General features: G+C 37.9%; 2 protein-coding genes across 5 annotated transcripts in view; one reads left to right on the forward strand and one right to left on the reverse strand.

Moving 5' to 3' along the window:
• Positions 1-518: 518 nt before the first annotated feature.
• LOC131667343 (protein turtle-like) lies at positions 519-80,538 on the forward strand. Of its 4 annotated transcripts, none has more exons than XM_058940681.1 (14): positions 519-862; positions 925-1,096; positions 51,444-51,573; positions 55,429-55,643; positions 55,780-56,115; positions 61,339-61,490; positions 64,097-64,372; positions 64,972-65,131; positions 67,398-67,768; positions 68,915-69,302; positions 75,564-75,685; positions 75,761-75,812; positions 76,378-76,697; positions 78,189-80,538. In XM_058940681.1, the coding sequence occupies exons 2-14, from the start codon at positions 973-975 to the stop codon at positions 78,330-78,332; spliced, it is 2,790 nt and encodes a 929-aa protein (XP_058796664.1). In that variant the 5' UTR covers positions 519-862; positions 925-972; the 3' UTR covers positions 78,333-80,538. The 4 variants fall into 4 exon arrangements, with proteins under 4 accessions (XP_058796664.1, XP_058796663.1, XP_058796662.1 ...); XM_058940680.1 differs by having other exon boundaries at positions 67,398-67,582; positions 67,619-67,768; positions 75,564-75,812; XM_058940679.1 differs by having other exon boundaries at positions 75,564-75,812.
• Positions 80,539-138,412: 57,874 nt separating this feature from the next.
• The window catches only part of LOC131667346 (elongation of very long chain fatty acids protein 1-like), a 10,192-nt gene continuing 4,425 nt past the window's right edge, over positions 138,413-144,179 (reverse strand). The window contains exons 3-7 of the mRNA XM_058940689.1: positions 143,201-143,391; positions 142,851-142,931; positions 142,391-142,553; positions 142,077-142,216; positions 138,413-140,895 (exon numbers count right to left, since the gene is read on the reverse strand). Of these exons, the coding sequence (XP_058796672.1) occupies positions 140,731-140,895; positions 142,077-142,216; positions 142,391-142,553; positions 142,851-142,931; positions 143,201-143,391 (740 nt within the window). The 3' untranslated portion in view covers positions 138,413-140,730. The remainder of the gene's footprint in view (positions 140,896-142,076; positions 142,217-142,390; positions 142,554-142,850; positions 142,932-143,200; positions 143,392-144,179) is intronic.

Genomic DNA, 144,179 nt, shown 5'->3' on the forward strand with positions numbered 1-144,179 from the left:
ATAACACGTTTCTTGTTTTTATTTTACAATATATTGCATAAATTTTGGCCACTTATTTTACCTAAGTTGTGAAAAAAGCCGATCTAACGGCACGCATAATAGTACTACGATGAAACCGGTCGCAGGCGGTACCTCGGGCAAATGAAAGTTTTTACAAGATCATCACTGGAGAGAGAAGCTGCTAGCACACTGCAGGACGGCGATTATAGACGACGGCGAGTCATTAGCTGTCGTGATAAATCAAACAGTAAGCTTGGGCCGGCTCGCCATGGCGTAGCGAGTTGCACGCGTGAGCATTTTGGGGTTCGCGCTCACCGCTACTAGCCGGAGTGTGCGCACGATATTGTCGATGTTGTCCGAAGCGAGGCGGAGTTGGCCGAACGTGTCTCAAGCGCCGGCCTCGTTTCCCACTCTCTCTCTCTCTCGCGCGCGATCTCTCTCTCTCTCTCTCTCTCTCTGAATTGTTTGGCAGCAGCGCACGCGACTTGCGCCTGCAGTCAGTGCCGAGCCGCCTCGGGTCTAGGTGACTCGACGCACGCGCGAATCTATTATATTTGAAATATCACGCGCGTGAGTGATGAGGAACAACTACTGTATTTGTGTCTAGTGTTCCGGAAAACAAAAAATTGCTTTTTGTTATTGTGGTTATTGTTTTGGGGGAGAGAGAGAAAAATGTTGGATGCAAGTGCGATCAGAGTGATTAAATCGAACCAACGGTGACGGCTTGATAAAAAAACCAAAAATTCGATTGGAATATATTGAAAAGGTAAACAGTCGCACATAATTTGCATAGGGTAAGAGATAATAAAGGAGAGAAAAGGAAAAAGCAGACAGCAGCAATTGGATTTATCGCCATGCGGAGGTGAGTGAGAAGGGCAGGCATACGGTACGGGAGATAGTTACTGTGCTTTGCCATCGTTATAGTATCTGTGATTCGGGATAGAGAAGAGAACAAATTCAAGGGATGCGAAAATGCGGCGGTTGCTGCTGCTGTTGTGCGTCTGGTGCGATGCCGCCGTTTTCCTGATGCTACTCTTGCTTGAATCGGCTACTGCATTTAACCTGCCAACCGAGATAGCCGATCTGGATAAGCCAAGTGAGTTATGCACTATACTAGTTCTTTCTCCTTACTTTCATTGTATATATATGCTCTCTAGAAATATGGGGCTACCAATTCGTTTGGTATGCCGATCGGTGTGTTTGTCTCTCTTTCTCCAAGAATCATAGAGAGAACGTGAATCGGTTGGACTGTGCTGTCGACTCGAAGGCAAAGTCATGAGGAACTGTGCTTTGGACATGACGAGTTTTTCAAATTTGTTGTTGAGGGCTTTATCGGATCAGATATTTTCTGTGTCTTCAATGAACGCTACCTAGTTTACAATGGGCTCTGTTTGATTAGTAATTTCGTCAGGAGCACATCGAATTGATATTAATGATTTAGTTTGAGTCGATGAACGATTATTCCAGACGGTAATTTTTGCAAGGCAAATGAGAAAATAATGAAGCGAGTATCTTTTTTTGTCAAAGGATCGAACGGTTTTTTATCCTCGAGAATCATAATGGTTATTATAAACTCTACTTATTGCAATGACGTACTTACAAAGTTGAGATTCATCAGAAGCTATCGTTTCTCATTATTTACGGATTATTTAATGTCCTTAGCTTACGGGGTTGAGTCACGTCAACGTTTACGAGATGTGCTTATCAACTTGCAAACGAGTTTAAACTCGAGAAAATATTGATTTGAGTACAAACGCTGGTATAGCTATACTCGTTTAAGAATATGGATACATATTTATACACAGAAGAAAGTGAGGGAAAAAAAATAACGGGAACCGAAAGACCGTCGTTGTATCGGGATTTTCGCGAAAGTTGGCATCGCCACAGCAACCAGAATGAAATGAGAGGAGGCGTTGGACCAATGTTGTAGCGTTGTTGTGGGATATAAAAGGCAAGGGATTAGAGAAGGGTAGCGCCACGCTGATTCGAATCGCGATCTTCGGATTGAGATAGGCTGTTGGAAATGAATAAAGAAATGTATTCCCTTTCTTTTTCAACGGAATCCTCTTTATCTTTTTTCTTGGCCATTGAAGCGGTGTATCCTACGCGGTCTCTTAAAACTCTCTCCTGATTTTTATCGATGTCCATGGGTGCTTGCTGCCTGTATACGTTTTTTCATTTAAAAATTAGTCTTCGTCGGTGGTAATATCGATTGATTTTTTATTTTCTAAAAGCAGCTTTATTTTTGAAAATATAATGAAATACGCGGATTAATCGCTTGCGTCGGCAGCGTGACGGTATTAAAATTGCACACGGTTGGGATGTTAAACTGGATCAGACAATTTCAATTGTAACAACTGACATTTTACTAGTTACATCGCAGAGTAAATTGATGTGTTGTACTTATAACAAAAACGAAACTTAATAAATACGCTATTCTTACTCGCGAATTAATCTGACTCATTCGTAATTCTTTAAGTGAGAAACGAATTTTAAATTGTTTCAATTGCGATCCATCAGGCATCTAACAATAGGGGTTAGAGAAATGGTGTGAGTGTGTGTATAAAATCGATTAGCCATTTTATAAAGATCCATAGCTTATCTTCGCACACGCGCGAAGAAGTATCTGTATAACTCGCTGAAAATTTATGCGTATTAGCGACTCCTTGCCAAAGAGCAGGCTTCGAGAAGCTAATCGCCTGGTAGATAGCTGAAAACAAAAAAAATCTACGTCGATTGATTAGATTCTACCTGTAGCCGTACTACGTCTGGTTTAATTAAACTATAGTCAGGGCGTGCGATCGTGCGAAAAGGATGGGATTTATGGGATCCGCGAAGTATTTTCGGACTGGCAATACTGGTTATTCGTTGACCGTCTGTGATAATTAATCACGCGGTCAAGTATGTATCTTCGATATAGATTACGCCAGGTATACAGGATTCATTGGGACCGTAAGATATGGCAGCTTCTTGTTAATGTCGAATCGTGTAAATTGCAATTGGAAATGTGTGTCTGCTAGCGCGCGCTTTAATCATCGATCGATAGAGAGAAAGAGAGAGAGAGAGAGAGAGAGCGATAAAAAGAGATATGATTATTTGGATGAAGCGATGGCTAATGATGTTATTACAGTAGCCTGGACGAACGTAATTTTCGTTATCAAATTATGAAAACGATAATTCAAAAGGTATGGGAATAAAAGAAAGAAGATATCTCATAAATAACGTTGGTAGAAGAAATGAAATTCTATAGCGATCGCCTAATTATTTTCTCTCTCTTTCACGCAGCAATAGTCACGCGCCTCATTAGATTTCTGGTTTTTTAAAAAAGTGCGAGGGAGAGAGGATTTATTTAGCGGAAGCTGCCAATTTGCTGAACTACAAATTTGCTGACGTTGCGGTTGCCTCGTCGTCGTCGTGACCTGTGCGCCTGCAAGCTAAAAATTGGCTTGGCAACCGTGAGAAAAATGAAAAAAAGAAAGAAAGAAGCTGAAGACGGAGTAATACATCACCGGTTGCAATAGACTGTGAGGGGTAGAGAAGGAGATGTGTGTATGTGCGTGTATCCTGCTTGGGATTATCATTTCTTTATCGAGACGTTGATGTATTAATATACTTTTTTTCATTTAGCTTTTCGAAATGTTTCAAAAGTGATATGATTTTTTTTGCAGATCATTAGCTTGTATATTCGATTTATATATATTGACAGTCACTATTATGTTAAATTATATATGAGTCGACTGGTGGAATAATTCAGATAATATCAAATAGACGTAGTTTTCGTCGAGTAATTATTTCCTCGAGTTTTTGTACGTGATTCAGTAATGTAACGTTAACATTTTTAAATATTCATGAAGAACCTGCACCCAAGAAATTTTATCAAAGTCAGCTCTTCGCTGGTCGCTCAAGTTGAATTTATGTGCAAAGAGCTCATTCGTGGAGATCGCAAGCGTCGAGGTTAATTACACAAGATACAAACTTAATCTCGCGAACGCTGCGCGACTCCGTCGATGTCGCGTCCACCTCAAAGGAATACTTCCTTTTTTTGAGAGGAAAAAAGGAAGTTGAAGCATAATATTTGGAAAAGTTAAAAAATACTTAAATAAACATTTGGATTAAATTAATTTGAAAGTTATGATCTGAAGTGTCCAACTTTTCTCCTTGACGCTGTCACGCGCGATGTGGTACCTGTGCGCCAGTGTAACCTAGGTCAAGTTGGCATTCCCACAGCAGCGAAGTTAATCTTGGCTAGTTCACCTTTTTTGCACGGCAGCTATATACGTGAAACTACTTCTTCCAGGAGTTCACTCGCGTAAGAGCTGACGTTCGAACGTCGCCGATAATTTCGCTCACTAAGCTATAATAATTAACCTTTTGCCGAGAGCGAAACGGCACATCGATTTAATGATCGTCTCGTCCTTCTACGTCATTTTCGTGGCAAATTCGACGGTTGGACTTTGTCCTTTCCTTCCGGCTGATGTTTACAGAACGTCGCATTCTGTTTACCAAGACACAAGAGACATTATATTTTTTGCCAACAAAATTTCGGCTAACGAACACCCTTATCGGCATCACTCAATTAACTCGGAGTAGCGACCGTAAAACAACACTTTAACAGCAAATAAATTGTTCCTCGTTGGAGTACAGAGCATTTAAAATATATTTAATGAGTAGATACACGTAGCAAACATTAATCTTAGATACAATAGTTATCTGATTTACGTTTCCTTATATATGTTTTATTAAAATTTCTTTTTCACCTTGCGCTCACGAAAAGCATCCATTAAAAGTGTTGGAGGATAATCCTACACGTGCGCTTAGCAGGGAAAAAAACATGCGAAAAACATGGCCACAACAATTTTTGTAATCTATCAATGTAATAGCCCTGATAGTACCGCTAGGCCACTGCTAGCAAACGTGGCAAAAGCCTAGTAATTATTCGCCATCATACATGCGGCGAAGAAAAAACACAAAAGAAGTTTTTAGCGAGCGAAAGCGCGATCACGTCATCATTAAGCCGCGGGCGGAGGTAAATAAAGCGATTTTAAAACACTTTTTTCACGTCACTCTGCGCTCTGGCATTAATTCGGATGCCTGAATAATTATCAAGTCGAATTATGTTATTATCTGCTAGTGGTCAGTGCTAGCCGATTCGTTTTGGAGGCTGCTGCAGCAGCACCTATGGCCTCGGTGTATTTTAATAGACTTTAAATAACAAAATTATTTGCTTTCTATTAAATCGCTGTCGCACTCTGTCGATATTCTGTAAATTTTATGCGACTATAATAAACTCTCGATGAAACTGTAAAATGAAGCATGCTTTTATCCAAACGAGATCCATATCGGGATGGCGTGCGCGCGACAAATCGCAGCTACAAGCAAACAAATCGCAGTCCTAATTTCAGTAATGACTTTTCTAATCTTATCAATAGAAGGCAATCTTCACAGGCTGTCGCCGATAACTCACGCGTAAATCCACTGTCTCTCTCGAGTGCGCGATCATTACAGCCGTGCAACGATTTTATTCAGTTATAAAAGGCTCTCCATAGGCTTGTTACATGCGACTAATCTCCTCTTTCAAGGGACGTTGTTAAAAACCGACCGTTAACGTGTGCAATAATAATCAGCCGGGCACCACTTCGTCTTTGGAAACACGGTCAGGTGTGATGTGTGTATGTAAGCATCGAGTTCCGGACAAACCGGGACAGCGGCTCCGCGCGTATACCCACGTCCAATTCCAAATTGCCGGCTTTTCAATGCACCAGTACCTACGTGCGCGTGGCTATGTGCTTTAGAGAGAGTTTCGTTGTATTGGATGATTATGTCGAGTTTCAAAATGAGAACGCAGTTGATGATAATTGTGCAACAACAAAAATCGTTAGTACATCGCGAGTAGTGGAAATGATCAAAGTTTTAGGATATGGTGAGAACCGCCTGTACCGTCATGTTTTCTCACACATTTACTTTGTTATGACAGATGTTCCATATGCGACGAAAATTCTCCGTCATTGTTGGTAAGCTTTTACAGCAACTATTACTGTATATTCAATCGAATTCCTTGCTGATTTGCCAGCACACGACACTATAGAGCGACAAGATTGACAAAGCCCAAGGTATACGTAAGATTGGGCCCTCCGGCGAGCTAAGATTCCAGCCTGCCATGTTCAACAAGATCGTGTTCTGGCAAACCATTCTCTCTCTCTCTCTCTCTCTCTCTCTTGAACGACTAGTTACTCGGCCGGTAATTCGTGTCTTCGGCACCGCGACGACACGACTACGTCGTCGGCTCATCTCCCTTTCATTTGTATTTGCGTAACGAGCCAAAGCGAGCTAGCGAGATTAGCCTGCGCGCGCAATTTTGCCACGGAAATTGAGTCGTTAACTTTGCCCTTTTGCGACTTTCACCACCGCGACATAGATACGTATATAGAAAAATTCTTCTTTATATGCAAATGCTTGGGAATAGAAGGACGTTGACATTTGTCAATTTGAATGAGTGCAATAATCGCAAGATGACAGCTCGGTGTGTGTGTATGTGTGTGCACGTGTGCGCGCGCGCGTGAGAGAGAGAGAGAGAGAGATAGAGAGAGATAGGAAAAGCGATATCCTGGAAACACGAAACTGTTCTGTTGCACTAGATTAAGCGTAAGCCCTTTCTGTTAAAGCGCTGAAGATTTGCGCTAACAGTAATCGCGTTGCGCAGCGTCTTTAAACCTCCACACAGAGTTATCGTCGAGGATATCTATCTTGTGCAGCATCATTGAAACAGTCATTTGTGCGTATATGCGCGAGAGTACAACGTATCAATGCCGTCTTTTGTACATATATACTGAGATAATAAGAATGCACAGGACGATTGTCATTCTCGATTAGAGGCGCACTCCTACTTGAAAAATATGCGCTTTCACGACACTTTTCTCTTTCTCTTGCGTGCGCGCTTTTCTTCATTCCCTTTCTTGCTGTTCGACAGTCAGAGAACTGTGGAATGTATACCGCCGCGACCCGTCGGCCGCGATACACTCGTTCCTTTGAAGTCCTGCGTGAGGGGCTTTGTGAGAGGAGAGCTCGGATTAAACTCTCGCACTAACGGGGCTCGCGTTTACGCGCGCGCGACAAAAATAACGAAACAGAATATACGCGCGCGTGTGTAAGAGCGCAAAACATGCAATCTATCGAGAGATATATGTATATGCATACATATAGATGTCGCAGTGTCAAAGAGGAACTGCTGGATTATTACGCAACGCATGTACTCGCGCTTTGATGTGTATGTTAACAAAAAAAAGATTTTCCGCGACTTTGAGAGGCGAATTTTCTTGTTCAAAAGCGAGCCTACTTACATATGGTAAAGTGCTTGACGATCCATTTGAATTTATTTAGGCTTTGCAGGCAAATATGTGAAGTTGTTATGCAGCTTTCCACGGCGAATGAAAGAGAGGGAAGGAAAATTTCCACTCTAGAAATAGAAGGAACTTTACTTAGTTTGTGAGTGGATGCTTGAAAGTTCACTGACAACCACCCAGTTTTGAATTTAATACAGTTAGCCGAGTAGTTCACCGACGTATACCTTGTAATATGCTTAACAAACGAATATTCTCGACGTATGTCAAGTTATTAAGGCTTATAGCGAAGTTGACGATAGATACGAAGTTCAACTCCGCGTAGAAACAGGAAGATATTTTCAGCTGATAAGCAAAATGTTGAGTAACCGTGAAAATAATCTTGAAAAAAGCAATTTACTTTCGAGCGGGGAAAAAAAATAAAGAGAAAAGTATGAGCAACAAAAGTCCTCTGCGAGCGTAATAAAAATGTTTGCATTCTAAAGTGCCACACAAACGCTGCCAATCCGCAAGCTCGCCACGTGAACAAAGACACGAAAAATGAGCGCGCGAGAGAGAAAAGCAAGAGCCATTCAGCTGTACGCGAGTGTGGCGCGGCGATTTTGGGGAGCGCATTCATCTCTCGCCTCATTTCCCTTTTGTCTGCGGCGATTGGCACTACGAACGAAAAAAAATAAAAGAAATCGTGCGTGCGATATTTGTAAAGTGCGAGAGCTGCGGTAATGCTTGGGGTAACAAAACACACAGAAGTGCTCTACATCGGTGTTATTCTTGAAGAGGGGTGATACGAGTAATATTTCGTGGCTTAGCTTTTGTTTATTTGCCCGATTAGTCATCGCGATGATCCAGGCGTAGTATTCGAGAAACAATTTGTGTGTGTCCCAAAGTTTTATATCTGTCTTGGAGGCAATATCTCTGAAAAAATATGGCCAATTCGTCAAAGAGAAAAGAGAACGTCGATATGTTTCGAGGAGCTATATATATATACCGTTCTCCGCTCACTTGTTTGAGCGACATACACCTGCTAATTGGGTAGTAGAGCTGGCTGCAGCGCGGCTGTTTAATTAATGCCGTCTCATCTGGCGAATATGCTCGACAGTCTTTGCCGAACAATCGGTCTGTAACCTCGCGGAGCGCTTAATGTAATTGAAGCGTCTCGTCTGGTGACTTTTTATTTGGTGCCACAGAAGTCTAGAAGCCTTTTTTTATTCATCTGCATTTCAGAAGTCGACGATGTTTGCTTAGTTAAAGCGATGAGAGCTTGTTGAGGTTTCCAAGTCAGAGTTTTGAATGTGACGGGAATTGTGCACATGTTTAGAGAATAACGTCCACTAATGATGCGTACTAAATATACCGTTTATACAGCTCAAGTAAATAAAAAAAGCAGATATCTAAATGCAATGATAAACAGGGCTTTTCAATTCTGCTTTATTATTCTTTCATATGTAACATTTTCCATTTACTGCAAGTATATTGTTCTTTTTCTTTTTAAATGAAAAATCAAATTTTCATATTTAAACAAGCTCGTACACTGGAACGGCATAATTGATATAATCGCACTTGTATATCATTAAGCTTGACGAGTTTTGCAGCTGCGTGCGCTTGATGCTGTTCAAAAATTCACTCGGAGTACCTCGTTGACGACCAATGCAGTAATAAATAAATGCGCTTAAATCTGCAGAATTCATGCTACTGCAGCTTTACTTAAATTAAAATGTTCTTTTTACATTCGATCTACCTTGTTCAATGAAATCGCGTACAGTTCATATTATTTCTTGAATTTCCTCACAACACTCTATCACTCGGAGTAATTGTCAAAGCTTTCCGTTGATTTCGTCACACTACTGCAGAGGTCCCATTTGGAAAAAAAGCCTGTAACATCAGAAAGGACATTTGATCCGTCACCGACGACCGGTGCAATAATTACAAACGTTCTAATGAGAATAGCCCCGCATGACAAAGTACATATCGCATGAAGAAAAGAGGCCGTAGCTTGCGAGCGTTATTAAGATTGCACGTGTGTGTACGCTCGTACGGTCTTACGCACATACGTATACGAAGCGTTCTCGTACACGAGGAGTGGTTGCAGCGCTGCGGACAGTCATCGCATTTAATGGATAACGCTCTCTCGTTCTACTGCCAGAATAGAGGCTTGACGAATCGGGGAATGGACGCGCACGCGTGAAGAGAAAAAAATGAAGACGCACACGAAGACGAATGACGAACTTAAGTGAATGATGTCGTCCTTTTCTCTCTCCCTCTTTCTCTTCCTCGCTCTGTCGAGAGAGAATGACACGTGACGTATATATAGCGGACTACACGTACACGAGCATCCTTGTGATTTACGCCGATTCGTTGCGTTGCTACATCGTAAAATCTTTCGAGCTCAGGTGGAGATATACTTGTTTGATTTTACGACTCTTAAACGTACGTGCATGGTGCGGCGGCGTCGAGTGCAACTGGCTCCCAATCTGGCTCTGTCATATTGAGTGCGCTCGATTAATGAATTCGGAAAATACGGAGCTTCCGTTGGTTATAATCGAAGCAGCAATCGATTCGCTCGAGCAAAGGGCGTGCGAGGACAAGCCGAAGAGCTCATTTCACGCGCCGGGGAAAAATAAATTGACAAAGCGTGATAGCCTCGTGAATTCAATCACCCGTTCAATGATTAAGCAGAGGTGGCGTCGTGGTGGCGTCGCGTATTTCTGCGCGAGCGTTGAGCGTCCAAATACGCGACTCGTAATAGAGCACTGCCGCTTGGTTCACCAGGCTTCTTTCTCCGCCTTTCGCGAGCTTTCGCTTAATTAACCGAGCGGTAGCAGTAGCTCTCGGTGAATTACGAGGCAAACTCGATTTATAATCGCTACGGATTATGACGAGGAGCGGATCTTTAGCACTCTGCTGTAGACGCATCAAGCAAGTTTTCTGCGAAAGAGAACGAATTCAATTAAACTTGGCTCGCGCGCGCTTGCTCTGTTGTATCAATAGGGCCGTTATGTAGTTGTCGCGCGAGCGACTTGTGTAAACTCTCACGCCTAAGTACCTCGCCCGAACTTGCGCAATTAGTCTTGAGACGCGCGCCAGAGGTAACGCTAGGCGTTGCAGTAATGGCTTTTTTGTTGATGCTTACACCGACTACTATGTCGTGCAAACTGGAAGGGCTGTTGTTTGATAATGAAAGCACCGATCTTCCAATCTTTGTGTACGGCAACCAAAATAACTGGCGTGAAGTAGGCGGGTGAAGCTTATCTAACTTCAACTAACTGCAAGATGTGTCGTATCGTTCTTAGCAAGCTATAAAGTCCTACGGCATTTTCTTGGTTTGCGACTGACCGTTAATAAAATAAGCATTCGACCAATGCAATGCTCCGTAAGCTAATAATTCTAAAAAGGCTTTTCTGTAAGCCTACAGGAGTTCTTCCCCTTCCCAAGCTTCTCCTCGTCAAGGGCGATTCCTACGTTCTTTCTTACTGAGTCAATATTTGAGCTTAGCTCTCGCCTCATAAAAATCATTAATCACGCGAGCGCGGCACAAAAGCTCCATATATAGAGACCAGAAACAAAGTATGTATAAGTAATACGTGCACACGCGATGGTTTCCTCCTATGTGTGTGTGTATATATACGTGTATATATACATATGTATGTATGTATGTATATATATCTGTATCTGCAGTTTAAAAGTACACGGGAGAACGAGAGCGCGCGTAAAAGCTCGTAAAAAGCAACAGCGAAGAAGAAAGCCAGTAAGCAGGAGAAGCATGACGAAATTTATCGTTGCTTCGCGGGACTTGCGTTTCATTAGGCTTTTATCGGTGCCCGATTGGCTTTTGCAACTCTCATGTTAGCTCTCTTTGCGAGCTGCTGAGTTGCGAGCTTCCTATACATAGTCACTTCGTCTTCTTTTTTTCTGCTTCCTTTTCTCGAGAGAAGGTTAATTTCGTTATTCCGCAGGATTACGTCCTTACTCTCTTTTATGAGTGCGTGCTCCAGAGAAAAGAGTACGTAAACCGCGGGATGACTTTTCACTGCTGCTGTGGTTGAGAAGAAAAAACAGGAGCGCATCGTATTTGATCGCTGAGCTTTTCTACTCGAGAAATCTTTCTCCTGATTACATTATTAATGAGATGATAATCAAGAAGAAATTTCCATTTGATGCAACGGATTTACGATCGCTCGCTAGCAAAATTAAGCTTTCCAAGATATATTCGAGGAATACAAATGTACTTTATTTGGTACGCCTTTGCCGTTGTTGCAACTGTTTGTAAACTAGCTGATCCAATTCATACGTTACATTATGAAATTTGTGGTGAATTGCCCTGTCAGAAATTTAATCGCTGGTTAATAAATAATCAGTTTATTCTTATAGCAACTTGAAACTCTAATAAACTATCGACTGAAACGAGCTTGCAATATTAAACTGTTTGAGTTGGAAGCTACCGCAAAGTTCACTCGCAAGCACACTGTGACTAAAAGAAAGTTGAAGGAAAAATATTGATGACAAGCCAGGAGAGGCCATCTCATCAATGAGCAAGCTCGTGGAAGTGCACGTGTTGAAACTTGGCTTGGCACCTCGGGAGTCTGTCAGTGAGGTCAACGGAGGTCGAGTACGAACGACGTCTCGGACCGATAGTGATCTCTTTCGCTCTTTACTTGCCGCCAACGCAAATCAATTCCATCTGCGCACGCTGAGCTCTTCTTCTCTTTAATGTCTTGCTCCTTTGCCAGCCTGTTTACTAAATAAATTAATTTGCTCGCGTGTACAAGCAATTCATCATCTCTCTACAGCGTGGACAAAGATCATTTGTGCATGGACCACGAGGTGGATGAACTTTCGATCGATAGCATTTATATTATTATGATGCGGGGAAAAATAGATTGTCTCTCAACGATATAACAAGCTGCTCTGTCTAGTAACAGTATCGCACGTCATTCTTGGTACGTGAGCCGTTGTCGATTATAATTATTCTTGCCTTTCGCATAAAGACAGCATCTTCTATTTACACTTGGTCGTTCTTAATGAATGTGCCAATTGAAGGTTTTAGCCGCTCGTAAATACACATACCACAGAGGCAGTCTCAGCCATCGTCTCTTACAATTTGTATTCACCGTGGTGAAATGCCCGATGTTTGCCGAAGAGGTGTAATAACGTGTTTTTAGCGGGACTTTGGCGCGCGCGCGTATCTCTCGAGATATTCTTTTGATATGCAAACAAGCGCGCAAAATCGTCGATGTTTCTGACGGCCAGTTTCTATAATAGCCTCCTTTCGACGAATAAATTTTTATGGCCAGGCATTATCGTTGGCGACGCGCTGCGCGAGCACGCCAAATTCGAGTGATTTCTTCTTCGCGCGCTCAATTGCTCTCATTAACGGGAATACCAGAGCAGCGCAGCAGCCTTTCCTGGAAAATCGAGTGACACAATCGGCTTACGTGGCGCAATATCGCGACTGGAACGACGACAACGCTTAAAAGTATAGTCATCCGTATAGAAGCGCCGAGCTTTAAGCCGCAGTCGAGGAATATGCTTTGATGTATAACTTGTCTATACGCTACCATCAATCCATTTTCTCTATTGATGTACGCCGCACGTGGATGTCTGTATGTGTGTGCAGGTTGGTGCGAACGGCCTATAAATTACGATGAATGCCTGCATAATTGCCGACCGCTTCGTTGTACAAACAACTGGCAATTTTCGATAATTGCGCGAGGAACGCGCAGCCAAATCGCCGTTATACCCGCCCTATCCCTGTTTATTATGCGGATTTCACCGCCTAACTCTCTCTCTCTCTCTCTCTCTCTCTCTCTCTCTCTCTCTCTTTCTCTCTTTCTCTATCTTTCTCTATCTTCTTTTTCCACCACTTTTGTTTGCATGAATCGATCGATAAATGACTTCATTTATTTTACTATGAAGTTACATACGAAATGCGACGTGGCTCTTTTATCGAGTGAACGGTTCAATAGCAGTGCGTGTATGGAATGATAAAACTCGCTGATGCAGCGCGCAACTTTATTAATAAGATAAGAGCGGCACCTAGAATGTCATTTAACCTCACCAGAAAATTTAGAGTTCATGCGTTCAATTAAAGGGCACGCTAATCGATTTTATTTTTTAAAATAGGCGTTGACTTGAAATTCTAGTGCAGCTTTGAAATGAAGTTGAGTGTCGTTTTTTATTTTAAGAAAGTCTAAGTGAAAATTTGATCCATACAAAATTCTTCTGCAAGTGTATATGTGTGTGAAAGCAAATGCGTCTCCCTCGTAACGATAATTGACAGACTTCAAGTTTATGTACGTATAAGAAGTGAGTGCAATCAATTAAGCTTCGAGACGTCGGTCGGGTTTTGTCGCATTAGTCATGACTGGCGCCTCTCGCGCACAAAATCAGATTGACCTAATAGCTTATTGCAACTTTCGGAAAGAGGAATGCACTGTATGGATGCGCTAACGTCGGCCAAAATTTAATGATGAATTTATATTCAATTGGACGCGCACCGTTGATTTTCCTCAGCAGGAAGAGGAACTTGCTTGAATAGACGAACTTTTAATTGAATGTTTACCGCGCAGCTTTTCATTTCAGTCTGATTGATTACTTTTGGATAATGTACGTGTAATCAAAGATATTCGATTGTTTCGATTAATTGTGCATTGGATTTGTAGGTCCCTTCTGAAATTCATTTCGACTGAAATGTTGACGTATGCGAAAAGTTCAACTGGTAATGTTATCGTCAGACTTTATCAATAGTTGATGGTAAAACTGTCGTTGACATCCGGCATTTTTAAAGTGAAAATCACGAATAAGATTTTACTCTGGTCAAGCGAAAATCGTATCTGAGGATATTTGCTATAAAATCCTTGATATTGAAAGTATATGCACCCAAAATGGAACTAGGGTTTAACGAGGTTTCAAAACTCTTCAAGCTCAGAGAAGGAAAGCGAAGGATGCAATGTACATTCTGTTGAAGAGGGTCGTTGGAGGACACTATATACGGCGAACTGATGCAATTTGAAAATTCAATTGGACGGTATAACATATACCATTATACCATTTTTAAGAACATTTTTGATATTCTAACGATTACTTAGATAAACGTTCGTTACTAAATCACTTTTATATTGTTTGCATAGTTCTTAAATACTTGTAAGAGTAATCAAATAATCAATTTTATTTTAACTTTGAAATATCAAATGAATAAACTAACAGCGTAACGGATGTCTCATTTAAAAATTATGATCTCAATTCCCGAACTACCCACACTAGTTGGCAGAATCAATCCGTTACATACCAAATTAAATAAAATATCACAAAAGACGAAAAAACTAAATAGTACATTGACAGATGAAAAACTTTTTCATTGAATAGTATAAGCGGATTAGTTGTATAACAGCCTAGAATGACTCGATAATTTAACGCAAAACCACACACCCACACATACAACGGAGGCATTACTCGTGGTCGTCACCGCCGCCGTCGGGTTTCGTACTTTCACTGGCGCGCGCAAAACAGATTTACCCATTGGATGCATGCATGCACTCAATGGGATTTAGTCCCTCTTCTACCTCTATTCCCGTGTTGTATAGATCTCGTGTCTATACGTGCGCTAGCAAAGAGAAAATAGAACGTCCAGTGTCGAGCTCTGTCTGCGAAATTTGGAAAAGCGGATTGTCGAGCGTAAGTCTCGTCGTTGTTTCGCTTGCCATGGCATATATATATATATGTGACGCGAAACTTATTTTACGTGGGATATAAGCATATGCTTTGGCTATCAATAATAAGTGGGTATGTGGTAACGGTGACGATTTTAGCGGGTAGCCTTAAGCGATACGTGAGAAGTCGATTGGTTGTGCAAAGGACAAAGAGAGAGAACGACAGAGAAAGAGAGAAAGGTCAGTTCGTTAGAGTTCATTTACGCGCTCCAATCAAGCTGGTCTCTCTTCTCGCCCCTCTTTTATTAACTCGTGACGTCGTGTAAGCCAAACGGCTTTACTTTGCTCTAGCTTTTTTTCTTCTTTTCCGGCTACCACCACGAAAAACGCCATACGACTAAGGGGTAAAGTGGGATAGCAGTGTGATTCGTCATTGTGTGCGCTCTGATTAGCTTCAGAAGGGAGATTTGCTGGAGATCCCCCGCCCCTCGCGCTCACACCGGAAGCTTTTCGCACCCTTAAAGATTTTTGGTTGTTTTCGTTGATCGAACAATAAGATTTCTTTTTGTATTTAGACTTTCGTTTGATAAATGAATAAGTTTATTTTTTTTTGTCTAATGTTGATTATTGTTTGTTTTTTATTGTACGTCAAGGAGTACTTTTCTTTTCATACAATAGAAAAAAAGAAAAATAATTTATTTCTGGAGTTCATGATATCACTGTGCTATAACTTCATTAATTGTCTTCAATCGTCACTATCATCATCAGAAAACATTATAAATTAATTTTCAAGAATCCGCCTACTTCCAGATCTTACATATCGCGCCCGTCCGAATTGCCGAATTATCTTTCAAAGAATACCAACCAAGTTCCATGCCGTAGCCCAATAAATAATCTCCAAAGGCAATATCGAAAGCAAAGTGCGCACGCGCCAGGTAATAGAATCCAAGAACTGCTGATGCAAAATTTATTAAACGCCAGGCTTGGCTCGATTTATATTTTTACGGAAGACGTAAAGGCGGCTCGCGATCAAATTCGCGTAAGTGCTTGCGAAGGTGCGAAGGTGGGATATGGGGTTGTAAGAGTAGCTTTCGCTATTATCCCGATGACTTTTCAAATTTTAGCCACAGAATTTAATTTGGCTGAGTGTATAGGTAGACGAACGATATTGTGTTGAAAATTTAATCATCGTAATTGGCTTAGGTTTTTTTTGCTCATCTCATGCAGATTTTTATTTAAGACGCAATGTACACAGCGGAAATTACATTCAGTAATTATCTTCGTTTCTAAAACTTGTACTTATGAAGAATTACGAGGAAAAATTTAATTGCATCAGTTAACCTCTTTTATCGTTCTTGATTTTGTGAATTTCGCTGCATTATAGTATATATCGATATTCAACTCGTGGCTTGAGCATCATTTTAAATTAAAAATCGAAGCTGTAACTCGGCTTATGATTCATTAAATAGAGAGAAGAAAATTGTCGGAATTTGAGCGTAAGTTCAATTCATCTTCATTAACGTCATATTCATTGTTTAGTGTCTATAGATGCAATACATGAAAGTTACAAGTAGGGATTGAAATACTCTCCGTCACTTGAGAATATAAATAATAAATGTTCTCGCAAGTCACATTAAACCTGTCAATCGATCGTGCATCGTTGCCTTTCATACAATTACCAAGAAGAAAATGGAGGATGGAACTTTGTGATAGTCTCATTGATCGAAGAGGGATAATTTCTTAGAACCAAGATATACGTCTGTTGTTATGAATCCATCAAATAATAATAAGACCAACATCTAATAATCAATAAACATTGCCATCAATGATCATGCGCAAAGTTATTTCTAATGAGTATCGTCTCACAAAGCCAGTCATTGTTCATCATCGACAAATAAAAAAATCATGACATCCAGTTCTCACATTAAAACTGGTTTAATCCTTGAGCCAACCTACAATTTTTTTGCATCGCGAGTCTCGCATTAAAGTAGTGCGACGTCAAAAAGCGATTAATCCGCAGCGCAAAGTAATGATCATACTGAAAGACGAGAGTGCGCGATATGCATTAAAGCCTTTCTCAATATGCATCGAGAGAGCGAGTATAAGGAAGACAAAACATTACCGTGCTCACTCTCCATCGTGGACTTCTCGTGTATAGACCGTATAAGTGTCATTAACGTAATAACAGTAATGCGCGAGAGACTGGCTGCTTGTTTACCGTAGACTAATCTGACTATAATACCTAAGTGTTTTGCCATTGATATGTAGGTAGAGCGACTTGGTTCGTATATATATATATATATGTATATATACACATATACCCTACATAATAACCCTATTAAGATCGATCGACTTTACTTCGTTCTTCCTATCATAAATTTCCTATCGCATTTTTGCTGGCAATATAATAAGTACGGATAATTCTAAAAAACATCAAACCAGATTCATAACTTTTAAGATGAAATCTCATTATTCTACTGCAAACTGTCAACGTAATTTCAGTCATAGAACAAGGACGAGAAGGGAGAAGCTCTAGCAGCAAATAAACAAGCGTGAAGCTTCTATCAGAGGTGTACACAGACTTAATAGGTAATTACTCGTGCGTGGGAAGATCTGTGGCTTTGTTTAAGCTATAAGCACACGATTTACCATCAATACTTATATGTTAACAGCAGAGTATTCCTATACACAGAAAATATTTTATTATTTGAAATTCGTTCTAGGCAAATCAGTCGATGCATCAATGGTTCATTTAAAAACAAGCTAGACGGACGATATCAAAGTCAAGCTGTAGTACTAGCCTTCGTACCATATGCGCTCTACTTGCTCATCGGAGAATTTGAAAGACAGAGAGAGAGAGAGAGAGAGAGAGAGAGAGCTTTGATCCAAATACTCGGATTTAAGCTGTTTGCTTTCCGGGGAAAACTCCGAGTCCCCAACACGTGCACCCACTCAGACGATGCGGAATTCGAGTGGACTTATAAGTTTCGTGCTACGACCCCTTCCGCGTCGCTGACTGGCCTCCCACAACAAGGCCCAATTTAATAAGGGTGTTTCTCTCTCTCTCTCTTTCTAAGTTAGTGTCCGCGCTTTGTTTCTTTTCGCCAACGGCACTAATTGTAGACCTCTGTGCCGGTCTCTGATTTGAGATCACCTTCGCTGCGTTATTTTGTATCATGGGCAAGACCTCATTATCGTAGCATGTGTTCTATGTTGCGTTTTGGCGAACCTGGTGCTTGTACCAATGCTAATTGTATGAAACTAGTGTTACAATAAGTTCCTGAGGAACATCGATTGCACGCGTGCACCTGTATCTATATGATCCTGCGTCAACGACTCGATGAGCCAGAGACCGCAACAAGGACTATCGGCGTCCAACGGCCTAGTCTAAAATACGTAAAGTATCCTCTGAGGCGTCTTCGATCCAAGTGATCCAAAAGCAGCGCAAACGGCGGTAATTCGGTACACCTCCATCGTTAGGAGTAGTATATTACGGTTAATGCCCGTGACCGAGATGTTCGCATTGAGTAGCTCTAGGTAGCACCTTCCTTCTAGCACATGTGCAAACGGCATTACATGATAAACGAGTAGCTATTAAGTATTGAATGGCCATTCAATAATCTCTGGCACGAAGGACCGCAGGCTTATCGAGCCCGCGCTTCTTATTGTAATTAGTAGCATAACAAAATCTCTCTCTCTCTCTCTCTCTCTCTCTTGTTTTTATATGTCATAATTTTAATCTTTTTCTCACTCATGACTGGGGTTATTTTATACCGGTTCAGTACGATTTCATTTTGAGTATTCGATCACTAAAATCTAGTCTACTTTATTCCTTGACCTACTTATTCACATAATCGCACACCTTCCTCTTAGTGTAGATTCGCAAACTCATAGTATTCTTGATTGCACGAATCACCTTTTATTACCTTGGTCGTTCAAAGTAAACAACTAGAAATTATGACAGTAGTATTAAACAAAGTTGCAAGCTCTGTAGCTTCACCTCGAGAGTCGTTCTTCCTGGAATTGGTGACTCTGACTCGTAGCTTTCTATGTTAACATAAGAAAAATTGTTGTATCGTTTTAACTTTTCTACGTAAAGTTAATCGATAGACTTACTGGCGAATTCAATAGTCACGTATTGTGTATAGCTTCAATGATTGTTGCTGTTTTCTATAAATAATCAGTTTATACTAAAGTTCACGGCAAGTCTAAAAGTTCTGTAAAAATGCAGTGGTTAATTCCTCGCCGATATTTCACACGACAGTAATATAATCGCATATTATAACGAATACATTGGCGAAGGGTGCAGCCCAGCAAACATCATTGCTTATGCATTCGGCATATTACCAGTCATGAAAGGGCACTTTACATTTGAAAACATTTGACGCGTATATGTACGGGAGTAGGCTGGTGCCGAAGAACACGTACTTTTTAATCTACATCTAAATTGAAAACACACATGCATCCCCATAGAGTGGCAAACATATAATATAAAAGCAAGGATACAGCATAAAGGAGCGGAGAGAGCATTATTCTGACGGACGCAAAGCCCATAGAAGTCGTGTTGAAAGGAGACCAGCTTTCGAGCTGCTAGTAATTATCCGAGTTTCGTTCGAGCGTTATCGATTGACTTATTCGCGTGTACCAACTTGGGAGCTGTATTACTCGCAAATATTTGGCAACGAGCGGAGAAGCTGCTAAAGACGTATCGGCTAAATCGATTGGATAATTATTTCCTTGGACGACCGTAGCGGCGATGGCCCTTCTCCATCACGATGGTTAAACGCGCTTCAAAGTGCGTTTACCGCGTCCTAACTGTCTGTGCCCGTGTGCTTTTACGCCAATTAACGCTAATGCCACGCATGTCGTCGTCGTCGCCGTCACCTTCGCCGTCGAGTAATGGTATATTTGCCCGATTATTTGGGGACGTATATAACGTGTTCATATGATTTTTCGGGAGAAAAAAAGACAGAATTATATCCACTTTTTATGCCTGATGATTATTTTATTCATATTTTTCACTCTATTTTTGTTGCTCTTGCGGGGATAGTTAGGCGTGAGTGACTTTAATAAATTTTGATGTTTTACGTGTTAGGCTTGTTGGCGCTTAGCTTAAGAATTTCTCGCTAACATATAATCGTAATGGCGTGATTAGTGTAAAAGTCGCACAATCATTTGATCACGTATCGCAGAATAAAATAAAGAGTTCATAAAAATCGAGGATTAAGATCATCGTGTGTATATCGGTCATATACACATACACACATTCATAGTCGATATAAATATAAAAATACGGTCACCGTATAAGCGATCTGAGCTTACGTATGAACAGCTTATCGCGAAATTCCGATCGGAGCATTCGCTTGGTAATTTGTATGTATGTATGTATATATATATATGTACGTACATATGTATGTATGTATATATGTATATATGTATGTATGTATGTATGTATGTATGTATATATGTATGTATGTATGTATGTATATATATACAGACGATTTGCCTGATTTGATTTCAAAGCAGGTGCAAAGCGTCAAATGTAACTGATAATGCTGTGTCAAACGCAACACTCTCGAATGCTACTGAGGAATACATTGCGCATTACATATTTTAATCAAATAAAACACAACACATGACCCTTCGACTTGCATTAATCTTGGCGGTTTTCCTTCTTCGAAAACTTTCAACGCGCAAAGTGACAGAGGAAAAGGGCAAGGGAGGCATTATTGCAACGGGCATCAATCACTACTTCGGCCGGCAGGTATTGACTTATTGGATTAAGGCTTTCCCGCTTGGGTTATTTATACTACGCTTGTAGCGAAAGAGAAAGAGAGCGACGCTTGCTCGCAAAAAATGAAACTCCGTCGCTGGCCTTTTGGCAAAGATCGCAAAAGAAACTTTTTGTCGCTATTGTTGGTCGTCTTTGTTTTACGCCCATTGAAAAAGAGAAAATAGGACAAAATAATAATTATATATCCTTTCGCGAAAAGGTATTGGTTTTCAAGTTGTTGTGTGGCATTTATGCTTTCATAGAAATTTTAGATACAGAAACGACTCGTCAATGAAATAATAAAAAGAGAACTTCGTTGATTATACCATCATGGTGAATTCTACTTTGTTTGTGAATTCATTGCGATGGATAAAGTATACGTGTTTGTATTCTGATGAATCTGACATGCGCATGAACATCATTTAAAATGTTATCAACAATTCAAGCAACAAAAGCCGTATGCGCGCGCGAAGAGAAACACGCACAAGTGTTCACGTTGGACTATATTATTCCATGAATAAATAATGATGCATTGGACAGTTTGTTATAAAACTTATCTTCGACCCGCCTGGGTGCATGTGTTAAGCAGGTCTCTTGAAAAAAAGTAGCATGATTTTTTATTCAATACCTTGATAAATAATACTCTGCCGAAAGCTCGAGCGCGTAAAGCTCGAGTTGATATGACAAGATAAGGTAGACGTGAAACAGGCGGCAATTATCTGTATATCTCTCGTACTCTACGGCTCTGCGCTCATTTTCTGTAAATTACCTAGTCCGATAGTTTCACCCTATTCCGCGCTTGCGAGAGTAGGGGGCGTCAGCATGCCAGAGAAGCAGCGGCGGCCCATCAAACTATGCAAATGCCTCTTCCTCGATCTGCATAATCGCCATTAATTAATCGTTCATTAATCGAAAATCTGCCATGCGTATATACCTCGACATTTTCACACTGGCGCCCACAATGTTATTTAGTCGCGCAATAAATTAGATCGATAACTTTCTTTTACATGCGGAAAATTCAATTTTTCCCAGGTTCGATTATATTAAAAGCTTATGTCGAGTACTATAGCGTTGAGCTCTATTATATTGGCCGAGTATGCATGCGCAGATAATGTTCGAGAAAGGCTTAAATACTACATCACGCTTTTGGTCATTTCCGAAAGCAATTAGCGATTATCGTATGTATAGTCTGAGAGAGGAAGGGAAAGGTAAAGGGTTTAACTCTCACATCAAGAATGCTAATAATCGAGTTGTTGTCGCGCTTATGCTAATGGAGCTTGATTAACTTCTAATTTCATTTGGAATATCTAGCATTCAGTTCATAAGGTATTTTACGATAAATTAATGTTTTTATGGCGTTCCATTGACTTATTGATTCGCTACGAAAACTAATATCAACAATCAATGCAGCGAATAAATATTTGTAGCTTTCTGGTAGAAGCCGATAATTCGATTTTTTCTGATTTCGAGATATTTAAGTTTAAAGTTTAAACGAATACGAACAAGATCGGCAAATTAATTTTTAAATTTGAATTTTCGCTCAAGTTATCTACGTTTGAAGCTCTTTGAAATGTCCTTTGTTACTTTTGTTTTAAACTTTCTATAAGCTGATATTTTGGATTTGAAAGGTAAATTATTATCTGATTTTACAAATTTCTTTGACGGATTTAGCTAGTCTATTTAAAAAGGTTATACTGAGAGACAATCTTTTTACAAAAAAACCAATTTATATTGCATGATAATTTATGATTTGAGATTTTCCTATTGTATTATTTCAATTTTTTTTGTAAAATTTAATGTACAATCGTTTTGAATTTGACTACTTAAGTTAAAATAAATATAAGTTACGATGTTACCGAAAAAGTTTCTATCCTATTTGTTTATGAAATACAGTCAAATACGGTTCTAAAAATGGATCAATTGTTTCATGAATTTATAATATTTATTTGAAAATTACATATTATATTATATATTGAAATATGAAATTTTAAAACAATGTATGTCGTGTATTTGACATTTTCAATTATATATTTCTTATTAAACTTGGTAATATATTTTAATATGTAATATAATATATAATCTTTTATTATCATTGCTGCTCTGCTTAAATAAATATTATTAATTCATGAAACATTTAATCCATTTCTTGAAGCGTATTTGATTTTACTTTATATATGAATAAATTTTGATATATATACATATGATATTTTATTTCTTTTCTAATCAACTGTTGTTTAAATATTATCAAGAATAAAAAATTTATCAGTAACTTCGGAATCTATATTTATTTTTAATTCGAGTAGCCTAATTGAAAACGTTTGTACAAAATACATTACTGGTAAGTGTACGTGTGTTCTTCCTATAACATAGTTTGATCTAAAATGGTATTCACTATGATAACTACGAAAAGTTTTATTACAGTTTTAATTATCATTTAACTTATTCATTGTACTTTATTAAACTCAGTTATTGAATTATAGTTTTCGACATCATAACTGATGAAACTTGCAGAAATATTATACCGTAATTATTTTGTTATTATAAGATTGAATCTTCCGTCGAGTTGTCTAGTTTTACCTGGAAGGTTTTTTATGAAATCTGACTTGTTCGATTATTTATCGTGCGTTTTAGAAGTATATATTGAATTTTGAATTTTTCGCATAAGGTATCTTTGAAAAGGGGTATTTTAACAGTAAGAATCCGGTGTTAGCTCAATTTCCATAAAAATCGGACTTATCCGCTTCTGCTGGGAAGCCACAGATATAGTCACTGCATTAGTTGTCGATAGAAATCAGATCACATTGAGATTGTAAATCCACGTCTTGGTATCGTCTTTAGTTAAGTCAATTTCAGCGAGGAAAAGAGAGAGAGAAGGAATTAATGTCGAGGGATCAACTCGTGTGGATTACTATGCACAAACCGTAGCCAAGTGACTCGCGAGTTTTCCCTCAACATTACTCAAGCGACATATCATTGTCGAGCTTGGACTGAAAAATTCTTGATGATGTCAATTTAAACAAAATATCCGAAGTTTGTAAAGAAAAATCATGAGGTATATACACGTTATACGCGTACCTACATATATAGAGGTCAATTCGACAAAAGAGATTCCACGTATTTCTTATATTTCTTCTGGATTACTTCGAGCGGAACGAGTAATTTTTTTTCCCGTGAACGATAGAAAACTTCATTCTTGGTTCCATTTACTCGTATACCTAGTGTAGGCAATCAACGAAATTGTAAGAATTCAGTTCTCACCGATGGTTAGATATTGCGGAAACGAGCAAGCCACTTCGTTTTATCCATCATTTCTAGCTCGACGTATTCTTTCTTTCTCTCTCGTATTCATTTGATTGTAACAAGCTATTCTCAGCATATAGCTTTTTTCAGTCAATTAATTTGTTACACATTTCTTGCTTCCAGCATTCGAATGTAGAGATTTTTTCTATTCATCGGTTATGAACAAAACCACTTGCATAAACCAGCTTACAGGCTCACTTCTATATTGCCCATGTATATGAATATGCAGAAGTGGTCGCTCGAGTGCGCGTGAGGATTTCCTATCGCAAAGAATAATGTTTATGCCGTGGAAATATGCTAACAAATGTCGAGAATCGTATTTATTTACAAATAATTAAAGCAATCTCAAAGCAAAGGATTCATTCGAGTCACGAATAATTTACAAAAGCAAAGTATGAATAACGATCGCGTAACTTTTTTAAATTTCAGAAATTTCATTCAAATATTTGAATGACAATATATTGGCCTGTCAAGCTCAAATTTTAAGTAGTTTTTTGTATTATGTATAATTGGTGTTGCTTTTATTGATACTTCTTTGTTACTTGCACAGTTGTACATTTCGATATTTATCGTGAAAGCATTGGTGTTAATTGGGTAACGATATTTATTTTTCATAAGAAACTTTCGCCTTGAAAAGACACATTTTTCTCGACTAAGATATCGCGCGCAATGTCAATATTTTTATGGAAAGTAACGTGGATCGATAAGCGTCTCGCGTGGTCTGTGGTGACATACTTACTAACCAAAAAGAAGAAGGCGTTGTAGCTCCTCGAAAGAAGAGGCAGATTTACATGAGGTTAGCGCAACTGAAAGCCACTCTATCAAGAATGCGTCCCACTCGTCTAGAAGACCTCAGCAAACGAATGAGAAAGCCGCTCGTAAATCGATGCCCGTCGTCGGAGTCCGTGCCTAACCAATGTGTCGTCGCGCTCGGATGAGAAATAAAAAGAGCAGTGTGAGTGCCGTTAAGGGTAGCCCAGAAAAATCTAAAAGTCTTGTGAGCGCGCGTCTTAAGTGTTTGGGTGGGGGAGTGTTGCTGAAAGAAACACTTAAGCTCACCCTCCAACCTTTTGGCGTACGGCTTTTTGATCCTTTGTGGAAAAAGCCATCTTTTGTGTACCCGTGAATTTCCGTGAGAGCGAGAAGAGAAAGAGCTTCCCGTAATGATCTGCGAGGCGTGAAAAAAGATTGAATAAGAAAACCGCAACGAGGGACGAATGGCCTGTAGAATGAAGGGGGGAAACAAGTTAATTATCAATGACCTCCGTCATCTTGAACCTTCGTTGTTCTTCAATTCTTCAGCTTGTAGTGATTTCATGGGATTGGATCTGCCCCATCATTATTGCCTGGTAATAAAACAATAGAAAACGCGCGCGTAAGATTTTACTTGTTAGAATGAGACAGCGTAGGAGATATATCGAGCAATGAGGGAAGATAAAGGGCGTTATCCGTCGATCGGACACATGAAAATTGGAATTACGCGGACCCCTATTATTTTCAGTCTTAGCGATTCATTGAACCATGTCTGCTCGGCGAACTTTAATTAATCGCCTGCCGATCGACCAGATTTCCGCCAACAAAGCCGATCATTATTTAGTTGTCTTTGCGAATGTTAAAGAAAGATGCTTTATTTACGGGTCGATGCTACATTTTAATCAGACAATCATCGGTTGTTCTTTTTTTTAAACGATAGCTAATTTATTATGTTATTACAGTAATGAATTTTTTAACTGATGAATTATTCTTTAGAGCGGTTTAAAAATATGTTATCTTTAACTTTTCTATCAAATCATCACAACAATGTAATAAAAAAATATGCTTTAGTTAGTAACCGACATGAAATGTTTTGAAAAACTGAAGACTAAAAATTGTTTGTAATCACATACCGAATGCTTCCTCATTTATGGGGGTCTTGAAAGTAACAAATGAATGATGAATCTATAATGTACAAAATAAAAAAAATTAATAAACTTGATAGTTCGTGAATCATTCAGTCGATCGATTAAAATAATCCATATATGTGGATATATGTACATGTTATTTTAATCCTTTACTTGTATCCTCGGAAAATCACGAATGAATCTCGTTGGAATCCATCCATATCACATAGTGACACACGTACGCGTAGTGGAGCAAAGTTGGAAGGCTTCCTCCTTAATCAATGCAGTGTCACCAACGATAAATCGCCTATCCCGATAAGAAAGCCAAGTCGAACAGTTCTCTCTCTCTCTCTCTCTCTCTCTCTCGCTCTCTCTCTCTCGCTCTCTCTCTCTATCTATATATGAATGTGTGTGAGTCTGCGTGACCATGAGTGCGATATATCGCGGTTAGCGAACCAAGGGATGATGCACGGCCGGGACGCGGCAATCGGATTTACACCTCCTCGCGCATGTGTCTCTGTCTTGGGGGTTGCGCGCTACCGTGCCGCTGCAGACTGCCATTATGCTTGGCCAAACTTTGCTGTGAATTAATTTCACTTTCGCACATGCGGCGCCGTTCTCTACCGAGCCACTGCCTCTCTCTCTCTCTCTCTCTCTCTCTCTCTCTCTCTCTCTGTCTCTCTCACACACACAAGCTCTGAATGTTTGTTTTCTCCTCGCCGCTCATGTGTCCCCTATCTTCTTTGATTTATCGCATCATTACAGCCTATATCATTGTTATTATCACTCATGCGTTCTTGTTTCGAGACTTTAATCTTCCGGCCTGTCTCGAATTTTTTGATGATTTGATTTCAAGACTTTAAACAATAATTATTTATTTTTTATAACATGCTTCCATCCTGCAGTGATTAAACAATAGCTTACAAAATGTTTTTGCAAAATATCTGTTTTTTATTCACTAATAGATATATGGCGTTTGCCTCCGTAAATATATGGTACGTACATTTGCATCTAGACAGGGTCTTACTTACGATACCTACGACTGGCTGGAATAGCGCTTGATTGATGTATAAGAAATGTTAAACTGAATCAAAGTACAATTCTGGAGTCAAAATACGTCAGAAATGTTTCTTTTATGCTTGAAATTTCTACTTTTGGCAGAGCTTTAAAACTCTATAAATTTCTCCGAGCGCCTAACACAAGTCAGCACAATACTACTGACGAGTCCGGTCGGCAATCCCCGAACGAATCGCTTTACTACCTTACCAACACTCCTTCCATCTTTCTTCTCACGCCCTGGCTCTGTATCGACAAAGATATTTATGATCAGATTTACGTTTTCTGATAAGCGAAATAATACAAACAAGGTTCAGCTACAGTTGTTTTTAATCAGCTGATGAATCGACTATCACGTCAAGATATTATTGCAACTCTCTCGTTCAAGAGTGAATATAGCAGCTGCAAATGGAGCGATAAAACGAATTTATTCAATAGCTAGTTTCATATCTCGAAATAACATATATTTACATTTTTTAAATTTTAATATCCATTTCTCATAATGTAAACAAATATAACTCATCCGCTTATTTTATTCGAAACTAACCTAATGGAAGATAAAGTATAAAAGTCAATGCTTTTATTTCAACAATAATGAAATCGATTATGCTAAAGCAACAGCTAATTTTTATTTGTTTTCACTCTCTCGTGACTTAAAAAGCTGCGCGCAGCCTTTTCGTCTCGCAATATAATAATAGCTGAGCTATATTTTTTTTTTAAGAGGGGACACTAAAAGATTTATGAGATCGACCGACTGGATTGTAGTGGATTGTTCTTCGACGAAGAAAAATAAGGTTTATTCCTTCTCAAATGTTTGCGTAGCAAATGATGCATTAAAGCGGCAAGGAGATGTGCTCATGCCCGTAAATTCTGCCAAGGAAAGCTTTAAAATCCATTGGGCTGGCAGCTTAAGTGGATCATTTGCATATCGACGTGATATGTCTATAGTATACCTACTGCTATATTCGGCAAGTGCCAAGCGCTGTCAAATTGTCGGCTCCCTCGGCTTTGACAATCGCGTGAAAAGGGAATATCGCGGCAGTTGACATTCTCTTTTGTGGGAAGGGGACGAAGCATACAAGAGTCTTAAGCGAGGGAGAAACACTTGATTCTGTTTAGCTTACCTTTTGCCTGTCGATCTTCCTTGTAAGAATTGAAATTAATTTCATTTACATCAGTTTACTGCTACCACAGACTATTACAATATTTACCGTACATGAACAGTTTCATTTTTTAAACTGTCTTTTAAAGTGACTTACAGTTTGTTTTATGAAGTTCACTATATATATAAACAGTTTATTGAAAAGTTTCTATGTTATTTTAATTTCATTTTTATATGTCAAGTTAGTTAAGACATATATGACAGTTATTATAGCTTTAAAATGGTATCAGAGAACTTTCGATCAATGGAAAGCGTATTTCATACTCGTTTGCACATTAGGAAATCTTCATTGTCGACTTCTATAGTTATTCTATCACTTTATATTTTGTAATTAATAAAGGAGTGTTTACATTCCCACATATTGATATACCTTTAAATTGATGAAATTTGCAACAGATGTGATAGCACATGCAAACCAACACATTTTTTATGCCCATTACATTGTTCTTCACATATACACACATTCGTTTTTCTGCAGAGCACTAAAACCCACTTGGTACTTGAGGCATATATCAGGCTAAAAAAGCCTATTAACCGGGGTAACTTTGTGCACAGATGAGGTAGGTAAAGCAAGTGAGGATAGAAAAGAGAGAAAAGAAAAAACGTTCACATCCGCATTGAAAGTCCGGCTAGCGCGAAACAATGCCGTTTTTATGCTTCGTGCGCAGTGTAGTTATAAGAGTTTTACGTTGGAAAATCGCGGCTTAACTTTCTCTCTCTTGGCCTTTCCACTGGGACGATTTCGAGTTTCCATAATCTTATATATTGTCAATTTACCGCAAACGCAGTGCCCTTTAGCATCACTGATACAATAATATTGGTGAAATTGCCATCGACTCGCTTTTGTACAAAATTGCATTATCACGAAAGTATCACCCCATTTACTCTTCCAACGACGAAAAAGTACAGCATCTCAAGATCTTTCTATATTCTTTTAACGAATTTGATTATTGAACATATTGTTTCACTTGAATATGTACGCGTTAGTACAATTGATTTTTCAATGACGTAGTATTGCGAAGAGCGCACGTTTGATTAATTTATTCTACATTTATTGTAATGTAGTAACTTTGCCTTTTTCAAATAATTGCTTCAACTGTGTAGATAAAGATTTGACAATCGAGTTTATAAAATTCTTAATTGAAATGCTGTGTCATGTAAAAACATGTAGGCGCGCAACGTAACGCATTTTTGTTAGATCAATAAAATTTCCGGTTTGTTTGTTCTTTGACACTTCCTTTGATACTTGGGAAACTATGAAAAATGGTGTGATAAATTGAAAAAAGAGAAAAAAGAGGCAATTGCACGACAAATTGTTCAATAACAAGTAATTACAGTGTGTTGACTGGCCATTTAATCGTCAAATCATTAAGCTCTTGAGCGTTAATTAGGCAACCGTAATAAATAAGAAGAGAAGGAGGGTGATGTTCAGGGAAGGGGGCTGAGCTCGCGATAATTATCTGGCGCTCGCGCGCGAACGAAACTCGAATAATATATAATAGCGAACCAAGTGGCACGCCGCGCCCCTCGAGGCAGGCGATTCGTGTCCGCGGTAAAGAATGAAATAAAGAGCGCGAAAATAAGGATATAAATACAAATGCAGCGTGTGCATCAGTCAGAAGAGGAAAGGAGAGAGGGCGGATAGCTGGCGTCGCTTAAATCTGCGGGTTGCGGATGCGTATGCTCGGCACGGCTCTGCCATAAATAACGGAGCGCTCGCTGTTTCTCTCGCGCGCTCCGCGACTCTGTCTGTGCTCTCTGCGCCGCTTGCTGCCATCGCAAGTAGCTGCGAAAGCAGCTTACGACTTCGCCTCCGATACTGCGTTATTACTCTGGCTGCGCGCGGAAGGTGGGCTGCCGCTGCACGTATGGCCCATGGCGCAATGAAAGATCGAGAAAAGATTACCGCACGTAGGGCCACAAACTGCTCCGCTATTTCTTCGCCTGCTAACTCAAAGACACTTGAGACTCCTCTTCCTTTTGCACGATGCGCCCAGCCCGCGGATTCTCACGAGGCTATACGCGCGCAAAGGTATTCCGATACTGTAACCGCCGGGCGCGGGTATCGATATGCCTATTGCATATCAAATTCTATCGGCCTTTTTTTACAACGATCCTCCTGGCTGTATATGGCGCATATGAGGCTACTTTATCCTCCTTTTTCGCTCCAGTTCCAGACGTATTCTCCCAGAGCGCCACAACAGACGCAGCCTGTTTATGCGTATCTTCTTTGTTGTTCGACACCTAATCATTCACTTATATTTCCGTTTCGCTTGTTTGCTTTCCAATGGATTATCATTGTTTCATAAGTTTTATTACCTCACCTTTCACGAAGAGTACGCACAATTCCATACTCATATATAACAATTTTCTGCTGATGACCTCTAAATTACAGTGTGCCAATTCAGTGTGCTCGGCGATTTATTAATAATCCAGTTCCTCATCTCATTCACATTGAATGAAATTCCCTTACTATTTTTAAATGGAAATCTGAGTTATTATGGATACAAGGGGGAAAGCTAAGGGAAAATAGCAATTTCGATGACTTTTTCAGGTTCATTTCTAAAGTAATCAAGTTATTAGAGGCCAAAGGAAGGTACTCCGCGCCAGGAAAAATACAACTGTATTTTGCACTCAGTTGTATTTTGACTGGCGCGGAGTACCTTCCTCTAGCCTCTAATAACTTGATTACTTGAGAAATCAGTCTGAAGAGGTCAGCAAAATTGCTAACGGAACGTTGTTGAATAAAAAAGTAGTGATTGATTTATATTACTCACACTTCTATTCCCTTGATCCTCATCTCTCTATTTGATGTTTATTAACAGAAGAACAGCCAAGAAGAATACAGCGTACAAAACCAAATATTTGTAAAACGAAATTTTAACTTTATATGTATTTTCGTTTGGTATTTTTAATCTTATTCTATATACCAAGTTTGAAATTCGAGAGGCATATCGTATCTTACAACCATAATCTAAAGTGGAAGCAAATGAAATGTGTATATTCTGTATATTCAATCAGAACGATATTGCATGGAAATTGAAAATTAACAGAGTAGTTCCAAGTATTACTACTAAATCAAACATGAATAGGATCTAGTTCAAAATACAATTACAGGAAGTATGGTGAATACCTTCATATATGCAGAAATAATAAAATCAAATGTAACATACAAGCGTAAACCAACAAAACCAACATTTATTATAAAGCCGAAGTTAGAAAAATTTTAAAATAAAAGGCACAAGACAGTGATAGATAAACTATTTAAGGATATAATTGTACCAGTTAAGTAGATTGTAGAAACAAAAGACATATCGCTTGTAATAAAATGTCTAAATAAAGAGGATGTAATAAAAGTTGAGCATCAATTAAGTAAGCAAAAAGAGAAAACTTTAATATAATTACACTTTCACCAATAGAATAATCAATTCAACAAATCATTTATTTATAAAAACTATAAAACGTAAAGTTATTAAATGTAAATAACAATAACTTTGCAACAGGGTTAATACGTGCACACGCAATCGTAAAATCAAAATCAACAACAAGAAGCTGCCCAGTTATGTAGCTCTTTTCAATTTTCGAACGAACAATCGACGGAATTCCCCTTGTAAAAAGTCGAAACCGGATGTTGTGAAGCCAAGATAAACGCTATCTGATTGACTCATACAGTGCGCATATTTTTATTTGAATCTAAACCAATCTAACTTAATCTAATTTCAAAATGTTACATTAAGATTATGCTGATTTCTGTTTTCGTTTAAATATCAATATATAAAATCATTTTAATATTTTTAAAGAGAGACAGTGAGTATGTTCTTTATAACATACCTTGAAATTATGACCGATTATAAATTAAAATGAAAGTATCGTGTAAATTATATTGTTAACAAAACTAGATATATTGTATATGTAATTTCTTATATGGGTAAATTTTTCGACATGAAAGTCTTAAAGAAAATTTACAATACACTATTTTATAGCATAGCAACTTAAGGGATGATTGCCTGAGGAAAAGCTTACACTAACCTTCTGAACAGTATTGAGAAAATACATGCAAAAAAGTAAATAATTTAGCGATTCCTTTCGCAATAAAAGAACATATCTTATGAGAAGCAATAACAGTGAATTATAATAACCTATGAATGGAATATAGCAGATCGGAAAGCAAAACTAGTTACAAAGTAATCATACTTGTTGTTAATAAAACATTAACCCAGTGGAGTGATCAGTATGTCGCCACTAACATTTTCAGGAAATTTGACATGAGAATGAGAAATATAAAAATTAAATAGCCTAGCAGCATAAAATTATTAAAATGATGGTTTCAAGATAATACAAATATTTGTATTGATATAAATGCAATAAAGAAAACTAAAATGTGCAGAACATGAGATGAACATATTTAATTTATTTATCGTATATTGTTATATGCATTTTCAGCCATTAATGTATAATTTTGAAACTTATATTTTTGTTTACATTGTTTTGTCAGTTTGCATGTTAGCCGTGCAATAGGTAACTTGTTTATCCCTGTAAATTTTTTTTCTTAAATGTACTGTATTTAAAGGAAATATATAATAATAGTAACATTGGAAAAAGAGACTTTTATGCGGGCGCAAAAACTATTCCAATTCACAATACGTATAATAGAACAAAGAAAAGTTTCGGTAAATTAATTACGTTAGGTCGAGTGCCAACTAGTATTTGCATTCATAGCTTTTGTTGTTGTAGAAATAAAAAAAAAGTTTGTTCAAGCGTAGTTGAGCTTTTATCCCGGAAATTTCGATACACAAGAAAGAAAAAGGAACGTCGGTAATTTTCTATAAACGAGCTTCCTCCCTTTTGCGTATACTTACACGTATAAAAAAAGGTTACAGAGAGAAAGAGAGAGAGAGAGAGAGAGAGAGAGCGAGAGAGAAAGGGAGAGAGAGAGAGAGAGAAAGGGAGAGAGAGAGAGAGAGAGGGAGAGAGAGAGCTTGAAATAAATCCTCGACTCGAGCACCGAAAATTTCGTGGCTTGTATTTATTGCTGGGGCCAATTATTCGTCCCTCGTTACTCCGCTTTCTCGCGCATATAATTTAGTGGCTGGCGCGCGGCGAAATAATTGATGTACGCGAAACGGCCGCTGCCGCGTGAAATCGACGCGCCATTATTCTCATTTCTCTTGCACCCACAAGCGGTACAATAACAAACACACACACACACACACACACACACACACACACACACACACACACACACACGTGATTTCTGAATTTTCACTTTTGCATAGTCGGGTGCCTACGCCTGTCACTTACATACATACACGCACAGCACGTTATATTGGCCGTGTGCGCTATTAACAGTTGTCGATGGCCACTTGATGGATATAGTGATTTCATTTCGGCATAGGCCGTTCGACTTATCATATGTATTATTTTTTTCTGCAGCTTTAGAATGGCTGCCGCCGGCAGTTGCATCGCTTTCCGCCGCACTTAATTGACACGCAGAATGGCCTGCGCTTATGATGCTATTATTTATAGGGCTGTTAATCATGGATTTCAATTTGGCGAGTTTCGTGTTATAATTTGGCCGCGGCATTAAAAAAAAATTTAATTTAGTCCCGCTAGCATGTGCGGACTGAACAAATGTTCTAATTAATTCTTTCGATTGAACGTCGGTGCAAATACTACCCTCGTTTGTCAATTTTTATTGCCGCATCTTATTATCATTAATTTTATGTATAACTGTAATAATCGTTATCATTTTTCCTGTTTCAGGTAAGTCACAGTCGTACACAGATAAAAGTCGTCGAGCCGTAAGTTTGAAAAATTATTCTTTACAGTCAAGAGTCACAAAGAAACTTAAACGAAAAATTTTTTTTCTACACACCAATCAATCCTCTGAACGTCAATACACGCGAAAACGAAAAACACGGTCTATCTATAACAAAGCACGTCGATTCACCAAAGGTATCAATCGCATAGCCGTCACCGACCGTCGCACGATATAAAAATCAATGTCAGTCTATAAGCGAAATCCGGTGGCAAAGCTGCTTTTGGGACCATATCGATGTTGGCCATTTCTTTATAGGGTCGACTTACGAGGGCTACGCGTTGCCTTGCAAAAACATGCTGTGCCTCTCTTTCTTGTAACCTGGTCACGCAGCATCGATTACGACTTTATTCCGAACCTTTACCCAACCCAACCCAAGACTCGACAAAGAAATTAGAGCATGCTCATCCCTTAGGAATATAGTCTCGCCGCTCGCTTCTTCTTTTTCGTTCATTTGTAAAACCGCTCGATAATTAGAAGTTTCATCACACTCTGCCTCGTTACTTTGCGGAAGAAAGTTAGAACGTAGCCTGTCCATCAGGATAATAAATTGCCAAAATAATAATAATAATAATGATAATAATAATAAAAACACGTGAAAAAAGATGGATGGGTAAATTTCTGATTATTAACTGCAAGTGTGCAGAAAGAGCCTATCTTTTTAAATGTTTCTATAGAATAGTTTCAATGTTATCATTTCGATTTATTTTTATTTGAATAAATGTGTTTTAGCTTCAATATTTGTTTTTGAAGAACTAAAGAGTTATTTGTATTATAAAATAAATATATTGAACTAAATGTTCTCTTAAAATATAACTTTAGTCCTCGGAATATTTATTCTGTCAGTTTTTGAGAATGAATCATTTTTGCTTGCTAAGCTTTTGAAATTGGATGCAAAAGAGTACATGTACACAAAATGAGAAATTTTAAAATTATCAAGTTGATTTTGCATGTTTTCAAAATTGAACCTTGTGAATTTTGTGTGAGTGAAGAGTATTCGTAAAAATTTGACGTATATTACTGGAGCTCTTCCAAATTCATATTAAATTCATTTATAAGCGCAATAAAGCTTTTTTATAAAAAGTTCGAGTTTATTACATTTTGAAAAATAGATGAATGGAATAAAACGTTAAAAAATGTAAATTTATAAAGACGAAAAGTCTTCTAAAATATAAAAGGAAATCATACATCAAAAGGTCATAAAAAATTAAGCTTTTCCCATTGCGACTGTACATCTTGATGTATGAAATGAGTTTCTTTGCAATTAAGATGCAATCAAAACGAAAAAATTAAAAGATTCTTGCAATCAAAAAGACAAAAAGAAAAGTAAAGCGTGATATGTCTGAAGATTGAAAAGATCATTATTTTCTTTTTCTTGAAAATTTCGAGTGAAAAATGTTTTTTGCAAATAATTCATTGGATATGCTTTGTTTGAATGATTGTCAATTTTCTGTAATGTTAATAATGTTGCAAGGAAATAGCGATATGATATGAACATCCAGTCAGACAAGCAAACAAGACTATAACACTATCTTTTGACAATTCTCTTTCATTCTTCCCTTATAACGAGAATGTCGGTATATATCGCGGCCCACCAGAGAAAACGGAGCTAAGGAGCGTCATGGGAGCTCTCCGTCATCTGCGATAACTCTGGTGGAGGAGGTAGGAAGCGTGTATATGCCTCTCACTACCAAGGCATCTGCCGAAACTTTCAACGCAGTAACTCTTATCTGCAATCTGTCTAGCCTGAGAATAAAAGAGAAGCCAACTGCTTTCGTTTTTCTGTTGTGTCTCAAGCCGGAAGTTCAAGCGCGTGCTGACTGTTTATCGTGTCTTGAAGACTGTTTTTGTCGCCTTGTTTCCGGTCTTCTGTTGTGCCATGTTGACTGCAGCTTTCCGACAAAATATTCTTTCAAATTCAGCACTTATAACTTTTATATATCGAACAAATTTTTATTGCATAACAATTAGACTTTTAACAAACTCTAAAAAAATAGTTTGTAATTATATTAGCTAGTTATAATATTTCAAGTAATTTGTGTGATAAATGTTTACCTTATCGAATTTGAAATTTACAGGTGCATTAAATTTGAAATTCATAATTTTAACGATGAATATTTTATTGCTACATTTCAAAAAATTGAATGAAATTTGGCGTAACTAACACTACGTTTGTGATGAATTTCAAAGAAGAGTCTTGTACCGAAGCAGAGTCTAAAATGTAACTAAACGTATTTATCGAGCTTCGCAGGAATCGTACTGCGTAAGTTTAACGCTACAGTAGCCTTTGTATTCAACTTGAAAACAGTTGCATGCAATTTGCACTGAATAACTCTACAGCCCTCACTGATTAACACGCTCTGCTAAAGTATTCATTTTATTTTTCAAATTCTTAGTTAAAATATAAGCATGTCATGATTATATTATACATTTACATTAAAATTTATACATGAAATCTCAGTCGTATATCGCGAGAAAAAGCCTTTTTTCTTGTTTTTCTTGTACGAACGCAGAGACCACCACCGACCACATCGTAAATCTGCCGACACAAATAACACGCAAAAAGCTCCAAAGCTGGTCTATGGTTTGATCTCCTCTCTCTGCACTCGTAGCTCGCGCGAATGATCGATTACATACTCAAGCGAAGATTGAGTACACGCACGTGATTCGTCATCTCGCGCACGCGCATCACAAAGGCAAGCTATGCTACGTATGTACGAGATGGATAACTGGTCCGCAAACTGCGGTCGAAACACTTGCAACGATTTTTCCTCTTCCTACATTAGTAACGGGCCAACAATTTTTCAAATTTGTACATGAGTTTGGGAGAAAATTACTCGCTCAGAACACGCTGAGAATCTAAGGTGTATGCGGAGTAATTGACGCACTCAGTTATGATTGAATACTCCGAATATATCCACCGCATTATTGAAATTTCCTTATATTTTGTAATTGTGCTGCAGCATCATAATCGTAAAGCTTGCTGTGAAAGTTTGTCAGAAATTTCGGCACGTAGACAAAAAAACGTAGATCAAAGAGAAGCAGGCGGGCACGCACGAGGAGACTGAATGCCGCATATAGAAAGTGGCTGCCGCCGTACGCGGACATGTATACGAGGTCCAGAGCAAAAGTTTTCTCTCTCTACTGCGGCGACCTATGAAAAATTGCCGCGCCAGACCAAAAGCCCAAGCGCACATAAATTCCGAGCAGCGCCGCCCGCCGCTGCGATATCGGAGGGGGCCTTCGCGTCTCTCACGGCTGTTTATCAGGGCAAGCTGCAAGCTCAACCTTTCGAGTTCAACGAAGCGTCGATGCTTCGACAATTTAGTGACGCTCGCTCGCTCGCTCCTTGAGTTTTTTGATTATTTTACTTTCCACTGACCAATATTTCTCACCAGGATAAGCTTTTAATGGTAATTGTCAATTGATGCTTATTCACACGTATCTCGACGCAGATGCAACTTCCTTGGAAGCGATTTCTCTTTTCATTTTTCATTCGATTATATCGTACGTCCATTTGAATGACAATCATGCATAAAATTATTGACAAAAACTCTAGTTTGAGGAGAACTAGTCATGCCTTAGTCAGCCATGTCTCGTACCTAAAATGTTGCGATAATACGTTTCAATTATTTGACTTGACTATTATACATTAGCTCGAATTGCCAGAAAAGTCATGATCTTTGCGATTAAAAGAAAAGAAATTACGGCTAGCTAATAGACTCGTCGATCCCTTGGAGGAAAGGAAGAAGAAAAAATGAAGTGTCAAACGTTCGGCTTCTGGCGCCGAATTGATATCCCCTCGCGCAAGCTATTCGTTTTTCGCAGGAATTTAATCGTTCGGAGATTGGCCGTCTTCCTGAATTGGTCATTTCCCGCTTTCCCATTGCCCCTTATAAATTTTCCTCCGACTTCCGCTGCTTTCTCTTTTGTCGGCGTAATTTTTTTCCTCCGACGGCGAACCGCGCGCTGGGAATTAATTCTGCCAATTCTCCAGATGAAAAATACGTCAGCATTGTTCAGTCTTTTGTGTGCGCGGAAAAGGAGCACAGAGAAAAAAAGAAAATCCAAAGTAAAGAATAAAGCATCACATCGGTGGACGGCGGCAAAAGAAAACTGAAAACAAGCGAGAGAGGGAGAGAGAGAGAGAGAGAGAGAACAGCGGAGAGCTCTGGGGCGTTCCTGGGCGTCGGGCGAAATAATAGAACGAGAAAGGAAGAGAACGAAAGAAACAAACAAACAACCCCAACAGCGAGGACGCGAGAGATGAAACATCAGGCGAAAGTGGGCGGAGTTGGAGCAAATATCGATAGCCTCCGTTTTGTTCGCCCTCATAAAGTGCATCCGCCAAAGGGAAAGTGAGAGACATTGTTCTCCTTACTACTACACAAGAAACAAACTCTCGTAAAACGGACATGCGATGGCAAGGGGGGCAAATATAAGAGGCCTTTCCAGCAACCTAGCCAAAGTTTTTTGAAAACGCCTTGACTCTTCTAACCGATAAAAAGGTGGACAGGAAAAGTTTCGCATCCTCGACGTTTATATCGGCCAATTCGATGGAATACGAGCGTAAAGAGAGAGAGAGAGAGAGAGAGAGAGAGAGAGAGAGAGAGAGAGAGAGAGAGGCGGAGAGAAAGGGAGTAGAAAGAGAGAGAGAGAAAACTCCGAAAGGTTTAGAGGCAAGAGGCACCAGTCGTAAGACAAGCTTGTAAAACCACGTCGACTTTTATTGGATCCTTATATTTTTTTCTCCTTTTTTCGCTTACTGACTTTAGATCTGCGCCCTCATTGAGAGATTTGCTCTTTCACTTAAATTACACTCTTTAGCTCCTTCTTTAGCTTTTTTGTACTTGCGCTGAAAACTCCTTCATTTAAATAGCTTATTATGAGGAGAATTGAAAGTGAAAAAAGCTTCGATATTTACTAAGAAGCAGGTAAAAACAAATGGTTGACGAAAGAAAGCGTGAAGTTTAGAAAAACTTCTTGAAAATTTAATGAAAGATACTTAATCTGTCATGGAAAAACTGAAGAACGATTAACTTTTTCAAACAAATATCATGGTTATTTTTCTTTATTTATCTGAATATAGGCTATGTTGTTATGGTTATTCTTTTTGTATTTCCTGTAGATGTAATTTTTAAAGCTAAGTATTCTCGTTCCACATAATACTCGGCAAGCCTTTCAAATGTAAATGCATAGAATATTCGTTACATATGATGAATGCACGCTGAAATCAGTAGCGAGTTTTCAGGCTTTCAATGAATTTCTAAGCGGAACTTTATATGCATCCCTATACATCTTATATTTGAATTTCCGTCAATGAACATTCATTCATTAAAAACCTCCATTCCAGTCGTAAATTAATGATGAGTGAGTAAATGAATTTTCGGGCAAGCTGAGGCCTGACGAGGTGAATACACCATGTTGCACAGACGTACATATACACAAGAAGCCGTGGATAATTAAACAGTTGCTGTATGGCCGACATACGTCTAGCATATGCATCAACTGGAGTTGGAGCATCGGCTGCGTAGTATGAACAGAACCGACTGCGTGCGCGCGCGCGCGCGTGAGAGACACAGAGGTCAGAGGTATAGAGAGAAGCTTCTGGAAATTGGAAACCCGTAATTTACGATGTCAGGCCACGTGCTGAGTTATATCCGATGCAAGAGTTGGCGGCCGGTGCCGTAATTACAAGGTGCTCTCGCGTTCTGCGACCGCTTGCCGACATTTACGGCGAGGAAAATCTTTTTAGCATGCACCATTATATTTTTTTTGCTCTGATTCTACTGCCGAGCCGATTTAGTAATAGTCAGTTTGTCAAACTCAATTTTAATTTATAGACTTGTAGATTAATTCGATTAAAATGGTCAATGAAACATCTGCAACACAATCGTGATCAATACAAAGCTGATCAATTGTTCGATAAACATACATAGTAATTAGTTTATTACATTTTCATCGACTTTAAAACTGCAGTATCATATTTTTGCAGTAAGAAAATACACCGAAATCAATAAATACTATGTCAAACTGAAAAATATTATAAGCTACCATATTTAGGCTACATAATATCTTTTGTGTAAATGTAACCTGAAATATTTTTCCGACGCGCAAAGAGCTTCGAGAAACATACGACAGGCTTTTAGTAGCATGAAGCGGGAAAGGGATTTCCAAATATGACAATCAGAGTTGTTAAACTCCCGGGTTCACGCTAACAGTCGGTTCGAGACGCGTGCTTCAAGTTCGAAAGTTTGTTTTTCGCGACAGAAAGTACTTGTGGCTGACGGCTTGTCGCGCACAGGATCTACGTCGTCCGACCGTACTCTGAGTTGTACTACTGTGCCGCCGCTCGCGCGCGCGACTCGACGTTGTCGTCATAGGTATACTGACGACATTGTTACAGAATTACTTTGCGCGTAGTTTACCGTTTCGTTGACATAATAACTGCTTCTTCTTCTTCGGATTTCTTGTTTTCAGTTTCAATTGCGCATAATTGCACGTAGAGAGGAATTAATTTACATGGTGGCTGAAGTATAATGGAGAAACAAAGGGTTACCTCCTATATGTAGCCTGGCGCACGCAAGAATTTTACGAGATTGATGCGGTAATTATATTAGCATGAAAATGCTTTTTCGTTTTAATGAAATGTCGGCAAGGCCCGCGAATGAAGAAATTTCATATTAACCGGCTGAATAATTCTAACATTCAAGGTGATGAATCGTCCGTTAGTTTATCCTTTACTCTATTATGACTCACTATAAAAAAGCAGAGGGACTCAAGCATTAAAAGGACCACGATCACAAAAAAACATTGTTCTAGTAACGAGATGAATTTCATTAGTAAAATAATCTGGTTAAATTTATGTATGCGCTAGGAGAGAAAAAGAACTAATAATTCTCCTGGATACTAATTATATTCGTGAAAATCGTCGTTATACAAGAACTATTTGCGTGAATTACTCCAATATAAACTAAAAGAGTAAGCACGCTGTATATAACATACCGGACGTTACGAAGCCTAAGCTCAATTCAACTTTTAATGTATAATGAGAGCAAAACTAGCGTGTTAAACTAATCCATCCTAGAAACTAATCCATACACGCGCGCGAAAGACTATCATAGCCAGAACAAATTTGAAGAGTGTTCGAGCCAAATTAAACGCGATAGCATGTGAGAAATGGACTTTAGCTCTCGGTCCTCGTCAGTGTGCGGGGGCTAAGACGCGTGATTTCCGATAGATTTAATCCTTCGAGAGAGGTTAAATCAATTAGCTCTTCTCGACAAATCTTCTCACGTGTCGTGAGCTTGCGGCCTCCTCGTTGCACCGCAACTGAAGATTCCAAGTCCTCTGTGTAATCAATTATAAGATTTTCGTTCAGCCTCTAACAAATGCTCACAACGTTTTCTTCTTAGTTTTTCTAAAAATTATATCCTTACGGAAAATGTTAAAACATCAATGTAATTCCCGTAAATCATTCGTACATCATCCTTGTTATTTTTAATGTAATGCAAGATCTTCTAAAGTGTTTTGAAATTCAGCAGCGATCTACGGTAAAAAAGAAGAAGAAAAAGAAAACATTTTATCGTTACATTCGACCCTAATAGGCAATCTCGTGTACTGAAACGGAAAGCGAATAAAATCCAAGCAATTGACCGTCAAGCGATCCATAGATTACGTCTACAATCGTTCCTATCATCCAATTTTTTTTCTTCAAAGTTCAGTAAAGCGTATCCTCTATTCCTACGATCAATAACTGTTCTCTGTCTGTCCATACAGATTCACGATCAGTAGTCTTGCGACGGCCACAACAAACCATGAGATTCCGCATTATTGCATTCGTCGGTATTCGATTGCGCTTCCAGTCGTCTTAGATCGAACGCCGTGAATTCTAGCCGACTTCGAGACGAAGTTTTATTGTTCGTGGAACGTCGTTCTGAAAGCGTAGAGATAATAGATTTTGGAAATAACGACGTTGCGGTGGCGTGGCGTAGCCAATACAACTACCGCTTTATTGCGATAAAGATTATTCATTCGATATAGACTTGCGGAAATTTTCATTAATAAAATTCATTTATTAATTCATATTTTATTACGAACATAAGTTCTAATCCCATAGTTGAATATTCTTTATAAAAGACATTAAATTAAGAAAAAAGAATAGCGTTAAAAAAATAAGCAAAGATTTAGACAGTTAAAGATAGCTAACTGAATTAACGGTCATCTCAAGTTATTTTCCTTAAGCTAATATATTTGCAATAGTTCTTGAATACGTAAATCTTGTTATAACAAGCTTAGAATATATATATATTATACTTTCATAATCTCAATCTAGAGTGCTATTTAATGATCTTTTGCAAGCCCCGATAAATAAAGTTTATGGCACTTGTAGACTTTTATTATGTTAGTATGTATATAGTCGCCAATATTTCTTTCAAGAATTAATGTTTTCAGCTTTTTTGAATATACGAAAATTCCCTTTACAATCTCATTGTTCATCTTCATCAAATACAAAAAGCATGAAATGTTTCTCTCAAATCAATCATCGCGCGAAAAAAATACACTTGATAAATAAATCTGAAAAGTGATATGAAAAATAGCTACGAGAAAACAGACGCGTTGATCCGTAAAGTTCTGATCTTATGAATCGTGAATCATAATCGATGACAGCACTGCCAGCGCGTGCTAGTGAATAAGTGTTAAAAATACTACTCTCCCTCACTTTGAGAACTTCTCGCTTTTCGCGTCGTAATGGACAAGTCAGTCAAACCTCGCAAGTTGGCGTATGTGGGGGCAAAACTGGAGGGTAACGGGCTATTTACCCTGAAGCTACCCTCGTTTAACTTTTACTCTGCGCGCAACTTGATGGCACCGGAAAATGCCACTAGGCAGAGAAAGAAAAAAAACACAGAGGAAGGCTGAAACTAGCAGCAGGAAATTGACGACGGGAAATGCCTCTCAATGTGCGTGCTACATTCCTCGTTTGTAGGTGTACGCGCGACTTCTTTAGAAGGACAGGTTTCTTTGATGGTTAGGCTACGCACTTTTAAGCCTGGAAAAGCTTATTCACATCTAAAAGCTAATAAAAAAAGGAAGACTTGGCTCTGGTAAAGGTAGGGAAAAAAATTTCATTTCACAGGTTTAAGCAGTTTTCCGAGTGCTATAGACATTCCCTTTTAACTCTGAGTGCTTTGACGATGTTATTAACTTGACCATATTTGAAAAGGCACTTTAAGAAGTAATTTAACTTCAGCTGTACGTGAAAAATCAAATATCCGATAAGTAACCGGATACTACTTAATTATACTTATTGTAAGCTTTGAAATGTACAATCATCAAACAAATGTTACATATTAGATATTGCAGCTGAAAGAATAACCAATAATGAAAATTACATTGAACAATCGTATCAAATATTTCGTCGAAAAATCAATACATGTAAAAATAAACTGTCAGTTTCCGGTTTCAGTGGTGAATTCAATTCAATTTAGAATTGGGAGAGAGAATGAGTATAGTTTACGATAAATTCAGTAGTACTCTGCATCTCGATAAAAGCATTTCTCTTGCAGCAACGGATATACATCAGACTCGCCGCGGGGAGTGCGACGAAAAATCAATGAGCACAGGCATCGCTTCTCTCTTTATCTCTTTTTCTCTCTTCGTCTGATAAAAAGAAGCGATTAGAAGATGGACGCGGCGCACGCGCGCCAAGAAGATGAGAACGGCCACGACAAGTGATAAAATGCATCGAGACTCAAATTTACAAACATGAAATAGTTTTGTTATCGTATTCTAACCATACGATAAAAAACATTCATGCGATTAACTCCTATCCTGAAAAAATGGAAATTTTCAAATATTCATGTGACTCTTAATTTTCTTTTCTCTTATTTTATGTCTAATAAATATTCAAGTCGCACGTGAAACAGAAATAGAGTAAGTAGGAGATGTGTGTACGGAGCGCGAAAGAGGAAGGAAAAAAAAGAAAGGATCGCGACGGCTGAAATTGACTTGGGGCAAGTAGAGAAAGAAAACGTGCTGTGTGCGAGAGAGAAAGACAGAGAGGAAGAGAGAGAGAGAGAGAGCGAGAGAGAGAGAGAGAGAGAGAGAGAGGAATGGGACTTGGCATGCGTCGGGCATGCACGCGAACTGTCGGGTCGGCCGGCGCTGAAACTGCAAGTGTAGGCCGATGTTCGTTCTCTTCTTCTTTCTCTCTTTTATCTGCGCCAGGGCCAAATCTTGCGATATCCAATGAGAGAAAGAGAAAGAGAGATAAGTATTTCAGCTGCGCGTGTGTGTCTGTGTGTTTTTCCATAAAAAGGAACGTAAATGTATGGACTGATTACACTCTTCTTTTTCTCTTGACTGAATTGAAAGCTACTTTTCAAAATTTTGTTATGAATGTAAAGTTACTGTTAGAGAAACAATGAAAGGAAAATTATTGTGCACTATATAGTTTGCGAAGAGTTTGAACTATCTATAGTCACATGGGATATTGCATCGGAAAATATGAAAGAAATGCTTCTGCCTAGGAAACGTAATTCAAACGGTAAACGTAGAAGGAAAATACACAGTAATTTGAAGAAATGTATCATTACATAAAAATTAAAACTTGATGTCTGACCGGCCAGCACATTTAATCCTTATAAAAAGAGAAATTCTGAATTATCCATTTATTAATTATTTAAATTAAAATTAATTATTAAGAAATCGACATGTATATGCATAAATATCTGACATCCCATAGACGTGAAAGCTGACTGATTTCGCGCCTTCTTTCTACGTATATCGCTGCATACCTACTTAAATTTTTGAAGTAAAGCTCTGACTAAAATTACATTTTAAACGAGTATATCCGCGGTACTACTTACGAATAATTTGTCTTATCCATAAGTATGTTCTAGCGTGCAATTTTTACCGCGTAAAGGACGAAAAAGTGCATATTATAAAATGATAAAGCGCATGTGAACGTTGAGCATCAAGCCCCACCATTTAAGCTCCCTAATAATCGTTTATAACTCATATCACAGGGTTCTTTCCCGTCGTGACGCGCTAAAGATCAAGTCAGCCGTAATTGGTGCGGCAATGTAATAACCGACGATCGATCATCCTTGGCTGCTCTTTTAATTGTCCCGCGGGCGGCGTATATCTTGCGTGTGTCGCACAACACGCCCAAGCCCTCCCTCTCTCCTACTATAATCTCTCTTTCACCCGGATGTGAGAATTTTAAAGAGGAGACGCGCAATCTATTCTCTGCGTGCCGAAACACTTCTTTTTCATACCTCGCGATTTATGAAGTCAAGCGATTAACGAGCATGATTATAAGAGTCGAGGTGTTAATGGCAAAACCCATATTTTTCGATGCCTGATTGGATCCAGCTCGTGATGATGTTTTCTTGCGAGCGAATATCGGATTACACCTGATATATTTATATGGACGCGATGAAAGCTGTTATTTCCATTTGCTATTAAGGCAAGATCGGTTTGTATGCTCAGATTATACATCTATATTTGGCACGAAATGAGTATTTTTTTTCTATAGTCGTGATGACGCGATAATAAATTATTCGTATCTGCATGGAATTTTTAGGTAAGCATTGTATTGCAGTTTGTTCGGTTATAAATAATTGAATATAATTATAAAAATAAATACATTACAAAGTATATACTATTAAATATAGAGTAACTGGTAAAGACTGCTATTGGATCCGAAGGTAATATATTAAATGAACCAGATTATTACATATGCAATAAAAGGAAAGCTTTAAATGTATAATTAACACTTTTATTATCAGTAATCGAATTACTTACGATTCGTGTATTTACACTATATTCATCGCATTTTAACTCACTGATTTTTTTGAGATTTAAAATTAATGATTAGTTAAAAAATACTTTTCATTAGTAATATTGAATCTAAAAATAATTTCGATGTTTATTGTCATCATGTATTCATATATCAATTCAAATAAGAATGTCTCTATTTCGTAATCATCTTGTGACCATATCCATGTTATTACTAATCATACATTCACTCTTTACGATTCCTGTACATTCCGTTATCAATGAAGTCTGTTCTACAAAACTAGTTAATTTCATATTTCTTCAAAATCTAAAGTAAAAACTCTATGTATAATAATAAAAATAAAAATTTCTAGATTATTTTCAGTCTTTTCTACAATTTCCCCACATTTATACGCATAACTGCAATGTTGCTCACAGTACCGTGATGCATATAAGAACAATTTTATCTACATCAAAAGTACTGTTTAGCAAAATCAAACAGAAGTATCTATCGTATAGTAGAACCAAGTAACTACCAGTTAGCAGCGTACTTAGATGAGAGCGTATGAGAGAAAAACTGACAAATGGTGCGGGCAGTTATATAAAGCGCGTATACCTATATCTACTAAACTAAACTAAAAGCACAGGCAGTAGTTATATTATTATTATTATTATTGTTGTTGTTATTCGCAGTAGTAGTAGTAGTAGTAGTAGTAGTAGTAGTAGTAGTAGTATGTAGTAGTAGTAGTAATAGTAGTAGTAGAGATCACGAAAGAGAGGATGAGAACAAGAGACAAGGAGAGGAAAGAAGGCAAGCAGTCGAGGCTTGTAATCGCGATAAATCGCCTTGTAATTGCCGGCGCAAAGTATAAGCAGGACCCTCGTAAATAAAGCCTACGTCGCCTCAGCCGGTAGCTAATACTGGCCTCCTTTTCTTTTCTTTTTTTCCCTTTTTTTCTTTCTTTCTTTCTTTTTTTTATTTTTATCGTCGACGTTTGCGACTCGCTCGCTGACGAGGTAATCTTTATTCGCGTTTACGGCCTTCCTTCATATCCCACACCCCCTTCACCTTCCTCTCTCGCCTAAGTGAATTCTAAGAATATTGCAGTTTCGATATTGCGCCCGGGAAATCTTTTATCCCGCCCGGTATTCTCATCATACTGCTCCACGTGACCACCATCGTTTTAATGTCACCGAAGAATCTCTCTCTCTCTCTCTCTCTCTCTCGCTCTCTCCGTCTCTTTCTCTCATCAGAAATTTATTATCGATTCTCGGCTTGCTCACGGCCTTTGTTTCTGCAGGTCTTTTTTCTCATGCCTCTATACATGTGCGCGGCAGCGACCACATCGATTGTCGCTGTTTAGTTTGGCGCTGTTGCTGCTGCTGCCATTGCTGCTATGTGGAGTGTCGCAGTACCGAATATTGTAAAATAAATTTCATGCCACTGACTGAGGAAAATGTCCCCTATTGATTTTATTGAATATTTAAACTAAGCTCGACGTTGCTGCTCCTCGCAGCGAAATCTCTTTCGATTAAGCTATTGAAAGAATATTTGTACGGAATGTATTCGTATCACCCCCTTCTGGAGAAATATTATTTCAGTCGACAATCAAGAGCATAGCGAATGCTCGCAATTGTTTATTTTTTTAGGTCAAGTATTTCTTTCTTTTAGATGAATATTTAAAAAATTTAGTGTTTTTGATATATCTAAGTGAGTTGTTAATATAGCTATATCATCTGCGTAAGTGACAATATTAGTTTTCCATAGTTCGATGATCATGGGTATAGATTAAATATAGTATGAGGCCAAGAACATTACCTTGGGGAATGCCAACTTTTATTGGGTAAAGTTTTGTGGTATCATTATTTATTGTTACCTTAAAAGCTCTTTGATTTAGGTATGATTCTAAGAGCAGGTAGAGATTTTTTCATACGATTTTATTAAGTTTATACAATAGGCATTCGAGCCAGACGTTATCAAAAGCTTGAGCTATATTAAGAAATACGGCATTACAATCTTAATTTTTTTCGAAAGTATTTTTAATTTTAGTAATGACTTAATTTGTTCTATTGTCGCGTGGTTATTACAGAACCCGAATTGGTGGTCAGGTATCATATTTTGTTCTGATAATACTTTATTTAATCTTTTCTGAAATAATCTATTTTCTTCTGGGCTATGTCATGGTCTTTTATTTAGCACTGTTTTCAATTTGTTGTTTTTTCACTTGTTTTCTCTATATAATTTCTAGTTGGTGTTATTTGCACGAATCGTTTATTTGCAGCCATGTTGACTGAGTTTAATTTAAATATGTGAGTATGTATGTTTTTTGCTTGTTATTATTGAAATTGCATGAAAATTTTACTTAGGAATGCTCGGATTTTCAAAAGCGTATTATCAAACGTCTGTATAGGATGAACTCAACAGAATGACTCTATAAAAACTGATTACAACTTTCTCTTCTATCCTCAACAAAAATTGTAATTTTCTCTTTATCTCGTAAAATGTCTTCTTGTAAATGATTGTTCAAATTGAGCAGCGCATAAAAAACATTTTACTTCCGTACACGAATTAAGGAAAACAAAGTTCCAGGCTTATATAAATCTCCTCGACATTATTCAGAGAAACACATTTTTCATCTCACTTTAATCCAAGAAAAAGAACGGAAAAATAAAAACAGTGCAATTGAATTTCAATGAGAAAGATGTTCATTCGAATGTTTAAATTGAAATTCTAACGACGTTGGAAAAGTTGTTCGTTCAAAAGCATCACCGTTCATTACAATGCAAATGCCAACGCCGAAAAGAGAGAGGAAGTAAAGCTTAACCAAACAATAAATCTCTCGTTGGAAAGCCACTCAACACTTCACTAAAAAAAAAGTCGCCTGTCGTTTATTTTTCGCCCTCGACAAAACGAGAAAAAAAAATACATACAGAAGCATTGCGCGAAACTCGAGAACTCGCGAGCCAATATAACCTTCCCGCCAACCCCCTCGACGCCTTTTTTCATAACAAGCGTAGAAGGTGGTGCGGAGAGAAAAGACTAGAGGGTAGCGGGTGGTGGGGTGAAATCGTATACAATTACGGAGGCGCAATAGCGCGACTGCCAAGAAGGCCCATTGAAATTCAAAGAATTCAATTAGCATTCACAGCTTTCCGGTGCGATTATGCAAACGAGACGTTGTCCTGTCCTCTATTTCTCGAGTACTCTGCTCTCTCAACTTCTCTATGCGCCTCTGTGTGCGTATACGCGTGCGAAGCTGTTTTCGAGGGAGAGAAGAATCGTTGAATGACTGATAAAAATGACTAACGAGCGAGCTGTAATGTCGGGGAGACCCTATGATGTTTCACTTTGCAGGAGAGAACGGTCAAGTGTACTTTGTAGCCACGCGTGCGATGCTTTAATGCTCACCAAGTGAAACCACCGTTAAGCCCCATTTTCATGTTCAGAAATGTAGGCGGCATCTCGATTCCAGAACACGATAAAGAGTGGCCTTTACTTTATTTTTCAATTCAACAGTTCAGATCAAGAATCCATACAACAGTCATATGCACATGCGTATTTGTACATTTGACATTTAAATGATCGACTTTCAAACGATGCTCTGTCGTCAGATGTACGTGCCGAAATGCGCATTCGCTGTATTGTTCTGGGGAGAAGTGATGTCTATTTTTAAATGTAACCACCACGTGCTCTGACTGACAGGCTAATTTTTCAAGTGTCACTTTTGGATGATCCAGTTCAATTTGAAAGTGCTCTCGAAAATCATTTTGTATGTGTCCAAGAGACTTAACATAGTTTTAGTTTTCAACAACACAAGTATCGTCGATATGTCAACGCGGTTTTTTATACCGTTGAAACGGCGACGACGAGTATGTAAATTTGACACGCGACAGCTTTTTCATGCTCCGGATTGAAAAATAGACGGATAACGAGTAGGTGTATGGGGAGCGCACATAGAAAAGATTCATCATTATGAAAACAAACAAAATTTTCCACATTCATCAACCTCAATTAGAAGCGTTTCGACGTTGTAATCTTAAAGTATTACCATATCTTGTTACTCCGTAGAGAGCTGGCAGAAACGTAATTCGTGTGAATTCGCCTCTATGTTTGAAAAGCAGCAGCGTGGATCTATAACGAGGTTTCTCAGTAATAATGCATTGGTTCAGAGAAGGTCTTTTGTTCCCCTAGCGCACGCGCGACTACAGCGAAACCACGATTCGATCCATTCAATTTCGGCATCGCGCGAGCAATATTCTCTCTCACTTGTTTAGACGTCCTCGTTGCCACCCCTTACTTTTCCCAAAGACCACGACAAAGTTTGCGCTAGCGAGTTTAAGCGTCATTTTTGTCGTGATAAATGAAATTGCTCCGCGCTCTCCTTGCAACTTCTTCTTAACTTATAATCCGACCACGGCATGCGCCGCACTCTCTCTCTCGCTCACGACACTTCATGAATGTACTTTCTCGCGTGTCGCCTCGCTTTTCGCCTGGCTTACGTGCTGCTATGCTGCCGCATTCGTGATTGTTGTAGACAACTCGGCGCTATACTAACTTGTCAATAATGCACCGCGTTCGTGTTTATGAATACACAGAGAGATGTTAAAGTTTAGATGATAGTCTAGCAGCTGAAACTAAAGCTTCAAATGAAGAAAACGACAGCACGCAAGGGAAATTCGTAGAATGGAGGCAGGAATGAATGGACGAATGGACTGTTAGTGTCAAAGTCCATGGCTTTTCTCGTGGAAATCGTAAAGTTAATCGAAAAGGACGGCACGGAGGAAAGAAGAAAAAAGGAACGGACACAATACCATAAGATAGCCCGCGCGTAATTTGCTGGAAGTGAATTGGTTTCAATCCCACCTATTGCGCGCTTTCCCTTTTTCCTCCGTAGTAGCGGCAAGTCTCGCGCTCGTCTCCGGATAATCGGAGAGAAATTTTCCCCGACTTACGCGAGAAGTCGGTCACGCGCGAGCTCGAAACTCGTTAAATCGTGGGGCTGTGCTGCTCGCGCTCGCGTACTACGTGTAAATCTGATGAAGCTTTCTACCCTGCGCAAAAAATAGAAGGATGAAGCATGAAGTACAGCTTTGACATAAAAGTGGATTCTTCTAACGACCCTCATACCTAGGATTATACCTATAGAAGCTTTCAGCGTTTGCCTTCTCTTCTTCTTTCCTTCAAATTGAAATACAAGCCTGCGTCTCATGCAATTGTCAACGCTGTCAACGGTATATCTAGTTTTTATTCAATTACGGTTAGTTTGAAGGTTCAGAGTATTTTATGCTCTTTGGCTACTAAATATCACGATAATCAGATGGTAGGCCAGTATCACGAGCTAACACCACTCGTACTTAACTAACTTTGAAAGTTCGTTATAGCTTTTCTTATATCAATGCGGAAAAATCCTATTCCATAATTCTTGATAAAAAAAGACTCTCTTTACCCGTATAATATAATCATAGTGTTCAAAAGAGCTGACAAGAGTGACGAAAGTATCTCAAAGGATTAACATTACTTTTTTCTTCTCGCACGCTTTTCAACCACTTTCTCCAACTTTTTTTTTTTTTTTTTGGAGAAGCTCAATTCTTTCGGTCGCGACTTTATTATTCAATTTATTAAGCGAAATTAAAAGAAAATGAAATATTATAATAATTTTTAACCGCAGTCCATTTTTTGCTTACAGTAAGTTTCACGGAAGTGTCCGGTATAGCTCACGGTAAAGTGCGACTGCCATGCAGCTTGAGATCTGAATACGACGATGTGGCCAAATTAGTGCTCTGGTACAAAGAACCAAGTAACGATCCAATTTATGGGTAAGTAACAATTTGATTCAACAACCGAACTCTATTCAGCAAAATAGAAAATAGCACCTTCACTCAAAATAATGTTGCCAGCTGTATGAAATACCAAAACTATAGAAGCATATAATTTAGCCTAGTATCACTAGAACAGGATAACCCCACTTCGCCGTACAGAATCTCATATATCGTATAGCGCGTCGAGGGAAAAACGGCGTTTGGCAAAATATTGCCATTTATCGATTGCCCCAACGATTTATGCGGCTTGTATACTACAGCTTTGACGACAAGTGGTAACGTTTTAAATTCCTTTAACAGTGTTCGCTTGCCATCGGGCAAATTCAACATTCCTTCTTTCGCGCCGCTCGCCACTTTTCCGCTTTTCGAGCCGTGACATTTTTATATAAAACGACAACGACTGCAAGAGAGTACGCGCTGGTATTATAGATCCTACTTACGAAACGTAATAAGGTGTAAGATACGCGCCGCTGTATGCATCGCCTCGAGCTCTCTTCCTCTTATCCCTCTTACTATTGTGCGAATGCGCAGTTTTATGTGCCTGCGCGCTTTTGTTGTTTACCCTATTCCCCAAGTATATTACCGTCGTTCATGCAACCTACCTGATAAATTTATACTTTTGATGTAGTTGACATCATGTTATTTTAAAATGACGTTATGCCCGCAAATATTTATTTTTGAATAAATTTATTTTGAAGGTACGCGTGTACATGTATAAGAATAAATTGTGCCAAGTTCCAGCAAACATTTTCCCGCAGAAAATGTGAATATAGCTGGCATAGTTTTTGGTTACGGAAAAATTTGAGAAAAATTTTCGGTAGTAATCACATCGAAGACTCACAGCAATTGACAGTCTCATGCGCGAAGATTTATTTATAGACGGAAAAAGGGATGTTTATGACATTTAATTAATAAAGTTTAATCAAGACCAAACTCTAGCTGTCATAAAATAAATACTAGGTTTAATCATATTTACATTGCTTGCAATATTCTAATAAAATTAAAATCAGCTCGTTCCTGTAGACGTATTCATAGTTATAATTCTTTACCAAGAAGCCCGCTGAGTAATTTCTCAGAAAAAAGAAATCTCGCGCTCTGCAAATCTTCCGACGCGCCAGCGAGCTAATCTCTTCCACCGTTCTCGAAAATTTTGCAGCTCTCTCTCCTCTCTTTTTGTGGGGCAGGCCTCAGTGCTTTTAATCCAAGCTCTGCTGCTGCTACTGCTGCTACTCCGTGCAACACCGTACAAACTTTAAAATCTCTCTCTTACTCTCATGCCAAGACTCTCCACTGAGAGAACTACTCTCTCTCTCTCTCTCTCTCTCTCTCTCTCTCTCTCTCTCTCACGGAGTATAGTCTTAAATTATTTATTACACGATGAATTTTCCTTGAGAGCGCGCGAGCGCACGCTTATCGTCCACGCGCCAGACATTTAAGAAACTTCCGTTTTCCGCCTCGCTCGAAGAATCCTAATAGCCTAATGCATGTTTTAAAAGCAGACCGACATACTCGCCTACTTTACTCTATATAATTATTTATCAATCGAGGTGTATAATCGTTTGTTAATGCTTTCAATCAATGGATGTAAAAAAATTCACGTAGACTCTAAGATAAAATTTACATGGTAATTTTGATACTTGATATTTTTTGGAGATGTGGATTTTTAATGGGTTTGAAGAGTAATCAAATTATAGAAGGTTCAGTGGATTTATATAACGAATAAAATCTATAAATTAACCCAAATGTTGCATCGTGAATGGTGATTATACCAGAAACGGCTAACAATAAATGTATTAAGTACTTGAATTCAAATGCCATTTCCATCATTTACAATGAGAAATATGAATAAAATTCATTACGTTCGCTGAAATTTGATTACGAGTATAACTGTCTTTAATACCCTTGTTGTTACATGTTATTGTTACTTCAACAACTGCAGGGGTACACTACATATATATGTACGTATCAGTCTTGGTTTCTTATAGTTATAGGAGGCATGCAACGAGCATCCCACTAAGTTCAATCAAACTGACTTTTCAATTGTTGATTGCATTTCGTCTTGATATGATTTTTTAAATATGCCTTTCCGTTATCTTATCCTCCGATTCTCAAATTAGTTAAATTCAATCATATTTCTACCTGCTTCTTCATTAAATTAAGTAATATTCCTACTTACGTAATACAAAAGTACTCTCCCAAGCATTTAATCAGCTCTGGAAACCCGTAAAATGAGCGAAATAGAGATTGCATTTCCTCATCTCGGAATTCAGCAATGTAAACTCGACACAGCTTGATCCACGTACAGCTCTTTGTAACCCAGTAGTTCCCAGCAGCCGACGAGTACAAGTACATAAAAGATAGCATTTGATCAATCAGCGCCCCTACACTCTTCACGAGGGACCCAGGATCATATATCTAGAGCATACTCGAAGAAGGAGAATCGATAGCCTGTGAAGTAGAATCGTGCGCACTGCTGGTTATCACTCGGCACTTATCGCTGAAAAATCCGCGGTAGCTTTAAGTCCTCTCACTCTCTCTTTCGCGCGCGCGCGCGCACTCACGACATATGTGATGGTAGCACTCACAAGGGAAAAGCCACAGAGCGGAAGAATTAAATCGTATTTCAACGTCAGTGCTGTGCGCAGAGGGCTTTGGGAATACTCAGTCACGAGAACGTCCGTGCGCAAACCGGAAATCCGAACTCTTGCGCGCGAAACGCAATTTAACTTTTAGTCGAGGAATCTCTCTCTCTCGCATTCTTACACCTGTTAGATCGAATGCCTCTTTCTCTCTCGGAAGCGTAGGATGCTTAATATGCAATCACGCACGGCAATGGCTCCCAAGCGGCTTACCCTCGGATTAAAATGCCATGGGTACAGAGTGCGAGCGAAGCAGTCTCTCTCTCTCTCTCTCTCTCTCTCTCTCTCTCTCTCTCTCTCTCTCTCTCGTTCGTCGCTTTGACTCTCGGGGACGATCGTTTGCGACGATCTTCATAGGACTATTCTCTCTCTCTCTCTCTCTCTCTCTCTCTCTGTCTCTTCAGTCCCGCTGGACGACTCGCCAAAGTCGGCTTTTCGACTGATCTCTCTCATTTCACCTACTTGCATATATGTCTTGTTCATAGTAGGCTTAATTCTTTTTTTTTTCGTCCTCGTGGAAATCCCGAATGCATGCTAAGTTATACGGATACTTTGAAAGGCAATTTTTTTAAGCTTCATTACTTCGTTATATTATTATCAAGTGAGTATACTGTGATATATACTAGTTAGGTTGACAAAAAAATCCATAAGTTACTATATAACAGTGTTCGTTTCTGTATAATTAATTTAAAAATTTTTATGTGACTTTCATTGTTTTCTAAATGTTAACAAAACTATTAGAATTTGAAAGAAACTGTTTTCTGAAGATACGCACCACTTGTACTGGCATCACCACGTTAATTCTGTAAATATTGATCTGAAAATCAGCCTACTCACTGAATTTTTCATGGCTAAATGAGCTTCACTAAATTTTATTATTTCTATGTTGTTTTTAGTTTTAAAACACAAATTCACTTCTAACATAAATACAAGCTCATTAGAACGAAATAACACATACACAGTATAAAATAAACTTTTAATTAAATGCGAGCATTCAATCAAAATTAAAGCAGAAGGAGAGTGAGTGGAACAGAGAGAAATTCGTTGGCAGCAGTCGGGTAGCATAAATTATTTTAGCTAGAATAGCTATAAGCAAATTCAATTAAATGGGAATAAAACGAGAACAAACCGGAAAAATTTTGGCAAAGAGTCGAGAAGTCGGTTGCTAAATCAACAGAGCGAAAATTTGAAATTGGAATTGGTATTTTTCCAGATTCGACATGCGTAAAGGACGGCAACGGGATAATGCAACTCGTTGGTCATCGCCGAAAGCATTGGGTCACAGAGCTTACTTTTCCGCGAATGATCTCAAAGATGTCTTCTTGGACGTTAGCGAGCTCAAACCTAAGGACGAAGGGCTTTACAGGTGTCGAGTGGACTTTGCCAACTCTCCGACGACTAATCAGAAGATAAATTTGACTGTGATTGGTGAGAACACTCTTAGTCTACTGAGTGCTAGCTCGATTTATTATGAAATCTGCTATTTCCGTATTTTGTATTTTCGTGCTTAAAATGTATTTTACTGGTGAATAATAATGAAGATAATATATATTTACGTCAACAGAACTACCAAGCCAACCAGTAATCTTGGACGGCAATACAATGAAGCCAGTGGGGGAAATGGAAAAAAGTTACAATGAGGGAACTGACGTGAAGCTAATTTGCATTACCCGTGGTGGTAAACCACCACCTCGGTTAACTTGGTATTTGGAGAACAATGTCATCGACAACTCTTATGAGTATAAACCCTCGATTGGTCAGACAGTCAATCATTTGGTTTACGAGCGTATCCAGAGGCATCACTACAATGCTCAGTTTGTCTGCCAAGCCAACAACATTCCTCCTGATTCTCATTTCAGTGTGGATCCTCCGGTTGCAATACTTGCACTCATTGTCAATTGTAAGTTTCGCCCTTATTTCTTATTTTAATAATTGCTTATTAAAAAATATTTTTTTACTGGAAGCTTTGCATGTCGGGAACAAATGTTTGGAAGAAATTTTCGATGATTGCGCCATTGTATGTTGAATAATTTCACATAAAAATCGACTTGGTTGCCACTACTTCATTTATAATACGCTCGTTTATTTAATGAAAATTAAACGTAAAATATGGACTAAATTATTTACCTATTAAAACAAGTTAAATTTTTATGAAAAAAAAATGCCGAGATAAAATATTAAACCCGATAATGTATTATTACGTACATCGAGTTAATTTCATTAATATCTCCAGTGAGTGAAAGTACATGATACAATAACGTTGTAATTACATTCGTCCAAAATATCAATAAGTTCGCAAATTGGTACTATTGAAAAATTTAACGGAATTGCTATGCTTGACATTTGTGACACCAATCTCCATTAGCCTATATTGAATCGAATCAAATACAAAAGCGTCCTAACGATTTCAAAATTCAACGACACAGGATTAGTTGTGCACGTAGCCAAAGCCTGTTTCTTCAGCTTTGAAAAATACTAATATAGTAACACGAGCGTTAATAATTTGGTCTCCCGCTGGACACGCAAAATGTGCTTCATCCTGCATTAGCGAAATGTGCCTTTCTTCGTTCCAGTTTTCATTTTTTTCTCCTTCGTATTGTGTATATTTTAAAATTTTTCGAGTGGGCTGTCCGAGAAATATGATTGGTTCATGCGACTGCTTGGCGGCTTCTTTTGATTCTATTGTGTCTGAAATGGCCGCGTGTCGAATTGTGACGTCCGTCAGATCTCTTGACTGTTATGCCATGTTAATTGGAAGTTATCACATGGATCTTTGAGATATTACGCACTTTCAAAATCAAAAGAAATGTCTGTTATAAATGGAATATCGAGATTAGATTTAAAAGATCTTTCTTAACAGATTTAAAAGATCTTTCTATAATTTTCTATAAACTTTAGAAAAATAAAAATATAATTTTTGCTTCCAAAAAAGATAAAAAAAATTTTAATTTACAATGAACAATTTAGTTCAAAAATTTCTCCCGATAAGATCCACACAAAACTAAAATATATACTCGAAAATACTCAGTGTTCCACAAAGTCCTCTCAGGGGAAACGACTTGGTCTGAATGAAATTGCAATCAGCGCTAAAACGTAGAAGATTGACTTGCACGACAATAACGCGACGTTTGACAGTCAGCCGGCGTAATTCGCTGGAAAGTCCCGAGCCAGAAATTAAATCAAAAGGCCTCAAGGCAAATTTTCCTTCTCTCTCTCTCTCTCTCTCTCTCTCTCTCTCTCCAGAGGATCCATCTACAGCACACCTTCTAAAGGCGTCGAGAATTACCGGCTCTTGCTTGTCGTGATTACGTCCGAAAAAGATGTGCGTGCCTTTTGGCTTTGCGGGCCACTATACAGAACTTGCTCTCGAGATAAGACCAAAAGCGAAGACGGATCAGTGAATCGCGTGTCCGTTAGCTCGCCCCCCCCTCCCCTCCCCCGCCCTAGTTCGATTTCTCACTTACTGCACGAAAGAGGGCGCGAGTGTGAGTGTGTGTAGAATCAATTTCATTCATCCACACGTCCTCCCTTACTTTGATTCCAAACAGCGGCAGTCCACTTTATGCGAAAGAGGGTTTCCGTAAAAAAGTTTGTCTCTCTCTTTTCATTTTTTCTTTCCACTTACACTGTGCACGTGAGCTATTTTCATTCGCTTTCCTCAACTTTGCACCCGTCTGCTTTCGCTAATTGTGTTGTCTGCAATAAAGAAATTTTCTGCACGTGTTTTTCACTGAATTTACTGAATATTTTCCGAGTGAAACACTAAGGCGCGCTCGCCACTTGTAAAGATCCGCATGATATGGAATGTTACAAACCATAGGTCATTAAAGTAAGTCGTTCAGGAAAAAAAGCGCGCGGAGAAAAAAAATATTAAAGCTACCTTTTTTGGTTATTGCTAAAAAACAGTTTCCGAGGCTATTTACAAGCCGGAACGCGGAATTCCAGCATTGTATTTTTGGCATTTCCTCAAGCTTCATATTTTCCCGTGAAATCGCACGAAAATTTCAATGTATTCATATCTGTGCATGAGCAGTTGAAAGCGTCAAAACATAAAAGCGTTCGCTTGCTCGTGCAATGAATACGTAATGAAAAAATAGTTAACAATAAAACTTGGCAATACTTGCAGCTCGTAATATTTCACGCGCACCTCCGGCAAATAGATATTGACGAAATGTTCGTTATATACATATACATGTACATATTCTCTGACTGAGCAGTTCGCCTCTCCTCGGTATACGTCAATAATTATGATTCTAGCCCCGATGTGTCCCCGTTATTACGCGCGAATAATTATGCAAACAAGCTGCTGCTGGGACAATTAAGGCCCCCACCAACACCAAGCATGCACACGAGATTCAACGATGCATACGTACATGTAGCTTCAGTATACTTGCGTGTGCGTGTGAGGGTCGCGTCGATAAATTGCAGGCTTTTTAAAAACGAGCGCCAATCGGCCGGAAACTGCCACGTCCGACGTTTTGACGTGTTGTTCGCTGGATGCGAGATTGTGTGTACGTGTGATGCTTCGATTTAGTTCTCTCGCTTTATTCTGTTTTTTGTACAGAATTTTGTTCTGTGGTACGCATGATTTCCTATATGTTTATTCATGTGACGTGCCGAATGTCAAGCGTGCGACGCGGATGCTAATTGTTATCGAGTATATCGCACTGATAATTCCGCTCTCTCTCCCTCTGCTATTTCGGTTTTGTTACGACACCCATTCACAGCCGCTCGTTCGTCAGTACGCTGCCGTTACTGCTATTGTAATCAATTATTATTCAAACGACGCACTGCTGAAACGCTCACACACACCCATCGCCTTTCGTTGACAACGTTATCATTATTGGTCAGTTTACGGGTGCACTCTCATTTTTACTGCTTTTAATTTTGCTACTTGTTATGTATAATTTGCAATGAAAGACGCGACCTTGATAGTAATCGATGGCCGCGAAAAAATCGACTAGCCGCGAGACAGAGTAGTAAGAAAAGCGAGTTCATGTCTACAAACAATTACGACTTGGCATGTTCACCTGTTGAGACAACAGTCTAAATTCTTTCGACTGACACACTCTTTCACGGGAGCGGTGCACGAAAGAGTTAATCGGACAATCGCTGCAATGACTCGCTCGCGACCGGCGCGGATTGATCAAGAAATAGCGCCGAGCGCGTGGAGCTCAGTATTCAGCCGACGCGCGCGCAGCTTTCTCTGACACGCGAGCCGCGTTAAAATACTTGTATACGTGTGTGCACAGCAAGCGCCATGTAGCCGTCGACACGCGATGCCCCGTGACGCGTAGCTTCTGCTGCTGTTGTTGCTGCTGCTATTGACTTCGATCGTCCAATTAAGATGCGAGTATAACGAGAGCAAGATATCGAGCATCAGTCAAACGGTCGCCTGCCTATATAGGAATCACACCAACTCGGCTTTTCAAATTCGCGTAGGTGGGCACGCACGAACCAGTGGCTTTTCAATTACAGCTGTTTTATTCGCTAAAGTATTCCAATAGCTTGGGCTGCAGCAGGAAGGTGGACGTGCCTTCGGTAAACCAGAAAACTTTCGTTCAAGTATTCGACGAACACCGTCGTCAAAACCACCGCCAATTCTCCAGTCGCTTGCATGGCTAATCATGCGGTAGCTGTAGTAGTTGCGAGAATTTGTATGTGCGCCCGAAGATCTGTATAACGGATGCGAAAGAAAGACTGAAGGAGTAGCACGGGTACACAAGAGAGAACTTTGATTAAAAATTTGAGCAGCCAGGATTACCGGGAATATTGTTCGTTTTCTACAGATTACAGAGCGTCTTTATCAGTATGCCTATTGATCGCTTACGTGAACGCGCTTGAAAGAGCATTATACTTCCGAAACGAATGCGCAAAAAATTAAGGAAGCTCCATTTTGGTATTACATTTTTTGTAATGTTTTCTTTGATGTGCACTGAATTTTTTTTTGTAATTTGTTTCGCGTCAGAAGAGTGCGAATGTTAATTAACAAATGAGAAAAAATAATAAATTCAAAAGATATAACTAGGAAGAATATTAAATTTCTGAAAGTGAAAAAGACTGCGAGTAAGAGAATAACGAGGTAGTTTGTTCTCGGGATAGCACGAACCTGACAGAAATATCAGAAAATTAGTTATGTCAGAATTACTCATAATCCATAAATCACAGTTAACAACGCTTGGGGGAGTGCGCGTCGGGCACTACACATCAGACAATCGTACAAGGTCCAAAGTAACAGAACAGAAAAGAAAACAATCATCTCTCGGGAAATTCACGTGTGTATAAGGAGACGTCGGTGCGACAGAAAGATCGTAGTTGTGAAGGTGTGGTCCTATAACTATTTATAGAGCAAAAAATACGAATGGATGTGTAAGCCGTGACAGGTAAGGAAAGGGAGAATCTTTCTCGGCCTGCAATATACCAATATACCACGGCTTCTGGTATTACCGCGGCGAAATGAAATAATCAAGATTTATCGCGATAACGAGACTGTTAAGTAATGTTCCGTCGCACAGGGCGTTGCTGCGTGAAACCGGCTGCTATTGTTTTCATGCGGGATTAATTTTTCGAGCTATGTATAGAGCAGCAATGATGAACTTGTTACGTTTGCCAACAACTACCAACAACACCACTGCGTAATCAATCTCATTTCACGGAACGCGAGACTTATTCCCATTTTCAGACGATAAAAACTCACCCAATGACAAAGCACTTCAATTATAGGACGAAGGCTGGGTGTGCGCGCCAGAGAGATTTATCAAATGCCTGTCTGCGCACTGAATTAATCAGACGATGGATTAATGCTTGTTTTTTTAATTGTCGCACATGGAGTTGGCGGCGGTTGGTTATTTATTCTGATTACCAGCGTGCGCTCAGCACGCACATGTGCAAGCGACAAATACAACTGATTACCGATTTACCGCGAGCGTGTAAACTATATAGTTTCTCGCTGTGGAAATTATTGCACGCAATTATAGCTACGACAATTTCATTAACCGATATCGTCCGTTACATTGCAACGAATTTTCGCGCGTTGGTTTACACCAATGACCTATTCGTTTTGCGCGATGTTCTGTTAAAACGCAACTTAATCTTGACAACAAAACTCGTTAATGTGTTGCAGTAAAGCCGCTGGACGTGCATATACTGACAAAAGAGTCGAGAGTATTAGCGGATAAAAAATACGAAGTTGAATGTCGCAGTAGTGGCTCGAGACCAGCAGCTGTAATCACTTGGTGGATAGCCAACAGACGGATAGACAACCAAACCAAAACTGTAAGTACACATCCGCTATATAATTCACGTGCCTTTGGTTACAATCTTATCGGCATAACGAATGAATAGCCTTTCACCTTGCAAACGCATTAGCCACGATTGTTGTACTCACGCACTTAATCACCAACACAATTATCCTTTTTAGTAATACCGGTTGATGGTCGTCATTTTTTCTTCTCTTTGCATATACAACTTGCGGCTACTCTATTAGTGTTCGATCTCTCGCTCATGTGCGCATCATCATTTATCTCCACCCACGAAGCTCCTCTCCCTCTCTCTTTCTCTCTCTCTCTCTCTCTCTCTCTCTTTTGGGCGTGTGGATCGATTTTACCCAGCCGCTAATGTACTTGACAGGTAGCTGCATCGCACGCGCAAGCAATCAATCAATCGTACAAAGGCAGCACTCGCTTTTTTACCAGCGCTCTCGCGCGCGAAGCTTCATTCAATCAGTCCGATTTATATCCCTTAATCCAAAATGCATATATGGGAGAAAGAGAGAGAGAGAGAGAGAGAGAGAGAGAGAGAGAGAGAGAGAGTGAGAGTGACCGCAAAAATCAAGCGATATATTATACCGTCGGACAAAGGGGATTTTTATATGGTGGTCTAAAAGCCACAGCAGCAGACTTGTATGAAAAAAGAGCCGGAAGATCTTAGCGTAAACCGCGGAGCGTGGCTTGATGAATAGAATCCATAAAAGAATTCGTGCTATATAATTCTGAATGCCCACCACTCTTTTGGTTAAGGAGAACAAGAATATCCTTGGGACAAGGCTTTTCACTTCAACTCACCCCGCGGATCTTTGGTTTGTTCAAGTTTGAGTTATATACTAGCATTTGCATACATTTTATTTTTTCATTTAAATTCTGCATTGTTGATCCATGAGATTTTCCTTAATCTCATACGCAGTATTAGTCTACGATAAAATTTAAACTTTTGTTTTTTGCCAACAAGAGAAACCCCAAAGTACTTTACGCAAATAATGCATTCAAAATCATCTTATAAACTTATGAATATATAATGTAGAAAAGTTAATATTCCACTTTAGATTCGTTTCATTAACACGTAAATACGCTCTACTTTTAAGCAGCTTGCGGTCAATGTCTTTAGAGTTTTGGGTAAAGCTAATTGGCAGCAACAGTGCACAAAAGAATTTCTTCGAGAGCGGATCCGTCATTGTCCTGGGGATTATCGTTCAGTTATCGCACTTTTCCGTCACTCAGAACGATCGCGATATTCGTACGTTCTCTGAATTACGAGCTTGTTTGTCTGCCGCTCTCTCTCCGTCTCTTATTCGTTAGGAAATTTCCATAATGAAAGCGTAGGAGAAAGAGTGGAACTATTTAGTATTGCCTTAGACTCCGGGCGAGCGTCTTAATAATGCTAGTTTTTTTTTCGTCTCTCCCCCTTTTCTTTTTATGCTAATCAGTGCGGCTTGATCTCGCAATCGGACAGAGCGAGAGAGGGAGAGAAAAGAAGTATATTGCATTGAGCGAAAGCTTTTTTGTCGTGTTGTCTGTGCTGGCGCTCGCAATCTCTTACGTGGATCTCGAGGGCTACCTCTTTTCACTTTATATGTCACGGTATTGTCAGAAAAGCAACACAACACCACAGCAGTCTGTGTGTGTGTGTCTGCTATCCCCAAAGCCGTGCGCGCGATCAAATAATTGGACGTCGTCACGTACGAACTTATCTATATGGCAACTGTGTGCGGCGGTGGACAAACGAAGGCCTAGACGAAAAATTCGAAAGAAATGAAAATAGAAAGAAGCACGCGCGCACACCGAGGTCATTCGGGATAACGAACCTATCTTGCTACTGAATGCCGATGCAGTGCACTCGCAATTGTCTTCACAATTACGCCAATATTGACCGACGATCCTTGTCATTAACTATAGTTTTAACAAAGCCTGTACTTTTTTTCTTTAACATTTCGCGTATCTCTCCTGTATGTATGTATGTGGGCGAGTGCCTGCGTGTGCGCGCATATTGTTCGATATGATGAAAAAAAGATTTTATCTTTCAATGACCGATAGTCCAAATCCTTTACAACGGAATGTATTATATTCAATTGTGAACCTTTTCATGCATTCATTCAGCAGTAATTTGATATATATCAAATATATCTTGTCAAGTTGACAATGGAATTAAAATGTCAACAGCTTGATTATAGCGTACTAGTGTTGCAGCGTACTGTGGCAAATTAACAAGATAAAAAATTTGATAGAAAGAAAATTCTTTTTCTAAATAAAATAAATAGCCAGCTTTTACAAGATTCATCGAAAATTTCTTTACAAACTGTAAAAGTCGGAATCAATTTGCTGATGACATATATTATAAAACATATTAAATATTACTGTGAAACTAAAGAGAGATAAAACTCGATTTTTCAATGGATTCAGTGAAACAATAAAATATAAAATTGTACAAAAAAAAGCAGTCCATTGAATCGAACATCGACAGAACCGGTGATTTTCCGTGAAAGCTTGAGCATTCTGGGCAGCAGAGAAAATCCATTTTGTGCATGTCACATATCTAATAGTCGAGAAAGGAAAGAAAATGAGAGGTCAATAATCGAATTGTCGCGCTGTTCGTATTTGATGTTGCAGTACGCGCCAGAGAACAATCAGAGCCTGAGCATTCTGAGCTTCGTGCCGAACATCGAGGACAACGGTAAATATCTAACGTGCAGGGCTGAGAATCCGAATATTACTGACAGCGCGCTTGAGGATAAATGGCATTTGGACGTGCAGTATCAGCCAATGGTCAGTCTCAAGATGGGATCCTCCCTTAACCCCGACAGCATTAAGGAGGGTGACGACGTCTATTTTGAGTGCCTCGTTCGTGCTAATCCCGAGGCCTATAAACTCTCCTGGTTCAAAGACGTGAGCACATTTTATGCCTTCTCATCATTTGCTAATTGTTTTGTGACAATTTTCTATCTTTAAAATAAAAAAAATCGATGTGAGTTAATGCCGTTGCAGTTAATTTACCGTCATGTACCTCGATCAAAATCTCACACTGAAAAGCTTTCTTTAACAAAGTAGTAGAAATCGCTCAGTATGTTTCCACAATTAATCAGGAGTAACTCTTTCAAGTATGTCAAGTACTTTTCGACATGGTACACTACTATTTGCCATCTTTTTTAATGATGATTGAAACTACGAAGTACTCTTTAAAAATAAATGAGCTTTTAAGCTGGCAAGTAAGACTACTTCAAATCTGTCTCTTAAATAGGCTTTTGGTTCAAATTGAAAATTGTCAAGATTTCATATTTGTTCTCATTTCGAGTTATCTTTGCTTATATATTTTCTGCTCGTAATTTATTATTCAGCAAATCATAGATATGAAAATTCAGAGCAGTGCTTTCAAGCAAATCTTTATCTCGAAAAATTAAAGTAATTGAATTAAAGTAGGAAAACCAAGAATTGTACGTACATTGGGTTATATAGTAAAATAAAGAAAAACAAATGTTGAATTTCAGGCAAAAGAGCTAAAAAACAACTCGACTATGGGGATAGTATTGAGCGGAGGTTCTCTAGTACTCCAAGGCATAACTCGCAATTCAGCGGGCAACTATACATGCCTTGCCGTCAACAGCGAGGGCAAAACAATCAGTAACCCGGTGCCTCTACGCGTCATGTGTAAGTAATTGCAAAGGTGTTACATATACATTATATCCTAAAGCTTAACGCAGAGTTGTGGCTGAGCGCGTAGCTTTTAATTGCATTACAATGCTCAGAGTATTGTATGTCCTGCTTCCTGTTATACACACTAAATACTCAACCACCTCATTAAGACTACGGTGCCTGCGGAGTTAACGCGTTAATCGTGTTTGCCCGCGCGCAGCCCTGCATTGTGTATTAGCGATATCGTGTCTGCTTCCTATTGATTTCACGATTTCCATCATCACCATCCCTCGCTTAGCATGCAAAATCACGTCCGAGCAATCATTCAGATTATTCTTTTCTCAACATTGCTGAGTGATAATACATTAATTTTTAATTTCTTTCCAACGATTAATGTCTCTTTTATTCATTTCTGAAGCTATCTGTAGTACTGGAGTAATCATTATCAGATTTACATTCTAATATTAAGAATACAGTGTTTTTGTATTATTTTATCGAAAGGTTTGACGTCTTTTTAATATCGTTCTAAAGAAATCTCTCAGAATTCAATTTATTTTCACAAAGGAGAAAAATAAAAATGGAGAAATACGTTTCTATATCACAATTTGATAGCTACATGATTACTATAAAATAATTCAATGTTCCTGCACGACAATGACAAGGTCATATATAGCATTACTCGTAAACTTAGATTTAGACTTTCTGGCAAGAGAAATTCGTTTTCTTTTTCGGAAATCCCGATTGATGCGGGAGTGCGAATGCGATGGAAAAAGAAGAACGTAAAGTGACGAGGGGTGAAAGAGGTTAGATTCTATTAAAATGGCTAGTGTTCCCGCGTGGCGGCACCGATCCTCATCTTGTAAATGACCTAAGAGAGGCAAACGGAGGAAGAGGAGCTCGCTCGCGCGCATGAGGGGGATGGAAGGGAAAGGCTACGATGCATATTCAATATATGTAAAGCACGCTTGCGGCTGAATATTCATGTGTGGCTGAAGCGAGTTGCCTGGCAATGCGCTAAGCCACTGACGCCGATATTTTAAGACTACTTGTATTCGACAAGGCGACTGTACCCGCACTACCAGTAGCAGCACATCTTTGATCTTTTCGATTAGCTTTCTCCCTCGAACTTTCACTCTGAGAGCTGTCAATTAGTCATGTTACTTGACTCGTGCTGATCGAATGGATCTTGCCAATTGATTCCCCCACTCCGCTCCAGATTGCGTTGTCGTAAATCCTTCGCTACCTGCTTAAGCTGACATTCACGACTTCTCTACTCACGCGAGTATGGCGTGTACGCATACACACACTTGTGCACATACCTATACATGCAGGATGAGCCCAACTGTACGCATACTTGCCGATGGAATTTTCTCGAGTGCTCTCGCGAGGCTGTTTTGTAAGCGACCCGTTCTGTTTGTATGTGCGTTTGCTCCCCAGTACTCTTCTACCAAATTGAGATTGATCTCAATGCTGAAAGCTTCAAATGTGATGAGTTCTTTTAATTGTGACAAAAATTAACATCGTCATATTTCAGAGTAAAAGTTTCAGAACAAATTCTTTTTTTTTTTCAAAATTAATATGTCATAGTGTCGAAAACTAAAGTTTCGAGAAAAACTTGTTTAAAGGAGGATCTAATTCAACTTCGATAAAATGCTAGAAACAAGTTGTACCATTGGTAGACCAGAAAGCACTGGAAAAGTTAAAAATCCCTTTTTCTCCTGTGTATGGGTGCATTTGCGAGAGAGAGAGAGAGAGAGAGAGAGAGAGAGACAGAGGAGACTTTTTTCTTAAATTGTAGCTCGTGACTTTTCAGAAATCGAATTTTTCAAACGTAGTTGGAAACTTCTTTCCACCTCAACTTTCGTGCAACTTTTCCAGTGCACTCATTTCACATGCAGCGATTTTATAGTTTGACGAAAGTTTAGTTGTAAAAATAGATAGACCAATAAAACATGCATTTCTCTATCTCGCTTCTGAAAACTTTTCTATTTTATGCGACTTTAATTTTCATCGTATCTAAAAGCATTTTTATGACCATTCGTGGATGAACTCGCCTTTTTCATATATTTTAAGGCTAACTTAATTTAATTTTCGTTTTATAAGTTATCGTGAATTTATAGATAAAAATTAACAAATCTCTTATTTTAACAAACAATAATTGCTCAAATTGACTTTCAGAAAAATAAACAATTGTATTTCGATTATCAATATTTCAAAATGAGTGGTAATGTCAAAATCTAAGCCGCCTCTTGAAAAAAATCATTTCAATTGTGATTTCCAGATGCGCCAGTGTGTAAGGACGGCCGGAGCGAGGTAGTGGTGGGCGCATTGAAACAAGAAACGGTATCACTTATGTGCTCGGTAGAATCTCATCCAGCACCAGAAACCTTTCACTGGACCTTCAACAATTCGGGCGATCTGATCGAGGTGCCGCATTCGCGTTATTCACACACGACTATCCCAACAGTTCAATCGTCGCAGTCTCAACATCAACAGCAACAGCAACAGCAAGCAGGAACAGACTTGAAGGAGTACCAGCAATTTCATGGGTCGCGCATGAACTACACGCCCTCGTCGGAAATGGATTACGGGACTGTTGCCTGCTGGGCCAGCAATCAAGTGGGCAGGCAACGCTCGCCATGTCTCTTCCAGGTAATGATAATCTATTTACGTTACTTTTTCTCTTTTTCGCTTTTATTGCTCTCCACTGATAGTAACCAGATTATCGAGATTTATGGAATCTTACAGTTATCTATGATATTATTGAACGATATTTCTTTTTTCCATGCTCACTCTTTTTAGCTAATCTTTTAATTAAGATTATTTATTAAAATATGCATCCTAGATATTTGCACCTGCTTACCAGTCGATTTTTATAAAAGGAAGAAAAATAATTCTTAATTAACAACCCATAAAGTACATAAATAAGATTTCTCGTGTACGTAAATCTCTCCTGGAATACACTTCTGCATCTTCTACTTTTTCGACTATATAAGCGTTCGTCAATCTGATATCCCCCCCCCCCCCCCCCGGCCTACTCAGTAAGTAACTCACCAGCAAACGTAACGTACATTATACTAATGATTGGCCTAAATTTAATGAAAAGATTATGCAAGTTCCAGATTTTGCACTAGTCTGGTGTTTTTAAATAAATAAATAAAAATATATGCGATATAAGAAACCTCAGAAAATTGCTTAATATTCACTTTAGACATTTCTAATACACATCGACAAATTGTATTAACCGTGAGCATCGAAGACACATCGATAAAGATTCATGTATCTTTTGTCAAAATTAGATAAATTTCAAAAAAATGTATTGCCGCTCGTGCACGATTAAGTGCGCGCACGCACAACGATAGAATCGCAAGAGGTATACTGAAACCCTATTTTTTAGGTAAAGTCTGATCAATGCAAAATTAATCATGACTAAGGTAGTGTTTTGATGCTAGTTCAAGATGCCTGAAATAAATATTAAGTAATTAGAACATTTTACTACATAAATGTTTTATTATTTTTTTATTTATTCATTTAAAAACCAGATCGGCATAAAATCTGAGAGTTGCATCTTCTTTTAGTGCAATGCTCAGTGAGTTTGATATAATATACGTCTCACTTGCTGTTGGGTTACATGTACAACGAGATCAGATCAGTCCGATATCACTTGTAATACTTGTTGTAATATATCATTCAACAAATTCTATATAGTAACAAATGGCTAGCAACAACGCGATTTACAGATTATAACCGAAACAATAATCTAAAGTATTAACAAGTATCCCTATCATTTATTGAAAGGTGATCGCCGCAGGCCGACCATATGCACTGCACAATTGTACTGCAACGGAGTTGTCATCTGCATTGGAGTTCGAGGAATTAGGTCTAAGTAAAAATAGTGTAAACTCACCACCCACTGGCACTGGATTACTCGTTCGCTGTATCGAAGGTTACGATGGTGGTTTACCTATTCAATCGTATCACGTGGAAGTTGTCAGTGACGAGGATGGCCCAGTGATGTTAAACAAGAGTGTACCAGCCACACCTGGTGGTCCGATGATCGAGGTTGCTGGCTTGTCCACTGGGAGGAGTTACAAGCTGTTCTTGTATGCTGTTAATGCTAAGGGAAGGAGCGAGCCAACGATACTTGAACCTGTTATGCTCAAAGGCGTTGCTATGTACACTACCGGTGAGTTAAATGTGATTGTAGATGTTTTATTTGCTATGAATGTAATGGCGATTCGTTGTAGATATTTATTATGTGGAAAAGAGTTTTAAAAAGAACACGGACTATAGAATTTCTTTTTTTTCATACCGTATAAACTGTTTTGTTCTTATTTCTTTCAATAACGGCTTAACCTTCATGCGAGCCACTGTCTTAATTTGACAATTTAGTCTTGAGGAAGGGATTAAAAAGTACATTCATCATTAAAAAATAGAAAGAAACTGATGTATATTTAGAGACAGCATTAACGTATTTATAAACTTACAACATTCTAAAGTAAAACAAGTCTGATCGTGGGCCGCATCTTGCGCGATGTAGTGTCTATACAGTCAGTAATAGCGATAGAGCTGCTAGTCGCCGCGTCAGTATTGCAATTAGTCAGTTAACCGGGCGCTTGCAGACTGCACCTATATCTCTTCTGCTGCTGAACTTGCAATAGTAGAGCAGCAGTAGCCTCTCCTATACGACCGCAACAATTAACAAAACAGATTACTCTCAATCAACGGTCAGGCGAACGGCGTACTGCAACTGACCAGTTCTCTGTACGTCGACTTTTTTTATTAATTCGATTTTACCTTACGCACCACGTTTTTTCTCTCGTACACGCTCACTTGTTTGCTCACAGTCACATAGTAGTTATTTGGCTCTGTTGCGCAAGATCCATGGGTAAATAAAACGCAGTACCCCCGATACGATTCGGCCGGGAATATCTTTTGTATACGCTTTTTTTTATTATTGTTCTACGCGACGTAGTAAAGAAAGAAAGCATATCAACTTAAAGAATTAATAAAATATCCTTTCAAATATGATTGCACGACTGCATATCAATTTTTTTCTTGAATATTTTGCACACTGCATAATGATCTGAGAAATCAATGAAGAAGGAAATTTAATTTACCGAGAAGTCTACGTCATTTAATGTAATTTAATTATTAAAATTAAATTGCATCGAGACATCTGAAATAGTCAGGTAGGCAGTCGAATTAACGGAATACTCACTGCTGCTGCTGCTGCTGCAAAGTTAATCTGCGATATCATTCACCCCGGAATAAACGTCTCTCGACCCTGTGAGGTTGTTACCTCTACCTAGACATATGTACACTGTCTTTCTCCCTCAACACCCTCGCGCTCAATACTCGTCCAGTTGTATAAGTATAATAATCTCCACGCTTGCGAGTTAATGTACATTTACGTGTGTGTCTATATACATATATATATATATATATATATATATATATATATATATATATATATATATATATATATGTATTCATGCACATATATATGGCGCAAAATAGGCGCTTCTCTCCCTATGGGGCGTTTGACAAAGAAAATCGGTGCTGCGCTTCACAAATTACTGCGGGACCCGTTACTCGGACAAATGTTACTCGTATATACGTAGTGACCAATTACGGCTTTTCAATAGACCACAGTGTTTAACCCTCGAGTATGCTTTCCCTTCAAAATTTAGGGATTGTGAGAACCACGTGCGGTTAAAAGTCACTAAGTCATTATACCAGACCTTCATTTATGATATTACATATCGATTCGAACTTTTGCTCGGTCGACTTTCAACATTTTTAATTTACTAAATCATTAATTTTTTAGTCTTAGTTTTCAGTTGAAACGATGAAAATAAATAACTTTCAATCAAAGAAAATTTTTGTATATAAATTTATCAAGGGCAAATGAATATTGCAGTCGATAATTTCTCGGTTCTATAATATAGCAACGGTAGAGTTTCACATTGTCTTCTGCAAAAATACGTATATACATATTTTTCGAATCGCTCCATATTTAGAGAAAACCAAACAGCAATACTCCTTTTACGTTCCCTCTCTCTCTCTCTCTCTCTCTCTCTCACTCACGCTCTCTCTTTCTTAGAAGTTATATGAGAACAGAGAGATGGAAAGCAAAAGAAAGAAGAACTCGCACTGGGAGTCGCTCGATTTTCAATATCCTACCTCGACTCTCGGGAAATTAATACCTACGGCGTCGTGCCGCCACTTATTGCTTTTCGTGTGTATTTGTATAGAGGAATGCAAGTGTTGGGAGTAAAGCTCTGCGTCGTGAGTTTTTTTTCTTAAATCAAAGAAGCGGATTTATTGGTTTTTATATTCTCCGAAGGAATAAAAGTTGAACAAAAATTTAATAAAATGTTCATGCAGCCTTTTTCTATAAAAATTATTATAACTAATTGTGCAAAGTGTTTTTTCAACAACTGTTATGTACGTATATGAGAGAAGGTACCTCACTGCTTCGTTCTTATTATACATTGACTTTTGGTAAGCCCCGGCAAAGAATCTAAAAATTACACTTTTCAAATGGTAAAGCTTAAAGTAGAAGGGTCTGAAACGTGCACGTCGCTAGGAGCAAATGGAAGAACGAGAGAGGAAGAAAATGAGCAAGCAAAGGAGAAATAGTATGCAGGCGCGATTTCTCATTGGAGCGTGAGTTAATCCATTAGCAAAATTAAGCACGGCCAACGACTCTTTCTCCATCTCTCTCTCTCTCTCTCTCTTGCTCGCGTGAGTGGTTGTCTCTTTATAAAAACTGCTTCTAGCTTCGCCACCGGTAGAATAAGAAATAAGCAGAGTGCGCCCAGCAGCAGCCTTTAATTTCGTGCGAGAAGAGTGTGTGTGTGCGTAAGATATAGAAAGAGAAAGAGCAAACTCACGAAATAAATGATTCTCAAAACACATAAGTTCTCGGAGTCTTGCCAGTCGTGATAATGAACTTGCGAAAAATACTAGACTAGTTTTTGAAAATATTTTTTCTCGCTCTGTAGCTGTACTTTTTGTAATTAAATGTTTTATTTATTTTTTTGAGTTGTCTAAAAGTTCAATTGTTTGCAATGGATATATTGAGTGTTTTGTAGCAATAAAAATTGATAGAAATAGTACTTTACGCACGCGTATTGTACACTATTTTTTCACACAAGATGCGGGAAGTTCGGACCGTTGCCAACAATAGAAAGTACGAGTATGAGTAATTAGCATTTTTGAGATTAAAGTTTTTTTAATAAAATAGTACATTACGTAACGCGTGCGGGATATCACATACTTCACGCACAAATTACGTACACTATTTTTTCACACAAGTGCGGGAAGTTCGAGTGTAGTAGGTTTATGTGAGCAGAAAGAGAAGGAAAGGAAGTTTCGGCTGGTGCCCTCCCTCGTTCATAAAAAAATATGAAAAACTTAAATTAGTAGTTACGAAATGAATAATTATTTCTTAAGAAATATTTCTTAATAATATTTCTTTGAGAAACCCTATAGATTTTCCCACATTTCATCTCCATGCTAATTGCGTTTTCTAACGCTCCGTGCGGAAAATAATTGTGCTCAAATTGGGGAAACCCATATTCGTCCCGTCTTTTATGACAGGCCATTAAGCGTCAGTACATGCAGTACACTGTAAAAAAGCTGCAGTTGAAAATTCAATACGTTGTATTGAAACTATTTTTCAACACAGTATTGAAAAATCAATACAAAATATTGAAAATTCAGTACAAAGTATCGCAACACCGGTATATAGGTTATAATAATTTCAGGTTGTAAAAAATTCAATTCGCTACTATAATATTTGTAACTCAATTACGGTCAACAATTATCATTAAATTTACTTTAAAAGTAATGCAATTCTAAAGAGAATAATTTTTACAAACGACAAATTTTAGTTTGTATTGAAAATGTAATACTTGGTATTGAATTTTCAATACAATGTATTAAAAATTTAATATTTTGTAAGGAAAATTCAACATCTTTTTGTCAGTGTAGATCTGCGTGTACCTTTACCTACTTTTACTTTTCGCACGCTTACCGTTACCTATTTTTACTTCCCGCACGCTTACCCCTCCCTACTTTTACTTCCCGCACGCTCTCGTAGCTCTTCCCGCACGCCGAATAACCGCGCGGGAATGCTACACTTACCGTACAGAAAAGCGTGCGAAAAATCGAACTTCCCGCACGCCGTGTGGAAAAATAATAAAAGCATTTGCAAATTGAACGGAACTTTGACGATAAAATTGTCGAGGTGATTAATAACCGAAACAAGACGTTTTCACGAGTAGTTTTTGCAGCTTAGCGCACGTACGCGACAGCCAATCATCTTAAGTTGCTCGCGGGGATGATATTAGAATGCAACTGTTACGGGATTGGTCTCGGGCATCCATGGAATAGCATCAATTTTGGCTAAATTGCATCTAGCCACGTATCGCGTGTACGATTCTTTAAACTTTTCCTTTTTCATTTTTCCTCCTTTGATCACCACACTCGTACTATTTCGATCTTGTAGGCATTAGAAAAGCATACGATTCGAGTTATAATATACTACAAAATGTAAGCTACAGACTAATGTAAATATAATGCTTTTGAAATATATTGTTTGCGGTTATAAAAAATGAATAAACAAATAAAAGACAATAATTAAAATTTTGTGGGATAGAAATTGTTTACTTCACTCTTTGATTTGCAAATCATTGGTCTAATTCATGTTTGCCTTCCTGACAATTCGTCCGTTATTAGTAAGGGATTCCAATAGCCGTATTTTTACTTCGCTGGGAATTTAATTACATTCTAGGTAACGAGCTATAGAACACGTAGTAAAATTCTTTTTACCAAGCAATGTTTGTTAGTAGTTGCAAAAGGGGATCAGCGCGTGATTAACTCTGAATACGAAGGACTGTGATTATTCGAATTGATTATATTTTAGAGTCAGTGTAAAAAGTATAGTATATTTTTTATTATTTGCTATGAAATGATGGATTGGGAAAACTTGTTGCCGAAGCACTTCTCGTATTTGTCTATGAAAATATCATTGGCGATAAAATAATACGTTCGTAAGAGCATCTTGCCGAACTAGTGTGATAGTGGATTTGTTCGGTGCAAGAAATAGCTGTTCTGCAATAATAGGAAAGAAAGGCGATGGTGAGCCGGTAACGTTTGGAGTGCACATACACCGCAAGGCAGCTTTCAAGCAGAGCTTTCGAGCACTGCGAATGAGCAGTAGCAGTAGCAGCAGAAGCAACGAGAGCGCGCCCAACAAACGAGCTTAGACGACGACGGATGCGCATAAGTGCGCGCCCCCGTAAGGGTGCTCAGTCAAGAGAGACGGAGAGAGCTGCTTTGTGCTTGCTAATTGATGCAATTACACTCTCCTTCCTTCCTTGCTTGCTTCCTCCTCTTGCGTCTGTATTACGCACAGAGCAGCGCCGAGTACGTGCCATTGTACAATTGTGGTCAGACATCTCCTTTCTATTATGCACTCAAGAAAAGTGCTGAAAGTGGATTGTGCAATACGCGGCGAACCTTTTGTACCGCGAGAACTCAACATAGATGCGGTCACATACGAGAATCGCTTGGTACAATGGGATAGCCTAATAATAGACATAGCTTCGTTAATTATTGTTCGGCTCATGAAGCTGCGCAACGGGAGAGAGAGAGAGAGAGAGAGAGAAATGCGGCAGTTGCGGAACACTCGCGGATCATGAGCCGATATCACCACCAACGCGCGCAATTTGCATAGTCATCCTCTCTCTTCCGCATTATTATCCCAAATAAACTACCGAAAGCTACTAGTCCAAACTCGGTTCTGCGACATTTTTGGCATCTATTCTTGGTAAACGTGTTTTGTACCGAGCAAATTCACGTCCCAAGATTGTCCAGTTAAGATTAGACGTTTAATGGTCGTGCGCGCAAGTAAACGTCTCTGCTGTAAAAACAGTAGCGTAAATCCGCTCTGCGAAATACGATATGCTGTCGTGATTCCAAACAGTCGCAGGACTGCTGGTGTGCAGTGAAACACGATTATAATTTCATATTGTTCATTTAAGTCAGTGCTGATTTACAATTCCCGCGCATTCAACGAGCTTTTACTAAAATAACCAAATTCAATGATTTCCAATTATAATACATGACATTCGAAGCCAAACAGTTTTTCGATTGTCTGAGAACAATCGAGTACCCGTATTTCAGTGTAAAATGGAAATATACGATTTGTTTTATCCGCAGCAAACTTGCTGAGAATCGATTTCGAATCTATTTACAACGCCTGTATTTCCCTGTATGGCGCAACAAATATGTGTTCTACTAACAAAATTTCTTCTAGTCGTGCCTTCAGTTGATCTATGGGAGTGGCGATGAAAAATGAGCAACAGCTCCTTTGCACGAGCAAGTCAACGATATATAACAACGGCAATTGGAATAAATTTGTGTGTTGGTGCAGGTAACGCGGATGCCTCGGTGTTGAGTCCATTGCTGCTGGGCTTAGCGGCAACGGCGACGCTGCTGGCATTAGCAGTGGCAGGAATTCTTGCGGCACTCTACAGGAAGCACGCAAGCGGCCAGGTAGGAAGCCCAAAGCACGCGCCTATCGTATGCGAACCGCCTAACCCGGGTTCTACTACTCCCGTGCACCCGCAGACCAAGCAACCAGTCGACGATATCGATCCCGACATTATACCGAACGAATACGGTGAGAGAATTCAAATATTTTTATACGTGCATTTTTTATGTGGATTTTGCATTAGTTTGCTTTCAAGCTCAACTTCTTTTATTCAAAACTATTTCCCAAAAGATAATCAGTTTGTCTCATCACCTTTTATTTTAAGTGAAAAAACTCACGAGTTCATATATATATATATGTTCATATACATAAATATATATATAGACAAAAAGGTTATCGAACTCTTGCATTCAATAAACAAAAGAAGAAAGAGAACAAGAAGCCATTAGCCCCCACAGCTAATTAACTTGAACTGTGTGCGTTATATTATTATTACTAAGAACTTCCGGCAAAAGAATCTCTGAACCCTGTTATCAAATATCGCGAACGCGTGTAAGTCTGTCTCTCTCTTTCTAACGGAGCTACAAAAATTTCTACCGAGACGTTCGATACTCTTCAGTCACGTTAGCAAGAGAGGTGTACGCTTCACTTGGGTTGCATGCACGCGAGGCAGCTCTCTCTCTTTCGACTTAATCGAGTAATCGTCTTAACGCGAGGCTTCTCTCACAAAATGCCCCTCGTGTTCTTCTTTCAGAGCGAAGACCCTTAACTTATACCTCCGTATACAAGACTCCGCCGCAGAGACGGCGAATCCGTGAACGCAACGGTGCTGCCAGTCCTGTCGATGAAGAACCCGATAAAAAGGATCTTCAAGAGGAAGCTTTGCTTGCCGAACATTCACCCGCTCCGACGATACGTTTCGCACAAAACCATCATCAGCAACTACCCCCACAATTGCCCCACCATCTGATAGCACAAGCGACGTCGCCGAGTAGTTTGTATGGCAACTCGCCAACGTTAGCTGACTTCAAACAGATGGCCTTCGAAGCTTACAATCAGCGAAACAACCAGAACGTAAGATCAATTTTCTTGTTAAAAGCTTTCTCCTTTTTTAACGCTGTCCTTGATTTTTTTTCTTCTTCCACCTCAAGGAAGTATAGACGCGGCAGCGACTCGAAAGTTTGGCCGCTACAAAGTTGCTCGCTTCGATAAGATTGGAAAAGTTGTGAATATTCAGAACCGAGTTTTCTTTCGCGAGTTACACTTGCAAGATGCAACATCGAGAGATGTGCTTCTATGATTAATTTATACCAAATCGTCAATACTTGCACTTCGTGAGCGTTTTTTCTTCATCGTGTACTTTTATAATTACGTTAGTTAACTCGACAACGTACAAGAAAGTCTATCCATAAACTCTCTGTAAATATTTGAAATGAATCTCGGCTGAAACTAATAATTCCTGCTGGCGATGTTCGAGTTCGATTGAGTAAAGATTGATCGTGCGCTTAAAGGGTTGTCGATGACTTTAAATATTTTAATTTTCGCTGATGGCAAGCCAGCAGTAGAGCAGCTGGCAAGCAGCTCACGTCCAAAAGCAAACGATCGCGTTCACAAGGAGTCATCCACTTAAACTTTCTTGGGCTTGTAGGGTCATGGAAAGGGTTACTGAAGGTTTTTTGCTCGCGCCACGATGGTCTTATCTGCGCACACGTTCACAAGTTTAATTACCTTCGAACTTTTCTCGATAATTCGAGAAGGCCAGTCTTCGATGCGCGTGACTTGGATCTTCTTTTTGCCTCGTTATTCAAATTGCGTTATTGCGTTATTCAAATAATACCGACAGATTTCTTTTTCCCCTGGTCAATTTTGCACTTGTTACATTTGCGTTATTGATATTCAATCCTGTCTTTTTCGCTCTAATAAAGCGTGAACTAATAATGAAACTCCGACCGCTTTCCTGTTATTTCATCGAATATTAGTGTAATTAGGTACGATCATTTTAATGGAAAACATTTCATTTATTTCTACACAAATATTTGAATCACAATTATAAGTGAGAAAAGAATGGAAATGATAATAACGTTGACATTATAATTGCAAGATTAAATACAGAGTGGTTTAATTAGTTCGAGGTACACGTACTATGTTTTGTTCTACCACTGAATACTAACAATGTTTATTCTACCCAACATGGGTTGACTGGCTTTCTCAAATAGAGCTATCTTTATATTTCATTTATACATACTTGTTTCATTACTAATCCAATCAATAGTCTTTTTTGAAGTATTTTATTTTTTAGAAGAAATTATCTAACGATAAAGTTTAATAGACTATATCAATTATTTACGTTAGCAAAACATGTATAACAAACTAACTCAACTCGTCATTAGTTGACACGGTTATAAAAACTTTCCAGCACATAACAAAAACGATTTGATAAGAAAGTTATTATTGAATCACTTGACGAACGTTGCAATAACATAATGATGCAAGTTTTGTGATAGTTATTCGTGACTGGTTACGAGCTTGCATTATTATTTTTTCATGGTTGTTGGTTGTTCGCAGGTGTATTACAGTTTGCAGAGGCCAGACAAGGGGATACTGACAATGCCACAGAGGCCAGTCACGTCGTCGGTTTCGGCCCACGTTAAAATCCATCAACCCGAGGTGGTCACACGGTCTAATCGGATCCAAGAGAGTTGTATATAAGCCACTTCCATAAGTTATACGTTGCCAGTATACTCAGTGTGCGAGTGTGTATGTGTGTGTGAGTGTGCGTGTGCGTGTGCGCGCGCGCGCGCGCGCGTGTGTGTGTGTGTGTGTGTGTTTGTGTGTGTGTGTGTGAGTTTAAGATAAAATACAACAAAGTCGAGTGAGACAAGAGAGAAAAAAACTTGATTCGTTGATAATTGTTCGATTATTCATATGAGCGCCTGTGTAATTACGAATACTGCCAATCACCATGTTCGAAATGTCGATCATAATTACTGTCGGTAGCGCGCAAAACATATACATATTACATATTTCAATCAAGTGAATTCTTCGCTCAGCAAAGACATATTACAATTTAATATCGTCACCGGAATCCCGTTGTCGTACAAAAAATCTAAACAAAACCATATTTATTCTGCCATATCATTGCCAATCGCAAAGATTATACGAATTCGCCATATGTATCTGTTACCGAAGAAACATATATCTTCCAAAAGAATCATTTTATCGACGATTTTGTGTAAGGGAGTAACGAAACAAATAATCTATTTGAAAAGTTAATCTGTTGACTTTGTTTCAATTTTAAGATTATATATGTATCTTGATTCGCGTCTTAAGCGCACGTTTCCGTTCATAGTCGGTGTATAACGTTATACATAACGTGTGTCAGAGAAAATCAACGACAAAAAAAAGTAAAATAGAAAAAAATTTTTAATCGTTCACTTGTACAAAAATTTTCATAGAAAAGTTGAATGGAAGGTAGAGATTACGGGAACGGTTGCCACAAGGTCAATCAAAACGGAGAAGCATACAGAAAGTTGTACGTTGCTACAAGCGTGATCTTCATAGAAAAATCTTAGTGAAGCAGCATATATCTACGAGGAAAAAAATTGCCACCAGCGCAAAGAATTTATCGCTCGATTTTTCAGCTCATTCGACACTCGCGGCCCAGCCGAGGCAAACAGTACTTCGCTCGTTTTTTCGCCATTTATATTCGTGCATCACCGTCGCCGCCACCGCCGTCGCGACCGTTCAATCACTGACTCTTCCGGACACAACGAGAGAGAATCGTCGGTGACAGTGCGCGCGGAAAATTTCTCCGGGAACTCTACGTTGAATTTGTACATTTCTTGAATTCGAAATATCCGATTTCCTCTCCACTGGTCACTGTCTGACCAACGTGTCATGTACACAATCGACGTGGCTTTTATTTGTGTAAAAATCGTTTTCAACATTCCAAATCCACAAGACATTTTCAAATTTATTGACAATCGAAATCTCTCAGATTTGAGTTGCGCGCGTGCTCCGATATATTTTTTTCCGTATTCAATCGATCGCGTTAACTTTGCTTTCTTGTGTGTCCACGTAGACGAGCAGAGAGCTGCAAGCGAAGCATAAATTTCTATCAAGCGAGAGCGGAATCCGCATCGGGCAACAGTAAATCAGAGATGCGTTGCAGCAGTACAGGATGCCCTCGCCGAATGACGTGTCAGCGCGTGCACTAACGAAAAGAAAGCACACACGCACGCGCACGGAAAATCGTAAAAAACGAGGGGAATAGAGAAAGAGCTGCTGCTAGTGTTGTCGCGAAAACAATTGGCGTTTCTGGGTGCTACTGCTGCTGCGCTTATTTACACACAGCTGCGCGGCGCCGTGGTCTGCAGACGTATAAATGCGGAATTCATAGCTTTGTTTATGGTTGAAACTCGAGCGTACGTGGTTAATAGACGCGACCTAGCGCCACTCCCAAGTGTATTACGTACGTATATATTATATATCTTTAACTGTTTATACGAGATTATTAGTTTTTTGTACAAACATATTTTATTGTAAATAGCTGCGCGCCTCCTTGACATTTACACATCGAGACTGCAAGGAAGATTAACACACATATATATATATACATAAGATACTATTATAAATTAAGAAAGAAAATGTATAAAGTAGATATTGACGTGTATGCGTCTGTGTATGTATGTGTGATATTCAAGTGTGTTGCGAAAATGTAGCGCGTCATCATACGTAGGGGAGACTATTGTGTTTCGTTTAACGATCTGAAATCAGACGTCCGATTATAAGCATTGCTACACATGTTAAGTAAATAAAGCACGTGTGTGTGTGTGTGCTTATATGCGAGGAAAAAAGATAATATGCGCAGATCTGTCAAAAATGTTATATATTAACTTGGAAAAAAGATATACAAATAAACGAATGAGCGTTCTGTCTGTTTTGAAAAAGTGACTTATTTTGCTGATACTCCCTACCCATTACCCAACTATGAGGCAACTGTAAGATGAGCCGTCGCATTGCCGTTTTTATATGGAAATGTACGTAGTGATATCAACGATAAATAATAGTTGTTATAAGTGTAATTATATGTCGAATGGAAACATCCGCGTTTCAGGGAAGAAGTAAATGAAGTATCTAAAATTACACATAAAGAAAACTAATAATTTTTTATTACAAAGTAATTGTATATATTTTTTAAAGCTCACAGTTAATCAGATTTTGTTTCATCGTGAAACCGCGCATTGTTTTCTCTCTTTCTTTTAATTTTTAAATTAATAAAAGGAATTTCATCCGAGCCAGCACTAATAAGCACACACCTCAGCTATTCGGCTTCTACAATGCACGTGCCAGAGAGAGAGAGCGAAAGAAACATCAGTGCGGTCCTGTGGAATTTAGGTGCCTTACGTGATTCGAATAACGAAAGCGTGTGCGTGCGCGCCCGAAAGAGATCATAGATTTTCTTTTACGCTGCCATACAGAGTTCAATTATTTTTATTTTTCAGTACCCGTCCAACTTTTCTTTTGTGACGTTATGTAGTCATGAGGGTGTAGGCCAACTATATCTACGCTCAAGCGTCGCGCCACCGTGCTCTTGTGATGGCAGTTAGCCACCCTCGCGGCTCATTGCCCTCCCCTCCCCTATCCAATGGTAATTGCATTCTATATATAGTTAATTATCAGTTTCATAATCCCGAGATTAGTGTAGAACTGATAATGGATCGAGCTAACAATTTTAGATAATTAATCTTCTTGTCTCGTGCGATTATTAGAATCGTCAATTATCGAAATATAATAATCAGTCAAATGAAATGTTATATTTTTCATCAATCTAACGTTAAGTATATTTAAAGTATTATAGCCTGAAAATGTAAATCGTACGAGGAATCCTGCAATTATAACTATCTAGTGATGCGACTCAACGTGCAATCAAACATACATTTGTTCATTAGAATTTAAACATTTTCTGACGCGTAAAAGGGTAGAGTAAGAGTCGAAGCGAGGACGTTGAAAATTCATGAAATGAAAGTGTCAGCTAATCTACTAAGTAGCAACGATCTCGCACACGACCGCCAAATCCATCTTCTGCTCGCGGAATGGCAGCGAAAACGTGCAAAGCGAGAAATGAGGTGGATGTAGTAGCTGCTAAGCAGATCTAACAATCGCGCGCTTGCTATGCAGTAGCAAACTCTCGGAGTCGCGACGGTGGCTCTAACCTCGTGCTAAATCGAGTATTTTCCTTGAATTTCGCCAAGCAACATTACACTGTTTGAGCAAATACCCCTGTCTCTGGGCCTCGTAGTGCCACGACCTTCATTAGTCCATGGGAGAGAGCTTGCGTCTCTAGGGTTGTTAAAGCACTCCACCAACGACAATTCCCCTCACAATTATAATTAAATACACACACATACACACACACATACGCACACACACATATATTTATATACTATCATCGTTCTAATAATAGATCGTTAGATCTATCAACCCAACCCTGTAAAATTTTGATTGCCAGGTTCTCAATTTCCATTCTGTATTTTATCCTGTTTCTTCGTCGAAGCGAATGGTAATCGAAAGCTGTGCCAATTCTTTTTAGATTCGTTGCGAGTGTACTTCGTGCTTTTTCATCGCGTGACGAGGCTCTTGAACATGCTTCGAAAAACAATGAAGTAACTTCTAATTCGTCGATTTTATTGGCTGTTGTTCGTTAGTAGTAAACGTGAATTTTATACTCAGTTTTAAAATTATCGTTGAGTTTTTTTTCTTGATTCTTTTTGTAATAATCTTCATTTTTTATTTATGAATTGAACCTTAGTTGAAGATATTTCTGACACTGAATCAATTTTTCAAACAAGCTTCAGTAATTTTAATCTATTAAATATTTGAATATTATTACGTTGAAGAAGAAATAGTTTGCGTTATAAATTGATCGGCACTGAGCTGAACTCAATTTTGGAAGTTCTATATTTTCCTTATTTGGTAGCTTTAATGTTTACATGCCACGTAGTTGATTGTGCAAATAAAAAAATTTGAAATGTGAAATGTTAGGTAACTAAGGCAAACCCACGAAAAGAATATACTAATATTCGGTCTTCGAAGACATTACTTGAATGCGCGCGATCAGGTAAAAGTCCGTGAGGAAAAAGGAGAATCTTGACTAGTCGTGCGAGTGCGCGGCTGGCGTAATACGCGTGAAATCCCCTGGTGGCTTTGGCACACGATATCTCGCGTACGCGCACGAGGGAAAGTTTAGGATTAAAGTTTCGAGCAGCAGAAGTTAAGCGGCGTCACTTGAGGAAGAGAGAAAAGAACAGAGCACAGTTTCATGCGAAACTCGAGATCTAAAGTGGTGATTCTGTCAAACTCCGTACGCGACGACGACGAGTCCGTTTTCAAGCGCTGACGATTCATTATCAAGTTTTCCTAGGGTACGCGTCACCCGTCTGCGAAGTAATAAAACTGATTTGGAAAATCGCTTGCCCAATTGCGCATTCGCCAAGTTTTTCGTTTTCATTTTTTTTATTCTGTTGGTCAAGTACCTGCAAAGTTTCGTCAAGTCCCATCGAGTTGTCATTTTTAAAAATGGCTTTTTTCAATTTTCTTAGACTTGTGCAGATGAAAAATACGTGAATAAAACTATCTTTTAATTAACCGCTTTATTTGAGGTCACAGATTTCATTATACTTTACAAGCGCATAATGATTCATTAAACTTTCAACAAAATACACCCTTCACAAAAGAAAAAGGAGAAATAAACAGGCAATTAACATTCATTCGATTCCGCGATCAAAAGATCCTCTCTTACCTAATTTATATCATGCACACTTCATGAAAAACAAATTTGTTCGCGTGTGTGCTTAATAGCGACAAAAAAAATCACAGCAACAGCACTTTAATCAATCTCGAAAATGCGTGGCACGCGTTGCATATTTATACGCAGTTTCACAGGCTATTTAAATGTGATTTTTAATGCGTGTTGTTTCGCATGGTCTATTCGTATACGTAGAGATATCGACGGCTCTTTAAAGGCAAAATAAGCGTCTTTTAGTTGCGAGACAAATGCGACACGGCGGTAGCAGCAGCGTACCGGCTGCTAGTAAATAGCATTAGCAAGTCAACTAGCGCCTCAACTCTCTCTCTCTCTCCCTCCCTCTCTCCCTCTCTTTCTCCCTCTGTCTCTCTCTCTCTCTCTCTCTCTCTCTCTGTCTCTCTCTCTCTCTCTCTCTCTCTCTCTCTTGGGTACTTACTTCTTGAGATTCGAGTTAATTTATACAAGTGGTGCTGTCGTAATGCAGTTATGCAGTTACGGCGTTACGGTTAATTTTAGCTTCGGTTGGCGGCGCCGCGTGAGCTCGTGCAACTATTCTCTTTGTCTTTTCGCGACTAAGCGAGACACTAGCTGTCTGAGTCGGATTGATAAGGTGAACAGCAAGCTCTATTACGACATTACGTTGAAAGCCTGATTCTAACTGTACTATTGCTGATACTTTTGATTTTTGCAATCCTTGAATGTAATAATGTGGAGTACGGAAAGAAACTGGATTGCTTTGTAATTTGGAATTTTATTAGTATTTACAATGTCAGCAGTTTTGATAATTTAAGAATATTAGTTTTCTTAGAAGCTTCAGTGAAATTCTATAAAATCAAATGTCTTCAGAAGAAGGAATAAATAAATGTGACGACTTAAAAAGAATTTATGTTAGCTAAATGCTTTCATACGTATATAGTGTCAGTCTAACATAAATGCTTTGTTTATCAGTATTTATCTTATTGGTTAAAAATTGCTATTAATAACATCAGTTATCAAATAAAAAATAAACTCGATATAAAATGTAAATTAGTTTGTTTTATGGAATTTTAATGAAAATAGGATTTCAATTGCATTGCGCATTATTGATTGAAACTGAGCGACATAATTAGTACCGAAACGTCATTGTACGTAATATATTTCATTGATCGCTATCCAAATCTTCATTGATTTTCAAGTATCGTATTTTAATAATAGATAGCATGACAGTAATGAAAAAATGCTCGACTACAACTATATCTTTAGTTAAATAACATTGAAATGAAAAAGTAAACAAAAGTATTCGTGTTTTGCAATTTCATGAATAAAAATATGTATATCACAGTTCTGTGAATCATTAAAAAACTAGTTTGCGTTATATAGGTAGATATTTATTGCTCGAATTGAGATATAAACCAGATATCTCTCAGGCAGATAAAACATCCGACTGTACGGGAGCACGACGTTTTCCCGGTGCTTTTCTTTTTACCACGCTTTTCGCGTCGGTCGTTGTTTATTTGCATTCACGAGTGGGCGAGACTGGCGACCCTATTTCCGCCTCCCCGTTAAGAACGAGAGAGAAAGCTCAAGTCCTTGCTGATTTCAACGACTGCGAAATAAAGGGAATACTACTACGCTGTTGAGGAAAAAGAAAAAGGAAAAAAAGAGAGAAATAGCCAAAGAGGCCCCTTTCTCTTAAATATTTAATTGGGTTCTTTCACAGTTTATACATAAAAAAAGTAAGCTGGCCTACGCGCGGTCAAATACGCCATTTGATACAAATGCTTTCTCATCAATCGCGATGAATTAAAAATCTCTTAATCCACACTTAGTTAATGATAGAAGTAGACTAAATTAGGTTACGATAAATAATGCGCAGTAAAATGTAAATGCCAAGGGATTAATGCAAGTTCAAAGTGGGCGAGCCGCGCGCGTTGTCTTTTCGCGCATACAATTATGTAAATTTAATGGGGAATCAGTAATTTGAAAGTTCTATCCTGTACACTGCCCCGCTCTAAACAACGTAAGTTACTTATCAGCTTTGCCATGCGTTTCGTTAGCTCATAATTATTAGTTGTTAAATTAGCAGGAAGTATCAAACACTAATCCATTGTTAATTCCGCAACTAGACTTATAGCAACGCGACAGGTAGCTTTGCTTACGACCAATATGTAGACGTTCATCGTAAAAGCTAAAATCGTTATTGAATATCAATATTTCAGTCACATACTTTGTTCAATGTTTTTTTCAAAGGGAAATTATCCATTTCAAAGGGCATACATATCTATACTCGTGCTAGCCAAGATAAATTTAATTGATGGATCGATTTTTGTCACTCGACTAGTGAAGGTGAACTGAATAACCCATATCACTGACTAACAATATAACAAAAATATAATTTCTAATGTGGTTGGTATATGTACAATGAACACGTATGTGTAACAAAATACATAACTACTTTCATTTTTCAATAAAAACTTTTATGATTTTGATTTAGTTGTTAGCTAGCTTTTCTTTTTACATTTTACTTACCGAATAAAAACATCTCCTACAAGAATAACAGTTGGTTAAAGCTCACGGTTACATCTCTTTTTATGACATGTCCCGTAAATCTAGCGACCGATCAAAGCAGCAGTAAATTTGACGCTAACATAAAACCTCATATTTCTCACGTAGATTTACATTAGCCAGTTTCTTAATTAAGACTCAACACGAGAAACAGACGTTTACGACTACATTAACAGAAATGAAAAAACATACATCATATATACGTCCATAAGCTATGTTTTCTTTATATTTTCTTTTGGAATATCGACACCAAAATCTAACACCATTCGTGCGAGCCAAAATAAAATGAAAATTATGAAGAAACGCACCTCGCACGGTTTTAACATCATTAATGAATTGTAATCTTAATTTCAATCATGAGCTGAAGCATTATCGTAAAAAAGCATCGCAGAAACTCGCTCACGCACGCCATCTCTCTTTCCCTCTCTCTCTCTCTCTCTCTCTTTCTCTCTCTTGCTCACTTTTATTTTCCTTTGGTGGTGCGTCGCACGTATCACCATCGTAAATTCATCCACGCAACTGGCAGAAATCAGAGAGCAGGAGTGAAGGGGTGGAGTTGAGAGAGACGATCGTTAATTACGCCGCGACATGTACTACATAGCCAATAAACCGAGAGGGAGTGAGACTGAAGGGTGGAGAGTGGCAGGTATCGGCTCTCTCCTGCAGCCAGACTCCCGCCAATTCCCAAGCTTTCGCTTGGATTTTCGCTCTCATAAACGGCGCGCTTCGAAGCTTCGAGGACTGTTTGTGTTGAACTACACCAACACCGTCGCTTCGATTATCGAGAAAGAGAGAATACGCTATACCTTTTCCCATTTTTAACCACGGAAATCAGGCAATTGGTAAATTGGGCTTAAAGGTCGATTAGAGTATTGACTTTTGTTCTCGTTCATTGGATTTTTAAACTTTCTATTGGAATAAAACGTTGAAATTGATATACTTTTATATTATGAAGTTATTCCAATGGCAAGTTCTGACGTGTTTTTTGACATTTACAATGTCTTAGCTAATGGATGAAGCTTCACCAAAATTACTGACCTATTTGGAAAAAATGAGGTATTCTCTGACTACAAACATTTTTATGCTAATTGAGTAATAAAGTATTCAAAAAATTAAGAGTAAAAGAAAATATCGCAAAAAAAGTAAAACTTATTGCCATGTATAACGACAAACTTTGATTTTCTATTGAAGCTTCAAAGAATACTGCTCGCTTAAAACTTGAAGAATAGTACAAGAATGAATAAAATCCACTCTAATTCAGACCAACAAGAAATAAAGAATGAGAGTACATTGTTTTCCACTTTCTATTGTACGCCTTGACTGTATGACTTGGCCATTATCAAGATACCCCAAGAAAAGCTTCTACGTACGACACACTTAAGTCAGCCATTATCTTACGCGTCTTTACGACAATGACCGATTGATTATTCGATCATCAGTAGCAGCTTTATGTCGCACTATCGGTAATCGAAGACACAAATCACATCTTTCTTCCTTTCGTTTTTTAGGTTTTAAAACGCTCAAAATGGCAAATTTTTCAGCAAAGATCTTCGATATATACATCAACAATAGCCTCAAGCGATATTTCTCTCTTCCGCGCGCGCCACCTTTTATTTCGTAATGTTCCATCATCAGCCATTAAAAAAGTTCGCAAGCGCCAAACTTCAATTTTTCCCACCTCCATCTCCAATACTAATTAATTGATAGTGCGCAGATTTTTTTAACGACAAATGCTTTCACTCGTACCGAACATTTTCTCGAGTGCGCAATTATTCACCCCCAGGCGATAATAATCCACGTCGCGTCTTGAGAATAGATTTTCATCGTGTAATCGCCATAGCATTAATGGCGTCGTTCTCTTAAATCACAGTATTAAAGTTCACAGAGTTCTAGTTCAGTATATTTTATAGGTATGCCTTTATATGTGCACAACGACATGCGGTAAATGCCGATTCGTCGATTTATGCGCGTCCAATGCAGCACTCAACTATGCGGCAGCAACAGCGGCATTCTCTCTTCTCCCTCAGGCAACGAAACTAAACAAAAAAAAACAACGAATAAGGCGGGGAAACAAGGGAACGCAATTTTTTGCGCTCTAGCGAGTGAGAGAAAGAGAGAAAAAGCACTAATGGCCGAGCGTGATTGCGTAGTCGTGATGGGGTTTCCATTCGTTATTTCGCACTCTCACAAGGGGTTCGCTCAGATGGCTAGCGGTTTGCTGAATTAGGGAAAGCGAGCGAGCTGCTCTCCAATTTCCTCCTGTCTTCCGGAAGCAAGGGGGACCAAGTGTATCACAACGTTGCACGTACGAGAATTTGTGAGCCCGCGAATCTCCACGTATAAATCGCCTATTTACGAAAGCAACGCATGTGTCTGGGTTGGTGTATGCAGTGTGAGAGTGGGAAAGGGAAATTCAATTTCGGTTTAATTAAGCTGTAATTGTTCGTTAGACCGGTCTAGAGGGACGCCGCTGCCGCGACACTGTTGCTGCTGACCTACATTGCTTTCTCGCTGCGCACAAATGTCTTGATCACAGATGATACCCATATGCTTGTGCCGAGGTATTATGAACGGAAGCTCATTTTTCGCTCTATCTCACCAAATGAATTTCAATCAGTTTCCGTTAGAACGAAGCTTAGTGAATTTGTAAATGATTGTCAGAATAAATATGTAATTCACGGCAGCAAATCAAGTATCAAGGGGGTAGTAGTCGTAGATAGTCACAAAGGGTTTCAGATGAATAACCGCAGTATCAGGCAACTCTATTAGAAAACCACACAATAAAGCCTCGCATAGATATCGACATTCCCTCCTTCCTCTCTGTTTCTCTATCCTAGTAATTGGAAGTTTAGTATGTGCGAATTCCCTTTCGTCCCCTCACTTTCAGACGCGTAATAATTTTCGACAACAGATAAATGTACGGAGTGGACCGTCCGAAAGCTCTGACCACAACCTCGAGCACAAAGAATAGCTTTGCCTGTTCTCTCTCTCTCTCTCTCTCTCTCTCTCTCTCTCTCTCTCTCTCTCTCTCTCTCTCTCTCTCTTTCTCTTTGGCAATGTCGATCGACCCTACCGATTTCTTATGTTCATCGATTACCTTTTCTACTGGCTGTAAGTTGCTTGAGATACGATATTAGCTTGTGACCACCATAAACGCTAGATCAGAAACAAGATTGTTTTTGTTATTTCCTAATCGTGCCTGGCTACGTTTGGAGAACTACACAATATTGATCCCCTTCAAAGTGTTTTTCGTCGTACAATTTCAAGTTTTAAAGCGAGTAGTTCCACTTATTAATTTAAGTAATCGTAATAAAATAAACTGAAAACATAAAAAAGGTTTTATAAATGTCATTATTGTTGAATTAATTATTATTTCTAAAAACAGGCCACCACTAAGATCTTGCTATCTTTTCATATGTATATATATACATATATATATAGCCGGATATTACACTTTCTAATAAAAAAAGTTTGCACTATATTCATTTTAACAATTTTAATGTTTCATTACTTTTATTTATACTTTTATTTGATATTAAAAGTAGCGACTAACTTTTCAAGAGCAAAAATTCAAGCTAGAGTTTGTTTATGTCAAGCCGAAACCGAATTAGTTCAGATAATCGGTTTTCATGGAAAAATAAAATTTTTGTGTTTTGTCAAGTTCGCTATTTAAACATTATAATCTTACAAAAATTAATCTTCTGTATCGTAAAAATAGGAACAAATATATATAATTGTTACTTAAATTTTTGGTTAAACATTTGACATTAGCAATTCGAAATTATTAGTCAGAATAAATTTTAACTTGTGTGTGACAGAACTTGCAAATCTTTTTATTTTTTTGTATAACTCGAATGTTCGAAAGGACAATTAAAAACAGGACAAGAATGGAATTTTAAGCAACTTGTGCAAATACTAAAATATTTCACGTTCTAAATAATTCAAAAGCTTAAAAGCTTGAATGCTTTAAGCTTTTTATAATCATTATTCATATATTTATATATGAGTATATATTTTCTATGAGTATATATTTTACACTCTTATTGCATTCAATATATAACTTCTATAATATATTTATATTATAACTAATTTCTAATTCAAATTCATAATTTATAACCATGGCTGAAAGCAGGAAACGAGATAGAAAACGTTCTTTATAAATAGTTAATATCGTCATGAAAGGCCAATTCTCATCTCTAAAAGATATCTTTATTAGCTGTGAGATTGGCTTACTGTTCGGGTGAAAGAAGCAACCAAGAAAACCAGTAAAACGAGAGCACACTTCGGGCTGAGAGGATTAAAAGTGTTGAAGGTTTGTGGTACCAGCAAAAGTGAGAGTGGCAGAGAGTCAACTGTCCGAGACGTGTAAGCGATACGATAGTGCATTCCCGAGGCAATTGGAGTTGGAAGGCGAAAGAGGAAGAGAGAGAAAAACAGAGTAACATCTTCCACGAAACGAGATTACTAACCCTCTCTCTTTCTCTCTTTTCGCTGAAAAGACACGGATCGTCAGGGCTAAGTAGCCGCCATCGTAGACGACGACACGCGAGAAGGACAAAGTGGGCAACGGTGAGTAATGCCTGCTTGCGAAGAGGAAGAGTCCCGTCACTGTATATTTCAAGGGTGAAGATGGATCTTTTCTTTTATTCGTTACTTCTTAAAGAGGAATTAAAATAGTCATTTCCATTAATTGTACTGTTTATGAATAATCACATCATCATTCAGGCTGAACTTAACAGGGGCTTATCAATCGTTCGGCTATGACGTGAGCTGCAAATACAGCAAATATAAACTGCAATTCAAGATTGTTAAATATCTATTTTAATAAAAGATGGCAACAGTCAACGATGCACAAATATGCTATTTGTGAGCTATACAAACGGACGGGCGTGACTCGTAATAACATCCTCCGGAAGATTTATCAAATGCTATATTACGGAATTTGCTTGCTGCCCGCCGCCGAATCGTTATACCTCTCTCGGTGACGAACAGAAGTGCACACGATATCCTTTACGACTGTGCAAGCATATTTTTACGAGCACTCATGAATCAGCAACTCTTCGCTTAGCAGTTGAATTACGAACGCTCGTAACGACGCGAAATGAATTTTTTCTCATTCCTACTACTCATCTTGCAGTGGTAGTTATAGCCATCTCTGTAGTCGTCGTCGCGCGTTCTTCGTAAACGAGAAAATGTCAGTGAGCTTTCTCTTGTTCTTTCGCTTCAGATGTAATTACTAAGCCAAAGAACTTACCGAACTGAAAAGCTAAGGATAAAAGTAAATTTCCGTTCAATGTTCGTATAATGGTCGAACAAAACATTAGTACTAAAGATTTACTTTAGACCAATTTATCGGCAATTCGCTTGTCGTCTAAATTGTTAATTTTACGTACATTTCAAATGCTTTATTCAAGGAAATGGCACATAAAAGTAGATCAGACATGCGACGAAAGTAGCCATTTCACTATTGTATTCCCAGTTCTCTTCGATTGATGTTACTGTATTGTTGCTGACGTATTTAAAAATCGTAGCGATCACGCGACATCGACGTAAATAACGGATAGATTAGCGAGAGAAAAGGAGACGAAGTAGTAGATCGCATAAGTAAAACAAAAATCCTTACTGTTTGTTTTATTTTTACCTTTTTCTTTGAACTAATTGAACACGTAACGCCTTAAAAAAACAACTCTCGTACTTCTTCTTGGAAATAAATTATTTGAAAACTCCTTCCAATCCACTCGGTCAGACTTGTATATTTTTTACGAATTATTAGAAGTTGAAAGGCTACGCTGATCTATTTCGATCACTGAATAACTTTGTACTTCGATAATATTTGCAGAAAAGTAGATTTTTTTAGGAATATTCATTTGCTTCAGTCGCATTGTTACCGCGTGAACATACTTCATTATCCTTCAACTGAATAGAGCACGTGACAAATGAACTTTGAGTAGCGACAGAAATTAAGAGGGCTTGCCTTCATCTGTGTCAATCGCACTTCGAGATGCATGCTCTGTACTCGCCCAAAGTACATTAACTGCTGGGGTAAGCGCGAGGAAGTGGACGATTACCCCGATCTCTGTAGATCACACGACGCACCGTGAACATTCTATTCAATTATTACCTTATATGAGTGACACCAATTGGTACAAAATTCGACCTAGCAGGTAATCTAGATTATGTAAATATTGAAATTGATATTCATTGTGTGAACTCGACTTTACAAGCTTATCAGAATGTACGTCTGACGTGTTTCGATTTGTTCTACTGAAAATTTGTGCGCGTACTTTTTTAGCAGATATTTCATGACAAATGGAAACAAAACATTTAAATTTATAACAGGATAAAGTTCTAAAAGAAAAAAACTGAGAAAAAGGGCAAACAGATAAGAAAAGAAAATTGCAACTCAGTAAAAATCTGTCGATAAGTTGGAGGGTCACTATATAGAAAATGTAACAATTTCCTTAATAATTAACTTTGACAATAATTAACTTTGATAAGCTTCAAACTAAATCCGAATATAGCACAACGCCTCCCATCATTTGCATATCAGCATCTTCCTGGCAAAATGAATTAATTATCGCGCTCGTGCTCTCGCAGCTAGCACACACGCACTCACACAGCCCAGCTCGCGCGCAATTTGTATGTGAGGCTGCGGCTGCGCGCAAAGAAACTATATAACGTACGTATGCGTCGGCTTTGTCAACAGGCTGGCGCTGACATGAATTAATTGCACCTGGACGACGATGAGGATAGTACGATAACGAATAACGTATAAAATTTGGCGACGAGCTAAGGAGCCAGTCCACGATAAATTACCGTCCTTTTCTTGCACCCTTTTGTCGTTTTTCTTCCTTGATGAAGCCTAATATTTATCAACTTAAAACGTGCAAATATTTCAAAACTGCTCGTGCAAGCTTGCATTTATAAAACATTTTTCACGATAACCTCCACGTTGTTGCTACTTTTTTTACCTCTCATCTTTCGCAGCATACGTGGCATGCGCTAGTCGCTCATTAACACTCCGCTAATTCGCTTTTGAAAATGCGCCAGATTACTACGTGAAAATCGCTGTTTTGCAACCCTTCTAGCATGATCTCTCTCGTTCTCTCGTCAAGTTGCATATATACCACGCAATTTTATGAATAATTCGTACTAGTATAGCGCTGAACAAAAGAGCGGCTGTACAACGTTTCTTTTCTACAATACGTTACTCTATGTGTATTTGGCCTCCATTTTTACTTGCTAAATTAATTATTTCGAGCAGAGCGAGAGATTTTTTCCTCTGTGCGGGCACTTGGCTTGGTTTTTTTCTTCCTACTACTTGCGTTTGATCATCGCTTCAAATGAATAAACTCATGTTTGCTCATGCCTTTTACGTCTGCAATTTTTTTTTGAATTGAGATAGGTAAAATATGATTTTATATGAAAGAATTTTAATTACATGCGTGTTGTAATATGATCGGTCAGAGACGGAAAACAAGACAAAAGAAAAATAAGAGAACGATCAATATATCGGTCAGAAGTATGAAATTATTTATAAACCATTAAAACATAGAGATTAAATTTAAGCACAACATTTAACAGTGCTCAAAGAGTACACGATGAATGACATACGATGATATACATGTGCGAGAGTGCGCATTATCGTAGCCTTCACTGATGAAAAATTCATTCATGGGCATGTCTCTATAATCAGAAGGAGCTTGCTGAATAAAAGTTGGCTTAAATATGGACCGAACCGTGTAAGCGACAATGGCAGAACATATTTATTTCCGTAGCATTGACTTGTACGCATTGCCATTATACCTTTGGCTTCGCGTCGTTGCTCATTTGCTTAATGACGTTTTCATGCACGCGAACGCAGCACATTATAAGAAAAAACTCGAGAATGCAAGTTAAACTTTTTGAAAAAAAAAGAACGCATACGCGTACTCGGTAATCTCAGCGAGGACCCATTAACTTAATTAGTTTGCCGCTACTGCAGCAGCAGCAGCAGCATTTCTATAAGCGATGTAAACCTTATTGGCTGTTTTTTGCGGGATGCACAGAAAGAAAGCCTACTGTGTACTAAAACCAAAAAGTACACATCTGCAGCTTGTCGCGTCGTTGAGCTACATTTAGAGCCATCAGGAAGTATGCACATTCGGAGCCTCGTGAATCATATTGTGCACTAGGTCAATGCGAACGATGTTCGAGTTGTTACATCTCTCTTTGCTTGATGGTTGATGGTCATTTGACCAGTGCGTTTAATCCGCGCGATTCTGTTAATTATTCATACCACTGCGAGTTTCCTCTGGATCTACATTGTCGTTGCGATGCCTTGTCGTATAAGTCTGCGATGAATTATGTACAATGTTCTCAATTAATCAAGGCTAATTGGTACTTTTGGAACGGCAGTGTGATGAAATATATCACGTGATGAATTATTGAATCGCTCGAGGGTGGTTGACGTGCGAAGAAATTGTTATGGCAACACTGCGACATCGTAGATACATCTACTACATTATCCTGTGAGTATTCTCGCTTGTCTATGGTTTTTCACGGTCTATACATAATTTTACCTAATTTGAACTCTCATGGGATCCTGGTAGTAGAATATATTCATTGTTCGCTGCCACTAATTAATATTAACGTATTTAAAGAATGAACTGGCAAGTATCAACTACTTTGGAAAAAATACATCTTAGAAAATAGGCGTAGAGAGAGAGAGAGAATTGCGAAAGAGCGAAAGAGAGAGAGAGAAAGAGAGAACGAGAGAAAGAGAGAGAGAGAGAGAGAGAGAGAGGGAGAGAGAGAGAGAGAGAGAGAGAAGCCTCCCAAATAAACGACCGGAAAATTGCAATTACCAGTTCATCAATCACTAAGTGTAAAATTACGCCACATAATGTCTCGCGTGCGCTCAAGTTTGATCGCCATTACATTAGCGCAGTGTGATAGAGGACCGGTCGAGCGTGTGATTCGCACGATAAACGCGTCGATTGACTCTACGGCATCTGTCTCATAGCGCGCTTGCACGTCCTTTAGACTACGGGCGAAAGTAAAGAGCATTGCCGTACATATATGCTTTATGCACCTATGAGTCATACAAAATTCCGGCGTAAAAGCCATAATTCTTGACCGCGCGATGGCAAGTATACCCTCGCTCGATATCCAATTTAATGACTCATCCAATCGGAAAACTAATGCTCTTTATATATCGTACATTTATACTCGTTTCACGAGTCCGGGCAACGATATTTCCGCCTCTCGTTTTTAAAGACTTTGCTGAATTCAAGAATAAATAAATGCTTTTATTGGAGTTTAACTCTGAATGATCACGTTAAAGAAAAATATCAACCGAAGGAGCGTTGGCAGAGAAAAATAGTGGTAGGAGATAAGAGAATCGGCGGCAAAACAGTTTTCCAACCATTCAACTAATAAGTTTCATTGCGGAGTCGCTTAATGACTTAATCGCAAGTAAATATATACGTAGCATTTGACGACAAGCGCATATACGCGCATATACGACGGTTCGCTTTCTCTCTCTCTCTCTCTCTTTCTCTCACTTCCTCTCTTTACATCTTCACGTTTCAATTAAAACCCTCTGAAATTGCATCTTCTTAGACGACGACATAGATGTGTTCCTATCTTTATTACTGGTATAACTAACCGTAATGTGATGAGGTGAGATGGTATATAGGATTTGCGCTACGTATATTATAAGTCTGAATGCACTACGAGGTGGTAATTAAATAATTAAATGTGATTTAATTGCTTTATGACTAATTATAAATCAGCTTTGAAAGTTTTTCACTATTAAATGTCATTATTTGGCTTCTGATTTAATATTACAAGAATCAGTTATGGACAATCTAGAAAACTGTGTTCTATTGAACATTGATAGTCTTGATGCCTATGGCTACCCCCGCAAGTATATACCGCAAAGCATAACAAAGTTTTCAGTGCGAGCAGTTAAAAGCTGCGAGGAAGTAAATCAGGGCGTTGGTAAAAAAGAAAGCCGAGTACTATTCTCTCGTCGAGCGTATACGTATATACACACGAACAGCACAGGAACGAAATAGGAGCAAACCGCAAATGGCTCTCGTGGCGAACGGGAAAAGAGTTCGCAGCTAGCGAATAGAGAGAAAGAGGGAGAAAGAGAGGGGGAGGGGAGTGAGAGAGAGAGAGAGAGAGCCGCAGAGATTGGACAATGCGCCGTAAACGGAATTCATTAAAACGCATATAAAATGAGAGCTGCGCGGCGCGGTGGTCCTTTCTCCAAATTAAACCGAACTTATCTGGCTTTAGCACTTTTGTATTATATTTATTTGCCTCTACGCTTGCTGCTCTTTATAGTTGCGCATGCAACACTATTTAATGAAACCGAGTTGCGCGCGTACCAGTTATAGCGCATATGCAGCGATAGTGCGAGCGAGCGCGCACTTTGGATTCGACTGTATATATACCGTACAGACGACCGCACACGGTAAATGTATGATTACGCATGAGCTGCGCACCAACTGCACCATCTGTATTCTTGCCGTTACCTCTTGCGCGCTATACCGCATTGGCTTTCTTATCTGCGCGCATCACATATCAATGTCATATTCTCGCTTACGTACGTTTATATTTCGATTGATTGTCATCGTTTAAGTATAGACGCCAACGTGTGCTTGTTGACACTCTCTTTATACTAGCCTCAAGATCTTGTCCATTCGTAATCGAACGATAATATCTTGCCCTGAAATAAAATGTACTTCTTCGAAATATCTAAAGTGCCGAATGACTCATGAAAATTTTGATCGTTGAATTGTTTTGTCCTCCAAATCAACATAGCGTTCTGAAAAAGCTCCAGTTTTATAGAGAAATGACCGTTTATTTTAGCTGGAAATAATAATACATCTGTCATCATCCAGTCTAGATGATAATCATACAATCAGGATGAAGAGCTATAGATTGCGATCTCACAGTGACAAACGTATAAGATCATTAACAGGTTCCTAGATTGTATCGCCATGTCATAGGCAAGCAAACACGTGCACACAGTAAAGCTGCAGATCCGATACACTACCTATTGCAAATCCAATGTTCCTTGCTATAGGCTTAATTGAAAGCACCTAATCCGTTATCAATTACTCTTTTTTTCTAAATTATAATATGAATTTAACCATATCAAAGCTGTAACAATTATTAAAGCCACTTGTGTGATAAGAAACGAATGCAAATTAACTATATGCAATAATAAAATTACTATAATTATGTCTTTTATCCTTATTATCTTTGTTGTCGATAGTAACACGTGTTTTCATACTAATACAATATATAATAGAGATTATACAAGAAAGACACTATGAAAGATATGTTAAAATTATTTTTATTTTAGGGTTTAATTGAAATTTCGGTATTGTTTTCTTTGAACTCCGTGTTACGTTAACCATAATAAAGTTTGTTTGAGTATGACTTCAATGCGTGTGATAAAAATAATTAGTAATAGCAAAATAACAAGTAAAAAAAGGATTTTTACAATAGAGAAATGTGGCATCCAACTCAACATATATCTGTTGTATTGAGCAAGCGCAACCAAGCGGACTGATAAGGGTAGCTCAATTATTCTCGACGGATGGGCTACGTAGTAAGGAGTACGAGGCAAACTCAAAGAGCAGATATTGCATAGTTCGCCCGTGCCCTTCGCGACTTATCGGTCGGGAAATTTGCCGAGTCTTGTTTTGAAAATTAGAGTAGCTGCGGGTTGAATGCAAAGATAACTGGACGATTAACTACGGCTGTTGCTCACTGAAATCGCTCGGTCGAGCATCTCTAAGTAATTCCTGTGCTTGCCTCTGTGAGTAGCTACTGGAAAATGTGAAGCAGAGAACAGTTTAACAACGCGATAAGGGGGATTATACTTGTGACGTTACACTTAGTGCGCGAGAGCGCTATTATTCACGTTCACTATGCAGCTACGGCTGAGTGTTTTCAACAACTATGAAAACATTATTATTGTTGTTGTTATATTTTAATTTTAAGTTTCTAATTATTGTCCAGATCAGTGAGCAGGAAACTATTTCTTCTGCTAAATTACAATTTTTTTGTGATCTATATGTATATTCATTGCAATTATGTAATTTATGTATGTTACACTGGTAAACAATTAAATCCTGCTTAATTCTAGATGAATATATAAGTTACATAATAATATCTTGTAAGCAAGCTTTATTTATTTTGTTATTTCAAATGAAAGTCATTTAAATCAATAACACAATGATATCATTAAAAGTCTCCGCTACTTATAAATTCGAAAAAAACGATTTTGTCATTAGTCATAAAAGAATAGTTTCAGTAAATAGACTGGGCTTAATAACTTTGTACAGCACTTATTTTGCTAAATAATTTTAGAATTTTTAACAAGCAAAAGTCTTTTCCAACAAACTAAAACTGGTTTTTTGAGACTGCAAGGAGTCAGACAAAGGTATTCTCAAAAAATCTCAATATAGACTTTTAGATTGCAATGAATTCACAGAAAACTGTATAACGGCAAGATACGAGACGTCTGATAGTAGTATCGATTGCACAAGCTCCGACGCTTGGTTCGCCGTTAGCAAGATTCAAAAACGAGAATTCGATGAGCTCGCTTTGTCCTTTGAATTCTCGGACAAAAGGAAGTTACTGGCGTACCCAGTCGACGATAGAGATTCTATCATGGTGCAAGTCCCTTTGAATAGAGATACGATCAAGCGAAAAATGTCCTCTACAAATGTCTGCTTCAAAGAATTTATCCTTCTTTTTAACTAAAACAAGTATCTTGCCAGCTTTAACAAAGATAATGAAAAAATGGAAGATCTGCGGGTGTGACACCCGCATAGTAATTTAACAGAAACTTGCGTGACCCATTGGAATCCAGACGAAACACGCTTTAACGCCTTTTTCGTTCCTTTATTTTTTTTCATGTCATATTCTCAACAATCCATGTAGTGGCTAAAAAACTATAAGTTGAGATGATTAATATTGTGCCGCAGCTTAATAACATCTCAACGTGCACAGCCTCAATTCATCTTCTTTTTCTTGGAATGACAGCTTGCGCGCTATGATAGCTCGTTACTTTCTTTTTATCTTATTTTTTATCCAACCGACATTTTTCATTTTCAGTAGCGGCTGCTATCTCTTAAGCATTGTTCATAATTTTTCTATATATAGTACATCGAATTTTAAAAACTTCGTAGTGTTTATTGGAAAGCAATTGTACTTTAAACATGACTTCTTTGTAATTCCAATAGCTATATGCACTATTGTATGGGCAAAAAATATTCCAAAAGCTAAGCTATTAATTTAAAAAGTAGATGAGGTAGTACCGCAAGAGACAGAGATTGATGATGTGCAGATAAATGCATGCAAAGTAGACGGCCATCGCCTTTTAATCGTATCATCAATATATATCGCACGTTGAAAAAATTTTTTTACTTGTTATTAATGATCTTACGTTAGCGTCACTTACACGTTAATATGCAACATTAACATTTAATTTTCCATTTAACATTCAATATTGAATAAGGAACATAATTTGGAAAAGAAAAGAATTTCTGAAATGTTACATATTAAGTCTAATAATGATACTCTGAACAGGCAGGGAGATACATAATATCCTAATGAACATTATAACAGATTACTCAATTTTCTGCGATTATGAAATAACGCGAGTACAGACACATTGATGTTGCTTTGTATACATAGAGCTATCTCTGTCTATCTTATATCTCTTTCATAGCGTTATCATTATTCAGTATACAAACAAATCGTTATAGATAGTACAAATGTCAACACTACAACTTTTTCATCTGCACTATTAAAAATTTAGTTATATTAGTAATGTGATAAACACGTCATAAATGTATGAATCAATAAGTGTTATTTTTTGACAAGTAGCAACCTACTACTAAAAATATGTTAACTCAGTAAATTAATATTGTAAGTTGTTCATACTGTTATTTTGTATACGTCCAAAGGATAACCATATGATTTAATATATCTTTATATAATTTTTATATATTTATTTCATTGCAATAAAGTAATTCCTGAGGAGGCTGAAAACACTCGGTAAAACCATTTGAATGATGAAAAATTGAAATGGTTGTTTTATTTAGGGTTGACTACTTGAACAATAGTTTGTAAAAAGTCGTACATCTAATTGATTCCCTTTTATACCGACCTACGCACACGACTAATCAATTTCATCACGTATATTAGCAACCTTTGTGTTCATTTCAATAGTAAAAGAAGTATAGGAAATATAAAAGGACATCCGATATGTATAGGCAATTGCTATCAGAGCTAAGGCATCTGCATTAAAAACTATTCCAAATGATAGAGTTCCATTGTTACCTCGAGTTACTCACTATTTCGGCTGCAAGCTTCCGCTGTTGCTATTGCAGTAGCACGTAAGAAAGGTAATGGCGTTGACTTTGAAAATGGACCCAGATGCTGCTGGAGGACCCTTTAATGCGCTACGCCTCCGCCTACAAACGACATACTGCTACTACGTCTCTCTCCTCTATTTTTCCACTAGCAGAACTCCGTAGACAGACAGATGTATGAGCGTCGGCTCTAATTAGAGGATGTATAGAACGTTGACGAAGGATGCTTGTAATTTTCTTAATTGCCTTGAATAAAATTCTATTCGTATACCAAGTCTGCAGTTATTTTTTAGCTTTTTGTTTCATACTGTTAAATGTTATTTATTTTTTTATAAGAAGCAGTGGTAATATTTTGCTATAACGATATTTAAAGCCGAAAATTAAAAAAAAAAGAAGATTAACAATGTTTGTACGGAAATGGCCATTCACAATAGCTATGAATAGCTTTCGAGGAGAGAGAGAGAGAGAGAGAGAGAGAGTGAAAGATTGTGAAGCTTGCAATAGCAGTACGTGAGAGCAAGTAATAGCACGAGAACTGGAGCGCGCGGAAAAGAAAGAGACTAAGGTAATTATGACGTTTTCTTCAGAGGATTAACATGCGAAGTTGCTTGATTTATGTGTGAACAGCTCTATTGTTATATACTTAGCCTGAAATATATTAAAATATATATTACTGTAGCAATCCGCGAGATTATATTAATATGAATAATACACACGAGATAATAGAAAAATATTTGTTCGTTCATTGCCGGTATTTGCAAAAATACTTTTATGCTTTTTCTTAATATTTTTGCAGCGAAAATGACGATATAAGTATGTCTTTTTATGCTACCATACGAATACTTTTCAGCAGTATTTTACAAAGTAAACTGAAATTGTGAAAAATAAGAAGAAGAATAGCGCGTCAAAAAGTAGTTGAGTATAAATCTGAACTTCTTATCCAAGTACCTTGATGTATAAGCAATTCTGTTACTCAAGAAAAATTTTATTCCTTGACATATTCTACACAGCAGACGTTTGAGATTTCATTCTTTATGCTTACACTTCCGCGCTTGATGAGAAATAGGCTTTGGCATTTCTCTCTCTCTCTCTCTCTCACACACACACACACACATAGGGACAAGTAATTTCGTACGTCGCAAACGAGAAACTAGTGTATAATATTGCTTCATCGAAAATAGAAGAAGTGATTGGAAATAACGAGGAATCAGCACTGATTCGAAATCAATATCGCGTCTATATTCTTGATTTGTAACTTGACATATTTTTCTTTGCGTTTTCACATGATGAATAATGAGTTGTATAGTGAGAAAATAATAGCAAAAAACGAAAGTATTGTTAATGTACATCTTTGATTGAATTGTAAATAGAACTATTTCAGTGAAAAACGTGTGGATATTTCAATAAGCAACCATATTAACTACTTATCGCTGAATAATGTAGAAAAATGGAATTTGCCCTGAAAAAATTAGACAAAGCTAGTAATACCTATAGAAATTGTTTTCTATCTATTCCACACTATGATAAAACAAGCAATTACGTATGAGTAAACGCAAAACTGAGCCTTCTACGAGCACGTATCTTGGCAAATACAGCTCCTATACCGCGATTATATACATTTTTCAAGGTAGTAAAAATGCATACTTCTTGAATGATCGCACTCGCACGCATTAGTGGACGTAACGCCGAGCTTTCGGAGTTTGCACGATAAGATAACGTTATTAGGAAATAGCTCGGCGTTTATGTATATATGTATATAGGATAGCCTCGAGTACAGCCGCACTTCGCAAAGCTCAGCGGTTGTTGTGGTTACGCTTCAGATTATGTGCCGATAAACACTTTTCTTTTGAGCTGTGCTTGGATTTCGTTCTTTGGAAGACTGCGACTTCGCTTGAAATTTAAAACTTATGTCGCGAAAATTATTTCTGTGTACATACTTTTATCGGAATATTTTTATACATATTTTCATGGCAACTGGACGATAGTAACTTATGATCGTTAACAAAAAAATTAATTCAAGTAGTGAATTCTTTTATACATACGAAAAATCTCATTAATTTTCATAAATATAGCTTATTTTATTCGCTTTTCATTCTAGTTATTTGTGATTTCACACAAGTAATGATAATTTTGTAAATAATCTTGTTAAATCAATTTTTTTATCATTTGTCAACTTATCTCGTAGAATAATCATCACTAACCTTGGAATTTTGACCTTTATAGTTTACGCTTAAATGAAAGAAACCGAATATTCTAAGCATTTTTTACCACCGACGCGTCGAAGAATAATCACGACACTGAGAGACTCGACGTTGATGAATGACGTCGTGCTGGCATAAGTTGCAGCGTTATAGTGTTCTGCTTCATAGATTTTACATGTATATAACGTACGAAAAATAAGCATTTCTCGGAAAAATATCTATCAAGATTTTTGATCAACTTTTAGGTTTGCTAACAAGTATACGTAAGCAGGTACCGTAGACTTATGAGAAACCACCGTCTTGTTTTCAGAAAAATATCGCTGAATAAATTAATGTAAGAGCATGGTTCACTAAAAGTTATTTTAAGCCAAAATTCAGATGTAAAAGTAATATCCTCCACAAAACTCGGAATTCCATGTGGGCTTTAGGGGCAAGCCTAATTTATGGGCACTGGAGCATATTTTGCGTACGCTCGTAAACGAGACGGTAGAACTGGGTCATTGTTCTCGCTCTTTCTCGCTCTCACTCACTCCGGCGTATTGTGTATAGGTATACAGCGAGTATATAGTGCGCGTGCGGCTCTCTTGTTTATATTAATTGAAGGTCCTTGTGGAAACGCATACATACAACGCATTTAGTTCGATCTTGTAGATCAACGTGTGAAGGTCTACCTGTAAGCTTTATCGATGAAATTGAATCAAGTAAAAGCATTACGGCTTTTATATCGCATGATTTTTATCGTGTTGATTTTTTTCTCCACACGCATACAACACGTTACAGATTGTTAGTTATTTGTGTATATGTTTTCTGCGGAATATTAAACAAATTTAGCTGAATGTTTATTCCCACTTAGCAGGTCAACAAAACGTCATTGTATTATTTCATTAATTATATAAGTTTATTGAAAGTTTGATTTTTATTATGAAATTTCGCTTTCGCAGGACGTTACCTTACATTGTTAGTTAGGAAAGAATTCGCGTGAAGAATGTCATTGGAATTCCTAATAAAACTTGATGAAAATAGCTAATATCGCAACGAGTAATGTGTTATGAAATTCTTTTAAAAAGTATGTCAGAGTTTCTTATAACCGTTTTTATATTGCAATTTAAAAATAACTTCATATTCTCATTTCGTTGAATCCTCACAGTCTATTATTTTGTTATTAAAACCTTTTAATTTGCTAATGTAAACTGACGAGATCAAAATCTGTCGACAGAATTAAAACAGGAGGACCAAAAATCAAAAGCTTTTTTAGTCCAATCGATAATCTATCATTTTGATTGAACTTCTGTTCTATTATCTCGTTATCAAGCCACTTAGTCGTTAACAATCGACGTCTCAATTTACGAGCGCGTGAGACTAGAAACATGCATTGTCACCTCTTCACTTACGTTAACCCCCTTTTAAAAACTTTGCCTGGTAAAGTTTTGCAGCTTTTCCCAGGCCATCCTTGGCCTAAACGTCAAACGCGCGCATTATTCGCTTATCACCTTTTCATTCAGGGGGAACAAGTGTCCGCTAAGAGGCTGTTGCGCTCCACCGCCGTCGAGATTGCCTGCGTTTCTTGCCTTCCTCCGCTCTTTCAAGACCAGCAAAGTTTGCAACGCCGCGCAACTTGACTTTTATGTGTCGCGTTAAAATCCAGCAGTACTGCTTTTCCACCTAGACGACAGTTGTTGCTGTTGTTGCTGCTGTTGCTGCAACTGCTGCTGCTGCCATTGCTGCTATCAAGGACGTCAACACGAGTAGAAAGGGGTTCAGTCGTGTTGGATCATAAGGGAGGTTTTATACTAATGTGGAACATCATATAAAAGGTCGTATAGCGTTGAGTTGCAATTCTTCGCCTGACTTTATTGTTAACACTATAAAACACGCGTTCGTAGAATGAAGCGATATCGTTATTGAATCATTTTTTCATTTTTTGCGCGCGTTTACATTTATCAGGAGTGCAGTTACTGAACAGTCGGCCGGCGCATCGAATTCATTCATGAATATACAACGCAAACTAGTTATCTTTTGCTCTCTCGGCCCAATAAAGTTCTTTACGATTTCCAAATGTTGACTGTTTGTTTGGGATTTTATCGAAGTGCATACGCGTATACGCTACACAACTGGACCAAACACTTTTTAGCATTAGCCAGATAACATGAATTATTCGCTCGTGCGTTCGTTCATGCGTTCCCTCTCAAAAATAAACACCACTAAACTTTGTCCTGCGAGTAAACGTACTCGCGTATGGATCTTTTTCTAAACATCATTTCTCGGTAAAAAGTGAACATTGAAAATGCGCGTGGTAAAACAAGCCACAAAAGCACGGTGCATTTTCCAAACAGCAACACTGTTCGTTTGGAGTAGAAAGGAGTGCAATGAGCGTCGTATTACAGAGAGCGCAACCCAAGGTGGAAAATAAATACCTCGTCGGCGGTGGAATATGCCGCATCAGGCGTCAAGCAGCAGTAGCGGCAGCCCGGAACTTCCAGTGCCTCGGTTGTTATTTACGAGCTTTAGGCGTTGTGTGTGCCTCGTGTCCTCCCTCTCCCCTTCGACAAAGAAAAGTCTCTAGACAATGCCAAGCGCGCTTGGAATTTCTGAGTGACAAATTTTTTTTTTTTTTTTTTTTTTTTTTTCGGTACTCGCCACGGCCGCCGGATGAACACAATAAAAAGAAAAAGCCTGTAAATCAAGAAAACTGACATGGCCAACGTTTGTGGAAACCATCCTTTCTCTCATTCTCTCTTTCACGGCTAAAATGTTCGCATAACGAATGTGACCATGTGGCAGTTGACGTTACCCGTGATTCGACTTGGCCGCTCGAGCAATCGCGCGAGCAATGTATTTGTCAAACGAATAATTGTACTCTTGCGTAATTTAATAAAAATATTTATCTTAGGTAACTGGGCTAATTATCAGCCGACCTAAGTTCCAAATCGATTCGGGCTTTCGAGCTCTCAAATTTTTCGAGCCTTCTCAACTTTTTCAATATTTTTCAAAAACGATCGCACATTGTTTAAACCGTAACTCAGTAGACCGCGGGAAATTTATTGATGAATTTTTACGTACATTTAAAAGTTTGACACGATGTTTCAGGCCTCACGTGCCAATTAGCTTGCGAGCTCGAAAGCTTGAGCTGCTCGGGTAACCCAGATAGGCTCAGAGTATCTAGCCGAGCTTGAACTAGCTTGAGTTTTCGCTCTCTGGCTCGGGCCGATTGTTCTCTCAAGTTTTGGAACAATGAAAGAGAAAACTAGTGTTTCACGAGGTTTTTCTACTGTAGTTTGGGTATATAAACTTCTGAAGTTTAAGAATTTAGATAACAGTTAACATTTTCCTGCCAATTGGAATTGATTCGAGACTAAAACTTCGACGACTACCAACTAATTTCACGATTGAGTACCTACCCTATTTTGGAACACAAATGAGCCGAAAACCAATGTGTGATATTATTCAACGATTAGGTAGATCTCGAATTCTGTTGTCAAGAAGTCAAACATTTAACATCGTAATTACTTTTAATGCAACAGTTTTTCTCTTCGCAACATGATTAATCGTTAAAGACTTAATATCGTAGAACTTAACCTGAACATAAAAATGATGAATTCGAAATATATAAAATAAAATAAAGAAATTCAAAGCCTCAAAGTTTGTTGGACAATTCGACATTAAATTTTAAAATATTTGACAAAGCTCTCTTGACTCAAGCGATCGCACCGAATGACATTAATGGCGCAGGAAACGTACTCGGCATATCGATCGTACGCGTATTCTATCACGAGTATGTCCCTGTGACATACAGTTTGTAATTAGAATGCTGTTGTAGTGTAGTGTGCTCGTTGTTGCACAGCATTTCATAATTAAATAACGGGGCTTTAGCGCCATTGTGGGCCGAGAGCTTTTAGCCGCAAAACAGCAAGGCCGCTAATCTTCAAGAAATTCTCACACGGTACCTTTGCCCTTTTGCGCGCTCATTCGATTAAAGGATGATTGATCAGCTAGAAGCCAGTCACGTTGCTGAGTAATTCCAAGGATAAAGCTAAGGTAAGAAAGTTGTTTCTTTTTGCTCCTGTTTCCCCCGAATCGCTGCTCCACTTGATTAAATACGGTCGTGGCCTTAGGAACGTGAGAGATCTATTCGGCGAAAAACATATCACTGATTAACACACAAATTTATTAATAAAGACCAATGAATGCACCAAAGTGAGTTACATGAACAAATTTACGTAGTTAAAACATGACAAAGCGGTTAAGTCATGTGCCATGCGAAATGTTAGGTGGTAGTAGTTTTCCACGTTCATCTAGTTACTAGCTGAGCAGCGACGAGTGACCGAGGCTTGAAAGCTTGTAATCCTATTACTAGAGTACAAGATAGAAGCAGCAATCGAGGTATATACCCGCAGCTCCTTCTCTGCTGCGGAGCTGGCGCGAGCTTAACACGTTAAGCCCGCGGCCGATGCTCGGCGATCCATTTAGGATTCTCCTTTGGATTTTCGCTTGACCGGAACAAATTCGCCTTGCCCACGTAAGCGTCCCTCAACGAGCTCCGCAAGCAATTTGGCAGCTAGTGATAAACGCTCGCTTATACTAACGTTGTTTTGTGCGCCGCGTTTGTTTAATATCTTCACCGCGCTTCCAGTCCAGTGCAAATTATTATTTTCATTTGTTCGTATGCGATTAGCTGGCAGCCTATTGACTGTCTTAGTTAACAAATCAAGAAATGGATCTTTATTTATTTATTTTTATTCACGTGCTACCAGACGTGACACTCGTATTACTTAAACCTTCATTATTGCACTCGTATATCAATCTTTATTAAATTGACGTTCGCGCAGCTTTCACTGAGTTTGCTCTTCGCCCAACAAACTTGCTGTTTATAATTCTACCATTCGCATAATTATTTCCTCGTTTATTATTCCGCTCGACACTTTTCATTCTCAACTACAGTCTTACTTCAGTGATCTTGTGAATTCAATTATCCATTTTACGATATCGAACTTACCATGTACTTTTCTCGAGCAAGAGCTTGATGAGATGCTGAGAAGCAGTAAGGTCGACTTTTTTTGTAAAAATTCTATCAATGAATCGTAAATGATAAAACTCATTAATGTAAAATTCATGATATGTTTGCAGAGCAATTTTATGCCAAGCTTTTCTTTAATTCGAATAAAATTCGAATAATATACCCATTAAAATGAAGTATTTTATTAAAGAAAAATAAAATAAAATTAAATGAGATTTCTTTCGTATATATTAATTATATGCTATATAATATATACTTCGGATTAATTCTCGATCCAGGCATAAGTGGTTGAGAATGAAGTGTGCAGCTCCGGTAGCGTAGGGTAGGTGCTCGGCGCGCACGTCATAATTTACGATAATCCGAGTTTGCGGAGTACTTGCGTCGAATACCGTGCACCTCCTTGACGTTATAATATCCTTCAACGTACTTGGGGTGTCATAGCGACCTTAATCGAAACGTCGAAATTCATTGAGTACCCCTATAACAGGCCAATCTCAAATCGAAGAGTGAGTTCGTATTATATCAAATGTACGATCATGATTTTTTGGCACATAACGACAATGACACAACTAATTCATTCGTTACAAGCTGTTTCAAGTTACCGTAATGTTCTTTTTGTGCTCAAGGTAGCTTGCGCCGCGAACGAATTTTACATCAGCAGCCAATTACCAAGTAGCTGCTGCGCACGTCGCACTCGGCAACTGTTCGAAGGAATGGAACTGTTAAATACGCGCGCTTGTTTCGTATATATGTCTCGTGCGAAGCTTCTCGCCACGTGCTTGCATGTAGCTACACTGCGCATATTTCGCGAGAGAAACTCCTAACAATATCCTTATTCGCGGCCGGCAACTTCTCGGTTGAGAGAAGGTAAGAAAAGGGAGAGAGCGGCGGGGGGTAGACGGAGGGAATTGTTGGTCCTACATCCAAGTTCCTTTTACATCTGGGAAGCCTCCGAGCGTTTTTCTGCGTTCGAGGAGAATTTTAGTCAAATACGCGGCGCGTGCTCGAAAGAATTCGCATAAATCTCAAGTCTTGCCGAGTTGAATACTCTCTTCCAATGGGATATTAACTTTAACACCTACTGGCATTCACCAACTTTCCAATTAAATTAAATTTTCTCTCGTTGGCTTTTGCACCACTTACTCAATTCACTACCAGTTTTTTCCCCCGTCCTGCAAAGAACTACTCTAACTTTCTCTAATTTATTGAGCAATGCGAGAAACCAAGTCCGTTCGTATGTTTTTACTGACTTCGTCAGTGGAAATTTTCGTTTGATATTTTTAAGACTCATTTTAATGAGTGAGGATTTGTAGCCACACTTAATAAGATCCTGCTTTTAGAACACTTCGATATCGAAAATAAAAACAAACATTTTTCATGTTTTTCTAACGACAGAAACCCATACGTCTTATAAGGATATTTCTGTATTAATAAAAGATTCTTTTTAAGTATTTTATTTACAATCATTATGTAACATATTTTTAAAAATTTTACGTGGAGTAGAATAATTAATAAATTAAAAAGAAGAAAAATTATTAATATGTACGGAGAAACAATTAACCCATATTTCAAACTAGTAAATGTTTGGTGCAACAAGTCACTCGCTTGATTCTGAAATCTTCCAAATATACCATAACAAATATGCGATAGATTGACATTTATCAGATTATTTGTCAATACCAAAATTTCATGAGCAACGCGCTTCTCTCTCTCTCTCTCTCTCTCTCTCTCACTCTCTCTCTCTGCGTTTTAAAATAAATGACAGGTTCATAAACATGACTCACCATTCACGTAGTGGCAGCTCCTTCTACTGTTGGATATATTCTTGCTGCAAGCTACTAGCCGATAGTTGATGTATGTGTGTATGGAGGAGGGGGAGGGGCAAGTGTTGAGAGCGCTATTCCCAAACGATTAGTGGCCCTCCAAATCGCTCTTCTCGCCAACTCATACCAATGGCTTTTCGAGAATGAGCATCGAGGGATGGCACCACGGACTTGTTTCGAGATCATTTCGCTTCCAAGACTTGCTTATGTATGAGAACGACTAACGTTCAACTTAGCTCTGTAAGGGTAAATGTTCGTTAACTTTTGGCGTTCTATACTCCTCTCGGCATAATTTACTATGCAACTTAGCGGAGTTTCCTAATCAATTGTGAATAATGAACGTATGTTAATAATTATTTCACAGATTTTACCTTTGAACGTTATCTTGCTGTTTAATGATCGTATCAGGTACCATGTCTGAAATAAATATTCATAAACTGTACTATATGGTTATCTATATAACAAGATTACTCAGTAACTTATTAAAGAATAAATCTCAATGATGTTTTCAACACAAATAGAAATATTCCAATAAAATAATTTTTTGTTTCCTTTATGTGCAACATAAGGGTATAAATATGGAGCAACTTAGTAGACGGAACGAGACACCTCAAACGGAAACGAGTCGGCGGATATTGCCTTGGCTGCGCATCCGACCTTCGGTGTGTGTGCATTCCCCTTCTCCCTTTCCTTCAACTTCTGGATAAAATATCACGTTATATATATATATATATATATATATATATATATATATATATATATATTGTCCCGACTATCTGGCTAACGTATAATAAATTTTTCGATTGTGCAAGTGGCTTCCAATTTTCTTCTTTTACCCTTAATGCTATGCTCTAGAGTGGTAATATACTCTGCTTGAGAAAAAAAGTGAGAAGTGAAGGCAAATAAAAAGGGTCTCTTTGTACTTCACTTTCTAAAGCGAAAAATCTCTGAAGCATACAGGATATTTAAAGCCTTACGATATGTCTTATTAAACGACTGAAATTAGAATATTTTCCTGCTACTTATTTACGTCATGATGGTCTCGATTTGTGCTTTGACGTGATTATATTCGAGTCAACTTCTGTAGAAAAATACAGCTGATTGTGCGAAAAAAATGTCGACTGTTACTGTACTCATGATATTGACAAATATACAAATAATTTCAGGAAAAAATGTTTATTTATCATATATTTTACATTTCATAATAATACTTTGAATATATTTATTCGTTAAGATGTCAAATAAAATAAAATGTCTACAAAAATGTTTGAAAACGTAACTCGATTGCAAAAGTGCCAGTAACCTAGTATGCGTGTTTAATGTTTGTCATTTCAAATGTCAATGTCATTTAAATGTCCTGCTGTAAACTGCGTGATGCGCAAAGGCACATGCGACAAGTGAATCGTACAAAAAAAGGTGCAATTAATTACAAGAGTTTGAGTGAAAATGTTGTAATCTTTATATGTTATTAGAGAACGTCAACTAGATTTTACAAAGGTGCTTCGCTCTCTCTCTCCCTCTTGTGAATTTTATCTGTTCTGAATGCGTATCTATTTGCAAAACATTGATATTGTAATTTCTTCAACTGTTTTAATCAATTATTTTTTCGACTTGTGCTATCGTGCGAAACTTTTGTTTATTTTATTTTGTTTGCATCCTCTTTGTATTTACCCCATGGTCAATAAAGCTCAATCAATCAATCGATTCCTCTCTCTCTCGCTCTCACTTTCGCATTCCATTATAAATGATTTTCCTACTCTTGAGATAGCTTTCGCGACTGCTTTTAGTATCTGAGACGAATATTGAAGAGGAAAGGGAGGATGTTTTGATGCACCAAAATATTCATATGATCATGAAATAAGCTGAAAGCTTATAACATACAATTACATTATATTCAGATATTTAATGCATTAATTAGTTCGTTGTCGTTGGTTATTTCCATTATGATGAAAAATTATTTGCTTCTTTAACAGCGTTAATTAGAGCATCTAGCAGAATAAGCAAAACTAATAAATATTTATCCAATCTCTTGTTTCAAGGAGGTCGATGAAATAGACGTCATTTGCAGGCGTTCATAATAACAATAAAGGTTGATTATCGTAGCAACTATAAACTATTAAGAAACCACATTTCTGGTAACTTAGCAACCAGGTAACTTGCTCCCAAGTTATACACCAAAAAGACGACGTGGGAGTAGGATTTCGCCGGCTCGACTAACGTCAATGACAGTCATCGATTTCGAAAAGGGTATAGAGCGAAATCGTGCCAAATTTACATGCTTGGGGGCGTTTGGTCGTCGGCCAAATTGGCCCGTACCTGATTTCGATCGGTCTGTCGTCATTACGCCACTTTATACAGCAGGGAAGCAGCAGCAGTAGAAGGGTAGTGCGAGCAAAAGCGAGGCGCTTGAACTCTGATCGTTCGATTTTACGAGGAAAAGTTTGAAAGGGAGCGAGCTGCGGCGAACGTTGACATGATACGTGCTCCCAATTGAAAAGAGAACCAAGTGAAAGATAGAGATAGAGAGAGAGAGAGAGAGAGAGAGAGAGAGCTGATGTATGCATGCACTGCCATACTGCTACTGGACATTTGCCTACGTGGCACGTTTCCCTTCGGACAGCCGGTACCTGACTTTTATCCGTCCGTGTCGTCCGATTTATACAGTCAGTGTGTACAAAAGAAAACGCCTGAACACTTTGTTCCAAAATTTCGATTGTTGCAGCAAATGATCATGTAGAACATTGACTGTTGCTATTTATGACCGCACTGTATGCAACTTTTAACCTTGTGGCATTGTTGAAATGCCTGCACCATGTAGTTACAGTTCGATATTCTAGAGTAAATATTTATTAGACTCGTTAGTTTGTTTAAGCATTCAAAGTATCCGCGCGGTTGGTTTACGCTGTACAGAGTATGTCTAACAAAATTAATTAGTTCAACTATCTTACTAGACCCTCTTCAATTCACGGCATTCACTGTATTCAATTACAAAGCGACTGATTAAAAAATTATTTAGCTCATTCTTAGGGTGTTCGAAGATAGTAGCTCTATAAAATTTCGCCTAGTCTTCTAAATTTCAATAGAAACAAAGAATCCATCGTATTAAGAACGTTTAAAGTTGATTTGACGTAAGGAAGGAAATGACTAACAAAGTGTTGCTCTTTTTACCTTAACAGAGTACTTTTACGGAAGACGCGATCAATCACGTTATGTATGACATGCGTTGATGAATATTCTCGACGAATAATCATCGTACCATATACGACGTAGAGTTGAAGATCGAGATTCAATTAAAATTCATGAAATCTGCTTGATTGTTGAAATGAGCACGCTATATTTCGATGCAGCTGACTTGCTTTTGCTTGCATGTGCCATTCTTAATTAATTTGTAGGAGGTACTTGTCTGTACATTTCATTCAATAAACGTATATTTTTTATGATTATTTTTAAAAAAATGAAGGATGAGGATTCTGTAATTAATGAATAAGAAATCTAATATATTTATAAAAGCATTCCATTTCAGGGAAACTCACAGTTCAGAAATTAAAAATAATGTAAATCGGAAGCCATTTAGAAAAGAGTGGGATTTTTCATGAAAAATGTAGAAAAATATGTGTATAAATCCAAAATGGAAAAAAACGGCTTTCAAGGTTCATTTTGAGAAATCGAACACATTTTAACAGAGATAATTTTTTTCCAAATTGAAAATGCAAGATTTAACTTTTATTCGTAATCTGTGATATCCTCTTGAATTTCAAAGTCGAAAGCACAAACAAGTCGCTTATGAAAAAGAAAACCATGAACGAAGCATCGTTTCAGTACTTCGGTAAATATTGGCCGAATGAAACGCAGCGAACCTTCACCAAAACAGAATCCTCGCTTGCAGGGAAACCCCAACCCGTAGTGGGTGTAGTTTCTGTTTCGACTTTGATCGAAAACGTATATATACTAGAACGAAAGAGAGTGAGTATGAGAGTGAGTATGAGATAGAGAAAGAGAGAGGGAGAGAGAGAGAGAGAGAGAGAAGGAGCTTGCGGCAGACAGTTTTCCGAGTGGCAGCGCGTCTTCAGCTGCAGTCAACCCGCGCTCCAGCGAACCGTGCCAGCAGCACACAGCTTGCTTATGACGCAAACGCAACAGCAGCAACAGTAGCAATAGTAGTTCACGTGCAAGCCTCTTATTTTTCTTTCGCCTCTCTTCGCCCGTACATGGAGACGCACCCGCCCCACCGCTTATTTTCTCGCCAGAGAGAATTGCTTTGAATTTTCAAGGTATTCCCTGCAAAAGTATTTACGCTTTGGTGATTCCGTGGAGCGAGTCGCGTTTTACCAGCCATCAACAAGAAAAAATATATAAACGCATATATAAACCATTATTTGGAGCGCTTTAGTAGAGAAACTGAGAGATATTCAACGCATCTCATGCGTGTCCGACCATATTTAGACTGTATCTACTTATTGTATTTTTCACTCATTTGCTTACTGTCTTGCAAAGAAAAAAAAAGAATTATCTTGTTCGTTTGAAAACACAAATTTCGAAATCTCATGATAACGAAAGCGGAAAACGCTGCGCCTACTCAATTAGATTTTGATGAAACGATTGTCGTAAATAGAGTATGTCACAGTCGAGTCGAGCACTGGCCGACATCTAACCAATGACTGCAGTATTGCGTGTAATTAACTCTGGATAAAACGCGGCGATTCGATTCTCGTTGTTTGCGCAATGTCCGAGCGTCCGTGATTACATTAACGGGTACATCTGCAGCACGTTATTCGTGCGCTTGGCATTCGCGTTGCTTTTCATTATGGCTTCGAGAATACCCCGAGTACAGCCAACGACAACAATTATTGTCGTCCTCGAGGACTATTGTGTGTTAACGTACATCACTTGTCGGTCTACCTACATATGATATAGCGTTCGGATGAATAGCTTCCGAACCGTTATCGTTATCATTTCCGACGACAAAATACGCTATTGTTATTTTGGCTATATTATTCCGATTATATCTTTTACGGTGCATGAGAAATCAGGAAAAGTTAACGAAACGACGTCACTACTATTATACTTAGAATTTTATAATATTTGAATATCCCGAAAATTGCGCGCTTTACATTGTAAATGCATCGAATACAACGATCCTTGAAAAAATTGGTGATGATAACTTTCATACTTGAGGCTACAAACTAGCGTTAACATGCTGTGCATATATTGCTGATAATCTATCACAAGTGGTGGTTAAGCGAAGGGTGGATGCAACGCTGATTTAACGTAGAAACATCGATGCTACGGGATAAGTAGCCCCGGGGCTGGGGACTCGCTGTCGAGGAGGAGGAAGAAAACGTGCGGGAAGCGCTTGCAGAAAGACTAAAGTTTCCGAAGCACAAGCCCCTGAGATATAAGCAAGCCAGTTTATGAGGTCCGGTGTAGCGGAGAGGAAGTCATCGCTGTTAACGCTTCGCCTTCATTTACACAGAGAGTCAACTCATCGCCTAATTAAGATCGACGGTGGCGAGTCTTGGCAGAGGATGTGGCCTCTTTGGCCTTACACTATATTATATAAACTGATCCTAAAACATTTTGGTGGCTTATTAACAGCCATCGATCAATTTGAGTCTGGCTGGCTGGGTGCGTGCAAGGGAGATAGAGCTTTAAATTAAAATTCGTTTAGTAATGCCACCGAGTAGCAGGTATGGTCCTTTTAAGTATGCACACAATTTCAGTTTGATAGAAATTTAGATTTTTTAACATATTTTTTAACCGTATGAAACTTTCAGAATGCTATCAATAACATTTTTCCTATTTCATCTTAAAGGAACTGTACCGTCTCTTATTCATTGCTCTGAAAACGTTACACTCCGAAAAGAATTTGACGAATCCTTCATTATTCAATTCTGTCTAGCCATTCAGTTATAGTTGTATGTGTGAGAATCGTAAAAAAACAAAAGACTTTTTTTTCATTTTCCTTGGAAAATCTACCAGCGCGCAGGCGCCAATTAAAATAGTCCAATTTCATTAAAGCAATAATTCGCGTAAAACTCGTTTCTTTTTCCGTTCTTTTGTTACTTTAGTCCCGTGCAATTACCAATTTAAAGTATTCCAATGATCAATTCAGGTTTATACGTCTAGTGTCGTGAGAAAGACAAAGAAAAAAGTTAGCAAAGAAAAATAGCGAGTTGCACGTGCAAGGTAACGATGCATACAAAACGAAACAACGAAAGAGTGGGAGAAGAAAAGGAGAACCCAAGCGCACATACATGAGAAAGGAAGCTCGACGTGAGCAAGTATACGGTTGGTCGAGATATTAGGAAATATTAGGTTATAAGAAAATTCACGGTATATAGCATTTTAATATCTCAGATAGAAAGAGGAAGGCAGAAAGAACGAGCACAATAGCTTGCAGTCATTTTGCTTGCGAGCGAGCTTGCCATGGCATAATTTCACTCGGCTGACGAAGGATTAACCTTCCTCTACCTGCCTATACCCACAAGTGTAGCCTCTAAGTGATTCGCTACTCTCTGTCTTTCTCTCTTTCTCTCTTTACATTTCATTGTTATTCAGAAATAGTCGCCCGCGATCTACGAGTTTCTCGAGAAGTTGCGCATAGCTTCGCATTTCTCTCTCGCTCTCCCCGTAATTTCTCTCTTTACCAGTGCTGGATCTTTTATTAATGAAAACGAAGGAACTCCTTATATTTCTTCTGGACACTGCTTACTCTCTCCCCCTACTACTTTCTTGTTTCTCTCTCTTTTTTTATACCCTCTTGTCTTTTTCTCGCACTGTCTATCCTGAAGGAATCCTTTATTTTCTTTTTTTTTTTTTTGGTAGGGGCAAGAGGGGTTGCTCTCATTTTTCGTCCTACACGTAGGTACGTGGTAGAAGCTGTAATGTCGTCGTCCTTTATTTTCTCTCACACGCGAGATACTGTGCTTTCTACACCAGAAGGAAAGTTGTGTTTAAGCCAGTAAACTTTTCCGCGTGGTTTTCGTCGTCGAATGGAACTTTACTCCGGATTTTTTTTTCAGGGCTACTTACTGCAAACGAAAACGATATTTACGTATTATTTTGACTTTCAACTTTTTCTAGTAATGATTGTTTTTCTAACTGCACACATTTAAAGTTAATTACTAAAAGTATACATTTTTATATGAATCTTGTAATTCATTAATCTTGTATATTTATTTTATGCTTCTAAGTACATTCGCAGTTTCCAACCAAATATGGAAGTTGAAACTTTTGAAGTTAATTCCTGGATTCATTAACGTATTTGCCGCTCTGATAAGACTAAGATAGATAGGAGGACTTCCATATACGTAGAACCATGTATGCATCAGTTCAACTTTAGTATCATCAAGGAGTTTAGTTCGTATTTGCTTTTTCAAAGTTACACAAAAGCTATCTCTTTTTGCAATCTTTCAAGATAGCATGAAATATTTCGAAAACATTTTTTATTTATCGCATCGTGAATAAGAATGACTTATGACTCTTTTTCAGTAAATGTAGACAATTAGTAAAACTGATTTACACATAAAAATGTTAACGACACATGTAAATGTTAAAGATTTCCATGATCTAATTTACTCCAAAATATATCGACCACATCACTTGATATCGAATCCATAATTGAAAAGCACACGAAAGTTAACTGCAGAACAAAAAAATCCATGATAGAAGTAATCACTTAGCAGTGACTCGTTTTTTCTTTCTTTTTCTCTTTTTTCTGATCTTTCAATAATATGCGTTGCTTCATCATGCGCGAAGCGCAAGCTTCACCGCACACATTCTTGCACAATAGAACGAAGAAGAGAAAAGGAATTTCGTTTTTTTGTTACTTCAACAAGTTCGAGCTTTTTTTTGTTTCTCTCATATTCGTATACACGGTCTTTTCATCGAATGCACGAGATTCATGCTACAATGAGTTACGAGAACACATGAAGAAAGAGAGAGGGGGACATTGTCGCAAGCAGCGCATGCGATATATACCTATACACGTGAGAGCGAGTGACGATTATTGATTGGCTAGAAGTGTACGATTGAGGGGAAAGAATAACATAATTGCAGCAATTGACTTATCCCCCCTCCTCTCTCTCCCTCTCAAGTGAACAAGTAAATAGAAAATAACGCGTTATTTTCCTAATCTTTAGATTAATTTATCTTGTAATCTAGGTAGACGAATGTTAATCCTAAATTTAAACTACGTATGACGTAAAATCTAAAACGCAAAGAATAGTGGTTAAGTTCTTTTTCCAACTAAGTAACATTGAATCATAGAATCAGCCTCTCCTCCTACTCACACGTAAATTCTCGACATCCCCCAAAAGTTACGTATCTACGAAAATAGACTCCCACCTCAGCTTGACTGTGAACGCAAACTCGAGTTCTTGCGGTTTGGTGGTTCAGTACTTTTCTCTCTTCCCGAGGGGGGAGGGAGGCGTTGGTACGAGTAACGGCTTTCCCATGGACTATTAAAAGTTGAGCGAGCTTCTCACTGTGAACTCCCTTAATATCCAGACGCAAGCGCGCGCCTTCTCGAATTCCCCCTAGGGGCGCATGCTTGGCACTGTTGAAAGTCGCTGGTCGAGTGGAAAAACTGGATGTGATAGTATATATAGAAAAGAGCGCGTGTGTGATAGTAGCTAGAGAAGAAAAGAGAGAGAGAGAGAGAGTGAGTGGGGGAGGGAGAGGGAGGGAGAGAGAGAGAGAGAGAGGAGCAGCAGCATGTTTTATAAAAGTTTCATTTCTCGCGAGCTTGAGATGTCTCATTCTAAAGGTCTGTCGCGAGCACTAGCGTGCGGTTTCTCTTCATTTCCTTCTTTTTTTCTAAAATCCTACGATTTTTTTAACATGGAGTACTTTTATATTTTTTCTATTGATATAGAGAGAGCTTAAACGAATGGGCGAGCTTGCAGAGTTGATATATTGAAAAGGGTAGAGTGCATTGATGGTATGCGATCGAAATGATGCAGTCTTTTTCAAATATTTATTTTAATGGGATTGGCATAAATCAGTGGGAAATATTTTTTCTATTAAATACTGCAATATTTTTTCTTCAGTAATTGATTCTCGCAGTACAGTTTTATGATCGAATAAAAAAATGATGTCACTAGAAGCAAAAAACGAGTGGCTAGCCAGTATGAAGTACACTGCCGTGGGTAATCTTAATCATAGAGAGTGAACAGAAGTGGTTAGGCTGCAAGCTCCCGTTCATCAATGCAGTGTAAGCTCAAAAATAAGGCTAAGAAATTAAAGCAGGCGATGCAAAAATTTAATGCCATGAAATTTTCTATTTTTAAACTTATTTTAACAAACAAATTAAAAACCTTAATATACACTTGTACAAAGCATATTTAGATTAAAACTTCAATAATCGTAATACACTTTATTATATCTGCTACAAAGTTGCTATCTCTTTTTTTATACTTATAAATTTATTTTACAGGAAATACAAAAATATTAAAATTCATTCAAAATAAATTAACTGAAATATAGTATTTTCCATGTACATTATCGTATAGAAAAACAGTGTACGTATTATGAAGTGCGGAGTGGCAGATAAACCCAGTAGACATAACTCACTCATAAATATTTAAGCCTATAGTTTTCCTGTTTCGCTGTTTCCGCAAGAAGACATCTGCCGTGTTTCTTGAGCTTCAAGTAAGGAGCCACTCTCATTACTTAGCTGGTCGGTAACCCGTGACCGAGTGCTTGTAACTTTAGCCGCGTTTCAACCATAATATTCCCCGCCCCACTTGTTGTTGACCTCTAACAAAGACGAAGCGGTTCTCGAGCTTACATTCGTGTTTGTTCATTTCTTCTGACTACTTTTACTATCTGTAATAACCCAATTCAATTAGGTAGGTTACAGAAGCGAAGGAACTGCTTCATTCACATAGTTGCATAATTTTATCATTAAATAGTTATAATTAATACCAATAAATTCGAAAGTTTCAACAACTTGACAACTATGACAACAACTTTTATTAGACTGATAATTGACATGTTTTTGTTTTTATTTTTGATTATTTAATATTTTGCATACCAAATAATTTTTTTTTTCAGTACATTTATTCCAAATGGCGTTGGTTGCGGTGGAATATATATGGAGAAAAATCACAATGGATATCCCTTTAATTCATGTTTTGATAATTTGCAAAATAGTTACAAATAAGTTTTTAATATATTTTTCTGTATAAAAAATTACAAAATATCAAAAATCCTTCAGAAATATGTTGATAAAAACAACCGAATACTAATCGTTATTATTAGTTAGCGTGACAAGTCTTCAACAGTTCGCCACGTGATGAAAACGAATAAATTAAAACATGAATCATAGTGCAATCCTAAACGGCATAGGAAAGAAGCATGTTTTTAACCATTCTGTTTCAGTGCGTACATACACAGACCATCAGCGAGTTATAGAACCAACCACAAATAGTACGTTGCGCGTGGAGGATGCATAGGTTAACGCAATTATTTAGCGAGGACATATTTCGGCTGATTTTATCGCTGTATGCGTGCAGATCCATATACATATAGGCATGCTAGCTTTAGACCATGCGTCGAATACCAAAGCGGCAGCAGCGCGCACAGGAAGGTTAGCAGTAGAGGTGGTGGCAGCGCGCACGTGACGCATATTGGCTCCCGCATTATTAGCTCGACAAATAATCCCCCGCGGATTTTACAGTGACAAATTATCTAGACCTCGGGAGCAGTTTATTCCCGGCGTTATTTGCTTTTCCGCTTATTATTCGCCCAGCCAGCCAACCAGCAGCTAGTGTGCACTCTTGATCGATCGTATTTATCCGCGGGATCGGGCAACCGATCGTGATTTATCGCTGGCATTAGTATATACACCCGCACCCTTTCATCGGAAAACTCAGTTATCATGTATGTACATCAACTTACAAAGCTTTTCAATAGCGCACGAGCAACATGACCTGGACTGCTGCTTTTTCGTTGATTTCCCCATTTTGTAAATTAAAATTACAGTGTGGAATTTTAAAACAAAATCTGTTACGTGTAAGTATAATTGTATTTTCCACTATTCAGGCTTTCTTTTTGACAAGGACAAAACTTATGGAACACGCTTCTCTTGATTGCATCCTTTTACAAAGCGTATATGGAATGTACGTAGAGGTACAAACACAGTAACGAGAATAGCAGAAAAATAACGATAGACACTGACGAATTTATATAAAAATATTGCAAACGAAGAACTCTGAGATAATCGTAAACATGCTAAATTTTCATTTTCGAGTCAGGGGTCTACCTCCCAAGAGGAAAAAATAAAGGAGCACGTGAAATAAAGAGACGCGTTGGTTGTCTTGGGCAGGGAAAAGTGTGGCGCCTCTTTCGAGGCGAGATAACAAAAGCGCAGACCGTGCAACCTGAGTATAAGATAAAAAGGGATAGATAGCTTTCAGGTGTTACAAGGAGCAGTGATATCCGCAAAAAAGAGCGGCACGTTCTGTAACGTGGACCTGCGTAACCATGCCAAAGAGACCGCCAAAATGTGCTTTTTAACAGCTGGGAAAAAAGAAGACAAACTCGTTGGTTTTTTGCTGTTTTCCAGAACATTATATGTGCAAAATTACTAACTGTAAGAGTCGAGTTATGACTAAATATAGTTACTTGTTTGTTTTGAAAAAATTCATAAATCTGAAATATCTCGGTATCACCAAAGTAACTCATTGGCTACATAGTAGCATAGCCTACAAGCAAATGAACAAATAGGACTAATACGTTTGCTTTTCGATTCTTTACTCAAATTGTTAGATCATATTATTTAAATAAATCACACTGTATTGATTGGTCTTATAGAAATACTCATGATAAAAGCCTTTAAAATAATTTTTCGTCAAGGTTAAATTTGTTAGAACAAAACGATATGAAAAGATTACTGTACAGTAATAAATTTGACTCTGGATTGAAAACTGATTAGTGCAATTAGTTTTTGTAATTTGTTCAAATAGCTGCTTCTATTTTTTAAGAATAAGAAAAAAATATGGATATTTTGTCTATAAATAGCAGTTTATACCTGGGTCTTGATGGATTAATCAATTTTTATTATTACTTTGTTAATCTCTGTGTCGTTTCCGCAGAAAAATCTGATTAAATTTTCTTATTTTCACGTCAGATTTTTTATACTTTTTGTAACAATAATATGCGATATATTAATAAAATATAAAAAATTGAATAATATATTTAGACTAATCTGAAAACGAACGGAGAAAAATATGTTTTATTTTCAAGTTGAATTTCTATAAAGCAATTTCACAATCAACACGGTGACGAGAGAGAAAGAGGAGGAGAGGGAGGGAAGAGAAAGAGTCTCGCTCGCGGTCAGAAAAAGAATAGGACAAGAGAGAAAAAAGACAGAAGGGGCGAGTCGACACGTCAGGAATGCAGGCCGCGTCCGAGTTTTAATTTTAAGAGGACCCATCTTGAGTGTGCGACACTTGCTGGCCGTGCGCCCGAATCAAACCGTTATCACCCACTCTACTATACCACTAGCATGACTACAACTATTACCGCTGCAGCTCAGACCAGCAACGCTCTATACCTTCGCAGTCGTCTCTGTCAGTTGCCAGCTTGGTTTACGCTTATGCTTTATGGAAGTTTCGCATTAAATTTACGAGGCCGCGAGTTTTATGATATCGCCGGCTGTAAACGCGCCCAGCTCTCTCACTCTCTGCGCCAGATTTATGCGGGGAATCGAAATTAAAATTCCTACCTCGATGTCACCGCGAGCGCGCGCGCACGACCAGTGTTTCTGGCTCTAATTTGTTGTCCTGACTTCTGCGCGTGATTGCCCAGTGTGAGCTTGACAGGTTTGGACTATTCGATTGAGAAATTAGATATTTTTGACAGTTATATACGGTGAACTTGAATGTATGTATGTGCACGGCGGGTTAAAATGAACCGAAAAATTACGAGGGCAAAAAAGAAACGAGAGGCAGTTTCGTTCCGTTGTGCGCTTGTACTATATACGATTTTTTATATTTTCAAGGCATGAGCTTATCGGCCTGCATTATTATCACAGTTTATGAGGGTTGTAAAAGCTTAGCGATGCATGATATGATATAAACACATCAGTGTCCTTTGCAGAGAGAAAGAGAGAGAGAGAGAGAGAGAGAGAGAGAGAGAGAGCACGATAAACATATTGTTCCACGTTCTTTACCCTGACGCTCGTTATTCACATGTTTATTAGGACGTATTCCGCGAGTAAATGCGCTTTCATATTCTTACTTCGCCGCACTGTTCGCAATTCAATTTCATTCTTTGTGATATTTTTGTCGAGATTCTACGTCGTTGGCTCGCCTACATTGACTTCATTATTATGGATGTTAATCATCTTGGCAAATTATTCAGAACAAAACGTAAGAGTAACTGCAATATATCGTTGCTTTCGTTTCCTAATTTTACACAAACAGACCTGAACTGCCATTCAATTAACATGCACATAAATTATTTGATTTGTCATCGACACTCTCGATTCCATGGTGAAAATACGTTAATGAAAATTGAGTAATTGTATATGATCAATAAAGTGATAGCAATTAATTGGTTGGCGGTAATAAAAGCAGTGCTGTATTTGCGTAAATTAAATGAAACTGCATACGAGTGATAACGTAATCAAGTACGGCTGGAAATGTACAAACAAGAGCTATAAGAGATAGAAAAAAATGAATAGCTTGCACAATCTAAGTTGTCGCACGTTGGCGAAAGAACGTAAGATGGGGGAGTGGCCAGCAAATAGGCTCTAACGCACAATCCAAAGAACGCGAGGGCATACAGCTCGTTAGCTGGTCGCGCTTCGGCACTGATACGCTCACCTTAAAAGTGATATAGGGTAAAGGGTGCAGCGGTAACAGCCTCTTGTGCTTTCTCTGTCTAGCGTATAAGCGTAGCTACTGGGGATGTACCGGGACATACTGGGGATAGTTGATAATATCGGGTAAGCCATTACTTCCGTTTTCCGGACGGACTCGCGCGTATATGGCTTATCTCGGGCGAGGGGCGAAGCCAAACCTACCGAGGCGAACGAAGAACCATCCGCGAGATTTAAGGTAAGCTGCGCCAGCTGAACGGCTATTCGTACGCGACGGACTTCAATCAACTCCCTCCGTACATTTTTACATTCGTGTCGGTGAATAAGGGAGCTATCGAATTTTTCAGCCTGGATCGGTCTTGCGCTTGGCTAAGAAACAATCTCGGATTTTATGAATTGTTATGGTGCTAAATTTATTTCGTAGAAATTTACTGCACGTGCGAGATCTTGGTAAAAATGTGAACGTTTGTACCTTTGCAGATTTCCCTTCTCTTTTATTAGACCCAGCTTCAACGTACGAGGCTGCTATCATTTTAAATCAACTTATTGCATTATCAGTTTGACGGAAATTCTCTATGGCGAATTTTCTTTTACAGTTTCTCTAATGACAAACTTCATAAAAAATTTTATTTTTGGCTCACAATATGTTTATCGAATGAATTTCTCATATCGATTCAAATCATATCTAAACTTTATTCGAACAAAATTTTTATCAAGTGCATTATTACAAAGAAGCTGTTAATGGATTTACCTTCAATGTATTTTCTTCAACGTCTTTCACTTTACGTCCTTATAAATATTATAAATGATTTCTTAATAAATATCAATTTTGTAAAACCGATATGTGTATCACTTATTCGTAAAGTATGCTTATGTTATTATATATTATACATCTTTGGTATTAATTTATTTTCTACAAATATAAATCATGCATACAATGATTCATCCAATTATATTCTTTTTGTTCCAAAAATATTTTGTAATATTTTTTTCCATGAAGTTTATTGTATTCACATAACAAAGGTACAACAGAAGCGGCCAGGTTAGATTGTGCATGCGCTTATATAGCCGATAATCATGAACTCCATTACTGATAACTATTTTCATCATCATCGCATCGTACAGCTTTGAAATTGCGTCGCATTCCTTTAATATTCCTTTAATAGCTTATAGGAATTAAGGCAACTAAAAATTTCAAAGGTAATAAACTCACTTAATGAACGCAGAAATACAAAGAGAGTGAAAACGGCCAAGCCAGGCGCGCCATTTGGACTTGAATAGGCTAGATGACGCAGACAAAAGATTTAGCTATAAAAGCTAAAAAGAGAAGTGTCGCACAAGAGAGAGAGAGAGAGAGAGAGTCCGCGAATCGGAATGGAGCAGTCGTCGCTCCATGTTTTTCGAATGCCCTCGCTCATCTTTATTCCATCTGCAAAGAAGAGGTCGCCCATACTATGCTTTGCTTGCATTATTATCGGCTCTGAGAAAGTAAAAGACAAAAACAGAATCCTCGGCGGATGGGTTACTCAACGACACGGAAATTGAAATAGCCCAGGGGCACGTCGTCTGATGTAAACGAATTTTTCCATCTGACCCAATTAGGTTTATATTGGACGATTGTATTTTTATCTTTTGAAGAAAGAAAAAATGCCGATAAGTAAGCTCTTGCTCCAAATAGAGCCTTGATGGAAACTTAATTCTATCAACTTTCAGGGATGACAAATGCTTTAGATCTTGCACCTCGGATGGATTAAACATTCAACGAATACAGCGACGAAAGTAAAGTGTGAAAAGAAACATACACAGAGCAACGATTTTCTTCTGTCCATATTTTTTCTCGCTGTGCAAAGCTTTATATACTGCGACTATTATCAGCTTCATTTAACTAATCTTTCGACTTACAACTTTTGCCATTTTCGCTATATCTGCGCATGTGTACATCGCATGCCTTTTTCTTGGCCATTCTGAATATCACTGGCTTTGTTCTTGTTATTTAAACTCCCCTTATAATTTGTACACATTCGATTCTTTCAAGTTTTTTATATCAATATGTTTCAAATAACTTTCAGCACGATAGCAATTGTTTGGTGAACGAACAGTTGTGTGTTTTATTATGCTTTCAACCGATTGCATAGACTTGAATACAAATAGTAAATATATGCAAGAATGTCTCTCGATAAACAATGATATTGTATCAAGCTATACGGCTAGTCGCACAAATATGAAAGTAAATACTGAATTAGTTATTATGGAGCTTTTTCTATTCGATGCCTACTATTATTATAATTAGGCTAAAAACAAAAAATTCAATTGTTTCCTATACTTAAAATAAGAAATTTTTAAAAAGTTAATTTTTACCTATTTGGCTCGATTTTTTCCAAGCTATATCTTATATAAATTTTTTCGATAAGATTACTAATATTCTTAATTGAATTTTATTATGCGCTAACACTTCCATTCTTGGTAACACAATTACATTTACGGAAAGTGAACTTAGATTAAATTATTTCTACTGGATAACAAGTAAGGAGTTCGATGGTACCATTATTTATAAATAGTATTAATTGATATTAATAAGTTTGTGAGACAGTCAAGTAGTGACGAACACACAATGACTGACCGATTGAATGTAAGTAATAACTTCACACCATTCATGTACTTGGATTTCAAACTGTTACCTACAATTTAATTGAAATCTCCAATCCTTTAATTCTCAATTAATGTTATTGAACTTATCAGCCAATGCTAATTACAAAATTAAATAATTAAGGTTAATTCGCTGAAAACTTCACACTCTACAATAATTTATTATTAGTTTTACGCAAATAAGGGCGCAAAGACACACACATGAGATACGAGATATTCTCAGCATTTGAAACACGTGTGTTCACATGCAGGGAGAGAGAGAGAGAAAGAGAGAGAGAGAGGGAGAGCAAACTTAGTGCTTGGGAAGAGGTTTCATCTCTCTCTCTCTCTCTCTCTCGCTGAAGGAGAAATTACAAGTTGGAGATAACGGCTAAGTTTGCAGGCAATTTACCTGCTGAAAAAGATGTCTGGCCCAGACAGAAAGATAGATCTTTGCTCTCCACGTGAGTTGAAAGATATCAGCGAATCTATTTGTCGGGGCCTCATTAAAGACCCCTTTCACAGCATGCAAGGAGAAGAGAGAAGAAAAAAAGCCGTACCCCAACTACCGTCATGAAATGAGTCGACATAGATCACACAAAGACAGATGGCAAATACGACAAGATCCTCTTTCGGTGTATATACGTAGTCTCCCGTACACACAGTTAGAGAAAACGAAATGACGAATGGCCACAAATGCGTTCGCTTTGAATCTTGCGCCCAGAGCGGATTAGACATTCCATGAATATCGCGACGAGAGCAGAGCTTAAAAAGCAACCTGTACAGAGCTACAGTTTTACTCTTTTTATCTTTCTCTCACTGCGCAAAACATCATGCACTGCGGATATTATCGGCTCCATTTAACTGATCTTTTTACGGATAGCTTTTGCTCTTTTCGCTGTGTCTGAGTCGGTATGTCACGTGCCTTTCTCAGTCATTCTGAATACCACTGGCTTTGCTCTTATTATTTAAGTTCCGTCGTAACTTGTATGTATCTGATTCTTTAATACAATGATTATTCGTTTTTTTATCGATATTTTCTCATTTCTATACGTTTCGAGCTATCTTAATTATTTCTTGCAAGAACAACTGATAATTATTTTATCATACGCGAATTCGGTCGCGTCGTATTGATTTGAAGACAAATAAAATAAGTATATAAGCATATCTCTTTATTACTAATGTGTATTGTATAAAAAATGTTTATTCGGTTGCAGACAAACGGAGGTAAATGCTAAATGAGCTATTGTGAGCTTGTGAGCCTTTTCTCCTTGCTTTCTGCTGTTATTGATTTAACCGATCTCGATGGTAGATTGTTATTTCTTATATTATTATATGTCGTCTACAGAAATAGAGTTTTTATTTTAAGAATATTTTTGATCTTTTTGATGAGCAATAGTGTCTTATCAGCGGGTGACAATCGTTTGTCTCTTGGGAAAGCGAGGTGAAACCTCCGGGCAGATCTCCCTTTGAGGCTGTAGCGGTGGTGGACGCAAGGCAGGCAGGCATTTTATTTGAGAACTAGATTTTTTACAATTGTAGTTACAAAACAGATCTAGTAATGGATACGATTTGATAACTTGTCATAATTATAATTAAGCGTGAAAAAAAATATATATATATAATAATCCTTAAATTTGTTGTATACTTAAAATAAGAATTTGTTTTAAAGTGTATCTATCTGGCTTGATTTTATCAGATACATTTTATTCAGAACAATTCGATCTTCAAAACGAAACACCTATAGCCTTTAGCAAGTATTGCAAAGTTTCTTCGAATGACATGGTTTAGTCACTGAGATAAGGAAATAAGTACAACCAGTGACAGTATCAATTAACATAAAATCCTTCAGTATCGATGCCATTATCTTAAACTCAATCATTACCATCCACTTACAAGTCTCGTGGGCGTATGCGTACGTTGGATTCACGCGCAGCAAATAGCTGTCCGTTATTGCAATAGTCAGTGGAGATCCAAGCTCTATAATTGTCGTAGAATCGTAGGACATCAGTTTACTAGAGAATAGGTTTCTCGTAGAAGCAACGGCAGCAGCAGTAGCCAGTCACCAGGGTCTTTTTACCCGATTTTTCGATCGCCCGGAGAATTTACTTTCAGTGACTTAAATGGCTAGTCTCGAGGGGGTTAACAGATAGCAGTTACCTCTTGGAGCTTGCGCTGCGAGTTCTTCTTGCTTTCGTGTCGTTTACCTTCACATCTCTCTCTCTCTCTCTCTCTCTCTCTCTCTCTCTCTCTCTCTCTCTCTCTCTCTCTCTATCTCGCTTTGCCAATATACAAAAAGAAATGTTGACCATTACACGCTCTATATTGTACGTGCGAGCACTGCCTCTTCGTTTATCTACGATTTTATTTTTCTGAAAAAATAGATTTTCCTCCGATAGTGCTTATCTTTTACTTTTATTGCATATCGTATCTATACATTTCGACCTTGTTTTAAACATTTACCAGTTGTGAAGTATACGTAACTATCTCTCGAGTTAAGTTTGAAAATGTATAATAGTGCAAGCTCGACAAGCTAACTTTCATGACTGACGTTGAGACATTCATAAGTTGGCGTCTGCTTTGTCTCTGAAACATTCAAGATTAATCCAAGATACGTATCCCATTCTGCTTTTTTCTATCCTCGTTGTGCTGTGCCAACGAAATTGCGCGCAGCTTTGCTTCAAAGCATAGAAGAGCTGATGGACTTTCCCTCCCAACTTGAGAAGAAAAGCGTTGGGTTAACGAAAGCCAGCTCTTATCAACGCATCGGCACTGAATAGATACATACACCTACATCTATAGAGCTTCCGGCGGTTTTAGTCGCACATTACACATGGGAGAGAGTGGAGAGGAGCTTGAGGATTCCGAAGCCCCTTGCGCTAGATTGACAGTGTTGCGCTCGCGGCTGACCCGGTTGCCTGCCTGCCTTGCGTCCACCACCGCTACAGCCTCAAAGGGAGATCTGCCCGGAGGTTTCACCTCGCTCTCCCAAGAGACAAACGATCGTCACCCGCTGATAAGACACTATTGCTCATCAAAAAGATCAAAAAGACTACGCTCATTATAGAATACATCAACTGGTTTAACTTGTTCTTATTTTCTTTTTCTCTTTTCTACGACCGCTTTATCTTTAGTTTGAATGGTCAGGTATCCGCGTGAGTTTTGTTTCATGAAAAATCAAGGACAACTTCTCCTTTTCTTTGTAGATCATAACACGGGATGATTTTTATATTGCTCAAGAAATTTGTAAAAAATTGTCGTAGACGCGCGACTGCTCATAACTCATCTTTTATCCTTTGCAAGGTTCGCGTGCGCATCAAGAATGTGTTTACCGACGAGAGCTAAGACCATCGTGTGGTGACATAAATTGTCGTGTGTGGGGGGTAAAGGATGATATTTACGATTTTCAGGAAGGAATATATCTGAGAGGCGATTTTCCGAGGGACAAAGTAAATTATGCCAACGTCTCGATGTGTTTTTCAACTATAGCCTCTTATTCATCGCCGACTTATCGAACTTCCTCGCTACATTCTCTCTCTCTCTCTCTCTCTCTCTCTCTCTCTCTCTCTCTTTCTCTGTTCGAATGCGAGAAGATGATTTGTGTGGTTGTATATCTTTGCATAGTATGTCCTTTTCTCTTTCTTTTGGAAAACTTTCAACGACGATGCTCAAATGATATATCGACTTTTCGCTATGTCCGGCAGCGAACTCTTCCTCGATAACTTCATAATTGGTATTCGATTGCACGCATCTTGAGCTGTTCCATCGATCATCACCATGTACAGAACATACTATTCGTGCTCATGCAATTTTTATTACTTCTGATTTTTTCTCATCTTTCACCCGTAGCCATGAATCTTCGAATACTGAATTCTGAATACTGAATTTTGATTCACTAAGAATTGTGCTACTAATGACTGTTTTTTATGGATTTTTTGATTGTCATTATCACTTTTTTTCACCAAACAAGATTATCTTGGTAACTCACCAGCCCTTTTGGGAAGTCTAAAACTACGACTCAAAATATATTTTTCAAGTGTTATTCGAGAGCCGATAAATGCATTGAGTTGTATCGTACTACATGGATTTTTTCAAACGCGAAGAAAGCATGTTATTCGTAAAATGAATTCGATGCCCAATATTCTTCGAAGGACAAACGAATGAATGTCGAAACATAACTCTTTGTCATAATCCAACGAGCTAACATCAAACAAAGATTCACTCCCACATATGTGGCCCAAATACTCTTGACCCTCTTTCACTTGAAAAGAGACGACGCAGCAGTAGTAAGTTCCTTGCTTGCGACGAGTATACCGTAGCACTGCTACGGTAAACATTCAAGAAGGGAAATTCGTCTGGTAGAACAATAGAACTTTGGCTTAAAAGAAAAGTCATTAGAAAGCTTTCATAAACGTACTGTGAAAGAGTGGCACATGTCAGTTATTCAAAAATCTGCAAGCGAAATCCTAGTATCTTTCTTTTCTAGTCCTCAACCGACTTACGACTCTTTCCTAGCTTTTAAACATGATAAAGAGTTCTCTTTTTCTACATAATGCCGCTCAATCTGATGCAAATGACTCGCTGAAAACTCTCTCTCTCTCTCTCTCTTTCACTGCACTTACTGGAGTTTAAACTACTTTATATTATGAAAGAGTATCTGTGTGTGCTCTTCCCCGCTATTTCTTGAAAGTGATGTTCGTCGTCTGGGCTTTTTCATAGCGTGATATTTATCTAGAAATGAGGATGCACTTGCAAATGATAATCTTTCCGCTCGGTGTTTTAGCGCGCTCCGAGATAATCTTTTGAACGAGGACAAGGCTTTAGCGTGCAGTTGACAGATGTTCTACGATGGCTGAGCGCACTATCTTGAGCACATAATTTTGACGCAGAATGATGAAGTACTCGAATTTCAAAATATTCGCGCGGATAAAGGTATAACATAATGTACGTATTGAAATGCTACAAGTTCTTTTATGTTTTTTCTATTATAAAAGTATCTGTATGCTATCATAGTTAATAAATTACCGATACATAAATAATATTTTATGATTAGTAACGGAGAAAAGAGTATTTGTACATTTATTTTACGTGTGCACTAGACGGTGCAATAATACCTAATACAGACTAATGAGCGCCCAAACAATCACGATGTGCACTCGTTCATTGATTTCAACTTAACTTATTCAATTTAGTCTTTTATATTTTCTTTGGTTGAATTCGTGAATCTGAATTTAATATGATTCTGGAGTAGTGGAGTACGGAGAACCTGGCCAGAAAGGCCCATCACCAATTGGACGAGTGTCTTTTCCAGGGATGACTAATCCACCTACTGGCACACATTTCAGTCGATATGATGCGCACGTTAAACCACGGCAACATTGTTCATGCAGTTGGCACTATAATTAGAGATGCAATGTTTTTTACACGAATTCAGTATCGTACTCCTTTCGATAACAATCACAAAACTCTGTATATACGTACGTAGCCTAGCCAAGGCGAACATTCTTTTTCTTTAGATGGCATTGATTTTGCGCTGGCTACAAAAATGATTGTAATAAGGAATAACGCTAATTTAGCCATTTTAGTTGCTTATCTGTAATAAAAATATGAGTTTTTGAAAAAAATCTTTTTCTATAGATTATTTGATTTTCTTAACAATCACCATTTGATAAACTTTCATTTAATCACACTCAATAATAAAATTTTCAATAGTAGTAATCATTTAAAGTACGCAACATAAACTTTACATAGCATTCCACAAAGAAATATCAAACACGTGTATGATTTTACTTACCTTAATCTTCACTGAAACTGAGAGAACTGATGTAATCTTGAGTGCTCATGCTCATTTATACTGTTTCGTATCCCTGGTAAATACGTTTAAGAGATATTAAAAAATAAGGGGAGGGGTATTGTTCATGTCGGTGATAGATTATTTAGTTAACAATACGTATGCTATACAAAGTAAGCACACGCTGAAAAAAAGGCCGTCTGGTAAGTCCGCCGGAAATCTGCGAATAAATATTTAGATTAGACACCTACTAGTAATCCATCATTCAAAAATGTTATGGATAATGATAAATATAATTTGCACAAAGAAAATTGCGTATTCATTTTGAACTAGTTGACTCAATATAACAAGACTGCTAGACATTCACATTTTATTTTGAATGTTATTCGTTAAGGTACACTTATGAAAGAAATTTCAACTATCTATTTCAGCATGATTCACTTCACTATGGTCAAATAAACAAAAATAGACAAGAAAAAAACCAATTTTTAAGGACAATATTTATGTTCCATGAGTTTAATCGATTACTTAATTGATCATTCATAGAATAATGATTTTTAATATAGTATATAATTAGATTTATTGAACACAAATTATTTTTTGTTTGTCATGTTTGTAAATCATAGTTTATATTATTTATAGAAAACGATCTCTTTCAAATGCGTAATATAAGTATTGCCATAAATTATCTGAGATTAACACAGTCAATTAGACGAAGCACGAAGGTCATTATTTAGTCATATGTTCGCACGTCTTCAAAATGAACAATTGGTTGCACATCATATTGAACTTAATTATAATTTTGAAACATTATTAATATTTCTTTTTGCATGTGAAACAACTAAAATACAATAGGTTTGTTGTCATAATCTTGCAAGACGAGAAAAATTTGAATTTTTGGTATTACTTGCCTGACATATCTTACATAACAAACTATTCGACATTAAAAACCAATGATAGATTATTTCGACATCGATAGTTGAATCGTTTGTTAAAAGAGAACGTAAATAACATCCTATTGCTCTGCTATTTTGTTTAAATGGATTTTATTTTATACCTTAAGCTTTACAAACCGCTAAGTGGTGTTTCACCTTTCTCGTATCAATTAAAACATCTCCTGATGCACTTTGTTTTTTGCACATTGACGTTCCAGTATTTCTTATTTCACAAACTCTTTTATTGCGTTTTCTTTCGTTCATTGACATTTTTATAAATACTTAATAATATAATGTAAGATTTATTTGATGTATATTCTGATTTTACTGAGAGATGGTTGAACTTTAATGGTAAGACGTTAAATGAAGATTGCATAGTTTAGAAGAAGTGATAACATCTCCCTAGTTTTCGTTCGGAGATTCTGATCAGAGGGGTCCATTTCTTATTGGATGAATATCTTCTCCAGGAATAATTAATTAATCCTCCCTTTAGCACACACTTATGTCTGCACTTTAAACTTTATGTACCTTAGCACTATTCACGAATGTTTAACATTAATCAGATCAATCTGGAATCATATTTATTATTCCTTTTAGGCGCTACTGATACGATGCAGATAACAACGATTGCGAAAAAGAACAATACTAATTTGATCGTTTTAAACGAGTATCTGTAATTGTTGATATAACTCTTGGTAAAACGATTACACATTTCGAAAAATTATTGTGATGGATGATTAAGCGTCGATATTATCAACTAATTAAATAAATATAATGGTCTTATTTGATAATGCACCAACCACAGTAATGATTGATTATATCATGTGGTTGACCAAATTCAACTGAATTTGCTACGATTTTTCAACGAAACGAAGAACTGTTAAAATCTGAAATACTTATGCTTATTTATACTACTCGGTGCTCTATATACCTATATGCGTAAGTACTTTCAAATTTTTTTTTCTCATGCACTGAGTGAATAATGATTCAAAGATCAAACAACTGATTACTCGATAAGCAAATCTACTACTGACGTCAGTTAAAGTTGATCAGTCAATTGAACTCTAATTGAAATTAAATAAAAAAACCTTTTTCAAGATCTGAGTGAATTTTCATAGAACAAAATTACAGGAAGTTTAGTTACAAACATCTTTAGAAAAAGAATAAGTAATAACTTTCTCTCTCAAGTGATATCGTACGTACGACATCTCGAGGTCGACGTGCTGTGCGTTCTTATGGACGAAGAAAATACTCGTCGTCGGTGTATTATCAATGACTCCGCGCAACAACTAATTGGCTCGTCCGTTCGTCGGTCCGTCGTCGCTAGCTCCTCGGGGGGCTCGCTGTGTAGCAAATATAGCTGTGCGTGGTATTCTTCGTCGCAAAAACGACTGCTACTCGCCCCATTCTATTTCCCCGGTGCATTCCTTTATGGTCGCCGACGTCAACAACGTATATACATATAAGAAACTGTTTATCGCGTTTATATTATCACTCATGATAAATTGAACCTATGTACACGCGCGAAAAAGTGCGAATATAAAAGAAACGTCGGGCTGTACAGCAAATTAATTTTCCAATACGGCGGAAAAAATCTTATCCGATAGTCGAGAGAAATAATGAAAAAAATAAACAGAAGAAACAAACAAGCAAGATAAATGATTTAACCGAAGGGGAAAGGGTAAAACACAAGAATCTTGGTTTTACGAGAGGAATTAACTCGCGGAATAATCCGCTGAAAAGATTAACGGGCTAACGCGGAAGGGAAAGCCGTAACCTTCGTTGCTGCTGTTCTCTATGTTTTTTTTTTAGTTTATTTGTTCGAAAAAAGTATGCAAGAGAAAAAAGTAGTCGAGCGCAATATCGGTCCCTCGCTATCTGGCGATTTCCACTCGGAGTCACTTAACGCGCATTCGAGTCCACGGGGGTAGAAGAAGATCTGCACCTGTAAAACATTACCGCGCGCTTTCTCTTTGCAGGCGGTGGCCTGTTCGCTTATTATAACGGCATTACGCTTTATTCCCTCTTGAGAGCTGCTAGCGAAATGCGCGTTCTGCGAGCGCGGATATGGCGGCTTTCCTACATCTCCAACTTTTGTCGCTGCTGCTTCTCTCTCTCTCTCTCTCTCTCTCTCTCTCTCTCTCTCTCTCTCTCTGCTCAGCCACTGAGAAAGTTGCCTTGATAACGAAATTTTCTTTGGCGAAAAAGCGCTCGACTGAACGCTCTCTCCTCTCTCTCTTTCGCTCTTCTCAGTTCGTGTTATCTTGACTGGAATATACAGAAAATTTCATGATTTTTAGACGTCTTCGTTTCTTCGTTTTTTCTCTCTTGCTCTCACTCGCTCTCTTTCTCTCTCTTTATCTTTCTCTTTCTTTCCTATGATAACATATGGTGACGAAAAAAAATTTGTAGATTCAATATTATTTGAAGGAAAATTTTTACAAGTAATTGTTCAAGTTTTATCTCTCTTCAAACCTTTACTTACTAAATCAAAAACCTTAATCGACTTTTGTCTTGTTTAATTGATTTAATAATATTAAGTGAAACTCCCGTAAAAACTTTTGTGGATATACCGTGTAGAGCAAGAATTTTTTCACGAGCTTTAAAGCGTAATTGGTGGCACCTCTGAATTTACTGCAAACAAAGGTAGGCAGGTTAATCCATGGTAATCTGGTTACTATTGGAAGCGATGCGGGGCCCTTTGCTAAAAAACTCGAAACGTCAGTGCTTTTAAAGCTGTTACGCGTTGAACTGGCGATATTTAAATTAGATTTCCGTCTAGTTTCGGTTCTTTTTCCTTGCTCTTTGCTAAGTCTCCTTTCTCTTTTGGCTTTTCTTACAATTTGATACTACTGACTTACATTTCGATGAGTGTTTTTACGAAAATTGTACAATCTTTATATATTCTTTTAGAAAATTCTCTTTATATCTTATAAAAATATTTCATAAGAATGTTAATACATACTTATATAAGTAAAACTATATTGAATTAATCATGGGCATTTGTTAGCATAAATTGATTATATTTCATTATCATATTCATACTATCCTTGGCAATCTCATTGCCATAAATAAGAAAGCAGATACTACTTGCAAAATTCCATGGGAGAAACTTGAACAAAGTACAAAGATCTATTCAACAAGGCACGTAATTGTCTCTAAAGTTGGTTGAGAAATTAAATTAAATTTAAATTAAGCTCAATTAATTGAGCGGCTCTGGACAACTTTACCCTTCTCGACACCCGGCGACAAAAGCTAACAGACCTAATCTCTTTTAAATTAGTATTCCATCAGAAACAGCGTTCCGAACACACAATGGCCAGCCAGAAATATTAAATTCCAGTGGCAGAGAAACATTTCCTTAAAATGTTCCTCGACAGTACGGGGAGTGAGGAGGTGAGGTGGACCACTATTTACAACCGGCATAAACTCAACGTAGACTCCATTACCGCAGCGTTTTCGCTACCCCTTGGGTTTTCAGCCGTATATACACGGACATACACAACACACACGCATGCGCGTCTGCGCATATATGCACCACAACATATGCACGCGAAATTTCATGGGGGATTAGTTCTTTGCCACTGCAGGCTATTGCACGACTATATTGCACCCCGTGAGCGCGAGGCTGTAAAAGTGCAGTGTTTGATAACTTTACGATATTTGCAACAACGTGCACAGGAGAAAAATAGAGAAAGAACTCTTTCATTTGCACGATTGTTTTCGATATGTGTGATTGCGAACGACGTAGTAATCTTTTCTTCTTTTTAAAGTGTTTCGTAGGACGTGCTGATCATTTGACAATGCGAAATAATCGACTTATATAAGATCTCTGCTATCTGTTGGAGTAACAGATATTAACTGATTTAGGTTATCACTAACTGGTTGTTTTTGCAATTTCAGTAGCTTATCGGAAATCATTTTTCTGTCTGGATTAGACGATTTCGTAGTGTAAACTATTAAAACAAACGTTCTAAGATAGCTGAGATCACGTGAAAGAATTCACAATTGATTAATTTATCTTTCAAGATACCTATTCTGTTAAGTAAAGACTAATTACAGTAAATCGTTGAAACGCTTAAAATTCAAATGACTATATATATTTATATGATGTCGTTAACATCTTTTCAATGTCCTAGAATTCACCTGTTTTTTTCGCTGAGCCGATGTGTGCTTGTAAATTTTCAATATTGAATGTGGTTCTTGTCTATCTTTCCTAGGTTAATTATTTATCAACAGTATTTATACTTGTGCGCGATGTCTTACCAGCCACCGTGAAAAAGATATGAATTAAAGTTTTCCTCGTATAAATTATTCGCGGCTGAAATACATTCGTTATTCGCATCGAGCTTGCTAATATCGGAAATCTATCTACTTTCACCAAGTTTCCTAGAATACGACGTTATTTATTAATTTGAAAGAGATGCTGAAAAACTCGTCCATAAATATAGGTCCGCAGTGGAAAGTTTACTTTTGTGAGTTTGAGAGCTACTAAAAAGAGAGCGAGAGGGAGAAAACTACCAAACGCGCGTACACACACACACACAGCACACATTCGATGAGAGAACACAAGACAACTACAATTTCAGTAGGGAGAAATGTGCCGCGATATATATATATATATATATATATATATATATATATATATATATATATATATATATATATATATAACGCGCGCGCGCGCACACACACACACACACACACACACAAGCGCGCGCACACATCTCACACAGTCGATCTGTGCATGTGTAGGAATACACCAGACGTCTGCGATATTTAAGCAAGCAATTACAGTTCGTATCGTCTGCACGTGCAGCTAAGCGTATTGCATATGTGCATGGGTTAGTCGCATCGACGGCGACACCGTGCCTCGTTTGTAAAAATTGTTTGGCAAGCACCTGTGAGAAAAATCAAAGATACGGAGAGGAGTATAGGTTGCAATTAGAATTTCCAAGCTAGAGAGAGATGAAAAAAAAAATAAATGAGATCCAAGCACCACCTGCCAACATGAAATTCCAAAGCGCGACACTCTAGCTTTCAACAATTTGCGTTCTCTCTCTCCCTCTCTTATTTCACTATTTGCGAGGATTCTGTCGCGCGCACGCGCGTTCGTGTATTTTTTTCGTCTTTTACGCACGCGTGCGCGCGTGTATGTGTTATTGAGCTTGGAAAGGCGGAAAAATTTACATCCAGCGTGCCCGGGATTTTTCCGGGTTTTTATCTTTTGAGAGGATAGTAGGAGAGTCCTTTATTAATTTTTTACTCTGTGAATTCAATTGGATTTGCAGATATTGCGTCGTTGTTTAGAACTTCTTTTTCATACTCTTGAAAGCTCTGTAATTAAATTCTTTCAGTTAATTTACTACAAGCTCGGTATCTAGTTTTCTCTTTTAATTCTTGTAAAAATATCAAACCTATTTAAATATTTTTTTTTAATTTTCGCTAATTTAAAGTGTACAGTATTATACTTACTAACTAATTTAGTTGTTGCTTTTAACATCATCAGATAACTCTTTGCTTTTATAAATGTCTAACTTTATGGCTCCAATTTGAAAAATATATTTCATGTAGTGCAAAAATTAAAATAAAAAAGAAGCATATCTATCAAACGACATGTATCAATCGATAAAAATGTATTTTTACGGTAGGTTAAATAAATAACGAAACAATTAAATGATTTATTCGATTGAATAACCAAATCTTCCAACATCTACCTTACATATTACATACATAATCAATAATATCTTAAGTCCTATTTTATAAGAATAATAAATAAACATTTTTCCCGGTAGTCATTGTCTTAAATATTTAAATAATAACGTCGTGCCGTGGGCAAAAGATTTAATTGTGAGCACTAGTGAGAAACTAAAAGACATTTATTTTTTTAATTCTTAAATAGTCGACAAAACTAGAAATTATTTTCTATTTAAAGAATTTATTTTTTAACTACGTCTTCCATATGATACATGCATTTGTATTTTTCGATTGATAATAGAAATGTATTTATTGCAAATAATATGTGCCTGTTATATTTATTGTAGCTTCGTTATTTTCGTAACACATATTTTGAAGAAAAATTATTTATCTCCATGGTCCGATATTCCAAATACATGTTAATATCTAAAGTATACTACAAAAACATTAATTTAACATTAATTCTTTACAAAAATTTACAATACAAATAAACTTACAAACTATCTGTTTTTTTATTTAATTTTTTTCTTTTATAATGAGCAATAATAGTATACTAATACTGAGTCATGATAGACGACTATTAAAATAACTGATTTATTATGTTTCAAAGATAGTCTACTGTTATTGTGTCAGACTAGTATAGATGCACCGAAAAAATTCTTGTAAACCCATCAAATAAATATCAATGATTGATTGAACATACACTCACCTAACTTACCTTATAAAAATTTTATGATAACAGTCTGTCGTAGGCACGTGGTGTATTATATAGATATAATCGAAAAAGCGTCCGAATATATGTGTGCTTTATTTGTAATATTCATATCTCTTTATATTAATATATTGATAGTAAAATATCACGTCAAACAATTTCAATCTCAAAATTTTAATGAAGCCTCGTTTTAGTGTGTTAAATTTGTAATTTGTGGAAAGTACGTTATACGTATAGTTGTAAAATAGAAAAGTCTTAAGTATATTCACATTATGACATAAAAAGCAAAGCTCACTATAATGCAACTGCGCGCACGTTATGAATTGCATCAAAGTACCACTATATCACCAAACAATTGTTAGAATTCTTTTTTATACATACGTACATTCTATGGATAAATTGAAAAGTCATGTTTTAACATTGAATAATACAAAAGAGAAAATTATAAACAACATTTCAATATACGTTTTGTAGAGGAAAATAAATTTTTGAAGTATTTAACGATATATAATCATTTTACAAAGCTAAAATAATGTTGTTAAACAAGCATCAACAATGACATAATCTCACGTGAAAAGAAAATTCAACTGCAACATAAATATATAATTAGCAACAGTCCTTATCACGCAATGTATCAAATACTATGTCTTCACCTTACGAATAAAGCAATAACACCATCGCAAGAAAAATAGTAAAATGATATTACAGCACTTGACTATATAAGTGCGAGAATAAAATGTTTGCGTGGATATAAAAAGGCACATGATAGTAGTTTTTAAAAAGACATAACATGCTCGCATGTATATAAATGACGTTGGTGTTAATAAAGTCTTATCGGCGTGCAGCCATGCGTGTCGACTTAAAGCCAGCGACACACTAATCCACCATGTTAATTTTGCAAGCCACGCGCGGCTTCTGCAGCACTGTACAAGCGCGCATACACACACCCACACACACACACACACACACGCACACATGCAGAGAACCACACATATCTAAACACATTTGCTACTCCTGCGTGTGTGTGCGCGCGTGTGCGTGCGTGTGTGTGTATAACGAGTGAGTGAGATAGAGGCAAAAGAGGAAAAGAGGGGACGCCATGACCAGTAATGAAGCTGTGTATGTGAGAGGAAATAAGACAGAGAGAAAAGCGGCGGCAGTGACTTCGCGGCAAACGTTGGTCCCGCGACGATGTTTGCACGTTAATTGCCAACCCCTTGTGGAAAGAAGTGATTTAGTAACTCTCTCTCTCTCTCTCCCTCTCTCTTGTACGTGCGTTTATATATATACACATACACACGTACGTACGTACGTACGTGTGTATATAGAACATCTTATCTTTCAAATAAATGTTAACTACAACGCTTTGATATTCGCACGAGAAAAACATGTATTTGAGGATATCTTAATGAAATATATTAAAACAGAAAGAGAGAGAGAGAGAGAGAGAGAGAGAGAGAGAGAGAGAGAGAGAGAGAGAGAGAGAGAGAGAGAGAGAGTACATTCAAAGATTTACTTATTTTTTTAACAAGCTATAGATGTTTCTTTTTTTTACGAAAGTACAAAAATGTGCCAAAAACGGTGAATTGCGCTTGTGACATTTGCGTGATTTCACTTCGTTGATTAGATATACAGAATTAAATGTTTCTCATTTGTTGTTCTTTTCATTCCTTGTAGTATTAATTTGTGGCACTTTTATAACTTCCACTTAGTTTTTCGCGGAATCATGGTGGAATTTTCCGATTAAATAGTTTTCTTTGTGAGATAAGCCTTCTTATAAAAGTCCCAAAACAAGTAGAATATGATGAGAACGTTGGCCATGTAGATATAAGCTAGAGGCTTCTTTCTTGGTTCACATGATGGCAGTAGTGCTTGGGATGTATGGATTACCATTATTACGAATTGAACCTACAATATTTATTATTAAAATTAATTATTAATATAATAATAAAGACTTTTTATGTAAATTAAGAATTTACATTTAGATAAACAAAAATCTATAAGATAAATAGTAAAAATTTAACGATATTGATTTTTCCGATACATACTTATTTTACATTGATTTTCAGAGCGCATATAGCGATGAAAAGGAAATGGCACATAAATAGATACATAGCATCAAATGGTAAACATTTAATATTCACGCAAAATATATGCATAAAGAATACGGTGATGAGTTTCAACAATAATATTTTTCTCGAAGAATCTGCTATTGATCAAAAAAAGGAAGAAAACAAATGATTTGACTAGTGGTCTAGTTTCGCGTACCGTGAGATGAAGCGCCACAAATACATCTCTTTCTTGCTTGAGTGCAACGATGAAAAGTAAGTCGGGGCGAAAGAGAGAAAGAGAGCTTTCCAAGCTTTGCATTCTCACGGAAGATTTGAATTAAGCGACCATGTAATCCAGCGTTTCAAATCTCATCATCGACACTCGAAGCTACCGCGAGTTAGTCGCTGTCTTGCGACAAGAACTAACCAAGAAGCAGCGCGGTACACAGGCACAGAAAGTAAGAGAGAGAGAGAGAGAGAGAGGAAAGAGCGTAAGCGGATAAAGTCGAAGTGGAGGAAAACTGTCGAGAGCGCTCGCGGAGTAAGCAAAGGTGAGAAAATCTCGGTTCATCGATTCGCTCGGCCGCTTTTAAATCTGTCTCTCATAGTCCCTTGCCTACGGCTCACTGCTTTCTTGCTTGCTTGCTTGCTCACAGCGCCGGAGAGCAGAGAGACGCTTTGCCCAGCGTGACGTACTTCCTCCTGGCTAGTACGCGCAAAATTAAACGAGCGCTATTACCGTAACCCTATAAATCGTCGTTTGCCCTTCGATATTGCCGGAAATAAAAGATTCCAACCAAACGCTCCCAGCCGGATTATTTGATTAAAAAAGTGCGCCATGGCACCCTCGACAACCACGACGGTATCTCGACACACGTTCCCACTAAACCTAACACTACACCAATGTACGATATTTATACCGTCTGCGCACATCCACTGACCGCAAGAGAAAAGAATCACTTGGTTTGAATAGTACATGTCAATGTGCTTGATGGCGATTCTACAATTGTCGTTCGATACAGTACAAAAGAATCCTACCAGCTGTAGCATCGTCAAGTAAGGCTTGTATGGTGCTAGCTTCCTTTGTATCCTCGGTCCCAAACATGCAAGGAGGTAGTATGTGTACATTATCACGTGTACCAGACAATTCGGCATCATTATGAAAGTCCACATACCGCCTGCAACGCGTATAAATAATTCCATTGAATATATTAATCGCATAAAAGAGCAGTTATTTGATTTTCAAATTAATGCCATATTTTCAATTCCAGTATAGAACATTCACGGTCGACTGAATAATATTTTTAATTTGCAGCGCGGCTGCATTTATTATAGCAAGGATGACTGGGCACCTGGAGCGTATTTGCAGGCTATCCAAGCAAGAGCAACGGTAGTGACGTGATGATAAATGTGCAGGAATGAGCACTGATTGTATTTCTTCCTCAGGACGAAAATAACGGTGTCACCGAGTTCAGCAATTTTCAACAACATTATCCACCATACCCATCTTGCCATCTGCAAAATCGCGTTGGTACGTTTGTTATAGAAATCATTTAGCATTTTCAAAATCTATTGCTGAAAAAATTGTTACAATATTCAAAATTTACTTTATAGCTTGAAAATTGTTATTCAATGAATATAGAACTCCTCTTGAAAGATCCTCTGGTAATCAATAAATCAATCACGCAAACAAGGTAAAACCATATAAGGACAGCATTATATATTGTAGTATCACCTTCATCCCAACGTAGGTAAGAAATGTGCGAATTAAAGGATTTAATATACGTTCTTTAAAAAAATTATTATACTTACACTTATGGCATCTAGATTTAGAGAATAATCTACAGGCTCGCACCCCCATGATAATTTAGTTGTGAAACCAGATGTTAAAAGCTAAAAAATTCATAACTATGTCAATAGATTCAATTCTGCTTTTTTCGATTAATTGATTCTTTAATACGTTTATCATTTCAAGGAGAAACATTAACTCATTAATAATATAATATCTTAATTATTTAGCTTACTGTTTGAAAGAATTCACTACGGGTTAAAATCAATGATATCTTCACTACATTATACATTTATGTTTTCGATTCGTCTAAAGGATAAACCTGAATATTTAATGTTTTTTAAGAATTGAAAATTATAATATGTGCACTTACCCCGTAAAAAACTGCAGCGCTGCAGATGGCGATAGCAACATTGTAACCTATCATAAATTTATAAAGATTATATGGTTGACGATCTCGCAAGTACCTTGGACCCACGTGCAATACGAAAAGTAGATAAGCTAGTAGAATTATCAACACTGGAAATGGGTTAGCCATCATTGGCCAATCAACCACCCGTGGATCTATAAATAAAATAAATCATTTACTTCATGTTTTTATTAAAGTAACATCATGAAACAATAAGATTCTAGTATATGCATATATATATACACATACATTTATTCTGTAGGTATGTATGTTTGTATGTGTATCTGTGTGAACTATAAAAACAACAAATATTTTCACAATTGTCTAATTTTTATTGATTTGTAAAAACTAGACTGTCGACATTTCTTTTGTTTTTGTTAAGTACTAAAAACAGTCCTATATTAAAATACTAACATGGTTACTGTCGTACGACATACTGGAGATCAAGGTTTTCAGTTCTTTTAATTTAATTAATTGATAAAATGAAAAAATTTGGCCAATTTAATTGTCGACAAAGTTATTAAAATTCTTATAACTGCTTTTCAAGCAATGAATGTATTACACGTTTATAATAATTACTATTTCGTTACTTCTATTATCATAATTTAATTATATTATATATACTTTGAACTAGTTAGGAAAAAATATATGAAAGATAATTTTTTCAATCCTTTCCTTTTTTTCAAAATTGTAAACATTTATTTGCAATGCAGAGGTAGAAAAATATTTGTATTTAAGACAACTTATATAAGACCAAGTTTGAAATTAAGATATCTCTACATATTTATTAAAACAACAAAATAATTATAATAAACAGAAAAATGTATCTTTCTAATTTCACCTCGAGCAAGCATAAAATAAATAAATACCTCAATAAATTAATGTAATAGCATTGCATTAAATTGATTTCAAATCTTACAGTTTATCCGTTTTCTTAAAATAA

The sequence above is a fragment of the Phymastichus coffea genome, unplaced genomic scaffold, assembly GCF_024137745.1.
Source record: "Phymastichus coffea isolate CEN01 unplaced genomic scaffold, Cenicafe_Pcof_1.1 PCOF00065, whole genome shotgun sequence".
Classification (NCBI taxonomy): Eukaryota; Metazoa; Arthropoda; class Insecta; order Hymenoptera; family Eulophidae; genus Phymastichus; species Phymastichus coffea.

Coding starts and splice junctions, on each gene's coding strand:
- LOC131667343 (XM_058940679.1), top strand. CDS start 973: ATGCGGCGGTTGCTGCTGCTGTTGTGCGTCTGGTGCGATGCCGCCGTT. Junction 61,491..64,096: donor TAGACAACCAAACCAAAACT/GTAAGTACACAT, acceptor TTGATGTTGCAG/TACGCGCCAGAGAACAATCA. Junction 64,373..64,971: donor AACTCTCCTGGTTCAAAGAC/GTGAGCACATTT, acceptor GTTGAATTTCAG/GCAAAAGAGCTAAAAAACAA.